The 109,159-nt window shown below is 36.4% G+C and overlaps 3 protein-coding genes, 2 long non-coding RNA genes and 1 other non-coding gene across 9 annotated transcripts; 4 read left to right on the top strand and 2 right to left on the bottom strand.

The window, feature by feature from the left end:
• Nucleotides 1-2,382: 2,382 nt before the first annotated feature.
• On the top strand, nucleotides 2,383-42,568 carry PPP1R42 (protein phosphatase 1 regulatory subunit 42). 3 transcript variants are annotated; one of them, XM_045860729.1, is made up of 9 exons: nucleotides 2,383-2,489; nucleotides 6,769-6,986; nucleotides 8,945-9,111; nucleotides 9,980-10,118; nucleotides 12,494-12,610; nucleotides 27,819-27,936; nucleotides 31,776-31,907; nucleotides 36,087-36,246; nucleotides 42,205-42,568. In XM_045860729.1, exons 2-9 carry the CDS (start codon nucleotides 6,858-6,860, stop codon nucleotides 42,236-42,238), a joined length of 996 nt encoding a protein of 331 aa, XP_045716685.1. In that variant the 5' UTR covers nucleotides 2,383-2,489; nucleotides 6,769-6,857; the 3' UTR covers nucleotides 42,239-42,568. The 3 variants fall into 3 exon arrangements, with proteins under 3 accessions (XP_045716685.1, XP_045716684.1, XP_045716686.1); XM_045860728.1 differs by having other exon boundaries at nucleotides 2,394-2,494; XM_045860730.1 differs by lacking the exon at nucleotides 36,087-36,246 and having other exon boundaries at nucleotides 2,394-2,494.
• On the bottom strand, nucleotides 18,514-68,444 carry LOC123832892. Its single transcript, XR_006788138.1, has 3 exons — nucleotides 68,312-68,444; nucleotides 67,846-67,976; nucleotides 18,514-20,662 (listed from the first exon to the last, which is right to left on the bottom strand). It is a non-coding gene; the product is annotated as an uncharacterized LOC123832892 (long non-coding RNA).
• Nucleotides 43,902-48,378, top strand: TCF24 (transcription factor 24). Of its 2 annotated transcripts, none has more exons than XM_045860732.1 (3): nucleotides 43,902-44,000; nucleotides 44,555-44,967; nucleotides 48,175-48,378. In XM_045860732.1, exons 2-3 carry the CDS (start codon nucleotides 44,578-44,580, stop codon nucleotides 48,286-48,288), a joined length of 504 nt encoding a protein of 167 aa, XP_045716688.1. In that variant the 5' UTR covers nucleotides 43,902-44,000; nucleotides 44,555-44,577; the 3' UTR covers nucleotides 48,289-48,378. The 2 variants fall into 2 exon arrangements, with proteins under 2 accessions (XP_045716688.1, XP_045716687.1); XM_045860731.1 differs by having other exon boundaries at nucleotides 43,903-44,000; nucleotides 44,552-44,967.
• Nucleotides 68,445-68,506: 62 nt separating the features above from the next.
• On the top strand, nucleotides 68,507-71,316 carry LOC123833343. The gene is made up of 4 exons (XR_006788216.1): nucleotides 68,507-68,640; nucleotides 70,626-70,740; nucleotides 70,998-71,070; nucleotides 71,195-71,316. It is a non-coding gene; the product is annotated as an uncharacterized LOC123833343 (long non-coding RNA).
• On the top strand, nucleotides 70,828-70,917 carry LOC123833386. Its single transcript, XR_006788227.1, has one exon. It is a non-coding gene; the product is annotated as a small nucleolar RNA SNORD87 (small nucleolar RNA).
• A 176-nt stretch (nucleotides 71,317-71,492) lies between the features above and the next one.
• On the bottom strand, nucleotides 71,493-106,252 carry MCMDC2 (minichromosome maintenance domain containing 2). Its single transcript, XM_045861513.1, has 14 exons — nucleotides 106,159-106,252; nucleotides 105,937-106,067; nucleotides 105,804-105,863; nucleotides 103,607-103,802; nucleotides 101,977-102,099; nucleotides 101,761-101,865; nucleotides 98,289-98,414; nucleotides 96,470-96,707; nucleotides 92,416-92,621; nucleotides 87,150-87,316; nucleotides 86,288-86,467; nucleotides 82,601-82,743; nucleotides 78,224-78,333; nucleotides 71,493-72,680 (listed from the first exon to the last, which is right to left on the bottom strand). The coding sequence occupies exons 1-14, from the start codon at nucleotides 106,250-106,252 to the stop codon at nucleotides 72,514-72,516; spliced, it is 2,046 nt and encodes a 681-aa protein (XP_045717469.1). The 3' UTR covers nucleotides 71,493-72,513.
• Between the last annotated feature and the right edge of the window lie 2,907 nt (nucleotides 106,253-109,159).

Genomic DNA, 109,159 nt, shown 5'->3' with positions numbered 1-109,159 from the left:
ATATATATTTTAGACATTTAAATGTGTGTATAATTTTACCACAAATGAGATCATTCTCCTTTTTATAATATACAAAATCGTTATAAAACAAAGCTTAACAGAGCAACTGACTTTCAATAAGATATTGTTAAACATGTTTCTCGCAAAGTAATGTTAGAAGCAGGTCGAGTGAGCACTAAGCACAGCAATGAGACAGTCCCGCATGCATTGCTGAAGCTGTTGTCCCCAAATGAACAGCCTATAAATCAGGTAAGAAGGCCCTCTGATTTGTGCTGTGTTTTAGCCATATTGTTTTGATCTTTCTTTTACTTCTTCATATCTTTCTGTAGCTTTTTATTCTCTTATGTAACTCCCTCCTTAAATCTTTCCCCAGTGTCTGAATCCAAATTATTGGTTTCTGAATCACTATTTGAATCACTATATGAGAATCATTATTTATTCTCAGAATGAGTCCCACTTCTGATAAATCTTTCTTTGACATTTTAACCAGTTTTGCTTCTCTCTTTCATCCAAACTAGTTGGCATAGTAACTGACTTGCTATATTTTTCTTTTCCCTACTTTCTCCCTGACTACTATTTATGGCCTCCTGGGTTCAATGATTAGTTCCATTCTTGAAACTATTAAACCTATCTCATCTCACAATAACATGCGTAAACCAAACTCATTTACTTCCTCTCAAGTTTTTGATACTTGCCACCTCTCCTCTTTCTCCAATATTGTTTCTTTATCCTAACTAACACCTGGGAATTATCCTCAACCTCTCCTTCCCTTTAACCTATCCAATTGCTCTCTATTAAATCTTGCTTCAAGATGCCTCCTAAAAAATGTTCATCCCCTTCCACTTTCTTTGCCTTTACCCTAAACCAGGCCAAAATTGCCTACAACTGGATTTTAGCAACAATGTTGTGAATGTGGTTAGGGTCCATAGGTTCTCATCCCTCTGTCCCTCTTTCCAGGTGACTCTTACTTTAACAGACATTAAGATATAAGGAAAAAGGACTGGAGCTTGAAATCAAGAGCCTAAGGATAAATTCCCTCTCTGCCACATCAAATGTGACCTTCAGCATATTTCTTTCCTATCTCTAGCCTGGGAGTTTCCTTATCTGTAAAATGGCAAGTTGGACTATACACCTGGTCTCTAAGCAGCTTTGTAACTTTAATAATCTTCTGCCTTCACCCTTCTATTCTCAAGGAACAGCAATGACAACTTTTCCAGAGTGCCTTCGCCCCCTAAGATCACCCTGCTGTCACCCACTGTTTTCCAGTCTTCACTGTCCCTTATGAATGTTCACTTTACCATACTCCTAATAAGTCCCAGGCTTTCCATGGTAAATGGCAGTTCCTTGTTCTATTGCTCTTCTCCTTCATTTGTAAATTAGTATTTTAACAAACCCTTATGAAGTGACTGCTAATCTACAAAGAGCACTTTTCCAGGTCCTGGGAATATCAGAGTAAAAGACATAATCCTTGCCCTTAAAGAATTTACCATTTTATTAAGGATATGGGTAAGTATCAAACACATAATAGTATGGTTAAGTGCTGAGCTAAAAATTTAATATATACTTTTATTTGGGGGGGAGAAAGCAGTATTACTTATCAAGACCCAGTACCTAGAAAGGCTCCAGAAAGGATGTGCTCATACCAAGTTGAGTCCTTCAATTTTTTAAATTTTTTTTCAAATTTTATAGAGAGCAAGGAAAAGAGTACAAGAGAGAAACATTGACTTGTTGTTCCACTTATTGATGCTTTCATTCCCTGAGCATCCCACTGCAAACTTGGCATGTGGGGACAATGCTCTAACCAACTGAATCTTAAAAGGGGAAACAAGAATTAAGGAGAAAACAAAGTGTGTCCTATCGCTACCTTAGGGAGTGGAGAGAGGAGAAGGAAGATTATTAGGACAGGGAATATTGGGCCAAGTGCCAGATTGGAATACTAAGGTATAGGAGGCAAGAGGCAAGCAATGAGACTGGTCATGATGAATGCACTGGAATGTCACCTAAGGAATTTGGAAAATTTGGAACTTCACCCTTTATCTGAGGAAAGGGTGAAGTATGGGCTGAATTTGAATTGAGACAATTTGTTTCCTGGTCTGTTACTGGGAAAAGGCAGTCAGTTTGGGGGCACTGAAACGTTAGAACTGATGGCAAGGAAAATCCAGTACGGGGTAATGATAGCCTGCCAAAAATTGTCCTGGCAGACAGGCTAGTCCACTAAAAACGCCACTGAGACCCGAGGCCTCACGGCCTCGTCAAGCTAACTGCCTTCACTCAGACAGGCCTAGGGGCCACCCTCTAGCCTCGACGTCATAGAAAACTGGACCACCGCGAGGACACAGGGGCGGGCGCTTCCAGAGACCTCGCGAGATTTCTCTGTGAGTCGCCGACTGTCCAGGAGTGTTTGGTCGCCTGGCAACAGCAGGTGGCTGCTGAAGAACTTGACGTTGGCGAAATTTACCAAACCTGAGTCCCGGCTCATCCCGCGACCGGTGAGGTATATTCAGGGAAGAAGCGTGGGGACCAAGGAAACCCTACAGCCAGGTTTCTCAAACTTGCGTCCTGCCAGTAAGACTTTCCTGGGGCACTTGTTGAAATGCAGATCCCTGAGTCTTATCTTTAGACATCTAGAATTTCTCAAAAAAGGGAAGGAAATTTCCCTTTTCAGGAAGGCAATTTCTGAAAGGGAATTTCTCGAAAAATGCAGTCTAGAGGCTGTATTTTAAACAAATGGCTATAATCAGGCAAGATTGGGAAACAGCTCTAGTGGAAGGAGACAAGGGTGGAGGGGTTGGCCGCGGAGCTCAGGGAGCGGGATCTGTGCGTGCAGATCTAGTTTGAAAAAGGGGAAGTCTGTGCTGACCCGTACCTCAGTTGGTTAGAGCGTTGTCCCCAAATGCCAAGGTCGCGCGGCTGGTCAGGGCACAGACGACAAGCAACCAATTGATGCACAAATAAGTAGAATAACAATTCTCTCTCCCCCCTCTCCCAACCCTTCCTCCTGTCTTTCTAAAATCAATAAATTAAAAGACAGGAAGGGAGGGAGGAAAGAGGAGAGAGGGAGGGAGGAGGAAAGGGGAGGGAGAGAGGAGGAAGGAGGGAGGGAGGAGGAAGGAGGGAGGGAGGAGAAAAGGGGAGGGAGGAAGGAGGAAGGAGGGAGGGAGGGAGGAGGAAAGGGGAGGGAGGAAGGAGGAAGGAGGGAGGGAGGGAGGAGGAAAGGGGAGGGAGGGAGGAAGGAGGGAAGAAGAAAGAAAACGGGCAAGTCTGAGCGCATCAGCGATTCACAGCATCTGGAGCCACTGAGCATGAGCCTAGCTAAAAGAAATATACAAACTGAACATGAAATGTCCATTGCATCTAGTTAGTCAGAGCCCCAGGATGATGAAAGCCAAGAGGTCCCCCAACATGGATCCCTGAGCTCCTGTAAAGCAGCTCCAAGCTGTCCCCCATTGTCGATCTGGAGAGAGATCCTAGCATTTGGAGCCCAGAGATAACAGATATCTAGTAGGGAAAAAATATGAAAAAGCAGTTTCTCACACTTTAGAAAATAAAAGAAAACTAGGCACACCCCACAAGTGTTGACATAATTATTTTATTATAATGTTCTGAAATGTATCCAAATCAAACTAGATTCAGTTTAAATTCCTGAAGTTTATAATTTCTCTAAAACAAACTACAATATCAGTGAAGTTTAAAGTATTATATTCACAAAATAAATGATGATGTTTTGGTGAAACTAAATTCCCTTTGGTGGATCTGATTACTATGATGTGAGTTTTTTTATTTAACAGTCTCTATTATTGTATATTACGAGTTGATTCAATTCTCTCCCTTTCCACATTCAAGCCCCTGGAAAGTTTTCTTATAGTTTGCTGAGGAGGTCCATTTCCTTCCCTTGGTTTAATAAATAAATCATTTGCCTTTTTCCTTTTCTAATAATATGAGAGAATTAAACTTATTTCTATACAAACACTAATTAGTGCAATGGAACCTACAGACAAAAGCCATTTATAGCATGGTCATTCATGAAGATTCAGATGATCCAAAATGTCTGTTTTAGCCTAGGTTAGGGAGCAGAGCCTGAAGCACAGACTCTGTGATAACACCTTTTTGGGGTTGTTCTCTCAGGGAAGCAGGAGAGAAGAGGAAAAAAAATGAGGGAGATGGAGAGAGGATAAATATAAGAGAGTATGTAACCCAGAAGACCACAACATGTTTTCAGAGGGACCTTTTTAAATCACTGTGTCTCCTAAAAGTCCATGGGGGAAAGAAGGGAGAATAAATCATTCATGGCTTTGGTCTCATATTTGTCAAAGTTGTCCCCATAGGGCATCACATATTTCATAGTACAGGGTAGCTCCTGCATAGCCACTTGTACAGCAGTGTTTTGCCTCAGCTATAAGGGAGAAACCTTCAAGAGGACCTCTTGAAGATCAAATTTCACCACAGTTATCAGTGTAAAAAAGATATTTGAAATTTCCAGGAAAAGTTCTAAAATTTTTAAATAGTCATCAAAGAAACCATATTTTTAATATGTGCAACCCTAAAGTGGCCATCACTAGTTCAAAACCCTACAAAAGCTCTTCCCAGTGTGCTAAGATAACATGTACATATACAAGAACCATAAGAGCAACATTGTAAAAGCAAAAAAATCAAAATGCCCAAAGATCTATCATCAGAATAAATTTCTTACAGTGGAATATTACACAGCAGTAAAATTATTCTAGAGCTACACACATCAACTCTGAGTGTCACAAAAAAAATTAAGCAAAGAAGAAAACTGGAATCAGAATAATGCCATTTATGACATGTGGAAAACAATACTGTATGTTGTTTAGGTATTCACATATATGTAGTAAAAGTACAAAGACATGAAGAAAGATGTCTAGATTTATGATAAACTCTAAATTAAAACATGGAGAGGCAGAAAGGTATAGATAGGTTCCAAATATATTACAGTGTTTTATATTTAAAGATTTTATTTACTTTTTTTAGAGAGAGGGGAAGGGAGAAAGAAAGAGAGGGAGAGAAACATCTATGTGAGAGAGATAATTGATTTGTTGCCTCCTGCACACGCTATCCCCTCCAGGAATTGAACCAGTGACCTTATGTTTTGCAGGCTGGCACTCAATCCACTGAGCCACACCCTCCAGGGCCTAAAGTTTTATCTTTGTGTGTGTGTGTGTGTGTGTGTGTGTGTGTGTGTGTGTGTTACTTTTATTTATTTTTAAAGATTTTATTTATTTTTAGAGAGGGAAGGGAGGGAGAAAGAGAGAGAGAGAGAAACATCGATGTGTGGTTGCTGGGGGTCATGGCCTGCAACCCAGGCATGTGCCCTGACTGCGAATCAAGTTTTGCCTTTTAAACTGACCTTTGGATCCATGGTGTGGTATTATTCTTTATTCTTTTATGATGATATATTTTTTAAGCAAGATTAAAAACAGTTATCTTTACTTAATTAGAAACTTTGTTCAGAATATTATTGTCGTGTTTGAAATTTGATCTGTAACCATAATCTTTCTTGCCCTGAATACCACACAAATTGAGATGTTTGGTTGGTGAAATCCCAGACACATTGGAATAATAATGTTCAATTTTAAAGTGTATTTTTGCTTACATTTTTGACAAGAGAATATAAAGCACAATTAGGGAAACTGAGATACACATCACTTAAATAGCTATACTTCCTAGATGATTGCAAAAAATGGGTTATCTCAAACTATAGACTACATATGCATATCTTATATACAGCAATATTTGATTAATAGCATGTTTCCCTTATTTAACGGCCCTAATATATTCCAGAAAAAATGGTCAAGTGAATAGTGTTCACCTTATCTGTGAAGAAAACAATAGAATAATAATGAAGATAGCACACATTTATTGATCTATGTACCAGACACTGGGTAGAACACGCTATTCATGATTATCTCATGTAATCTTCACACTATCCCTTGGATATTGTCCTAATTTTATAAGAAATTGAAGTAACATGCCCAAGATTGCCTAACTAGTGAGCAGTGAAGCAAAAACTTGAAACTAGGCAGTCTGGACTGAGAAATACTGCATTATGTTACCTCTTTGTGGATTATGGTTGTAGTAACATACCGTAATTGAAGGCCAGCACAATTTTCAAGTATACTGCACCATCGGCCTATGTATATATTCAAGGGTTTCACACCATTTTTCTGATATGGGGGTTTAGTTAATATGATCACCACAGATACTATGGAAAAAGGAGCCAAGAGACCTGATCTCATTCTTACATGCCACTAGATTGGGCCTTAGTTTCTTCACATGAGAATACTAGATAATATTCCTTTTTAATTTTTTTTTTATTTTAAAGAGATAGAAACATGGTTTTGTTGTCCCACTTACTTATGTCTTCATTGGTTGATTCTTGTATGTGCCCTGACCAGGGATCAAACCCACAACCTTAGCATATTGTAATGACACTCTAACCAACTGAGCTACCCAGCCAGAGCTAGATGATATTCCTTGAGATCTTTTTCTACTCCAAGAGATGCCTACAATAAAAATTCAATAGAGTGAGGAAAAGATTTAAAAGGTAATGAGCCTTGTGTTTTAATTAATTTTGGTATTTTAAATTTTTTAATAAAAAGATTAGGCCTATAGCCTTAGAAAAATACCTAAGTGCCCCTAAAATACCCATGAACTAGTTAATCAAATAGTTTTATATAAGAAACCTAAAAAGTCAAAATGATTTATCCTAAATTGCTCTGTACATACTATTCTCTTTTTTCTTTTTAGAAAGTTGGGCATAAAACAATACCTAAACCTGCTTCTCAACATGACATCAGAACACAGCTATTGCTGAGAGTTTGACTTATAGCGAAATCATGGTTCGACTGACGTTGGATCTAGTTGCCAAAAACAGCAACCTTAAACCAAGAAAAGAAGAAACCACTTTACAATACCTGAAGAAAATAACACACATAAATTTTTCAGACAGAAATATAGATGGAATTGTAAGAGCTCTGAAATTATTTTTTGTTTTTATATCATTAGCAATGTAAAGTTTAGAAATTGGTGTCAGGGCATACCTTCTTAACTATATTTTGATTATACTTATTAACTATATTTTCATTAGTCAGCTTTATATTGTGTTATCACTTACCTTCCTGCTTGTGATGTTAAACCTATTAAACTTATTTCTATAAAACATACCATTGTGAGTGTTAAATATATATAATTTAGTATATCTATTCCCCTAAAATACTCTACAGTGTAGCAAACTATTGGGTTGGCCAAAAAGTCTGTTTAGTTTTTCCATAATATAAAAGATACATTTTTCATTTTCACCAATAACTACCTATTTGGATACTTTGAGTACGTCACCTATCTCCCACGTGGTAGAACATTGATTGTTCTCAATTAATGTCTCAATTTGCTCACTATCAACTTCAACTAGTCTACTTGACCATGGAACACTGTAAACCAATATTTAATGTTTGTATAAGTGGGGGTTATACTCTCCCAGTTATCAGATAAGATTCTTTACTTGGATATTCTCTATGTTAAGCCAATTCTTGGCTTTGATTTGGGAAACTTGAATGGCAGCAATAGCCCATTTTAGGCCACTTGTATTGGTATCCATTGTCTATAATAAAATGCTGAAGACTATAGATGAGAGGGAATGTCATGGAAATATATAAGCTACACAAGGGAAGGGGTCATGTCTATTTTGTTCACATCTCTCTAAATTCCCCATTCAATACGGTGCCTGACTCTTATTAAGTGCTTAATAAATACTTATTGAATTAATGAATGAATGAATAAAAAACACCAATGCTCCAGGCAAAATTGTCGATTAAGACAATTTAAGTATTTTTTTTCAGAAATCCTATCCAGCTCCCAGTCTATATCCCTTTCCAGCTTCCCGGTGATCCTTCTCCCATGAATCTAGTTTCCCAAACCTCATGTTTCTCTTTTGTTGCCTGAAGCTCTCTACCTCATCATACAGACTGCTTTCTCCAGGGCTTCCCTCCCTTTAAATTTCTTTGGCTCCTCACTATCAATGCTCCTTCAGTGTGGATAACCTTTGTTAGGAAGAAAGCAAACTGGTATAAAGTAACTTACACTAAGATATGAATAACTTGTAAACTTAAGTTCCCAAGATTTTAAAAGATCTCAGTGAAAGCTGAGATATTTTTGAGCAAAACTTCACTCTTATCTCTTATCTACTTCATTTAGGTGGAATCTACTAACATACAAGAAATGACAGCCTTTTAAAATACCTTAATTATTTTTCATATCTCAAAAGTAATTGGTGTTCATTTGTATTAAATGCATACAAAAAAGAAACTGACTTATAATTCTACCATGCAGAGAAAACCACTATTAACATTTAGATAATGTCCTTCCAGTGTTTTTTTCTAGGCATATATTCACATAATTTTATAATAATGGCTCATTGTACTGTTCTCATTTTATTATAAAATCTACAAGACATTACAAAAGAAACTAAAGGATATTTCATGGTCATATGGTATTCTCTTTAATACCACTATCATAGATTCTTTATTAATTCATTATTCTTAAATATCTAGATGACTTACAATTTTAAGTATTATAAATCACAACAGTTTACTTTCAATTCTACAGAAAGACTAAGAAGACCTGATTTGTAATGATGGAGCAATAATTTGTTAAATGTTTCATCTTCCAAAGAAGCCTAATTGCTTTCGAGAAAAACTGCTTGCACAGGGGAAATCTTTCTTAATGAATACAATTTTATTGATACAGAATACTAAAACCTAGAACTAATTTTATAATTTTTCTAGTCTTGTTTTGACTGTGTTCAAATAAAGCAATACTGTTCTTTTATATTAATTTTAATGGAAATCACAGAATAAGAGATAAACTTTCTTAAAAGCAAAAGTTTTCAGAAGAAATTAAGTATGACCTGTTTTTGTTTTCCTTTTAGGAAGACCTCTCTCTTTGCAAAAATCTCAGTGTTTTATATTTGTATGATAATCGTATTAGTCAAATTACTAACTTGAATTTTGCCACAAATTTGACTCACCTGTACCTACAAAACAATTGTATTTCATGTATAGAGAACCTCGGATCATTAAAGAAATTAGAAAAACTGTAAGTGATTTCTTTAAGTAATGTAATTGTTTGTCATCATTACAGTAATATTTTTACATGCAGGTGTTTCCATTATCTGTAGTCTTGTGGAACAGGCCACAATTTTAATTCTCTTTTAGTATTATTAGTACAAGATAAGTTGTTTCCTATGTAATACAAGACAATTTGTATTTTATTAAGCCTGATACACTTTTCTTTTGCTGGAAGTTGAGATGTCTTAAGGGCTGATAGGAATACCCCCCAAAAAATCTGTATAGAGGCTCAAATGGTGAAAAAATTTCCATGGAACTCAAATGAGTTCTGTGCCTTTAAGAATCACATATCTCAAAAGGGCAGGGTCATAGAATTGGTAATGTTGATGTAGATTTTATTGTAAAAAAGCATTTACTGTGCCTTTAATAATTATAAATAAGTAATGAAGACTGGTGGATCCAATTTCCCCAGATTGGAAAAACTGTCAGTGCTTCTCAAAATGTGGGCCAGGGGCCTTAAAATGGGGAGATAGGAGTAGAGTGGGAAATGCTGGGTTGCTTAGATAGCCAAATCTGAATTTTTGGGGAATAGGCCCAGAAATCTTAATTTCTGAACCTACAGCCTAGGCCTTTCTTCTGCACCTATCTATGATAAGCATTGGCAGATAATTTAATAAGGACTATTCCAAGCCTCTCACTTAAGAAAAAATAAACTTACTTCCTAGACTAAATTATAAGAATCATATAGATAAATCTTTCATTGATTTAATATACAGAGAACATTCTGTATGTATAATTTTCACACAGCTCAATTATTTGTTATTATGTTTTTATCAGGTTTACAGACCATGATGTTTACAGAATGTCTATTTAAAATTATGTCTAATATTTTGCAGGTATCTGGGAGGCAATTCCATTACTGTCATAGAAGGTTTAGAAGGATTAGAAGGACTAAGAGAACTTCATGTTGAAAGTCAGAGGCTTCCCCTTGGAGAAAAGCTTCTGTTTGATCCAAGAACTCTTCATTCCCTGGCAGTAAGACCATATTTGAGTATTCTAACAAAGCATGTAGAGATGAACAGTTATCATGGAACAGGAAGGTGGTAAAGGGTTATTTGGACATTGTACATATTCTGAATAATTATAGGCCAACTGAGAGTTTATTTGAGGGCTAAAACTAATTTTTCCCATGTAATTTCTCAGAGACTCAACAGCGATAAAAAGGAGATAACTCCTGCTTCTGGGGCTATTGGAAGGATCAAAAGAAGGATGTTAAAAAGGTTATGTAAAGTATGAAACACTTACAGATGTTAGTTCACTCATAATTTGGACCTTGGTGATTGTCATGATACAAAAAGCCTAAGGAAATAGGAGTGCACTTCAGGCAAATTCTAAACAACCTAGGGAATCATTACAATAAGTCGTTTTTTCGCTGAGTTCTGATTTGATTGTAGGTCATGCCACATATGACTCTGGTTCATCAGAAGCAAATAGGTATGGCTGTCCTAGGTTTGTTTGATGCTCCAGCTGTCTGTCACCTGACATCACAGGGAGGTGTCACAGCTCGTTGAGAAGCTAGAGGGTGCCGCAGAGGCTTGAGCTAACCATCAAAGCAGGATTTGTTAGAGATAAGCTACCTTCATCCAGGACAAGGGCCACAAGTAGAGCATGGTTATTGTATTTGCAGATTTCATTGGCTTTATTTTAGAGGGCCCAGGAACAGAGGGCAGAATAAGGTTTCTGAACCAAACAAATAACAATTAAGAGATAGTGCTTTAAATTGGAAAAGAAAGAAGTGACTTACCATATTTTGCACACTACACACCCATGTTTTTGGCCCAAACTTTCAGAAAAAAAAACTTTTAATTTTTAAATTCAATTTTGTATTTATTTATATTACATACTTGGTTTTTGTATTATAAAGGAATTTTTAGCATTTATTTTTAACATATTGTGGTACAAGAAATTTTATGTAACAAATAATTATAAAACACAAGAACAGATACAAGGTGTTTCAGGTACTACCCATGTAGAATGCATATCCTTATTTTTCCCTTAAAAATTTGGGCAAAAAGGTATGCATTATGCATGGCAAAATATGGTAGCTTCTCTTGTTTCATTTTTTATTTTTGTTGTTTCATTACAGTTGTCCCACCTTTTTGCCCCATTGCTCTCTCCTGTCCCCTCTGCCCCACAGTCAATCCCCACCCCACTGTCCGTGCTCCTGAGTCCTCTACTCATGTTCCTTAACTTGCCCCTTCCCCTTCTTCCCCCACTATTCCTCTCTCCCCTCCCTTCTGGTCACTGTCAGTTTGTTTTTTATTTCCACATCTCTGGTTCTAATTTGCTAATGTGTTTGTTTTATTGATTAGGTTCCACTTATAGGTGAGATCATATGGTATTTGTCTTTCAGTGCCTGGTTTATTTCATTTAGCACAATGTTCTCCAGTTCCATCCATGCTGTTGCGAAAAATAGGGTAGTTTCTATCCTATCCCTTCTATCTTCCCTATAGAATGAATGGTGTCTCAGCTCAACCTCAACTGATCCAAGTAGACTGACCCCACTGTAGGGATGGCTAGTTTTACATCCATAAAACACCACTGAAAATATTTTTGCTTACTCAAGTTTTGCATAGTTTCAAGCAGATTCTGAATTTCTAAATATAAGGCATAATTTTTAAAGCTGTTTTCAAGTCTTAAAAAGTACCAGGAAGTAGCATCCCTATGTTAGCTATGTGTGGATGCCTGGGTGGGTAGACTCCCTCTTGGTAGGGATTCCTGGGCCCTAGATTTTAAGATGGCTTTGATTTAGTGTGCTCTATTGTATATTTATGTCCTCATTAACAGTTGAAATTTTTATTAGCTAATTATTATTCTAAGTTCTTCTGAACATATGGAATGTCAAGAGAAAACTATACAGAGAGATAAAGATAAAAATAAAAACCAGATATTCTTTAATTCTTGGTTAATGTTTTTTATTTAGAAAAACAAAGACAAAAACGATTTCTTCCTATGTAAGTACAAATTTTAGTGACCTTTAACACAAAATGATAATTTGCTTAAACTGAAGTATATTTTCTGCATTGTTATCATTTGCTAATTGGGTCATCTTTTTTCTTTCTTTGCTTCTTGATTCTTAGCTTCTTTTTTCTATAAATTTTTCTTATATCTTGATCAAACTTATGAAAAGTACTAAGTTATACCACAACTACTATAGTTCTAAACATCCCATCTGGAAAAAAAAATATGACATAGAAACAAAATCTCCATGGGTTTTTATTTTCTTGCCTAAAGAACAAAACAGCCTGAACTGATAAATATTAAAATTTTCATGGGTTAGGATTTCTAGTTCCTATATATTGTACTTAAATAGGCTATTTACTAAAGCTAATTTAATTATTTTCTTACAGAAATCTCTCTCTATATTGAATATCAGCAACAATAATATTGATGACATAAGAGACTTAGAAATACTGGAGAATATTAATCAGCTCATCGCAGTTGACAACCAGCTTCTGCATGTGAAGGTAGTGTAAAGAAAAATTAATTTAAAAATATTTACATGAAATTATGATTGAAATCACTATAAAATATATTACTTTAAAAATGTCTAGATTTGTTCTAAAACTAGCTTAAGACTCTTTACTTCTTAATGTATTTATTTGCATAATTCTGCCCCTTTACCTTGTTTTACTGCTATATCCAGTGCCTCCATCCTTCACCAATATAAAAAAAATGTTTCTCTGAGAAGGAAGTCATGATTTTTATTTTCCATCAAATGTTTTCCTCTAAAGACTAGATTTCTTGCCCCTTACCTCTGATCTCCCAATAAATGAGTTTCTAGTAACTGAGACTAGACCTGAACTCTCTCCTGGCTACTCCTTCTTGGGGAAGCACCTGGATATTGAACTTATTTTAATTTGCACTAGCTATATTCATGTCATGTTATATCATGCCATATTCATTCAATTACTCATTCATTCAAATACATACTGGTCACCTACAGATTTGTCAGGCACTGTACTATTCTGAATGGAACAGAGGAAGGAAGGATACAATCCCAGAGCTCAAAAAACCCATTGGCAACAAGTAACGACACTATAATGTAATTCTACTTTCATAAGCACTCTGGTAGCACTAACTCAGCCTGGAGCTAAGGAGGGCCACCTGGAAACAGTCATCTGTGAACTGAGCCATTGCCATGACTTCACAGCTTCTGGCTTGGTAATGAGGTGGGCTGTGCTATAATTCGCACAGAACCATAAGAGAAAGAATGGGCTTATATTCCTTCCATACACAGCACTGTTGTTTTCCAAATTACTTCCAGGTAGTTTTCTGCTGACCCTAAAATTCAAACCTATCACCTGGTGCATCCCATAACTACTGTAAAGAGTAAATAACTATCAAAATAAGCATTAATGCCTTATGGTAAAGGAATTCCTGAAAATATCCAAAATACCATTGAACAATCACAGTCGATGTTTAAAATAAAAAGCCCAATAAGAAAGCATGACTCAATTGTTTCAACTTACAATGTGAAGGATTCCAAGAGTTTATGGAATAAATTCTGCAATGAAAAATATTTTAAATTTTAGAAAGCTCCTCTAAAATTTTTTAATTGGGCATTTTGTATTCACCAGAATTATTTAGTTTTCCTATGATTTTACAGTATTTTTATCAGTAATGTGATTTTGTGATTGATATATTATACACGTCATCCTACATCCAGGCTCTGGCACCTGGACTTTAGGTCGTTGATTAAGTAGAGAAGATCTAAACTGTATGCACTGTTTCACTTTCACCCCATTGGAAATGGGAACAGAATGGCCAAGCACAGAAGCTCACCTTTCCTGGGGAGAAAATGGTGGAGAGTTCTAATATCCCAAAATGTCATCAGTTTTAAGTATAGGATAAGTATTTTCCCTAAATGTTTTTGTAAGCCCAGGTTCTAATCACAATGCTTGGCAAATAAATGCCAAGAAAAAATAGTAAATAAATATATCTTGAAAAATTGGGTTAGTTGTTAACTATCATAATTATTAAGATTCATTTCAATTATCATCATTACTTTTAAAGTCTTATTCTATTATGCTTTTAACTCTGAACAGAAAAGGAGAGTCTGATAACAGGATAAAAATGCTAGATTTCCTGAGAGACATTAAAACCAAGCTATTTTGCCTATAACAATTATTCTTAAGCCATGTTAATAATGCATAATCAGGATTAATGTATAACCAAAATAAATACCTTCATTATTGCTGATTATTCAGTCTAATGATAGATGTCTAAGTGACCAAATCTTTATTATTAAGACTTAACTCTATCTGACCTCCCTTGTATACCTTATCCTGAACCTCTCATCAACTTGATCTATTCAAAAATATTTCTTATATTTTTGTTATGATATATTATTTTATTATGTGTGCCGGGCACTGTTCTAGACCCTTGGAGAAACATGTCCTAGGCACTGGGGATACAATGACAAAAATGACAAATTCTCTATCCTCAAGGAGCTTACATTACAGTGAGACAGGGGAGGGAAAAGTCAGGAAAAAATAAGCTGTGAAGATTGTGAGACATGCTATGAAGGAATTACATAGTATGACATAATAGAACAATCAGGTTATCAAGAAAGGCCTCTGAGCAAATGATATTTATGATGAGATCTAAAGGATGAAGAAGAAATCTGTACAGAAAGCTAGGGAAGGAACATGCCAGGCATAGGAAACAAAAGATGAGTCCAAAGAAAGCTTAAAGTGTCCAAAGAACAACAACAAAAAAAGGCCAGTTTACTGTGATAGCAACCCCAGTGCCTTGCTCAGTTTCTGAAATGTTGTAGGTGCTCAATATGTAATAGTTGAATAAATAAAGTCAACAGTACAACATGAGATTAGAAAGGAAGGTATAGGAGCCAGACAATAAAGATCCTTTTAGGAGTAGTATGAGGAGATGGCTGCTTGGGGATGAAAAGGAGTGAATGGATTGCAGGTAGACTTCTGGGTTAAACCCACAAAACTTGCTTATGTGCAGGATGTGTTGGAATAATGAAAAGAGAAGAATCAAGGATGACTCCTAGCTTTTTGTGTGAGGACCTGGGGATAGAGCAGTAGCCTTTACAAATTGGGGAATACAGGGAAGGAATAAAATAATTCATTCTGTTGAGATATCCATAGGACATTGACATGGATATGCCAAGTAGGCATATGGACTTCAAAGGAGAAGTAGATTGGAAATTTTGGGAGTCAACAGCATTTACATGATATTTAGAACCATGCACCTGGATAAAAGAAAGCAGAGATAATAAATGAGGCCAAGATTAAGCACAGAAATACTCCAATATTCAGAGACCATTTAGATGAGGAGGCACCAGGAGTCAGTAATGTAAGAGAAGAGAAAAAAGAAGTTCAAGAAAAAGGGAGAGGCCACTTGCACTGAATGCTGTTGAGTGGTAGACTTGAAGGCAAATAAGAGGTTAACAAATGCATTGGACTTAACAATCACACTACGTCTGGTCAAGTATCACTTACTATGCACGTTTCAGAACAGAGTGTGCCTTGGCAAGGATTTGCATTGTTTTTCTTCTACCTAAAGCCACATGAACATATGAGAAACTTTCTTGTCATGGTTTCAGAAACCATAACAATATTTCATGAAGTATTTTCCCACACCTGAAATTTCAGTATATAAACTAAAAACAAAGAGAAGGGAAAATTAAAAGAATATGTGCATATAATACTTTAAAAACAAAGTTACAGGGAACAAGTTTAATTTGTGAAGTAGAACCAGTGGCTCAAAAATCACAGCAGAGGGCAATGCTGAAAATGGGCATTTAGTGAAAGACAATACTAAAATGTTAGATGTTTTCCTCTTCTTATACACACAAACCAGACTTTACTCTTAAAACTCTTCCTGTGTGGCTTAAAAACCTTGGACAAGACATTAAAGAAATCCTCTCTAGGTAACGTGACTAGCCCAAGAGAAAACATCTCCCAATTCAGACATTTAAACAGTCCATAGGGAAAATATCAGCAGCATACCCATTGCCCTACACTGAGATGAACCAGTTAGTAAGCCCATCCTTCACACAGAGGTCTCATTTACTTTCATGAAAGAACAGTTATCTCAGATCACTAAACATCTGAAAGCTTCTAAAATCAAAGAAAGAAACAAACAAAAACAAAAAATTCTGAAGAAACAGATAATATGGCAACAGAAAAACAAAAACTTTAACAAATTTCACTGTAATTAATTTATTAAGAGCAATGATTCTATAACCCTTAAGTAAAAACAAAATTTTATTTTTTACAAAAAAAGGAATATTAAATGAATGTGAGGACTTAGAAATTTAAAATAAAGTTAAATATCCAATATAAAGCTTAAACGATAAAATTGGGTAAGCATCCCAGAAAGAAAAAGAGAAAGAATGAAAATAAGCAAGTAAAAAAGAAACAGATCATTAATCCAGGATATTCAATATATAACTAATAAGAGTACAAGAATGAGGAACTAGGGAAGTAAAATTATGCTTAAAATAATATAATGGGCCATGATGTATTAAACAAGACAAGAATCATATCCCCCTCAAAAAAACAGTAAGTTAGACAAAATACATTAAACAGCTTTTTCAGATGTTATACAGGACTGTGATCCCTAGGAGAAAGAAAACAAACAAGGTGAGCTCTCTAATTATCCCAGCTTCCTGCCTGAAGGCACTTTCCAGACCATAGTCCAGGGCGGGAAATAGCAAATAAGAGCCATGAAAATGTAAATCATAACTGGAGAAAATTCAGTCAAGAAAAAACATCTAGAAATAACATGACATAGAGGATGGAATTAGAAGACAGGACTTTAAAAAAAAAACCTATTATCAATATGCTCTAGAATTTAAAGAAAGCATGAACACAAACAGAAAAGAAATGGAAGATAGAGAAAAGGTAACTTCTGGAGCTGAAAAGTATATCTAAAATTAAAATTAGTTGGATGGGATTAAAAGATTAGACATTGCAGAAGAGAAGATCAGAGAATTCAAAGACATAGCATTAAAATTATGCTTAAATTTTAATGCTCAAAACTGAGGTGCAGAAAGAAAAAAAAACACTAAAAAATTAGCAGAGCCTCAATGGCTTATGGAATATTACAAGCATCAAAATATGTAGTAATGGAGCCCTAGGGGTAGTAGGAACAAAGCTAGGGACTGAATGTCTGTGTACCTCCAAAATTCATAGGTTGAAGCCAATCCCCAATGTGATGATATTTGGAGGTGGGACATTTGGGAGATAATTACATCATGAGATCCTTATAAAAAGAGAAAGAGACAAGAACTCTATCTCTCTGTCAGCCATGTGAGGATATAGTGAGAAGATAGGTGTCTGTAAATCAGGGAGACTGCTCCCACCAGACCACAATATCTGCCAGCACTTTGATCTTGGATTTCCCAGCCTTCAGAACTGTAACAAATAAATGTTTCTTTTTAAAGCCACACAGTCTATGGTATTCTATTATGGCAGCCCAAACTGACTAAGACAGGGGCAGAAAATATCTTTGAAGGAATAGTGGCCTAGAGGTACCCCAGGTAGTCAAAACATTCTTGAAAAAGAACAAAGTTAGAGCATTCACACTTTCCTATTTCAAAACTTATTACAAATCTACAGTAACCAAGACACTGGCACTATCATAAGTATAGACATACAGATCAATGAAATGAGACTGAGAATCCAGAAATAAACCCTCATTTTAATCAATTGATTTTTCACAAGGGTGCCAAAGACAAACCAATGAGGAAAAATAATTTTTCCAATAAATGGTGCTGAGATATTTGGATAGCTACATGAACAAGAATCAAGTTGGATACTCTTTAAATAACATAAACAAAAATCAATTCATAATTGTTTTATGGGACATTTACACAATGGAATACTACTCTAACAAGCAAAATAGAGACAGACTCATAGGAGCAGGATGACAGCTATGGTGAGGGGTTAGGGGGTGGAGGAATAGGCAAAAAGGAAAAAGGACTCATGGACATGGACAACATGATTGCAGGGTGGGAGGGTATAAGGGGGATAAATGGTAATGAAAAAAATACAGTAAGAAAGTCTAAAACAGAAATAATAATAAAAAAGATATTTGATATAAAAAATCAATTCAAAATGGATCAGAGACTTAAATGTAAAAAGTTCAAGCTATAAAACTCTTAGGGGAAAACATAGGGATAAATCTTTATCCTTGAATATAGATAAAGACCTTGAATTAGATAAAGCCTTCTTAGATGTAACACCAAAAGCATAAGGGAAAAAAGATGAATTAAACTTCAACAAAATTAAAAATTTTTATGCTTCAGATACCATTAAGAAAATGAAAAATACAAGTCAGAGACTGGGAAAAATGCAAGGTGAAATTACCATATGATTCAGCAATCACATATACTTTATGCAAATCTTTATAGTTAACTTTATTTGTAATTTTTGAGACAGTCAAATTTCCCTCAAATGGGAAATAGATAAATAAACTATTTATACTGTGGAGTATCACTCAGCAATAAGAAGCAATGAACTACTGATGCACACAACAGCATGAACAAATTTAACAAAACATTATACTGAGCAAAATAAGCCAGACAAAAAGGAGTATATACTATATGATTCCATTTAAATGAAAATCTTGAAAAAGAAATGTATATAGTAACAGCAGATCAATGATGGCTAGAGGGGAGGCTGATTGGAAAGGGCCATGAATGAATCTTTTGGGATGATGAAAACCTGGCTTGGTTATGGTGGCTGTTCTATGGGTGTATATGGTTTAGTCATTTAATGAATACATTTTGTTGTATATAAATTATAACTCAATAAAGTTAACTTTAAAATAATATTAGAAAAAATTTTCAGAGCTGAGTTTTCTGATTCAAACTGTCTCCAAATGCCAGCACAGTGGATAAAAACTGACCTCACCCAGGTCCATCCTTAAAAGTTTTAGGACACTAGGAATAAAGAGCTCCTAATGTCTTCTACAGAGGAAAAGAGAGTACAAAGAGCCAGGAATCAAAATGCAATCAGGATTATCAGGCTTTTCAATCTGGAACACAGTAGAATAATGCCTTCAAATTTTCAAGGTAAAAATAGTCTTGATCTAGAATTATATACTTAGTCAATTTTTAAATTTTTAAACATGCAAGCTCTCAAAAAAATTTACACCCCACATGCACTTCCTCAGGCAGCTCTTAGAAAACGTGCTCCTCCTAAACAGGAGAGAAAACTACGACAAGGGAAGGATGGCATCTAGGAAATACGAAAAAGACTAACGAAATTCCCAAAATGAATTTGAAGGGAGTTTAAAGTGAAGAATTGTCCTGGGACAGCCTCTACCAGCCCAGGTTGCAGGAGGCTGAGCTGGTGATAAATATGTAGAAAACTAAGCAAATAAATAACCAATCAATTTTTAACTCCAGAGAAAATAAGACACAATCATAGTGCATTATGTGGTTTAGCGATGAATAATATTTAAGTGAGCTTAATAATAGTGAATATTAGTTGTAATTGCTAATAATTATTAATTAATATTAACAATTTTAGTAAGACTCTATCAACAAAATGGGGGAAGAGAAGTATAGGGTTTGTAGTAGTACTTATGAGAATTAAATTATCATCTACCTAGTAGGAATTCAGTAGACAAACATCTAAGATTTAAAAATCAATAGATAGCCATTGTTATTTAGCATTGTGGGGATAAGCATGTATAGAAATAGCTGAAAAGTTGAAAGTCATTTTGTTATAAGCCTTACTTTTTAAGCTTTATTATAAACCATGTGGTCTTATTTGATTTTGATTTTTTTAACTGTGTTGTTGCTTTGCTTTTAAAAAATCTAATTAAAAAAAGAGTGATTGGTTGGTAGGGAATAACTGGTTAATATAATTCTGTTATCGTATATCACTATATCCCCCATTAGTCTGAGAGCCTTTAAGAGCAAGGAATTTTTGTTGACATCAGGATTCCCTAGAACTCAGCTCTGTGCCTGGTACATAGTAGGCACCTACTGCATGTTTATAGAAATAATGAATGCAGGAAAAATGAAAAATATTCAACTATCTGGGGAAGGAATGCAAACCATCCAGCAAGTTCCAGAGGTCGGCATATGCCAAAAGTTGCTTGTCCCTCCCATTGGAGAAGATATCCAGGGAATGAGAATGAAATCTCAAGTTCCTTTACTTCTGGTAAGAAGACACAGCAGTTAAACAGGCCTAGATATGGTTCCTTAGAAGTCTGAATGTAGACCTTCCTGGGGTTCACTTGAAATGTGGTTTTGAGGTCCATTTTACATTATCCTCTGAAGGCTGAATCAAAGGCCATAAGGCCATGTTGAAGTTTAGCATCATAATATTAACTTGTTTCTCCGTATGTATTCCTGGGGTCAGATCACCATTTTTTGGCTTTAATTTTCCCATTATTTATGTTCATTGATCAAAGTTGCCCAGAAGCTACTGACATCAAACCCCAAGCCATGGAGAGAAAGCTCAGCATGCCATATACATAATAAGGTCACTGACATCCATCCTAAGAGACTTCAGCAACCGACAGCTTTGTGCCTAGGGAAAAAGAAATGGACATCATTAGAGAATCCTCACAAAATCACTGTAATTACCCAAGGTTTTTAGCATTGGAGCAGCTGCTTTGATATGAACAACCATAGGTTCCTCAAATGCACCTACAGAAAATACATGAAATAAGATAATAATGAAAAAATAATGGTCCCTCAGATGGTTAAAAAACCTTGAATCTTCAAATCAAAATTCTGATTTGAGCAGTGAGAAAGATATTTAAGAAAAATTAAAAAGAATACAAATAACAAGGAAAAGTACTGCCATGGCAACTGAAATCCTAGAGCTCTGTGGAAGGAATAAGAAAAGGAAAAGAAAAAAGAGAAAAGGGTCCCTGGGAAATATTAACCTTCCCAAATGATACTGGTGGCCCAGCCTAGAGCTACAGCAGGGTGGCTACCTTAGAGGCAGAGGCACAGGATAAGGACCTGCAAAAAGCTGGGTGGCCCAGTGGCTTCTGTCTTTCCTGCTGTTTTGGATTACAATCCTTTTCCTCTCACTTCTACAGACCCACATCTGCCAAGAACAACTGCCTCCACGATCCTCTAACCCTACCCTTATCTCTCCTACTCCCTAGTCCAAAACTGGTCCTAGGCAGAGACTTGGGGCAGTGGAGGGAAAGTGAATAGAAGAGGAAATGAAAGGAAAGATAAATCCTGTCTTTTTCTTTCTATGTATGCAGTCCCTCTAAGCAAATTTTTCAAAAACAGTTTTATATAATTTTTCCTTTATAATTCCTGTCCTGCTTCTAACCTAAGATCCATGCATTCATTCATTTCTCCTTATCTTTCCACTCCTGGAGAGAGAACAAGAAATAGATTCTCCTTATCTTTCCATGAGTCCATTTCTCCTTATGTCTCCTTATCTAACCTACCTTGTGGCAACACTTGCTAGACAAGTTGGGAGATAGTAGTGAACAAAAATAGAAATAGTCTCTGGCCTTAAAGAGCTCTCAGCACTGAAAGGAAGAAAAACATTAAGCACAAAATTAGGCAAAAACAAATGTAAACATGCACCTGTCACATGTAATACAAAGTAGAAGTATGTGGCTCTGAGAAGCTATAATAGGAGGATTCGCCTTAGTTAGGGAGCTCAGTGACAGCTTCCCTTAGGAAAGGATTGCTGAGCTGCTCTCTGAAAGAACAGAAGGGCTTACCAGGTAAACAGAATAGCACGTGCTATGGCCCTGAGGCAGGTGAGAGCATAGTGAAAATGAGGAACAGGAAGCAGAGAGAGTAAAGGTGAACATAGGTAGAAGCTGCATAGGTCATGATAGGGAAGTTTGTCTTTATTCTAAGAACAATGGGGAGCCCGTAAAGGTGTTTAAGTCAGGGGTGAAGTAATCATAAATAAGCATTTTGAAAAGATCAGAATGGCTACAGTGTAGAGAATAGATTGGAAGAGGTGAGGCTAATTAGGAAGTGAGAGAAGGTGAAAACTTGTATAGGGTTGGGGTGAAAATGAAGTGAGCAAACAGATCTCACTTCAGGAAGTAAAGTAGACAGGACTTGGTGGTGATATGAGGAATATAAAAGAGGGAGAAGTCAAGAGTCAGGTTTTTGCCTTGCACAATGGAAAACAGGAAGCTCAAGAGTCAGGTTTGGGGAAAAGGGAGAAGATCATGAGTTTTGGTCCAATTTGAGGTGCCTTTAAAATATTCCATAGCATGTATCAGGTAGACAATTGGATATATAAGGTCAGAGCTTAGTGGACAGTAGCATGTTGAATTCTTTGAGAAATTGGTTAAGTGGTCACTGAAACTGCCATTATGGATGACACTACCTAGATATAGGAGAAGTATGATAAAATAAATGCTCACTGCAGCATTCCACAAAATCTGATTCTTCTTCTCACGTATAGATGATCCTTCCTCCCTTGGTGTAATAGATGTTTTACAATTGTCATCAATGTGGACATTCTTTTTTGTAAAGTGTCTGCATATGAGTGAAGAATATAGTGGGTTAAAATAGAGCCATATTATTTTGAATTCAAATAAATTCCTATGCTGATAGAAAAAGAAAAATATAGTGGGTTATTGGAGAAAAACACTTTTTTGCCATGATTTTATATACATTCTGCTGTGAAAAACAACACTGAAAAGAATAAATGCAGATTACATAAAAGGAAGAAAGTAAACTGATCCCTGATGTCTGCTGCAAGGACACCTGATCCTGCTCCCACTCCTGCTCCCCAGAGGGAGCGCTAATGCTTAGGAAACATGGTGAGGCATTATGGGAGGTTTTATAGCGCCACACAGTCTTTGGGCATTTTCCTCTATTAAATAGGTTGTTTTATGCCCTATTCAGGCAACAGCCCACCAGGTATAGCACTGTTTTTTTATGTATTCTCTGTTCTCAAAAACAGCTTTTGGAAAACAGCCTGTTTATATATTAGGAATTCCTGTGATCATAGATTTGTTACTTGTGGGGTCAGAGATTCATGAAGATCCAAGGAGCCTGTAGAATGTGGAATCACAAAGCCATAATGGGAGCAGTCAATAGGGTACATGCTCCAAAGACTTGAGACTGAGAAAGTCTGAGACTGGCAATGTGATAAGGTGATACGTGATAAGGTTAGAAGTGCCTATTCAGAAGCCCCAGGCTGCAGGAGTACTGAATGACTGAGAAAGCAGAGGCAGTGACCTGGACTCTTATAACTCCAAATGTGGTCCTAGGACCCCAGCATCAGCCTCAGAAATGCAGAATCTCAGCTTCTGCCCCAGACGTAAAAAATTAGAAACTGTATTTAAACAAGATCCCTAGGTGATTTCTTAAGCACATAAAGTTTGAGAAGCACTGATGTGGACTACTCTTTCAAGAAGTGTAGTGATGGTAGGTAAGAAACCCAGAGGAAAGGGCAAGATTAGAAATGGAAATGCAAGAGAAAGAGGACCCCAAGAGCAGGAGGCCTGTGGAAAAGGACAAGGGATGGAGAGAACCAATTACTTTGGGAAAAGAGGTAGGACACTTTCTTGATTGAGAAAAATGAGAAAGAGGAAAGAAAGAGGAAGTGTGAGATCAAAGGTGGATAAATGAGAAAACTCTGGGTGAATGAACCAGTTCTCCCCAATAAAATTGATGGCAAAGTCAAATCCTGAGGAGGAGGAGGAGAAGGAGAGGTTAGGCCTAACAATATTCCATAGATTAGAAACTCCTTTCTTTAACTCCCAGTGCTCTCATTTAAGTGACATTTAATTTGGTTAAAATGTCTTAGCATTTTTTTTCTGTAGTTCCTTTAAATGCTTCAATGTATTAAAATATTAAATACTCTAATGACCATTTAAAATAAAACTTTGCCTATCTCCAAGTAGTTGAATGAGCCATGAACTTCAATAGGGTCAACATTACATAGCTTGCTGACATTATTAAGTCAAATAAATATGGGTACAAAAATGTGTAAAAACATGAAAGAACAAAAAAATGTTAAATTTATACCTACAGTTTTTATGCCTGCAAATTTTGCTAAATAAATAAAATGATCTGAAAAAGTTGATCTCACACTCAGATATATCAGTGATTTACTTTATTGGTTTTCTGATGACCATTTATCATGAGGTAAAGCATCTTCAGAATAAGTGGTGGAAATAAAAAACTTGACATGTTTGCCTCCTATATAAACGAAATGTTTGATTTATAAGACACAGACGAACAAACCACTATGGCCTGTCATGTTTTTCCAGTTTCTAATTTATTCAACCTCTGCTCAATATTGATCCTGACAAGCAGAGTAACCCGAAGATAAATTTATTCACTCCACAGTTTAGTCAGAAACAAGCCCAAAATTATAGATTTTCCCAGGCAGATGATGACAGGCAGTCAGAGGGATGACAAATGGCTGTCTTTAGATTTAGTTAGGGACAGTTGGGCCAGACGTTTCCGATAAAGATTGGAGCATACTGGTCAAATACAGGTTCATCAGTGGTCATCATTAATTGTAGAGCGAGCATTTGGCAGTGCTGCAGGCACCCATACAGGAGCGCCAAGCCAGCCTTGCATGGGAAACAGAATTGGCTCCCCAGGACTTTGCAGCACTCTAAGTGATAGCATGACATGATCATTTATCAAACAGAGACTGTCCAGAAAAGTGTCTGCTCCCTTTAGTAACTTATTGAAGGGCAGGAAAGTGAAAGCATTTTATTAAAGACAGGAAGGCAATGAACAACCAGAGCGTATCCAAAGGGTAATCATATTTCAGCACAGGATTATTTTAGTCTTAAATAAACATGCACTGGAGGGAATATGTCGAGGGTCATTTATCAAGTGAGGAACAATTAACAAAACTGCACAGGACTCTTATCTATATAAATGTAAAGTTCTCTTATTGTTACTATTATTTAACTTTTGGATGAAGGAGCATCTTATTCAACACTAAAAAAAATGTAATGCACAATTCCTTCCTTACATTTTTTTACAGACTAAGAAAAATACAGAGAAAATCTCACATAAAATAATTATGGCTGTATCAAAGTTAAATAAATGCTGTAGAGAGAGCATTATCCAGGGCTCAGGACTGAAGGATAAAGTTATAATTTATAACATTTTATAAGTTAACTACATGTCAATTGGTCAGAAGTTTATTCTTTATTAAACAATTTTTGCTCTCTATTGACCAAAATGAAGAAAATCAATTAGCTGAGGGGTGGAAGGATAGGCAAAGAGGCAAAGAATTAACACATTTATTATTACCTGTTTTGTTCCAGGCATTTATATGCCATGGCAACTAATCCTAATTATCCTCCTTTATAAAGGAGGACCCAGACTTCCTAAGGTCAAACAGTAAGCAGTGGTGCCAGAAGTTTGGGATTGCCTGCTTTTTTTTTTCTTTAACAATTTCTATTTTTCACATAAATTATTTATTTGGATACCATAGACTAGAGTCTAGCACAAAATTTAGTCCATGATTCAATAAGTTTTTGTTTTTGTTTTATTTTGTTTTGTTTTTGAATAATGAAGTAGGCAGAACTGGAAATACTTTTACCACTTCATGTAGGAAAACATCAGTCTCTGGAAGATTAAGGGACCTACCAGGAATTCTGCAGTGGGTCCCAGATATCCAGCTGTCCTTATAATTATTCCCCAAAGATAGCATTTCTTCCTGTAGATGCAGGCATATATCTGCATGTCCCAGATTTGTTACCTTCACAATATGAGAGAGTTTTGTGGAGAGAGAAATATATTATATTTTTTAATTCTCACCTGAGGATATGCTTATTGATTTTAGAGAGAAGGGAAGGGAGGAAGAGAGAGAGGGAGAGAAACATTGATGTGAGAGAGAAACATCTATTGGTTGCCTCCCATATGCAACCCTGGGACGAACCCATAACCTAGGCATGTGCCCTGACTGGGAATTGAACCCATGAGCTTCCTGTTTACAGAATGATGCTTCAACCAACTCAGCCACACCAGCTAGGGTGTGGAGATTTTTAATATGTGGAGGGGAACAAATGTCAACTCTTCATAGAACAAAAAATGTTTTCTAAAATCTAAAGAATAAATGAAGTCTTATAAGAAACTTTTCCAAAAATGAACCAATAAAGTATCTAACTAACAATAAACATGGTTCAATCAAAAAATAAGATGGAAGGTATAAATAGGTTAAATAGGTCTACTAGGCTAAGAGGTATCAAGTTTGGAGGTGAGGAAATAATATAGGGAGTGAAATTACCAGGCAATGTATTCTCAATTACTTTCAGCTTTGCAATTAAACATGTTTGAATTAACCTGTAATTTGTGTTTCTTAATTTTCCCTTATACCTTATGATAATTTTGGTCTTGGCTTGAGGAAAACAAATAGAAAATTCATAGGTGCTTAAGTGCTGCTATGCCCTCTTCAATTTTTATTAACTTTGTGATGCTTACCACCACATTCTAAGGAGCAACCCCCAGATATGTACAAGATCACGTATCTGGCAGTGCTTCAAAAACCAGAAATATCTTCATAGAATTAATCATCAACCTTTATTTTTATTAGCAGCAAAATATTTGTTTTAAAGTAATGTTTTTGCCCTAGTGAAGGTAGTTTTCCTTTCCTTTATTTTTTTGCCTATGGCCATTGAATTTTATAAAATCAATTGAAGGCTACAGAGTAGAAAAACAGTTTTTGCATTGCTTGACTTGAGTAATTCATTACAGATTAAACTTACCTGATTTTAAAAATTAAGAACATAAATTTGGGATACATATGAGAAATATTCCAAGTATATTTCATTTCCATTAAATAGCTAAAATAAAACATACATATTTAAAAAATGAAGAAGGGGAGAAAGTGAGGAAAGGAATGATAAAAATTAAAAAACTGAGGCATTGAAGAAAAGGATAGTGACAATGGAAAAAGAAACCTAAATAGAGAGAAAGAGGAAGTAAGAGGGAAACTAAGTGAGCTGGTTCCTAAATGCCATTAACCCGTTTTTCTCACATTCATTTGGATTATAGACCATGGAATAACTTATTCCTTGAAATATAAATTAGCTAGTTTTCTTGCAAGCTATAAAAACACACAAATGTTTATAATATATGTAAAACAAAATGACAATTTGTCATTTAATTAGCATGTGGGTTTTTAAAACCCACAATTAAAAAAAAATCCTTATGCTCAAAAAAGTAGACTAGAAGGATATATGACCACATATTGACAGTGATATTTGGGTGATAAGCATGCAAGTGATTCTTTTCCTATTTTCCTTTTGATATTTTTACAGATTTTTAAAATGAATATGCATTCTTTATAAAATAAAAAGCATATATATATATATATGTATGTATTTCCTTGCGACATCAATATACTGCTTACCACTTAATTGCCTTAATCTAGAAACTTCCATAAACTCCACTAAGAATAAGGCATCTTCGGTAAGATGGATGGTCAGAGGAACAAAAGTTTTTTTCAGATTGGGTCCAATTAAGGGACTGTGACAAAGAACAGTTCCATGGCCCCTGACACAGGCCCAGTTTTTGCTTTCTCTTTAGCCCCCTCTATGATTATATAGATCATTTTATCCAGAAACAATTTATTGTACACCTTCTAAGTATCTGGCTCTGAGCCAGAATGCCACAAAAAGCAGTAATTACCTTCATAAATAGTTAACTGAATGAAAGAAATACTGAAAATCATGATATATTTGTGTCTTTTTCTTCTATAATTATAGGATTTGGAATATTTACTGACCAAGTTGATGAAGTTGTGGAAAATGGATCTAAACGGAAATCCTGTTTGTCTCCAACCAAAATACAGAGACAGATTGATATTGGTCTCCAAATCACTGGGTACATAATTATATTATATTAATATCATTTTTTTAGAGAAAGAGACCTGGTTCATTTTTAGTTAATTTATCAGCATGCCTTCAGAAATATAACATGACATCCGGATCTACAAAAATAGTGAACTTTAAATTTGATATTTTTTAATAACAGCAAAAGTTAAAATTGAGAAATAAAACACAAAAATATCTGCTGTCCACAAATAATTCATCGAGGCACCAGACATTCTTTCTTTAAAAAAGAAAATGTGGCTGTTACCAAAAAAATGGTTAGTCATGAATGTATAGAACTTGCTCACATTTTGTCACACTTCCACGGACACAAATCCTCTACAGATCCTGAGACTCTTTATCTCTTGATTCTGTAGATAAAGTTGATCAAGGTTTTCACTGCTGACATTTGCCAAATGATACCCTAAAAACATACAGGAGTCCCTTTCATTTGAAAATAGAGCTGGGTGGGGAGTCCTTTATGAGACCCTTCCAAATAATAACATTCCTGAATATGCACTATGTGGGGGGAATGGCCCAGTACAGAGGGTAAGTCATACAGCATCAGAGAAACAAACACTGCCCTCTCACAAAAGAGATTCATGAGCTGGTTTCCTCTATCAGAACTTCTGTGACATGGTTATAAAAACTAATGTATGGCAAAACTATTTCAAAGCTCATAGCTGTAGAAAACCTTGATTCATCATAATGCTAGTGTGGTGATTCTCTTGGAGGAGAAAGACATTGACAAAGGGCATATCAGGAAAATCCATGACAGTTTTTCACAATACGTATGTGAGGGTCATACCCTGCCCACCCTCCACCCTATCAGCCAAGGGTAGGAAACAGAACAGTCATACATGCTTTTTAAAGCTCTACAGATTATTCTGCTATGCAACACCCCCAAACTGTCTATCTCCTCCCCTCTCTGCCCACCGCACATAGGTGTATTAGTTGACTTTCCTTACGAAGCAGAGTAAAGTAAACGCTATTAATGTTTGATAATTAAGAATCTTCTGATGTTCATGAACCATGCCTGGAAACATTTCTCATGACACAGTACCAAAGGTGATGCTGTAAAACACATGGAGATAAGTGTACTGATTTCCAAGTAAAGATGATTTATTCAAAGTTAAAATAAACTTCTTTTCTATACCATATTTTATGATTATAAAATTAATATATATTTCTTCTAGAAAAATGCAGAAAATATAGAAAAATAAATATCATTCCTAATCCTGCAATAAATCTGCTGCTAACACCTTAGTATAAGACCTTACAGTCTTTTTTTGATATACATATATATATATATTTAACAAATTCTCTTTCATTTTAGCTTGTCTTATTTTAATTTCATTTTTTTCATAAATGTAAAATCAAAAACACACCACACACATACACACAATTAATTGAGGGCTTGGTTTGATATGTCCCAGTAAAAAGAACTATAGGGAGCCATTTTATGTTTTGTAACCCAGTCCTTACCAAATAGAATGACAATCCACACGCTTGGTTTACTTAGTATGAGTGGAAGCAACTTATAAAACAGAGCTCATAGTACTCTGATCTTGTGTCCATTACCTGGCTTCCATTCCTGAATCACCTCTACACCCAATAAACTCAAATAAGGTCATTTGCTAAAACTGAGATGGAGTCAGATTTACTCAGGCATAGTCTCCTAATCATTCCTCAGCTTTATCTGAAACATTAACATAAGGAAATGGGATTATGCTAAAAGACTTGGATTTTTCATTCCTTATCTTTAAGTGTTTTAAAAATATGTACTGATGTACACATATCACATCCAAAAATATACTAATAAATTATGTAATTATTAATAAAAAATGATCTGGAAAGACATCAACAAATGCAAGCAGTTGGGAAAACTGAGCATAAAAGAATGGCCTTCAATGTAAAGTTATAAATACTAAGATGTATGATGATAAAACATTTCACCAATTTCATACATTATAATTTGGAAAGTACTATTATTCAGTTCAAATAAATACATGACAAAAGATATGGAAAAAATTATGCTTCCAGAGCTTACAGTTCTAGTTTATATTTCCAGTTTCATTACTTGATTTTGGATATAATGGTATTATGAGTCATATTTAAGTGGCAATATTAATACTTTCAGTAGTACAATTAATATTTTATCAAGATATTGTCTCTTTCCCATGTGAGAACAGGACCCCTGAAAATGTTACTACATCCTTTCTACATTCTGAAATATAGCAGAATACATTATATGGATAATGAGAGAACATATAAATTTAATTTTAAAAACTGCTAGATGAGCACATTTTGCTAGTAAAGGTAGTCTTCACATTGATAAAGGCCACCTGTATTCATGTGATTAAAAAGGTCATATAAAATATTCTATAGTTTTATAGTATATCCATATACAATAGAATACTGTAAAAGTATTAAAAATTGTCTTTAGCCTTGTCTGGTGTGGTTCAGTTGGTTGGGCATCGAAACACAAACCAAAAGGTCGCCAGTTCAATTCTCAGTCAGGGCACATGCCTGGGCTGCAAGTTCAGTCCCTGGACAGGGCGTGTGTGGAAAGCAGCCAAGTGATGTTTCTCTCTTATATCGATGTTGCCCTCCCTCTCTTTCTCCCTCACTTCCCCTCTAAAATCAAATCAAAACAAAACAAAACAAAAAACATTATGTTGAAAGAAAAACATAGTAAAATGCTCACAATATTAAAAAGTAGACTCTAATGCTATATAGACAATTAAAGTTTTATGTAATACACAGACATACATACATACATACATAGAAAACAAAAAAATGCTAAGAAATATACTAAAGTGTTATCAGTAATTTTTAGGGATTATTTTTGGTTGTGGAATACAGGCAATGTTGGGTTTTTTTTCTTTTTCCATTTCTTTGTATTCTCCAAATATCTTACAACATATAAAAGTTATTTGTATAATTTAAGATGCTCAATTTTCAAAACTTTTTAAAAAGAAACAAAATGTAAAGATAGCTGAAATCTCACTTCATAGAACCAAGAGGCCAACTACGTAGGTTGTTCCTGTTACGCCTATGTCCTAGGGTATAATGAGCATTATCAATGTGTGTGCTTTTAAAACACTATATTACATATATAAAACATCTTATTTACTTTAAGATATAGTATACTTTGCTTTTTCCTAAGAATAACTATGCTATTTAATGTTATTTAAATAAATATTGTTAATATTTGAATAGATAACATTAGTTTTTGTTATGTATGATATTTTTGTTTTTTAAAATAACAGTACAATTTACATATGACTGTGGAAAAGTGACCATACACCAAATTTTGTTTACAATAATTATCTTTGTCCATGTAATTACTATGGATAGTAATTACAGAGCCTTTTTATGTTTTTTCCCTTCATGTTTCAGTTTATAATAAGCACATATTCTGCTCTGGTTGGTGTGGCTCAGTTGGTTGGAGCTTCATGCCACAAACAAAGGTCACAGGTTTGATTACCAGTCAGAGCACATGCCTACGTTTCAGTTTGGGTCCCCAGTAAGGGCACCAATAAGAGGCAACTGGCTGATTTTTCTTTCACATCAGTGTTTCTCTTCATCTCTTCCTCCCTGACTTCCCCTCCCTCTAAAATCAATGAGCATGTTGGTGGATGAGAATAATAATAATAATAATAATAATAATAATAGGCACGCATTCTTTTTGAAATCCAAAAAAAATAATTAAAAACAAATAAAATTTAAACAGAAGTTGTATAAATCAGGTATTTTTAAAAGAAATGTATTTTATCATATTTTGTAACAAGTATGTGTGGCCTAAACTAGAAGTACATATTATATTTTAACATACATATTTTTATCTAGAATTTCTTGATGGAAAAGAAATTAAAAACATGGAAAGACAATTTCTAATAAATTGGAAAGCATCCAAAGATGCCAAGAAAATCAGCAAAAAAAAGAATAATAAAAAAGAGGATGCAAGTAACTCATTTACATGTAAGTAAATTGTTACTCATTAGCTGACCACTTCTACTAGCAAAGGGAATATAACACCACCACTAACAAAATGCTAAGAAATAAGGAAGTTTTGTTTAGATTTTGTTTAAAGTTTTTGATTTTTAAACTTACTTACAATTCCTATGAAATTTAACTTGTTTATATCTGACAATGGGAGACTCTATCAGCCAAACCTGTGTTTGCTACTAAATATGCCTGTGTAAGCTATGTAAACAGCCATAAGAGTGGGGGGAAATGGAAAATGGTGTATTTTTGTATCTGGCAAAAGTACATGATGTTAGTTATGTAAGTGGCGAAATAACCATCAACTGTGTGAAGTAGGAAACCTAAGCCAATGGTGTATTTGTTCAGCAACAGTACAAAAATTACACTTTTCATCAGGATAGAAAATTAAAATGTATCATGATCACATCTGTGGCCTTTACTCTATGTCTGTCCCCTTTCTTATGTACACACCCCAACACTTACATATTTTAATCTGCCTAAGGTTGTTTTACAAAGGACGTGCCAACCTCCCTTGCCTAAGTAATGCAACTAACTGTAGCAAAGTGTGATGGGTAACAATTATCTTTATCATATTGGGGAGCATCCTAGAATTCACTCTTCACAGATTCTATAGTTCACTCATTGGAATGAGACTCTTCCTCCATTCCATGATAATGTTTGAATGCTAACAATAGTCTTACTGTTCCACAGCTGACAAGGGATGGGGGCATAAAAAGGAGTTAGGCCAGGGGAATAGGGAAAGGAATACTGGAACAATGTAGGCTTTCTGCATAAATAGCATAGCCTAGGAGCATATGCTAGAATAGCATATCAGTCTAGGACAAGGAAGTTGAGGTGAAGAGAAACAGAGGTGGAGAGGCATGGAGCTCTGATGATTTTGCTATATCATGTCCAGTGAATATGAACTGTGGGAAATCATTTCAAAAATGGGACTTTCTGGGCTGACGTTACTGTGTTGGTTACATGAATTTCTCAATATCTGAAACCTATAAAATAGACAGGAGTCGTTTCTCCTCCTCTGTTTATCTCCAGCTCATTGTGAAAGGTAGAACTAGATCCAGGGTAACGAGTCCAGTATTTTACATATTTTCAGGATTGCACCAAAGATGCCAGAGTATCTTATTAATATTGAAGTACTCATACAATTTAACACCAGCCCTCACCCCAGGATTGATTCTAAAAGTAATGTAATTCCCTTCATCTTAATAGATTTTACATATTCTTCCTAATTCAGACACAATTACACTAATTAATTTTTAAGTCCTCCAATGACTTTCAAAATAATATAATGTACCTTAAAGCTTACAGTTTTTAAAAATTATACTATCACTTATATTTTTTAAATATCTTATTATTTTTACAGAGAGGGAAAAGGAGAGAGAAAGAAAGGGAGAGAAATATGAATGTGTGGTTGCCTCTCATGCACCCCCTACTGGGGACCTGGCCTACAACACAGACATGTGCCCTGACTGGAAATGAAACCAGTGACCCTTTGGTTCACAAGTCCACATTCAGTCAACTGAGCCACACCAACCAGGACTAAAAATTATACTGTCATTTAATTTTCTCAATAAAATCCTACTAATCTCTTTATAATCTCATATGAGCCCCAACTAATTAACAAGAGCAATCCTTAAAGCAATATAGATATACTAACAACTATCTGGAAAGGAAATTAGGAAAACAATTCTACTTACAATAACACCAAAAAGAATAAAACACCTAGGAGTAAACTTAACTAAAGAGATGAAAGAATTGCATACTGAAAACTACAAAACACTGATGAAAGACATTAAGACAAAAACAAATAGAAAGATATCTTGTGTTCATGATAGGAAGATTTAATGTTAAAATGTCCACAACACCCAAAGTGGTCTACAGATTTAATGCAATCCCTATCAAAATCCCAATGGTGTTTTTCACAGAAATAGAAAAAACACTTTTAAAATTCATATGGAATAACAAAAGACCACAAATAGCCAAGCCAACCTTGAAAAGAAAGAACAAAGCTGGAGGCACTATGCTTCCTGATTTCAAAATATGTTACAAAGCTACAAAAATCAAACCATATGGTACTGGCATAAGATATACATATAGATACATGGAACAAAATAGAGAGCTCAAAAATACAATATACACATATATTGTCACCTGGTCTTCAACAAGGGTGTCAAGAATGCACAATGGGGAAAGGATAGTCTAACAAATATTGTTGCAAAAACTAGATAATCACATGCAAAAGAATGAAATTGGATTTTATTTTACACCATACAAAAATATTAACTCAAAATGGATTAAAGACTTAAACATAAGAACTGAAACTGTAAAACTCCTACAAGAACACATAGGAGAAAAGCTTCATGACATTAGTCTTGGCAAAAATTTCGTTGATATGACACCAGAAGTACAGACAACAAAAACAAAAATAAACAAGTAGGACAAACTAAAAAGCTTCTGTACAATAAAGGAAACAACAGAGTGAAAAGGCAAAGTACAGAATGGGAGAAAAGATTTGCAAACTATTTATCTGATATGGGGTTAAATCTAAAATTAAAAAGAAACTGCTACAACTTAATAGCAAAAAACCTAATAACTTGAATAGACATAACTCCTAAGACACCCTACATATAGCCAATGGGTATATAAAATATGTTCAATGTTAGTAATCAACAGGGAAATGCAAGCTGAAACCATAATGACTATCGCCTCACACCTGTTAAGATGGCTATTATCAAAAAAACAAAAGACAAATATTGGCAAGGATGTGGAAAATTGGAACCCTTGGACATGATTGGTGGGAATGTAAAATGGTGCAGTCACTGTGAAAAACAGTATGGCAGTGCCTTAAAATTTAAAACTAGAACTACCATATAATCCAGCAATCCAACTTCTGGGTATTTATCCAAAAGAACCGAATATCTCAAAGAGATATTAACACTCCTATGTTCAATGTAGCACTATTCACAGTAGCCAAGATGTGGAAACAATATAAATGTCCATTGAAAGATGAATGGATAAAGAAAATGTGGTATATACACACAATAGAATACTATTCAGCCTTAAAAGGAAGAATATGCTAAGATCCCTGCTCATTCAGACATCCCCATCCAAACAAATGATAGAGTCCTGAGCCTGTCCGGCTTAAAAACAGTAGCATCCCTGAATACATGTATATAACACATGGTAACTCTATCCTTAGGTATGTGTCCAATAGCTTACACTATGGTCTTCATGCAAAGGCTCTGTTATTACTGCTTAAGAGAAATGGAAAGCATGAACTCAAGTCTAGAAGATACATGTTTTTAAAATCTACAATATACTTTTAGATCTTTAGATGAACCTTTTAAAGACACCTCAGTATAAACAAATACATTAAGTGAACAGGAATTCTTAGCAAGAGTAATTTTTGTACTTCGTGACCTTTTACATATTTTTGATAGCCTTGCAAATTTGGAGCTCTATATTAGGGATATATGCTAAGATTATAAGGATTATGACCTCAAACTTCAAGAACCTTACAATAAAATCTTGTCCTAAATATAACCACATAACTATATAACTGAAAATTGAAAACAAAATCACTTTAACAAAATCCAAAATATATGCATATCTTGTAGTATTTACTTTTGGTGTGATTCAATAGAAACATTAATTTATTCATTTAATAAACATTTATTGAACACCTTGGATATGTCCCAGACTATGGCTAGCCCCTAGGAATTAAAAGTGATTAAGGCAGACCCCACTTAAACGGAGATCCCTGCTAAAAAGGGAGGAGGACCAGTAACAATGTGGAATGTTAAGTGCCAAAATAAAGGCATGAATATATCCCAAAAACTACATGTGACCAATCTACACAAAAACTATGTGACTAAAGGTTACACCCTCTGAAAAAATAACTCAGAACAGCAAAATGCAAGGACAGTTCATTTTATATTGATGTTGTACCCATTTACTTTCCTATGTAGGTTTTTATGTATGAAAGTCTATGATATTTTATCTTGGATGTTAATTTTTATTGGTTTTACTGTGAACCTATTTAACTTTATTTAATTCCATTTCAGAAAATATAATTTTAGTAGTCTAATGCTATGTTTACAATTCGATTATCAGTTTCAAAGCAGAATGCTCTTAATTCTTTGTGTGCTACAGGTAACTTTGAAACAATGCATCACATAGTTCCTGTTTATTACCCACAGGTGGGTAAGCCAAAATTAGTCTTTTTCTCCGATGCACAGAGATATCTTTCTAATGAAAATGCATCTCCAGAAAGCTCCCAAGATGATTACCCTAAAATTATTGAAGAGGCCGGGTAGGTTCTTTCAAGTATTTGTGCAGTTACCTTTTGGGGGAGGATGGGACACCCTGTCAACAACGCAGAGGAAGAGAGGCCATTCCTTTGTCTCTCCTAGTTCTCTGTTCTCAATTCTTCATAGCCAAGCACACTCTCCCTCTCCCCCAAAAAGTTCATTGTTGGTCTGCCCGAACAATAACTAAGTTGAGGTGGAAGAGTTGCTTCAGAAAGAGTTGGGAGTCACTAGACCAGACATTGGGATACAGCAGGTGACTCAGGACTGTCCTGGAGCAGCAGAAAAAGATGTGTGAATGAGCAGGGGTCATATTGAATAAGCCTGAGGCCCAGCTGATGATGGGTAGTCCACCAGGTGAGGAGATGACTACAGCAAGGGCAGGTGGCACACAGGAGGGGAAGCCTGGAGCACTAGAGTCTGGCTACTTTCTCTGCTTCTCCAGACCAAAGATTCTTATCTGGTGCCCCTGAGGGAGACATTAGAAGTTCATTAGATCCTCAAAGGGGCTTACAATCCAAAAAAAAATAGTTTAATAATCACTGCTCTAAACCTTGAGTATATACATAATTTAGTTCCATATGAATCAGCTATAAGTCTCCTGATGAGAAGAAAATTACTTCCAACATTTTAAAAGATGATACTGTTTTGATATAAAGAGAAACCATAACATAAAATAATTTCATTTATTCATAAAACTAATAAGTACCTGCTATATGTCAGCAATGCTGAATATAAAAACTGAAATGAGGTGTCCTAATCTCAAAGATCTTTCAACAAGCTAATTGGGGAGTCATATGTGATATAATTACTGCACAGTGTAATAAATGCTAAGGGCATTAGAAAATGATCCTAATACATCCTATAAATAATCCATTCAACTTTTTTTTACTTATAATAAAAAACGATTGCTCTATTGATCTTTCCAATAGTAGTCATTATGATATAATTAAAGGCAATAGCATATTTCATTGAGAAAGTAATCAGAGGCAGTGGACATACTTTGGAATAGATTTCCTTTTTCAAGAACTGTGTGCTGAAGGTCAGGTGGGTTTGTCATGAGAGCCTCTTTGCTGGGTCCAATCTAGGGATGATGACTTAGCATTCCTTAATGGAGCCTCCTGAAGAAGACCCATAAACAACAATGCTGCACTATCTGACCTCTATTCCCTAAAGATTGGCTTGGGTTAACCTGGATGGAAGCTTGAGGGAGAGAGGTTCCTGCGAGTCTGGAAAATGCTTTATTTGGAGAGAGGAGAAAGGAGTCCTAGTTTTGGTCTTGCTTCCTCTCTACCCACACAGACATGCAGAAAAGTTGGAAGCTGTGTGAAATTTTTCTTTACTGCTTATGTCCATTGTGATTACCACTGAAATCTTGGCTAGTTTGTCCACAGCACCCCAACAGTTTCTTAAAGATTTACACAACTGGTGTCAATTCCACAACAGTGTTCTGTTTCTTGCCAAGCATTTTGAAAGGTCTTGCTAATATATCATCAAGACAGAAAAATAATACAAATAGACACAGCCTCAGAAAACAATGTTGGTAAATTCTATACATCACCGCATACACTAAGATCAGTTGTGATCTTAGTAGACCACATATTCTATAGCCCCAAGCAAAGCTCTAATCACTAGACTGCACTGATGAAAAGAGCAAATAAACCACTCTATCAGAATTTTCCTAACTATAAATACAGAGCTGAATGCATTTTTAACTACTATGTACTGCTAAGAGAGGCTACCCCAACAGAAGCCAGCAGAATAGAGCGGTTCCTGTGAGAAAAGTATGAAGAAATGCCCTTCTGCTACTGTCAGTGAGCTTGATTATGTGCAATCCTGAGTCTTCCAGTTCTATAATGTGAAAAAATATTACATAAATACTTTGTTTTAAATATTTATTTCCTCAGGAGACATTTTTACTGAGGACATGCCAAAATATTGTTTTATTAGTGCAAAAGATTTGTCTTAGTGAGTGGGAATATCAGTTCTACCTCTCTTTGATATAAAAGGTGACCAAATACATGATGGAACTTAATTAAGCTCTTAAGATTAACTGAAGATTAAGATTTTTGGATTAAGATTTTGGATTAAGTTGAATGGATATAGATTTTTAGGGTGTGCCTATTGGTAACATTTTACTAATTTAATAAAGCTAAGAGATACTGAGCATAAAGCTAGCATGTCAGCAAAATGTTAAAACAAAATACCCGGACCAAACACAAAGAACAGAGTTTCAGTTTCTAAAAAGCTGATTAAAGCAACTCCTTCCCTTAATTACCTTCAGGGGGAGAATCAGTGGACGAGTGGCCTAAGGTCTGCATTTACTATTCAAAGTGGGGAGTCTGCTCAGAGGTGGAAAGGAGCTTACAGGGCTTCTTCCAAAATGCTAAAAGTATGTGCCTCACACTCCTTCAAGATTCCACACATGGGGAGCTGGGCCTGTATCCTTGTGGAACCCAGTGAAGAAACATCTGTCCAATGACAGGGGAATGTTTTCCACCTCCTTTATAAATGCATGCAGTCTGTGCTCATGTATATTTACACAAGCCTGCTTTCCCTACAGGGAGGAAAAAGTCAGACTCACTGACGTTGTTTTTGACCCTCAAACTGAACTTGATACTATCAATGTACACATTAATTAAAAATTAGTTCAGAACTATTTTTTATTGAAAGGCTGATTCTGAACAAATACCTTCATGGTTCAATTAAAACTAATATATGGTACTAAACAAAAAAATGTACACATTGCTTCTTTCTGTGTTTGTCACAGATGTTTCCTCTCTTTTCAAATATGTTAGGAGTTGCTTGAGCTTTAGTAATTTAAAAATAGACATTAAATGCATTTATATATTATAAATAAGATCCACTGAGAATACTGTGGAGCACTGTGCAGTGAAAAAACCAAACTGATACTTAATTATTTAACTATCTTTCAAGCCTAAGCAGTATCAATACAGTCAAATCATCTTTTTTGTTAACGCAAAAATAACTTTCCAGCAGGGTTAGAATGCCCTTAGTTTCAGAAACCTTTAAGAAATGTGAATCTCTGGGACCCATAATTCACAGGAAATGTTCATTGAATGTTGTTTAACCATTTATAAAATACTTACTATCTTTAGTTAGAATATGGAAGCATTAGATTTCTTTGAGTTAAAAAGTGACTTTTTTATGTCTAAGTTTTATTCTGGAATGTGAAACTCTTTTTAATTAAAGCACAGTTGACACACAATATTATATTACTTTCAGGTGTGTAACAAAGCGATCACAAAAAGTCCACTATCCATCTGTCACCGTACAAAGTTATTCTAATATTACTGATATTCCCTGTGCTGTACTTTACATCCCTGTGACTTATAAGTTTGTACCTCTTAATCCCCTTCACCTTTTTGCCCATACCCCCACTGCCCAACCCTCTGGCAACTATCCATTTTTCTGTATCTATGTTTAGTTTGTTCATGTTTTTACTTTTGAAAAGTGAACTTTAAAAACAGTAAAAATAACTTGCTTTCACCACTGTTAAGGGTACGTTTGAATAGTTGTAACAACAGGTCTCCTATGTGCTTCAAGAATTTTTAAAACTTAGCAAATATTTTTAGTCACTAACGCTGGGATGATCTTATGCAAATGCTTTTAATTTTGCTGTGTTAAACCCAAACTCAGTCTAATTTTATAGGCAAAATAAACATATACATATATCAGTACTGTAGGTATAATGTTAAGATTTTGATTTGCAGTTCCCAAAGAACCCTTTTGATATTAGGACACAGCACCTTTCAAAAAAAGAAAAAGCAATTGTGGTAAGCAACAAAGTTTTTAAAAACAATCTTAGGTAGCTTTTGTGACTTCTAGTCTCCACTCTGTCAATGGCTTACTCTATGAACAAGAGTAATGTTAAGATCTAATTTATGAGAATGGTATTTTCCATTCTAAAATGTCTACTTTGAAAGCTGAATCTTCATTACTCAAATTTTTAAAAACAGTAGAGCCCTTTGAGATGAGAATACTATCAGCCCATTTTATAGATGGGGAAGTGAATTTGCCATGGAGAGGCCCAGTCAGAAGAGCCCAAAGTGACATTATGGCTGTGAGGCAGAGCTGGGACTTGAATCCAAAAGCCAAGATCTCAACTACTCTGCTAGGGGGGTCTCAAAAACACCCTCAGGTAGGTTCAAGTAAGGAGGATGAGACTAAGGAGGTGGTGAATTGGAGAGCACATGTCTGACTAAAGGCAGCTGTGGGTACTTGGCTCTAAAACAATGTAGCCAAGCAGATGTGCTGAATTTGAGAAATGAGGCCAGCTGGCAAGCAAAATATCTAGAATGTGAAATCATCTGATTTTAAAATATTGGATCAATTTTTTCTTTAAAATGCTATTAAAATAGATACAAAGAAAAAATCTGGTAATGCTAGTGGGGATATGGAACAACTAGAGGTCTCAGGCACTACTGGTGGGCATGCAAAAATAGTACAGCCACTTTGGAAAATAGTTTGACAAATTCCTATAAAGTTAAACATATACTTCCCACATCTAGCAGTCCTACTCCTAGGTATTTTCTGAGGTGAAATGGACCTATACCCACACAAGAAGCCAGACTTAAAGGCTACATACTGTATGACTCTAGGACATTCTGGCAAAGGCAAAACCATAGAGGCAGAAAACAGTACTTCCCAAGGACTAGGGGTTGACTACAAAGGATCAGCACAAGGGAATTTGAGGTGTGGGGTGGGGAAGAATATTACAAAACTTTATTGTAGTAGTGGTTACATGACTGTACATGCTTATCAAAACTTACTGAACTATATACTCCAAAGGGTGAATTTAACTACTTAAATTATATCTTAAATAATGAGGGAAATAATTGAAAGGTGAAAAAGTGCTAATTATATAAAACCTTTTGTGTTATAATATGTATACATATATACAACTAAGCAATATATTTTCTTCACTGCTGTTTGATTATTTTACATTATAAAGACAATGAGTTAAGATGGCAAATAATTTGACATATTTAGAAAAAGGGACAAATATAATTTTAAGACCTGTGAAATTTATAGCACACTAAAGCCATGTACTTTCTGGGAACCTAGACAAGAATGATATACTTTGAAAATAGTATCTGGATTGTTAATAAGGAGTCAAGTTAAAAGTATGTCCTTTATTGAGATAATAGATTTGAAAAGTGTTTTGCAGATTGCGAAGAACTCTACAAATATTAAATAGAATAGTATGGTTAAAAAAAAAAAAACAACCACCAGCAAGCAATAGGATCAGTCTGCTTGGCTTAAATCTTGTCTCTGCCACTTACTAGCCATTTGAACTTGGACAAATTACGTAATCTCTCTGAGCTTTATTTCCTCAACTGTAAAATGTCAAATCCTCAAAGGGTTTGCACTTAGCAAATATAAAGAGTTAAATATGTTATGTTACTAATTTACATAATGTTGAAAATGTGAAGATTTTCACTTGTTTTTAATTTAACTGCAAATACTGGTTTCTTGCAAGAGTTAGGACAAATCTAGAATCATCACAGGATTCAGAGAGCCTACTTGGATTGGTAGCAGATAGGACAAGGGGGTGGTGGGCAGTGCTTGTACTTGTTAAATCACTCCTTTCTTTGGAACCTGACTTGGGCAACACAGCTGGCCATGGACCAGCCATTGTTAGCCTCCCTCCGTTGTACCCCCTCCACCACTCCACCTCATAGAGTTAGATTAGGGTGAGGATGTGAGATGCCAAGGGTGCAAAATTGAAGGACTTCTAGGCACAGAGCCGGGGAGCTGAGTGAAAAATCTGTTTCTGCTTCCTTTAAATTCTGAAAAGATTTACACAGTTTGGTGTCTAATCATTAGCTTTATACTGCTGCTATTGAGTCCTAGATTGTATGTTTATTACCTGTTTCGGATAACTGTTTTTGAAATAATTTAATGCTGGTTCCCCTCACCCCCACCCCTTCTATTAACAGGAATCTCTCTTTGAAGGAATCTGAAAAAATCTGAAAGGTTGTGACAAAAAATAATGTATATGAACCTGTCTCCATAACCCAAAAGTAAAAGAAAATTTGTCACAAATGAGTCATCTCAGCCTTAAGAAGTCTGAAACGTTTGATTTTTTCACCCTTATCGAACTAGGCAACATCATCTTTTATGGTCTGTATCTTTTATGGTATCTGTGTTCATTATATGAGAAAAACCTTTAAGTTCTTGTTTGATTTGCTTCTTCAGTCTGAAACATTGCTTTCCAATTGCTTTATTCATTACATATTATTTACTGGGAAAAATAAAGATGTGCTATTTCATTCATTAGAAAGTAAACTGTTTTCGAATCAATGGTTTTGTGTGCTTCTAAAGTGTAAATCTAATTGCGGTTATTGAATGGGAATTGACATAAAAGCCTGAGGACTATTCTGATTCGCTAATATACTGAAGTGTGGAACGAAGATATACTCAAATGCCATCATTACTATGTAGTATTTGGTAGTTCCAATTTGAAAATCTGTTGTAAAGTATGAAATAATGTCGCATATACAAGAGCAGTTTTATGAATATCATAAATTTGTTATTCCGTCTTGACCCCAAGTAAGATTTTTAAATGTCCTGCCTTTCGAATTGTAGGTACTGTTTCAAGGATATACTAATTAGTAATTAGTTGCTAGAAAATCTTGCGCGTCCCCTCAGACTTCGCCTCTGGAGGCGAGGGGTCCCGGGCGCGTGCGGTCCGCGGAGGGCTGGGGCGCTGCGGGCCTCAAGGCGCCTGGACGGGTGGGGCCCCTCACAGCCCAGGGCCCAGCCACGCTTCCCGCGGGCCCCCCACTGGAAGACACCTCAGCTAGTTCCCCGCAGGGGGATGTGGCCAGGACGAATTTTCCGGCCGAATAACGACACAAGCTGAGCCGGGCAGGGGCATCGGATGGCCGGTCAAGGGTCCGCACGCCGGGAAGAAGCGACCGCAGACCCAGGGCCGCCTACTCAGGTTTGGGGAATTTCCTTGTTTCACTGACGGCTGGAGCGTTCGAGGGAAGAGCGGTTCATATTCTGCGCGGCTCACTCACCGGTCACGGAGTACCAAGGTGGAGGGACCGGTGCTTTAAGTACTTAGGACAACGAGAAGCATTTACCTCGTGGACAAACAAAAGCCTAACGCAGCGAAGCAGCACACTCTACACTGCCGCACAGAAAATTGAAGGTCACGCTCCACAAAACGACAGAGTTCCCGCCTCAGCTCTGTGCTCGTCTTACAGGCGCCGGGGCTCATCACCCTGTGGACTCTCAAGCCGCACTGAAGTCCGACAGCCCAGACTCCGGCCGCGTCCCCTCTGGCCACCCACGCCGCAGGCGCGGAACTTGGAGCTCCAGAGAGTCCCGCCGAAGGAGAGAGCGGTCGCGCGGGGGTGGGGCCAGCAGGAGGTCCCGCCCCCTCTGGCCCCGCCCCGTCCCGCCGGACGGTTTGATTAATGCTCACGGGCGGCTGAGGAGGTAGCTCAGCCTTAACAAGGCCACCCCACCCCGCCGCCCCGGGCAGCATCCCAGGTGGGCGCGGACCTCGACAGGTCCTGGCCGAAAACCGAGTTTGGCCCGCACGCACGCCAGGCCTCGGGGACGCTCGCATAAAAGGCGCGCCCACCCGGGGCTGGAAGCGGCCGTCGACTTCGGTTGGGCGAGAATGGAGTGACCGGCGCGGCCCTGGCCACGCACACCCAACTCGACGCTCCTCGCCTGCTTGCGCAACTGAGCAAAGCCCCACACGGTCGCCTGGGGAAAGGTGAGGGCCCGGGTCCGACCCCTGCCGCGCGGCTCACTCCCGGACCCGGAGGCTAGCGGGTTCCTTAGTTCGAGGTGAGGCCAGGGGTCCTCCACTCCTGCCACGGAAGTTACCGTGGGCTCCTGCCATTGTCTCCCGTGTCCCGAGCCTCGGTAGCAAATGGTACGAGGGGCGACGGGCGTGGGTACCACGCTCCGCAAAAATGGTCAGCACCACCTTTACTGCGGGACTGGCAGGGTAACATTCCAGAAGCGCCAACAGTTTCCGAAAAGGAGCTTCCATTCCCCGCAGGGAAGCGCTTTCGCTTAATTTGTCGGTGAAACGTGGAGCCCGCACGGCCCCCCTCCTCGGCTTTCTAAAGAGCCCAGGAACTCTCAGACCCCAAAGTCTCCCGAGACGCGGGGAGGCAAACGCGTTCCAATCGAAGCAAATTCTAAGAACTTGCTGAGTACTTTGGGCGGCCGAGCGGGCGCACAGGAGTAGCGAAGGGCTGCGCCTCCTCCGGTCGCGCTCGACCGGGTCCCCAGCCTCACTGCGCCTCCGGTCCTTAGCAGGGCGCACGGCGCGAGACGTCGCCATGGACCGCTGCGGCCCCGCAGGCAGCCCCCTCATCGCCAGCGCCGAGCCCACCACCATTGCCGCCGCCACTCGAGAATCGAGCCCCGGGCGGACAGGGTCAGGGCCGACGGGAGCGGGAGGCGGTGGGCGCTCGGGGGGCGGACGGCCCGCTGCAGCGAACGCAGCGAGGGAGCGCAGCCGAGTTCAGACTCTGCGGCACGCCTTCCTGGAGCTGCAGCGCACGCTGCCGTCCGTTCCTCCGGACACCAAACTGTCCAAGCTGGACGTGCTGCTGCTGGCTACCACCTACATCGCGCACCTTACCCGCAGCCTGCAGGACGACGCCGAGGCGCCGGCGGACCCTGGGCTGGGCGCCCTGCGCGGCGACGGCTACCTGCACCCGGTCAAGGTAGGTGGGCAGGGCGCACTGCGGAACTGGGGCGGGGAACAGGCACCTCGAATTGCGGGGTCTGCCAGCACCAGAGCATCTGCTCGCGACACCGAGCTTTCACTCCTCCCTTGGGGTGAGGCAGGGAACAGACCGGCATAGGGAAGTTGGCCCGCGAGGTCCCCACTGCAAAAGGGCTCTCCTTAACCGTTCACAGGTAGTGGGTTTCAGCCTGGGGTGGCTGGGTAGGGATGTCTTATGCTCCTTAGAGGATGCAGCCTACAAGAGGCCGTTGCCAGGTAAGAGATTTCTCGGGGGTGCCTGGTAAGGTGCTTGGTTGCACATCCTGGTAATTTTTAGTATCAGAGGTTTTTGTTTTGTTTTGTTTTGTTTTCTTATTGATTTTAGAGAGAAGGGAAGGAAGAGAGGGAGGGAGGGAGGAAAAACATCGATATGAGACAAACATGGATTGGTTGCTTTTCATGTGGCTTCCAAACGGGGATGAAATTTAGGCGAGTTCCCTGACCAGAAACTGAACCCTCACCCTTCCAATTTCCAGCTTACTGGAGGGCTCTCCAACCAATTTAGCCACACCTGCCATGGCAAGCCTTTGGGCTTTTAAAAGTTTTTAATTTACACAATTACATTTCCATTGTCGTCTTTACCAGCTGTTTGAAAAGTTTCATGAATTAAATATTCATGAAATATGGGGCAATGGAATTATCTGTCCTTAAGTAATCCTAGGCAACTAGTATTGAATTTTTTTTGTAAAACTGGTAAGAACAAAATGAGATCACTTTGCATTCCCACGGAGTAAATTTCAGCACATTTTAATAAAGTTTAATTAGCATGGACTAGACAGCCACCGAGAGTGGTAGAAAAACTATAATGTGTTTATGTAATTTTTACAATAAATTCATATATATGTTGAGTGAGCTGATTAAATACTATATTCAAATCCTGTAAGGTACAAAATTAGCCAAGAGAATCCGTTTTTGTATAATTTTTTTACATTACATACAGGTACATTGGTTACTACTTAGACTCTGCATTGTCCTTTCTCCTAGACTTGTTTTGAAATTCTACTTTGATCTGGCTTTCTGTTCAGGAATGTCATCTTCCCCATATTTCCTAAACCATATTTCAGAATTGGTTCCACCATTATGAAGCATTTGGCCACAAACACATGAAATTGTGAATTAGCCTTAAGTATATCAGTATTCAATAAATTATTGAATAATCATTATTGAAATGTGGTAAAAAGTACACTGTCCAATATTAACTAAACTTAAAATTCTGTGAAGTTTAACAAAATTTACTTTGCAAATATAATCAACATGATTATAGTCTTACCCTATTTTAAATATTAAATCTAAAACATTATTTATAATTAGTGAAGTTCCTATTCCATTCATGTGTTATATACAGGTTGGAGCAAAAGAGGGTTAAAGTTGTTCATATGGAAAATAGTACGATAATTAATAAACAATACAAGAATAAATTGTTTTGCATACTCACAACTGTCAACTGACTTTTTCTCCCCCTGTTTAACAATCTCAGCTGAAAAGTCATTATTAAATAAGGGGTTTGTATTACAGTGTGCATTAGTTTGGTATTCAAATATTATTTGAAGTAGACTACTACAAAAAGCATCTGTTAAATGCCTCTTTGTCAGAGATATAATTCAGATGAGAAATCAAATTGTTTTTCACCTTAGTTTCTCACACTGCTTTTTTGAATAATGTTAGAACTGTAATTTTGGGGTAACAATAAATGTAATACTTTTTTTTTGCCCTTGATTCATGTACCAAGTGCTTTTGTAGTCCTATAACTCTTGAAGAAAAACTAAATCTCATTTGTCCTCTGGATTGATTATTTTGATTTTAAAAGGCAACCCCAGGGATAATGAAATGAAATCAAGGATTACCTCCTTTTTTTTCTTTCATTAGCATTTTATTTTTTAATTTTATTTTAATTTTTGTTCAAGTACAGTTTTCTGTCTTTTACTCCCATCCCAGCCCACCTACCCATCCCTCTCCACCTCCCTGCCATTTCCACCCCTCCCCCCAGTTTTTGTCCATGTGTCCTTTATACTTGTTCCTGTACCTGTTAATGAAATTGATGATGGTTGAACAAGTGACTAGACTGTTTTAAAATCATTTACTAAGCGGCTATTATGTGCAAAGCACTGTGTTAGCAGAGTAAATACAGTTAAGGGTAAGACTCAGTCCCTGCCCTAAATGAACACAGGATAGACAAAGACAAAAATACACAAAGGAGAATGTTGTATGTGCCATAAGAGAGCTATAACCATGTGCTGTGCAGGTTCATAGGAAAAAGATTTTATATACAAATTGAAACCATCTATAACACATTATTTTATAGGCACTACCAAAAATGCTTAAATATTAATCTATCTTTGATTAATCTAATGCAAATAAAAATATTCTGATAATTTGTACTTTCTGATTAACTAAAGGTACTGTAACCCTTAGTATTCCAAGGACCTTAGAACTAAACTAATTACATGACACCACCCTCCAAAAAGGAAAGGTCTATCCTGAAAAAGCTAGTGATGTAATATACTTTTCCATTACTATACCTATTTGACAATAAATTATATTGTTTGAGAGGTTCTTCATTTTAAAGATGAATTTAGAAAAAGTCACAGAATACAAATATGGTAATAACTGAAAGATTAGAGCTGTGTCATGGCAATATATCCAGACATTTAATCTGAATGTTCTAATATTTGTAACTACCCGGATATTGCTTTTAGCTAGATCAAATGTTTAGATAATTGAATTAGTCACTTCTCAGTGTTGTTCTTTGACAAGTATAGACACATAACACCTACCATGTATAACTTTTAAAAAAATCTGTAAAGCCAAGGATCTTGTTTTAGGCTTTTGTTTTGGATTTAATTGGAAATTAAAACATTGTGGGTAGATATATTTTACTCCACTTAACTACATTCATTCTCTATTTCTTGCTCATATGCACACATATTATTTTATAGTTATAATCAAAGTCAAGTTATATTTTTATTTTTATAGTTAGCATTAATAAGTATTTTTTCATATTGTCCCTTAGACTTCAAAATTACAATTGTTATTAGCTACATAAGATTGCATTTGCACTGAGGTTATTTGGAATTATTATTACAGATTATCTTGTATATATCATAGATACTAACTTTTGTATTCTTATTTAAATATTCTTTTTCAGAAATGGCCCATGCGATCAAGATTATACATTGGTGCTACTGGTCAGTTTCTGAAGCATTCTGTCTCTGGAGATAAAGCAAATCCTGGCAACATTCCAGCAGACTCACAACCTTAGGCTGTCCCCTGATGGGTGCTGAAAGTCGTGTCTATTGTTTTTAAATAATATGAAATAATTCTATATTTATTACATCAGACATAACAAACATCATTTCTGAAAGTTTATATATGAATGCACAGTTAGGTTTTCAGATGTATTTGTCCAGTCTACATAAATGTGGAATGAAATGATCTTGTATAAAACACACAACTTATCTATTCAGTGTGAGAGATAGTCTCTACTATATACAACAGGAGAAACTACTGGAAAAAAAAAAGACACACAAAAGCAAAAAATTGTATATCCGCAGAATGCACACACTTTCTGGTTCTTTGGTTCGCAGGTCGGTGCTCAATCAACTGAGCCACAGCAGCCAGGGCAGAAAACTCATAGAACGCACACACTTTCTGTAGTGTGTTTATTACAAATAAAAAAAGCTGATATCTATTGATAGTATTCCTAGTTAAAAAAAATAAAAGCTGTGTTTGTAATACACCAATATTCCATTTTTGTAAAAACCAGTCTATGCTTAAAGTTGGTCTAAGGAGCCATTTCAGTTGGAAGGTGTGAGATCATTTATTCAGTTTCAGCTGAATATGTGTGAAAAGACTGCTGAGGTAATATGATGATGCAGTAACCTCTATAACTAGTTATTTTTTCCTCTTAGAAAGCTTGATTGGAGTATTAGAAATGGTTTGCCTCATAGGACTGGCTTACCCACCATCCTAGAGGGTTATGTCTAATTACGTTTCCAAATTGTGGAAGGCATCTGGAACCCCTGCATCCCAGTGTGAACAGCTGCAGACAGGTGTCACTGGGCAGCATGGTTTGTCACCCGCCTCCCTGGTCACCCCATGTGCACCCACTCTCTTTCAGGTCCTGGACTAGCAGGTGTGGCTGCAGCCACCCTAAAGAGAGTGAGCCCCGGTGATTCTCAGTCACAGCTTTGGCCAGGCTCCTACCCTCATGAGTTGTTCACAGTCTACCTACTTGGCCATTATGAAATGGGAGAAATCCTGTCTGTTTTGGGAATTCTGGCACTAATCTATACCTCAAGGGGGCCAAAGGACACCAAGGGACCATCCTGAGATACATCAGGTCAGATCTGATCCTAGAACCAGGGAAGGCCCTCTGCTCTGGGCCTCTCCCTCCACACTCTATGTCAGGTGCCAAAGGATTGCACTAATGGCTTCAGTTTTCTACAGGTTCTTGGGGCTTAGAGCTGTGAAGCAGAGATGTTGTTCAAGGAACATACTGAATCTCAAAACAGAGTACAATAGAAATACCTAAAAAACAAAATGAAACTCAGTCTCTTTTGTCATGTCTTTGTTGACTTACATTTCTTTTTATTTCCCTTTCTTGTTTTTTCCCTCAGTCTCTTATTGTTTCACTTTCCAACTGTAACATGCATTTATTTGTCAGTGACCTTATTTTAAAGTTGCTGAATTTGATTAAAGATTATCAAATAGAAAGGCATATTAATTGGCTTGGTTGCATTAATACTGTAGTGGAACCACCACTTTATTTTCTTCTCATCTCAGTTTTCTTCCAGCTTTTGGCAGTGAAATGAAATAAAAGACCATCTGAAGGCAAAAACTATCATTCAGTTGATTCAGCTGAACATGAATGAGTATGTTTTGGTTCACATCTGACAGTTTGATATTTTTATTGTTTTAATGTGAATATTTGCTTGTAATGTGATAGAAGCATGTCTTTAAAATAGATGTAATCAAAGCTTTGTACGTACTAATATGTAGCAAAAATATTTGTATATTTAAACACTTGTGAATATATTTACTCATGACGTTGAAAGGGATTAAAAAGTAAAATGAGAAATGGATTCAGCCATTTACTATTATAAATTACTGGCATAAGAAGTGCTAAGAATAATCTTCTATCTTAAGGAATGAAATCACAACTTCTTTAAAGATACCTGAAAATGAACTGTAAACACTAAATCTGATAGCAGGAATTTCAGAAAAATGGTCTTCTTGCTAATGATCTCTTTGGTGACAGTTTTTAAAGCACTTAATTGGGAAAAAGCTGACTTTTGTTCAATTATCAGACTTTTCTAAGTCATCCTGTGAAATAGTTACTTTGTCTTTTTATTTCTTCTTGTCTAGTTATAAATGTTTTAATGCCAAAGAAGTATATTTCTGTCATAGGTTTTCATAACTTTTTAGTGAATTGCTAAATATGTTAACAGATTTTGGTAGGTTGGAAAATCTCAGAGGAGAAATTGCATGTTTTCACCCAAAAGTTCAAGGGAGCATGCTGTTTTAATTAATGGTGCATGGTCAGGATAAGGAATATCACTAAAATAAAATAAAGTGCTAATCTGAAAATTAATTTAGTCTGTTAAATTTGTATCTGTCTCTGTAGCTATTAACAAATACCTAAGGAACATTTTAAAATCTTTCTAGTAGATACCTACTTAGCATTAGCTTCTTCACCATACCGTCCTTAATGGAGTGTGTATTTAGACTGGGAAGGGGGTATATTTGGATCAAAATATTATTCCATAATCTACAAGGGGAACCCTCAGTTAAATCTCTGTCAGTTATCTCAGCTCTTTCAGTGATAAGACATTCACTTAAATTCCTCTATAATGATAATTTAGGGAGAGAAGGAAATGCCTTTTTAGAGGCATAAGGTCTAACGGACTTTTAAGGTAGTGTTTCTTTTTCTGATTATAAAAATACAGTGAAGTTTATTATATGCCAATTATACATCAGTAAGCTATCTTAAAAGTATATACATACCTCCTTTTTAAAAAATCCTCACCTAAGGAAATGTTCATGGGTTTTTAGAAAGAGAGGAAGGGAAAATAGAAACATCAGTGTGAGAAAGAAACATCGATTGGTTGCCCCCCATACGTGCCAGATCAAACACACAACCTAGGTATGTGCTCTGACCAGAGATGGAACCTGCAACCTTTTGGTGCATGGGACAACGCTCCGACCAACTGGCCACCCAGCCAGGGCATATACATACCCCTCTTAAAAAAATAAAATCAGTAAAAGGAATGAAGTGGAAAATAAAAATCCTACAGTGGAGGTAGGTGTCTGGGATAAAGTTAGGGATATCTGTTCACACACTACTTGGTAATAAAAAGAGTGGTTCTGCATTTTTATAAGGCTTTTAGGACCCCAAAACTTCAATCTGTATGTAGATAGCAGATATCCTTAACATTGATCTTATCTATTCATGGAGACTGTTTAAACTTAGAAGAAACGGTGGGAAGAAAAATGCTAACTGACCTTACTGAAATGCACAGTAATTACCTTAGTTGAAATTGCTTTTTATGTTAAATTACTCAATTTCTCTTTCTCTCACAAGGCCTCATTTTATATTCATGAAAGCAACTAACCAGTTATTGTCAATTAAAAAGAAAGTACTCAGGCTCCAGTAAGGTTGTTAGTACTCTCTCTCCCTCCCTCCCCCCCCTCTCTGGAATAGGCAGAGGTAATTCTATATTTTCCAGCATGTTATTTAATCTTTTCTTTCATTCTCAGTGAATCATAATGCCATTCTAAGGAAATAAGCCAATAAAGACATCTCCACAGTGGCCAACATGATTCCCTTAGAAAGCAACACATGAATTGTATTTAGCATCATTATAAGACAAGCTGCTTATTGGCATTATATAAACTCATATTCTTATCTGACAGGGAGAAGAAATTATATTGGGTTGGCCAAAAAATCTGTTTAGTTTTTTCCATAAAATAAAAGACACATTTCACTTTCACCAATAACTTTATTGATTTTGGTATTTTGAGTATGTCATCTATCTCCTGCATGGTATAACATTGCTTGTTCTAATTTAATGTCTCCATTTGATCCCTATCAACTTCAACAGGTCTACGAGACCATGGAACACCTGCCCAGTGAGAAATTTCCAGCACGAAACTTTGCAAACCACTTTTGACACATTCAATGAGTCACAGCACCTTCTCCATACACTGCAAAAAAATTTTATGTGTGTTTTAGTTGTGTTTTTACCTTTCTTGAAATAATAAAGTATAATGTGTTGAAAATGTTGCTTATTTTCTTCCATCTTCAATTTTAAAATGGCTACACAAAAATTCACCAATTTTGATGTTTTTAAATGCATGCTGATATGACAGCCGTCACAATACAGTCTAACAAAATTGTTTCAAATGAAGTTAAAGACAACTAAGTGCTACTACAGCCATCTTATGGGGAAAATAATCCACAAACTTTTTGTCCAACCCAATAAATCAGATTGCTTTGATCCAAATTTACATATTAGATATCTTATTTTGAGAGGATGGCTTAATCTAAATGTTCTTTACTAATACATATAAATTATTAGCAGATGATAACAATCATGTATTTTATTTGAAAATCTATGAACTTGGTCTCTTCCAGAACTGACAGATTCTGTCTTAATTTGGAGATATTCTTTTTTTTTTAATCATTGCTAAGATATGACATCTACAGTTTTCCAGCCTCAAAGTTTCAAATGACTTGGTATACTACTACTGTCTTTCTTCATGGTACACACTTTTTAATTTTTTAGATTTTGTTATTACCATAACTTAAAAAATATCCAAAAGCTAAGATTCCAAATTTTTAAAGGAGCACTAAGGAAATATAAACTTGTATATCTCAAAGAAATTAATGTGTACTTTTATTACATACTGGTAGATAGTGGTCTTACATGGGACTGTTTTACTGAAAAAAAAAATGCCCTTTAAATCCTATAGATTTGTTTCCTGTAAACTTTGAGTGTGGCCTGGATGATAACTGCACCACAGTTGGGAATGAGGGACATTAAGTATTCTTGCCTAACTGCAAAAACCTGGGGAAGGCTTCCCTTCCCATGTTTACACAAGTCTTAGTTTCAACTCATGAGAGAGACCAGCTCAGTGAAATATACCCCAATCACTCAAACTCTTTAATTATAAATTATACTATAGCATTTAGCTGTCAGAAGCTTTTAAATTATAAACTGAAGAATAATCTTAACTATTAGGCTTATAGATTATGTCAATAGTCATTTCCTGTGCATATGAGTGTTACTGAAGAAACTCATGCATTCCTGCCCTCTCAGGACCAAGAAGTATGTTCATGGGGCCCTCTGGGGCAGAACTTAAATTACTTGAGTCCATTGTTATGGTCACTGGAAAGTAGGGGTCATTTAAAACAATGTGAGTCCAGATAAGAATTGATTTTAACATTCTTATTATCAGATACGTTCTGAAATCACTTAAAGTTTTAAATGTGTGCTAGTATAAGACATCTTAATACTTTACATAGATGGCTATGTCTTGTGGGTCAAATTTTTTAAAAAATCTAGTTGTATATTTAAAAAAAGGCCTTTGGAAGATTGTTTCTACTGTGTGAAGCCTGTCTGTGCCTCTTGCTGTTGTCAGACCCTATCTATATCAGAGTCCTTCTGAAAGGTAGGCTTAGCCAAGTGAAAAAGTGGTGTGCAATGTCAGAAACAGATCAATCAAGAGAAGGAAGAAGATGGAAAATGGAAAGCTATCCCCAGATAGATCTGCCTTTCAGAAAGAGGAGGCCAGTTCCACCAGTGTCCAGTCAGGCTAGAAGTGTGATGTGCTGAGACAGAGAGAAGAGACTGCCTTGAAAAGGGGACCTGACTTCAGGACAAGAGCAGGACAAGAGCAGAACAAGAAAAAAAGCTGCTAATTCTGGGTCACACCTGGTCGGAGAGGTCCAGAGAGCAACCACACTGGGGCTCAGGAAGGACTAGGCCCAGGTGGTTCTGATCCCTCTCTGGCCAGATCACCAAGATCAGAGCTGGACAATGTCTGGAGTGACGGTGCTGGTGAGAATGGCTTGACCCAAGACAGAAACGGTATCTGCTGGTCTGGTCCCTCCACACCCCAACCATGCAAGCCCCAGCCTAGGCTTATGGCATTCCAGGGATACACTCATTTCATTAGTGCCCTCCCTTCCCTTGTTGAAAGGAAGCAGAGCTTCCTGTGAAAATGGATGGGAAGTTATAGCTGTTACTCAAGATCCATCTTTAGTCAAACTTGAGGATACAAGGAATAAGGAGGGAAAAGGGATGGAAAAAAAAGAAATAGATTCTAGAAAGACTTAAATCCCACTTCCTTATAGGGGATGAGTTGGGGAACACCCATGTGAGTAAATCTCCTTAGGGCACCTAGTCATTCACTAAGGAGAGTAGGGGATCCTATATTCTTAATTATTAAACTGATATGGTAGATTGCAGCCCTCCTTACTCACTGAATGTAGGGCCTCTGGTTAAGGGCAGATTCCTTCTAGAATGAAGGCATTATATGCCTTTGAGGTTATAAAACTGACTCAGAATCTCTAGCAAGATAATGGACCTAAAGTTCAAACTTTATTAAGAGAGAAAATGGAATTCTACATTCCAAGAGTTTCTGTCTATGTATAAGAGCCTATATTGAAGGTCTATAAACCGAGATTTACTCTAAGTTATAAAAGAGACTGGGGAGAGTCAGGCCAAGGTGCAGGCTGAGAGAAGGGCCAGAGTGCAGACTTCACTGTCCTCTGCCTTGGATAGAGTGGGGAAGCATGGGGTAGACAGGAAATGGAGGCAAGGGCTGGCCTCGCCACAGTCCTCTAAGCAAAGCCTGTGAGAATACAGACCCTTGGAGAAGCCCTGGATTCCCCCCCAGAGCCATGACCATGCAGGGGACAGGAGTGGGGGGTGGGGGACACAAGGGGCACGGGGTGAGAGGCAGTGGCTTAGGGAAGAGCCTGAGGGCGGCTGGCATGGGCAGCCAGGGGCAGAAAGCCAGGCCAGGCCAGGAAACCAGGAATCAGGAGATGGCAGAATAGGGGGCCTCTCAAAACAGGAGGTTAGAAGCAAGACACAGGGCCACAGCAGTGACAGCAGCACCACATGGAAGTAACAGACACACTGTCAGTCAGGTCTACACTCAGAGGAAAGGAGGCATGGGAGCCTGCAATCCCACCTCCCACCTCCTTAGACACATAACTTCTCCCTAAAGCTAATCAGGGATGGAAGGGGAAAAGCAGGTAAGAAGCCCACTGAAAGGGGAAAAAAGCCCTCATGGAGTTTCAGCTTCTACTAGGCTGTATATTTAATGATCTGCCTATTTGACAGATGTTTTCTCTTTAAGGGTAGGGATTCTAGAACGAGGAAAGTTCATAAAACAAAAGGAAGCCCTGGCCAGTGTGGCACAGTCGGTAGGAGTGTTGCCCATAACCGGAAGGCTTACAGGTCTGATACCTAGTCTGGGGATGGGAGGCAGCCAATCTATGTTTTTCTCTCTCTCCCTTCCTCTCTCTGTAATTAAAAAAACCCTGAGGTAAGGATTAAGAAAAAGAAAAGAAAAAACCATAGACTAACTGAAAACAAACAAAACAGTGAAAAAGGTCACAGCATATAGGATAGTCACAATAGTAATTTCCTTTATATAAAATCAGCTTTTACAATTTAAAAAGAAAAAGAAAAGCAACTCAGTAGAAAATTCTGCACATGGTATAAACAATTTATAGAAAGAATCAAACAACCAATACCATAAAGGGGCTAAAATGGTGATGGGGAAAAAAAGAAAATGCATAAGAAAAAATACAATAAAGATGAAAAAATAGCCAATATATTTATTAAAAGATACCCAAACTCACTCACTGTGAAGAAATATAAATTTAAACAGCAAAAAATAAGATACTTCACCCATCAGAATGATATAAACTATTCAGTTATAAGATAAATATGTTAAGGATATAATATACAACACAGCGACTATAGGTAATAAGACTGAAAGCGGGTATGATGGCAGATCTTAAAAGTTCTCATCATAAGAAAACAAATTGTAACTATGTGAGATGATGGATGTTAACTGAACTTATTGTGGGGATCATTTCCTAACACATAGATATGTCAAAATCATTATGTTGTAGTCCTTAAACAACATAATATATCAATTATATTTATATTTCAATAAAATAGGGGTAGGATGGTTAACTGGACTCAGATGGTAAGTGATAATGGCTGATTTTCTGGCATACTGGAGTTAACTTGTTTCAACTAGGCTCATAATGTTTGAGTATGTATGTTTTTGATGAAAATAAATATCTGATTTTTATCCTTGTACCTTCCCCCTTCAAATAATATTAAAAACAGGAATGTGGGGAAAAAGAATAAAAATTAAAAATACCCATTACTGATGAGGATGGGGAAATGAGGACTGTTGCACTTTGCAATAGAAGCTATTTTAAATGCAATTTGTCGGTATCTCAATATTTTAAGTGTATACACTGACTTAGCAATTCCACATTTAAAAATTTCCCTAAAAATATACTAACATTCGCAAATGTATATCTGAATAATTATTACTGGTATTCATCATTTCATTTACCTCACAATTTGTAGATTTAACCGTTTTCCCTGCCTCCAGTACTGGCTGCACCCAAGTAACCTCTCCAAAATGCAAATCTAAGGGTGTAACACACCTTCTCAAACTCCTTCAAGGGTTCACTAGCATCTAATGGTGATGCCTAACCTCAACTTGGCCTACGAAACCCCTACGTACATCACTGCCCTTACTCTCTTCCACGTCCTACTTTATACTTTAAGTTGTGGCATGCGCGCGCGCGCACACACACACACTCCTTTTTCATGCTTCAGTGTCTTTGATCGTGAACCACCAGTTGGTCTACAATTTTGTTTTAATTCTATGGCACACATTGTTCACTGCTTACTGTATCAGTTAGGAATGAATTTGGCTGATAATAAAAAAGATCCAACCACAGTGGCTTAAATAAATCAGGAATTTATTTTCTCATGTAAAAGAAATCCACAAGTGGTAAGATGGCTTCATAAAATTATGAAAGTCCAAGGTATCTTTTTTCTCATTGGTCAGAATGAGGTCACAGGGTCACCCCCAGGTGTAAGGAAGGTATATCAGTCTGGGTTTGGCTAAGATAGCTGTTTAAAAAGAAAGAGGCTTGTTATAGGTTATTAGTAACTTACAGAATCACTGGGATGAAACAAACTGGGGCTGAATTTATAGGGAAAAAAATCCAAAAACAGACTGGGCTGCCAAGGCAGCTGATACTTCTGCCCTGGTCTGGGTTTTGCCTGGCAGGGAAGCTCCCTGGACAGTGGCTGACTCCAGAAGCACAGTCTTTGCGATATATATGTCAATGAAATGGATGCCTCCTGGCTTGCTTTTCTCCGGACAAAACTCAATTTAGAATTCAGAATTTTATACCAATGTATTTGATTGGCAGGACCCAATTCCAGAATCCTATCTGTAAGAGAGTCCTGGAATATATAAAACTTAGCTTTTCCACTTCTGAAGTACAGAATACAGACTGGAATAGCTACTGAGTGAGCCAGTCCCAGCATCTACCACAGGAAAGAGGGGAAGCAAGGCATTGGCTCAGCACTAAGACTAGGCCCATAACACAAACAAATTCGGGACTTCATTATCAGGGAAGAGGGCTGGGGGTGGTTATGGGGACAGCAACAAGAGTATCTGCCACAGTTTTAAAAGATCAAGACTTTCCTGAAAAGGCAGAGAGGGACAAGAAGAACATTCTAGGCACAAGGAAAAATAAGTGAGAAAAATATGGGGCTTTGAAAGAAAGTTCACAGGGTCGGGAGAGGGGAAGAGAGGGAGAAAGAGAGAAAGCGAGAAAAATCAATGTGTAGTTGCTTCTCTCATGCCCCCAACTGGGTACCTGACCTGCAATCCAGGCATGTGCCCTGACTGGGAATCGAACCAGTGACCCTTTAGTTCATAGGCTGGCACTCAATCTGCTGAGCCACACCAGCTGGGGCAAAAAATTTTAAGAGGAAAAGAAAACATATGTAAAGTTATATTTTCAATCTCATGGCAAATGCAGATTAAAATAGCAGTAAATATCACTTCATATTTATCAGACAGGCAAAATGTTTAAATTCTGAAAAAAGCAAGTTTTGACAAGGATGTGGTGCCATCACTTGGAAAGTACTTTGACTATATTAAGTATAATGATGTATTTATCTTTTAGTCCTTCAACCCAGCAATTCAGCTTCTAGGGAAGATGGTGTGTTATGAAAGTCAACCATTAATTGTTCAATTATTCAGGTATTTTGTGAGTTAGTTGTAAAATAGTAGCTTTAAATCTGCCCATATAATAGAGTATTTACTCCACGGCAATCTGTAAATGCCACAAACCAGGGTTTAGGTTTTGTTATTTCTTTAGATACTGTTTACTAAAATACCACCAGAACACAGAGAAACTCAAACATATGTATGAGAAGACATTGTAGAATAAACATTCAGAATCTACACTGTGTTGAAGTTTAACAGGGTGTTAAGTTCAGGCTATGATTTTTATTAAATCATTGCTAAGGTATGAATAATATCATAATTTAACCTTAGTTTGAATTATTCAATTATGTCCACATTCTTAACTCTCTATGTAATCATTCTTAAATATTTTTTAAACAGTAAGAAAGTGTGTTATTTCATATAACAAGAAGCCTAGGCTGGAGTGGTTCCCTGGCTGATTAGTTTGTTGACCATTCAGTCTCTCTAAGTTGCTTGGTTTATTCTCCTTTCTACTTTGCCATCTCTGGCAAGCTCCCCTCATTTAACAAGATGGCTTCAGCAATGCCAGGGGTTCTTTCACAGACGGTAATATCTAGGAAAAGAAGAGCTGTTTCTTCCCATATGTGTACTGTCATCAAAGAAGAAAACTGCCCCTGAAGTCCCCTCAAAGACTTCCCCTCAGGTCCCATTGGTCAGCTTGAATAATTTTAATAACATTCCATTACATTCAGATTTTGTCATAGGATTTAAGTTTGTTTGTTTTTTTTATAAGCCTTACTCTTAACATACAAGTTAAAGTTTTAAACAGAAAAGGAAAACCCTAGTGTCTCACATTGACAATTAAAGCCACTCATTATTTTAGATCCGGGCAGAAATCATAAGTAATTTAGGTAATTTTCACCAAAATTATCTCAGTAAAGTTCATGTACTTCAAGTGTTTAAGAATCAACTTTCATTCAGATCAATGCCCTATTTTCTGACAATTTAATGCATTTTTCACAGATTTGGAACTCTAACCTTGACGAGAGCTATAAATGCTATGATTATCTTAATGTCAATATTATGTTTAAAAATAACCTTGCCTGAGGTAAAAGGATCTTATACATAAAAGCTATGCATTTATGCCTAGGGTCATTTACATTTCTCTTGCATTAACTCTGTTTTGACATGCTTACTCTTGAGCACGGGAAAGCACAAGCATATGGTTATTATAGCCAACTTCCTTCCAGTTCCAACCTCATTTTCTGCTGCAAACATCTAGAGGAAATAGGAGGTTCCCCAAGTCATTCACTAAATATGTAAAAGGACTGAGGGCCAAATGTATTAATTTACTAATGAGATTTACATGTGTAAGTACAGAGTATAGATCCTGACAGCTTATAAGAAAAAATGTCCCATATACTCTGACTCCAGATGTATTTCTACCTACAAAAAGGAAATTTTCTAAGGTAATCCTGGTTATACTATCAAAGAATGGCTATTTTTAAATATTATTTTTGATAAACTACTATATCAGATTTAAACCATGAAACTTCGCTTGATGTGGTTTCAGTTGTGTTTGCAACTGGTAGCACTAACCCAGTCCAGCAACCCTGAGACCAGCAACCCGGAGGGACGAGCTCCTTGCTGGAGAATACCAAAGACTTTTCATAGTGCCAGTCAGAGCTGAAGGGGCAAATCTTGGAATAGTCTATTCTTTGCAGTTGTAAGAGCAAATGTACTACTTTAATAATTCTTTTTTAAAATTTAACTTATTCATAAAATTGTATATATACAGTAGAACTCCAAACAGGGGAGAATGGTACACAATTAAAAATAAAAACTTCATATTTCCCAGTGTAGGGGAAATGGAGTCGGGCTCTCTAACCAGCAGATAAGCAGTATTCCCATAACCTTGAGAATGGGCCCACATGTACAGAATCATGCTTTATTATATAATATCTTGGCACCCTGCTGGCTTTGTGTGCATTTTTTATATACGGGAGTTGGGACTCCCTGCTGGTGTGACTCGCGGTGTGACACGCCGTTTGCTGGGTGCGTGGATGCCCCCACCCTTGAATAAAGGCATGTCAGGCATCCCCATGGCTCCATGAATTTTCTTCCATCTGCCCAAATCCCGAGTGAACCTGCCCAGCCTTGAAAGGCTGCAAGACACCCAGAAACCCTAAGTTTTACTCCCTAGAGGCATGATTATAAACAGTTTCTTTTGCAACCTCTCAAAAATATTCTTTGCACAAACAATCATATAGATAAAGGTTCTTTTTCTTTTACTAAAAATTAGACTTAACTAAACACCTTCTTACCTAGCTTTTAAATTTCAACAGATCTTGAAAAATATCCCAAATCAGCACATACAGACCTATGATTCATTTAGTCACTCATTCAACAGATATTTATTAAGTCCTATGCACTGTATTAAGCACTAGGAATAAAAAAGTAAACAAAACAGACAAGGTCTTTCCTCTCACAAAATGTGTAGTCCAGTGAGGGCTGCAAAAGTACACATATTTAAAAACAAACAAGATAGCTACAGTTCATGCAGAAAACACAAAGGGATGTGATTTGTAGTGGGCCTGCATTAGACAGGCGGGGCAAATGTGGCTTCACTGAAAAACTGGCATAGATCAAAAGCTGAGATCAAAAACGGCAGGAAGTCAGCCATTCGAAAATCTGGGATAAGAGTATTCCAGGCAAGAATGAAGATCTTGTAATGTGAAATTTATTTGGCATGTTCTAAACACTCAGAGTAGGCCAACATGGCTGCTGTGCAGTAAGAGAGGAGAAGCAAGAGATGAAGTAAGCCATGTGCACGTGTGGATCTTTTTTCTTTTTAAAATATCTTTTTTAAAAAAGATTTTATTTATTTACTTTTACAGAGAGGGGAAGGGCGGGCAAAAGCAGGGAGAGAAACATTGGTGTGAGAAAAAAAACATTGATTGGTTGCCTCCAACACACACACCCAGGGATCAAACCCACAACCTAGGCACGTGCCCTGACAGGGAATCAAACCGGCAACCTTTTGCTTTTCAGGACAATGCCCAACCAACTGAACCATACCAGCCAGGGCAAAATTATCTTTTATTTTCTTTTTATTGTGGTAAAAATGTGCATAACAAAATTTATCATCTTAAGAATATAGTTCAGTGGCATTAACTACATTCACAATACATTCACGAACTATCACCACTATCCATTTCCAGAACTTTTCATCATCCCAGAGACTCTGTATCCATTAAATAATAACTCTGCATCCACTGTTCACCCCAGCCGTTGCTAACCACTCTTCTACTTTCTACCTCTGCGAATTTGCCTCCTTTATGTGGAATTATATAACATTGTCTGTTTCCATCTGGCTTATTTCACTTATCATAATGATGTCTTCGAGGTTCATCTATAATGTAGCATATATCAAATTTTCCTTCCCTTTCAAGTCTATCAGTCCATCATATGTATATACTACATTTTGTTTATCCATTCATCCATCCGTAGACATTTGACTTATTTCTACATTTTTGCTATCGTGAATAATGCTGTTATGAACACTCATGCACAAGTGTTTGTTTGAGTCTCTGCTTTCAATTCTCTGGGGTACGTGCCCTGAAATGGAATCACTGGATCATAGGGTAATTCTGTGTTTAACCTTTTGAGGAACCATGATTCTGTTTCCTAAAGTGGTAGTACCATTTTACATTCTTATCAGCAATAAGTGCAGGGTTCTGTTTCTCCATATCCTTGCCAACATCTGTTATTTTGTTGTGGATTCTTTACAATAGTTATTGTAATGGGTGTGAAGTGACATCTCATTGTAGTTTTGATTTACATTTCCTTAATAGCTAGTTTTATTGAACACTTCTTCATGTGCATTTTGGCCATTTGTAGATCTTCTTTGGAGAAATGTCTATTCATGTCCTTTATCCAGTTTTGAACTATTCTGTTAAGTTGGAGTTCTTCATCTATTCTGGATATTAATCCCTTATCAAATATATACTTTTCAAATATTTTCTCCCATTCCATGGATTGTCTATGCATTCTCTTGACAATGTTCTGATATTCAAAAGTTTTTAATTTTGGTGAAGCCCAATTTACTTATTTTTTCTTGGGTGCCTGTGCTCTTGGTGTTGTAGCCAGTAAAACCTTGCCATATCCAGTGTGATGAAGATCTTCCCCTATGTTTTCTTCTAAGCGTTTTATAGTTTTAGGTCTTTGATCTATTTTGAGTTGAGTTTTATATATAATGTATGGTAAGAGACCAACTTTATTCTTTTGCATGTGGATATCCAGTATTCCCAATACTACTTGTTGAAAAGATTGAACCTTTCCCCATTGAATGGTCTTGGCTACCTTGTCAAAAGTCAACCATACATGCAAATTAACATATTTTAAGTATAATGGGAAGTTACTGACATTTTAATTTTTATTTATTTTTTAAATATATTTTATTGATTATGCTATTACAGTTGTCCCATTCTCCCCCTTCACTCCCTTCCGCCCTGCCCACCCCCTCCCCACCCACATTCCCCCCCCTTTAGTTCATGTCCACTGTGTCATAAGTTCTTTCGCTTCTACATTTCCCACACCATTCCTGCCCTCCCCCTATTTTCTACCTATTGTCTATGCTACTTATTCTCTATATCTTTTCCCCCTCTCTTCTCCTCCCACTTCCCTGTTGCTAACCCTCCATGTGATCTCCATTTCTGTGGTTCTGCTCCTGTTCTCTTTGTTTGCTTAGTTTGCTTTTGTTTTAGGTGTGCTTGTTACTGTGAGTTTGATGTCTTTTTTTTACTGTTCATATTTTTTTATCTTCTTTTTTCTTAGATAAGGCCCTTTAACATTTCATATAATAAGGGCTTGGTGATGATGAACTCCTTTAACTTGGCCTTATCTGAGAAGCACTTTATTTCCCCTTCCATTCTAAATGAAAGCTTTGCTGGATAGAGTATTCTTGGATGTAGACCCTTGCCTTTCATGACTTGGAATACTTCTTTCCAGCCCCTTCTTGCCTGCAAGGTCTCTTTTGAGAAATCAGCTGACATTCTGATGGGAACTCCTTTGTAAGTAACTGTCCCCTTATCTCTTGCTGCTTCTAGAATTCTCTCCTTCATTTTTATGTTGGGTAATGTAATTATGAGGTGCCTTAGCATGTTCCTCCTTGGGCCCAACCTCTTTGGGACTCTCTGAGCTTCCTGGACTTCCTGGAAGTCTACTTCCCTCACCAGATTGGGGAAGTTCTCCTTTATTATTTGTTCAAATAACTTTTCCACATGTTGTGTTTCCTCTTCCCCTTCTGGTACCCCTATAATTTGGATATTGGAACGTTTAAAGGTGTCCTGGAGGTCCCTAAGCCTCTTTTTTTTGAATTCTTGTTTCTTCATTCTTTTCTGTTTGGTTGTTCCTTTTCTCCTTCTGGTCCCTTCCATTGATTTGAAACCCAGTTTTCTTTCCATCACTATTGGTTCCATGTGCATTTTTCTTCATTTTACTTAGTGTAATCTGCATTTTTTTCATCTAATTTATGACCAAAGTCCACCAATTCTGTGAGCATCCTGATCACCAGTGCTTTGAACTGTGCATCTGATAGGTTGGCTATTTCTTGGTCACTTAAAAAAATTGGCTCTGGGGCTTTTAACTCTGTTTGAACCATCTTTTTTATTTTATTTTATGTTTTTCCTTGGTCTGGTTGCGCCTGTTACGTATGAGGGGTGGAGCCTTAGGTGTTCACCAGGGCAGGGCACCTGTCACTGGGTTGTGACGTTATACGTGGGGCAGGGTCTGAGAGGGAACAATGGTGCCCGCTCCGCTCTCAGCAGGACTCCCGTCCCCCTTGCCGCTTCCCACAAGCAAATTGGTCCCCTCTGGTGCTGGCTCCCGGGCGGGTGGGCTTGTGCACTCTCTCGGACTCGGTGGGTTTCTCCAAGGAGCCTCCTGTGAGGCTGAGAGAATCTCCCAGCCTCAACTTCCATGGGTGTTTTCAATCAGTGCCTTCAGGCTTTGTTTCCCCGGCGCTGGGTCCCTGGGATGCACAGTCTGTGCCGAGCTGCCGGTTTTCTCTTAGTCCTGTGCATGAATGTGTGGCTGCAGACAGCCAGCTGCCTTGCGTGCCTCACTGGGTCTGCCTGCGCCCAGGGTTTGCCACCGGTCCGTCGGCTGCAGTCTGTGGTCTGCGCAGTCTGTGCCCTGCGCGTGCGTCTGCTAGCCACCGATTTTTCCTGCTGGTACCCTTTGACCCCTCTCCGTAGGCCTCCGATTCCACCCCTTCTTACCAGACTGGATGTATAGTATTCAGACTTCCGTTCGGTTCATTTCTCTCTGTTCTGGTTGTTTTTTGTTTGTAAATTCTTGTTGTCCTTAGTTTTGGTTGCACGAGGAGGTACAGTGCGACCACCTATGCCTCCATCTTGGATCCTCTCTGACATTTTTAATGAAGGTTATCAGGCAACACTGAGTTTCTAGATTGACTTTCTTAAGTCCCTTTAAAGGTGATAAACTTGAAGGGAAAGGGAATTCTAAATTCCAAAATCCCTTTACTAATAAGAGCAAAGCCTAAAGGAGTAAACATTAAATTTTGTATAGAAAAAGCAATCTCTAGAAATGGTCTAAAGTAAGTTTCCATTAGAGAGGAAAAAGAAATACAGAGTCTTCAATAGAAAAGACAGACAAAAATAAAGAAGAAAATGAAAAGTCAAAAATCAGGTCTATGGTTATTACCTCAGCCTACCTTCAGCATTGAAGATGGTGAACTAGAAAAACTATGAGTGTGGAGTTTGGAGGTAAGTTGTAAATTTGAGTAACATCAATATATACATTCATTGAAAGAAGTAGGAATGGATACTAGACTGCCAAAACTTAACAAATAAACAGTACGAAGAAACTGGAACCTGTTTGTGTGCTGCTGAAATTGCTAATAAGAGATTGATGAGCCAAAAGAGAGAAGATACTTGAAAGAACCACTGTTGGAGCAGGAGATAAGGTCAGCACCAAGAGTCTTTGACAGGAGGAGACATACTCTGGCCAGCAACAGGAGGACAGGAGAAAGTGTGTGCCAGTACCCAAAGGGGTGCAGGTTTGATGGTGAGTTCCCATCTGGTAGCTGCCATTTTCTCAACTGAGAGGACAGCACGTGCCAGTTACCAGTTCACTGTCTTTCTTCTCCAGATCTACTCCTCATTACCTGCTCTGTGATGAGGGAGCTAAACAGTATAAACATTTCTCCTTTGCCAAGGGCCCAGTGTTAAGGTTTGTCAGTAGAAGGTGCTGGAGGGAGATGGCAGGAGGAAGGGGCTTCTCTTTCTGCTTGGGGTTTTCTCCTCCCAACAGGCTCCAGCAGTTCACTGTGCCCAGCCTCACATAGCAACCCAGGTGGCAGCTTACTTTATCATTCAGTGAGTCACCAAGTCTGCAGGGGCCACTACTAAATCCATTCCTTGCTAGCTCTGCCTCAGCCTGGAGGGAGTGGCGGCTCCCTATATCTGCTACTTCAATATGACATTCTTTATAATTTTATTTCTCTTAATAGATAATCCCTTGTTATAATGAATAACTATTGACATTAAAGTTTTCCTGTTTAAATTACCACGTGATTTCTGTCTCTTACGGAATCTCGACTCATATAATAAGTTATCAGCTAAGAATGAGGAGAAAGGGAAAGAGGAAGTTCGAGGAGAGAGAGATGGGCTAAAACAGTCTGGAAGAGGGGGTTACATATATTTACCAGGCCAGAGTAGGATTTCCATCCCATTGTATGGGGGTATTATAATTAATTTTACCAATTTATGGACATCTATGTTGCTTAAAACACATACACACACACACACACACACACACACACACTGTGGATGTACACTCTTCTAATCTGTCTACCTATTTCCTATGCTTTTGAAGACCTTTTTCCTTCCTTTGTTCCTTCCTTTCTCTCCCCTCCTCTTTTTCTTTAATTGTTGTGGCTGCTGACTCCCTGAAAAGACCAACAAAATAATATGTTGATAAAGCAAAACCAAGTTTATTGCTTATCACAAATACTTGTAATGAAAGGAAGGATAGCAGAAGTAAGGGATAGCACTGCCTTGACAGTCTTAATAGTGTCTCGGAATGGAGAGGGCAAAGGCAGGATATTTATGAGGTTTTTAAGGGCCTGGTTTAGGATAAGTCTTTTGATGTTGAGGGGACTTACTCGATTTGGACAAAATTCATGTCATGGTCCACCAAGACATAGCTAGTGAGGGATTTAAAGTGGTTCTTGGATAGAAATGACCATTTGAATTGACAAAATGAATTTCATCAAAATGAAGAACCCATCTCTTTGAATGCCACTATTAAAAGAATGAAGACAAGATGCAGACTGGGAGAAAGTATTTGCAAATGCAATCTGATAAAGAACTTGCATCCTACATATCTAAAGAACCCTTAAAACTCAATGATAAAAAACAAACAACTCAATTTTTTAAGTGGGCAAAACATTTAAACAGACATTTCCTCAAAGAAAATATTCAGATAACAAATAAGCATGTAAAAGGATGCTCTTTATTCTTTAGAGAAAGGCAAATTAAAAGTACAATGAAATATCACCACACACCTAGTTGAATGTCTAAAATAAAAAGACTGACCACACCAAATGTTGGCAAGAATGAGAAACAACTGGAACACTCAAGCCCCGCTGATGGGAAGGTAAAATGGAATAACCACTATGGAAAACAGTTGGGCAGTTTCTTACAAAGTTAGACACACACCTCCCATGCCATTCCATTTCTGGGTGTTTACCAAGAGAATTAAAAGCACATTTCATACAAAGACTTTATGTATGAATATGTATAGCACCTTTATTTATAATAGCCAAACACTGGAAACAACCCAAATGCCCATCAGTGGAGCAATGGAGATACAAATTGTGGAATCTCCATATATGGAAATGTACTACTCAGCAGTAAAAAGGAATTAACTGTTGTTACAACAGCATGAATGAATCTCAAAATAATTATGCTGAGTGAAAGAAGCCAGACAAAAAAATTAGAATTATTTTTCACATCCTCCTCTACACCTTTAGGTAATGATGGTGCCCACAGCTGCCCACCCAGGCAAAGGCCTGGTAGAGGTGGCTGCCTAAGTTGCAAAATTAGGTTATAGAAATAATATTCACCCAGGAGTCTGTAATGGCAAGCTGATGCCCAAGACAGTCCTTGACAGAAGAAACAAGTGTCCACTTGGGCCCCAATTTCAATCCCCTGTAGTGTTCAGCAAAAATTTACATGGGAGGGAATACTCTAGTAAAGTGAGTACAATCATAATTTGTATTGCTAGGTTTAGTTTTTCAAACCATGTTTCTTTGAGGCAAATTTATTTTGTAATGGTTTCTAAAGGAGAAATGATGTGTCTTTTACTCATGCAATTGTTTAAGTATATGCTTGTATGTGTATTCTTTCTGGCAATAAGATCATCATCAGTTTGTCTTCTCCAGCACTAAGCCCACTGTTTTGCAGTCAGGGCTCAATATACACAATAACTGAGAGAAACAAGAGTAATACAGGCATACCTCAGAGATATTGCAGATTGGGTTCCAGACTACCGGCAATAAAGCCAGTTGCAATCTTTTTGCTGGTGGAGAGTCTTGCTTTCAACTTGTAAAAAGTGCAACATCGGTGGCCTGCAATAAATCTAGTATACCTATAAAACACAAAGCAGGAAAATCGAAAGCAAATTACACGTTCATAAACAAAGGAGTTGACTACTTTATGAATGTTTTTTAACCTATTACTATTATAAATAAAAATAGTGAGAGTAGCTATTGCTATAATATAGGGAAAATACAAAAGCTTCCTTTTTTTCTGGTAACTGGTTCATCTGTGGGTGTGTGTGAAAGGATCAATACACATACTCTAAATTGGGATGTCCAAAACCACCAGCTCCAAGCAAACATAAAGCACTAGGAAACGGGAACCCCGTTTTAGGGCATTGTCTGCTCGCTCAGATACAAAACTGGTAGTTAATCATTTACATACTCAGGGAACGAGCGCGAGGTGAGGTCCTCATGAGCCTCTAAAGCCTCTATGGTAGTTTCCAAAGCCCTCTCAATAAGACTTGAGGTGTGTGAAATACGCCACCTAAAGCTAAAAACTAGCGGATTGTCTAGGCCGTACCCACCACCTCTCCTCTCGCTGAGCCCCGGGGCGGGTCCAAGGCCGGAAGGGGCGGGGCTACCCCTGTGCCTTAGAGGCTGCGTCGGCTCCAAACTTTCTTTTCCGCTTTGCGGTGGACGAAGTCGAGTCGTTTATGGGGTCCTCGTGGGGTCGGCGGCAGCGCCCGCGTACCCGTCGCCTCACTTTTCCAGGTAGTAGTAGTCTCCGCGATCTCAGTTCGTCTTCTCTTTCTGCTGGGAACCTGAGTCTGTGCGGAAGCCCATGTCCGCCTTGGGGCCTCCACCCTTTGGGCCCCGCGCCTGGGGCCCTGGTCCTTTACCCTTGTTCCTCCGCTGCCCTCACGCCCAATTGGCATGGCCATGAGCTTTCCTGCACGCCATTTGCTCAGTCGCATTTTGTGAGTAACCGCCTGCGAGTCTTAACTCACCCTTTTTTTAGTCAACAACGGTTTCAACTTAGCTCAGAGATTAAGGGCCAGCCTTTGTGATCCAGTTGGATCCGAAGCGGCGGGAGTGTGAGATTGATGTCTTTTCTGTTCAGCCCGGCCTTCTTCAGAGTCTTTTTGTTTTTATTCCTGGTAAAGCTTTGAGGGCGGCCTAGACAATGTCAAGTCCGTTATGGTCTCTTGACAGAGTGGAGCTACTTGTCGGGATTTGTTCTGGGTCTTACTTTTGTTTATAAGGAAGAGAGGACGATACGGAGAGAAATACCTAGAGGATGGGTTGCCTCTCGGGCGTCCCCAGTTGGGGCCCTGACCCCGCCCGCCCCAACCCAGACATGGGCCTTAACTGGGATTCGAGGCAGTGACTTTGATTTATAGGCCGGTTCTCAATCCACTGAGCCACACCAGCCAGGACTGGATCTTCTTTGCTAAGAAGACTAAAAATTGGCACTGAGGTTATAGAATATGTACTGTGTATAGAAGGCCCTTAGGCTGTAAATGCCTGATATACCTTTAGAGGCTTGAGTTAATGTAAAGATGTCTATTTCTGCACATAATACAGAAGAAACTGGGCAACAGATGGGAGACCGGAAGATTACGTTGCCTATTCAAAAACAAGGTGTAAATGAATATTTCAGTGGCTTATTTTTTCCTCCCCTGGGTTGCTTCATCCAGAGCACTCTAACAGGGCAAATGTGATGGCTTAAACTAGTTTATAATTGGTGTTACAGTGGCTTGAGCCCTATTTTCATGACTAAGTGTTGGAATTTGAAAAACGTTTTTACAGACTAAATGTTTTGATGAAAAAACTGAGAATGCACTTAAATTCTGCAGCATAATAAATAACACGACAGACAGCCTACCAAGCCATTTAAGAACTGGAATTTGACCAATACAATAGTATCTATTTGCTTTCTGTCCCATTCCCCTTGCCTTCAATGCTCTGTATTTTGTGTCCAGTTTCTTGATGTTATGAGGGGGGAGGGTAGGATGAGTAGCACTTTTCTACATAGATCTGTAACCCTAAACATTTTTTCATTTCAGGCTTTATGCAAATAAGACTGCATGCAGTTGTCAGAAGTTCCCATGAAATCATATTGAACTGAAATTTTCCAAGTTTTAATTTTTCATAACTGTTAATCTGTTCCTAATACTGATTATGTGAAATACTTAGATTTGCCATTGTAAACTTTCAGTTGGAGGTTTGTACACCTGATTTTATACATCTAACCTTTAACCTGGCTTGTGTCTCATCTTTGTCAAGCTCTGAGACAAAGCAATGGCTGGGTACTCATTAGGACCATTCTATCTTAAAATCAACATTGTCACAATAAAGCACATAAATATATCCACCATTTTTTTTACCCATGCTAACTAACCCACTTCCGGCTTGGAAAGATCGTGTATGGAATTATTAGGGCCTAATGAGTCAAAAGGACTAACACATTGTCAAATCATTGTACAATAGAAATTAAATTTTAGATTTATCAGTTTTGACTACCAAAAATATAGAATTAAGTAGCAGGTATGTTTCTGTGTTCCATTAAAGATATATTAAACAAATAGAAAATCCACTGCATGGTCTCAATGTTTTTAAAAATTGGTCAGTTGGGAAGATCACAAGTATATTTATATTTATGGTTTCTGATAAGGAAAAGGCTCAACCATTCTTGCATATAAGATGGCAAACATGCAAATACAAATAAAAATTTACAATGAAATACTAATTTCCAGGTGCAACAGAGCCTATGGGCTGAAGATGAGTGGCGGTTGTCATAATGAATGTTTTCCAAAAACTTAACTGCAGAGGATGACTAAGCCCCTAGGATATACAGCTGCATGTAACAAGGTACCAAAGGTTAATGTTAAATTGTTTGCTTTAATATATTTATGGTGTTGTTCCTGAAGAATACATTTTTGACATAAAAGTTTACTAACTGGCACAATGATGACTTAAAATTACTTTTTGCCGTTTACCCAGCTGAGGGTTTCTTTGAAGAAATAATTTTAAGACTGAGATGCCAGTAATCTATATTGAGATCATGTGAATTCAACTAGGATGCAACTTTTTTTTTTTTAACTAAAATCAGTGAAATGTTCTTTCAGCATATAGGTAGCCGCAGATGAATGAATGTTCAAGTTCTTAGCTGTGGTATATAAGAATTCTTCATTGCCTCAGGTAAGTAATTATGATTTATCAAGCATCTACTGAAAATTCAAAAGGGCTGGGGTCATTTCCTGTTAGTTGCCTTTGTGTTTGAGTACAGAATGATTTTCACTGTTGATTTCTGGTTCCCCTCAAGGTATAGCATGCAACATTTTGGAGAGAAAAACAAAGCATTGGTCAAGAAGACATGAATTGAAGCAAATGGTGAAAATATTTTATTTCACATTGGTCACCTTATAATAAATTATATAGAAAATACATGTTTGAATACTTTTAATTGCTGGGTAATAAAATCTGTTTTCTTTACAACATTAAGTCTTTAAACAACTTCATTATCATATTCACTAGTCAGACTCGTTTTTAAATTTAGGGATAGTATGTTGTGGATAGTGACTTTACTTGAGGTGGTTGGCAGCTGGGGAGACATTTCTAGGACTTCCATCTAGTTCTTAAACCCTTTCTTGCCTTAGGGGATTTCTGGATAGGCCCTAATTACTGCATACTAGGTAACTCTGTGGGCCTCCCTTCAGAACCTGCTGTACCTGAAACACAGTACAGTAGTCCTCATTTATTCATGGTTTCAGTTACCCGCAGTCCAAAAATAAATGGAAAAAATCCAGAAATAATTCCTAAGTTTTAAGTTGCACATGATTCTCAGTGAATCATTCTTTTATCCAGTGTACCCACATTATACATTGCCTGCCTGTTACTTAGTAGCTGTCTTATGGCATGAGTACTTGTTCAGAAACCCTTATAGCTTATTAATTTTATTAAATGTCTTACTGTGCCTAGTTTATAAATGAAGCTTTATCAAAGGTATATATGTATAGGAAAAAAGTATGCTACTATTCATGCTTTCCGGTATCCACTTGGGAGTTTTGAAGTATGACCCATGGGAAAGGCGGGGGACAACTGCAGGTTTCATCTGTGACCTACAAATTTTGTTAATTTGCTTTTGCCCTTGTGAACAAAAAAGTAATATGGTCCTAGTACAAGTAATTACTATGGTAAGGAAAATAATGACTGGATAGTCCAGCCCGTCCAGGACTTAAGAATTTACAAAAGTTCTAAAACTGAACTGAATTCTACCTGGGTAAAGATTTAACTAAATCTCATTTTCCCCCTGCTGAGTCCCATAATAATTTGTTTTAATTGGGGATATAATTTCAATATGGAAAGGCAAAAAATGTCTTCTGCAACATCTTAATCACTGCATCACAGGTAACATTTGAAAACCATTGCCCCGCCAATGTTATCATTCACAAAGTAAGGTCTTACATACAGAGTTTGTATACTTTTTAAAGCAACTACTTTCTGAAAACTGGTACCTGTGGATATTGAATATTGTCAAATGACTAGGAAATATACTCCTATATACAGTATTAGCTGAAGCATTACTTCAAAATCATATTGTTTCCATGGCTGAAGTAGAAATGAAAATTTTTCTCGGATTGTCTATTCATCACTAGCAAAAAAAGCTGTCCCAGGTCCATATGTGGTAATAAACTGTAGGAGCTGTTGTTGGCACTGAGCCAGATAGATGTCCCTTTGTTCTAAATATTCTTCATTATATATTTCAAATGGAAATACTGCATTTGGAGCAACACAAAATACAGTGGCCCCTAAGTGAAGAAGGAAAAAAATGTAAAAAATAAACAATGCTAAATAAGAAATCACATTTTCAACAAAATAGTGAAAGTTTTAAAATTAAATTCTGACCTACTTAACAGTTTCAGTAATCAGGATTTAAATCTGAACTCTTTTTTTATATTTGAGGCCAAATAAACAGTTTGAGTAAATACATAACACTGGTACCAGGGCCAGTAGAAGACATGTTGACGTTTTAAAGTTTGGAAGCTAGAAATTTGCTTTATACTGAAATAGTCACTACAGTTTTGAAGCTGAGTAGTTATGTAAGGAGATAGGAAAAGAAGATGGGTGTTGGAAGGTAGGGAAACACTAATATTTATTTGATAGAGGTTAAGTTGATTGGGGATAAAGACATTGTACATTTGACAATTAGAAACCACTGACATAAAGACAGACATACAAACCTATGCAATAGAGTAAGAGCCTGGGAGTAACTTCAAATACACAGTTAACTGATTTTTGTCAAGGATTCCAAGACCATTAGGAAAAAGACAGGCATTCCAACATGTGATGCTGGGAAAAGGATACCCACATGCAAAAGAATGAAGGTGGTCCCTTCCCTTACATTGTATACAAAAATTAACTCAATAGATCCAAGATCCTAAATGTAAGAACTAAAACTAAAACCCTTAGGAAAAACATTGGGGAAATGCTTCATGACATTTGACTCAGCAATGAGTTTTAGAGCGGAACAGCAAAAGGCACAGGCAACAAAAGAAAAATGAGAAAGTAGACATCAAAATAAAAATGTGCATCAAAAGGTATAATCAATCATGGAAAAGCCAAACAAAGATACACAAATGGCCAACAAAGACCAAAAGATGCTCAACATCACTAAGAAAAATGTAAAGCCACGAGGATATAACTGCATCACCCATAACAATGACTATCAACAACTAAAGAAATTAGAACCCTTATACACTGTTGGGAATGTAAAATTGTACAACCCTTATGGAAAATAGTATGGTGGTTTATAAAAATATTAAACAATTGCCATATAACAGCAATTTTCTTCTGGGTACACACCCAAAAGAATTGAAAGCAAGACCTCAAAGAGACATTTGTATACTTAAGTTTATAGTAGCCAAAGGTAGAAAACAACTAGTGTCCACTGATGGATAAACAAAATGTCACATATATACATATATATGGGCATTACTGAGTCAAACAGGAAGGAAATTCTAATGCATGCTACAACATGGATGAACCTTGAAGATACCTAGAGAAACCAAATTCATAGGGGCTGCAGGAAGGAGAGAATGGGGAGTTACTGTTTAACAGGTATGATGTTTCAGTTTGGGAAAATGGAAAGGCTATGGAAGTGGTTGGTGACAGCAATGTGAGTATACTTAACATCACTGAACTGTACATTTAAAAATGGTTAAGATGATAAATTTTGTATATGAGGGGAGGAACCCCCACCCCCCGCTAAAAAAAAAAAAAAATTCTAGAGGGTGGGCTTCCCCCACTAGGAAAGTGTTCTAGGAGCCCATCTGTATCATTGTACCAGCTGGTGTTACTAAAAGCTGCGTTAGGTTTCCGTTAATGTTTTTTGAAGACTGGATGCATTTGCCTATGTCATGATGGGTGACTTATGAGCACATCTGCCCACATTGCATGGGAATATTCAGTTTTTTACCAAAAATGGCATGATCCTTGGCATGATCCTTGTGCTCCACCCTCCCTATTAACCCCATCTCACCCGAAGTGATTTTTTGTTTGTTTGTTTCTCCAGATGAAAAAGTCCTCAAAGGGAAACATTTTGCCGATGTGGAAGAGGTGAAACAAAAAAACAGAAGCACTAAGAGGCACCAAAATCGATGAGTTTAAAAACCGTTTTGAGCAGTGGAAAAAACGTTTGAGTAGGTGTATTGCGTCAAACAGAGAGTACTTTGAAAGTGACTGAAGTTTAAACGTAAAAATAAATACACAATTGTTTATAAATTCCGTTTTTGGGGGTATACCTTTGTAATGTCTATTTCATCACAATTAAAACTTTTGACTATTACTGTAGGAGTAAAGCTCTTAAATTCTGTTTCATTGACTGATTCATTGTATGAGTAAGTGTGCCTGGACAGGGGTACACTGCTAGCCAAACCAACAGTGCCTACCTTCCTGGAACTGTCTGTCACCAATAAACACAGCCTCAGACTTTGGAGACTGCTCCTTTTACTGCTTTACCTTACCTTAAACCTGCTATCTCAGAGAACAGTCTTTTTCCTTAGTGGCTCTCTAAAGGTGAAGCTTATTTCCAAACACCCTGCATATCTTAGTATGATAAGACAGAGGCATTGCCTAACTTGCTACCCCTTTGCCACTCCCAGACGTTTCTTGCCCCTGCTTTCCTCTTGATAAAAATTTTTCTTTAATGCCCAGTGCCACCTGGGCTTTATCAACCCTTCACCTTCCACAGTCAGGTCAACAGCCCTTGGCTCACAATTTTCCCCTTTCCCAATTCCTGCCATTCTGTGATTTCCATGTGAATGACCCATTTAACTCCTAACCTCCCTATGTCCTAACCATTTTCCCTCTACCTCCACCACACATTCTCAAGGTCACAGGAAACTGGTATGATCAGAAACTTAACTTTAAAGTCATAAATGCCCTGCTCCCCTACACCACCTCCTAAGCTTCTATCTCAGAGACCTCCATCTACTTCTTTCAATTTACTTCACGCAACCAGTTTGAGTCCCTCCCTTGCCATGGTCCTCATTACCTTGCCCCTCTGCAATACTCTGCCACACTGACCTATAAAAACCTCAACCAAACCATTCATTTTTTGCCTGCACTCAGGCTGCTAGACAGAAAATCGTATTGGCATTTCTGGGTTTAATTTCAATGAATCACAGAAACCTCAAATGTACTGCCTGACAACTCTGCTGAGTTTCTCAAACACACCTGCTCTTCTGTCTCCCACAATGACTATTATAGTCCATTCTTCTCACATACCTTTTGTTTTTAGCTGATGACCTTATGAAGAATATATCACAAAATCTGCAGACATACCCGATTCTGTACCCATTGTCTTCCCTGCTATAAAATTAAGCGACTCTCCTGTCACAGGCCAATACTTCATGTGTTCTTTGGATTCCATCTCCTCTTACCTTTTTAAGGACATCACTCCTTTAATCTTCCCCTCTGTCATTAGTATCAATAGTAGTATTAGTTTACTCTCTATGGACATCATAATATCTATTATCATCTTTCTTTAAAAAAACCCCATCCTGGGCCACATCTCCAGAAAATACCCTATTTCTTTCCTCATCTTCACAGTCAAATGTCTCAAAGTTGTCTATGTGTGCTATCTTCATATCTTCACTTCCTATCCCACTCAGATCCCCACTCCATTAGTTCTGATCATAGCCACCTACAACCTCCAGACTGCTAAATCTAATCATAACTAATCTCTTAGCACATGATACAGTTGACCACCCTGCTCCCTTCTTGAAACACTCTTGGTTTCTATAATACCACCCTTGATTTTCTTTCTATATTATACCTGCTGTTTCCCAGTCTCCTTTGTTAGTTGCATCTTCTCAAGCCCATACCTAAATATTGGAATCTTCAAGGGTAGTCATGGAGTTCTCTGTGGTCTCTCTAGGTGATTTCACCCATTCCACAGTTTTGACTACCATCTCTGCTGATGATTTCTAAATTATATTTCTAGGTTAGAACTCTCTTTTAAACTCCATATTCTTATATCTGTCTATTAATATTTCTGTACAATGTCTCAAACATAATTTGATTTTTCTCCCAATCTTGTTCACTTTCTTCTCAGTCTTGGTAAATGGCACCGTAATCCACTTAGTTTCTCAAGGCAGAAACCTGATGCTTTTCCTAATTCCTACATCTCCCTGCTGTCTCAACTCCTAAATCCAGTTCTTGAGCACAATCTATTGGTTTTTACATCCAAGAAAAATATCTTAGTACAGATGATTTTCCTGCTATATTTAACATTTAAGTTCTTAATATTGTTTTGCTTAAGACTTAAAAATCAATATACCTAACTCAAATTTATTATAAAAACAAAAAGTAATTAAAGGGAAAGAAATCTTCACCTAGTTTTATTTCTCTCAACAAAGGTTTTCTTAGATGCTTTTAAAAAGTCTTGACAAGGTAGTTACCAGGTGAAAATAACCATATACTACTATAGGAGTACTTATAATACTATAAACTTTAAATTCAAAGACACATTTTTGTCTTCTTACTGAAATCTAGTTGTGTCTTAGATATCTTTGATGGCGTGTCAGTAAAATTGGCAGCATTTTTTCTTTATGGCATATAAAATAAAGTCTTAGATTTTAAGATATGTTTTAAATGTATATTAAGAGAAGAATGGAAAAAAGAAGCAAATTAAAAAAAAAAATGTAGCCTTGGCTGCTGTGGCACAGTGGATTGAGCACTGGCCTGCAAACCAGAGGGTCGCAGGTTCGATTTCCAGTCAGGGTACATGCCTGGGTTGCAGGCCAGGTCCCAGGTAGGGGGTGCTCAAAAGGCAACTACACATTGATATTTCTCTCCCTCTCTCCCTCCCTTCCCCTTGCTCTAGAAAGAAATAAGTATTAAAAAAATAAAAATACATATTCTTCCTCTTGTTTAGTATTGGTTGAGAACCAGGTTTTTCTCTTGGTAAATAAAACTAATTCAGGATGATAATTAACCTTTTTTTTAGGGGTCATGATTTATCTCCCTAAGCAAAAAGGAATAAAGCAAATGCATATACAAATTTACATATAATTTAGAGATTCACAAACCCCTAGGCCTCTCAAGTATCCATAGATCCTAGGTTAGGAATGCTTGATTTAGATATTTACAGAACAAAGTTCTAATGTTCTAAAGGATATTTGCAAAAAGTTATAAATTCAATAATTTAAACACTAAACATATACACACAGAAAAGTCAGTGTTAAAACATCCCTTTAAATCCCAGGATTGGAATTAAAATTTGGTTTGAAGCAAGGTTTATCTCATCAAAATTAATGTCTCATCTAATCAAGAAAAAATTAATTTTATTTACTCTTACATTAATAGTCCTTTTAGGCTTTTATTAGCAAAACCATAATAAGCTCCAACCATTTTAAATAATTAAATGCTGTAGTCCTAGTATTATAACTAGCCATTCAGAGAAGGTTGGTGATGCAAGATGATCACATTTTCTTTGGCTATGTGCCTAATTCCACTGTTGGGGACTGACTGCATGACTATTGGAGGTTACACATTATTTTAAAAGGAAGATAAATTTAAAATCATTTGATGTGTAGTGTGAAGTACATTTTTTCTAGAATTATTTAAACAATGCAATGTTCAAGTATAGAAACAATCATACACAATATGGAACTTAATATCAGAAAGTGATACTGCCTATAAGCAATCAGTAATTGTTTAAATTAAAACAGGCCTTACCTGATAGAAATGTATTATTCCTTAAAACGTACTATATATATAACAGTTTAACAGTAAAAATATTTAAGTAACATAATTATTTGTAGTCATCATTAATAATTTTTAAGATTACCATATTTCAATGTGAGAGATGTTTCAAATAATAAGGCTGCAATTAGTACATCTTCTTTAAGCACTTTATTTCTTAAATTTAGTCGAGCATGGGCTTCAGATAGGGAAACTCTAAAAAAGAAAATTGATACCAATCAAAATATGTTGATAGTATAAAAACTATATATTTTATCAGGAACAAACCAAGACATGTGTGACCATAAGCAACACCTTAAGGATGAGCATATTCTTTCTTTTGAAAAATTTATTTTCAAAGCACTTTTCTCACCAAGTTAAACAGACTCTTCCAGAATAAGCAAGTATTTTGACTTATCAAAGAGTTGGTTTCCACCCTCGCTTATCTTTGTTATTTTATATACAATCTCTCCACATTCTTTTCGGATAAATACAGAGTTGGGAAAATTAAGCTAACTAAATGTCTCTTAAAAACACATCGTTGGGATTTTCTAACAGTTCTTCGTCTATTTGAAGTCCTCATAGACTCCTGAAATTTCAGTGTTGGAAGACATCTTTGAGGTTAAAGTTCAAACTCCCATCAGATAACTGAATTTTCTCTATAACATTTAATGTATAGTCTCTTGAACTTTTCCTAGGATTCACTAGAAATCATGAAGTAATCCATTTCTTTACTTTTAAACTATATTTGATTACTTGAAGATACCTCCCTTAAGCTCTCATTAGGCATTTGTAATGTACTTGAATGATTGCTGGCCTTGGGAATCAGAAAAACTGGGCTAAGTCTCCAGAATTCACTAGCTGTGTGACATTGTATAAATTATTTAATTTCTGACATTATTTTGAAATTCAGCTATAAAATGGGGATAATAATTCATAGTGATTTTGTGATTTCAAATAAGGTCATCTTGGGACTTACTTACAAAGATTATATAAATGTAAGCTGAAATTGGTTTCACGGCAATTTCCACCTAGTGGTGGCTGGTTCTGTCTTCTGGGATTACAGAACAAGCCTAATACTTACATGTGACAGCTCTTCAAATACACAACACAGCTTTTCTAGTTGCCCCATGTTTTCATTTCTCAAGATAAATATTTCTAGTCCTTTTAAGATGTCATAAGACATCTTAAAGTTAAGGCCCCTCACCATTCTGGCTAGTGGGCAGATGTTAATATTCCTTTTCTGTATACTATTATTACACTTGTGATTTAATGTTAATACTCCTTTTCAGTATTACAGTTGTAATTACAGCAGAATAGAAGAGAATAGAAATAACATTTTCTTACTCATGATACCATATTCTATTAATGCAACCCCAAATCACAGTATTGTTAACAGCCATGTATATTGTTGACTCATATTAACCATCAAAAGAATGAAATCTCATCTTTTTCATATTAAGTCATATCACTCTTTCCCATCCATTTATACTTGTACTAGGGAGGTTGAGACCTAATTGAGAACATTACATTTATCCTATTAATTTTCTTTTTAGACTAAGACCATCATTCAAACTTATAAAGATCTCTCCAGAGTTGTTTATTTACAGATTTACAGATTATCATGTTTCTGATGTCTTACCCAAGCTCCTTGTAGTAGAGGGGGGAGGTCAGGGGATGGAGGGATCAAGCAAAAAGGAAAAAGGACTCATGGGCATGGACCACAGTGTGATGATTGCTGGGGGAAGGAGTATAAGGGGACTAAATGGTAGTGGGAAAAAAATGCAATAAATACTAAGACACAAACACCAAAAAAAAAAAAAAAGAAAAAAAGAAAATGACCAGGACAGAATAGGTATACAGCCTTTTAAGAAAAAAAGAATACAGTATTGTTCAGCTCTACTTTAGAAAAGCAAGCATGGTATATTAGGTACCTGTCTATCTAAGTAGGAGAAAAATTCAAGATTTATGATTCCTTTGACTAGTGGTTCATTGACTTTTCTATTTCATAACCCTCATCTCCTCCTCCTCTAAGGTTTATTTCTACAATGGGAAAATGTACAGTTATATTAAAATTGACTGCTTTATTTTTGAATTAATATAATCAAATGTAAACAGGTTATTTAAATAAATTATTTTTACAACAAAAAATATGAGAAAATAGGATTTTCAAAGCTTTGAAGCTTTGAGTATTGAATATTGATTTGAGTATCTTAAATATTACTTCAGAAAATAGAAAGTATTATATAATTTTGTTTACCATTTTAAAGCATCACCATTGATTTCTACCTTGTCTTATCTTCAGCATTTTTTTCATCTTTTTAAAGATAAATATACCATTGGGAGAAATTAGCTAAACATATTTATTTCATATAGGCCCATACTTGATCTTTCTTACTGGTCCCTCACTTGTCTTATTTTCTATTTCAGTTATAACAAGATACTTATTTAATGGATTGCTTTATTCCTAGTCCTACTTTATAATTTTTTAGATTATATATTAATCTATATCAAATGAAATAATGGTCTATCAATAGGGGACTATTTAAATCACAGTACAGCCACATCACAACACAGCAAAACTGTAATGCAGCTATTAAAATAGAATGAGGTAAATCTTCATGTGCTGATAGTGTGAGAGTATAATACATACGAGGTCTGTCTGAAAAAAGTACAACTGTTGTCAATATAATGAGAATGGTTTGTGTGACATCAATGTAACCTGGCAGCCAATGAGAGTGGACTAGAATGTACATGCATGAACAATGACTTTGTTGTACCACTCAGTGGGGGACACCATTGAGTGACCATGTGTACTGTGTGGCTGTCATATTGAAAATGACTGAGTAGTAGAGCAATGAATCTGCATCAAATTTTGTGTTAAGCTTGAACATTCCTCTGTGGAAACTGTTTGGATGATTCAGAAGGCCACAGCTATCGGCAACTGGTGACTGGCAGCTTCATCACAACAACACACCTGCTCATGTATCACTTCCCATGCAGAGTTTTTTTTGGCAAAACATCAAATCAAATCACTCAGGTGACTCAGCCCTACTATAGCCCAGATTTGACACCCTGTGACTTATGGCTTTTCCCAAAACTAAAATCACCTTTGAAAGGGAAGAGATTTCATAATGTTTATGGGATTTAAGAAAATACTTCGGGGCAGCTGATGGTGATTGGGAGAACTGTGTGAGGTCTTAGAGTGCCTACTTGCCTACTTTGAAGGGGACCAAGGTATCATTGTCCTATGCACAATATTTTTTGTATCTTGTATCTTCTTCGATAAAATGTCTCTATTTTTCATATTACATGGCTGGATACCTTCTGGAAAGACCTCCCATATACCATGCAAGATTCCATCTGGGCAAAAAGAATATCCATATTTGTATATTTATATTTATATATCATAATATACAGGAATATATATTCCTATATTTAATATGTATGTATATGTAATGTTTAAATAACATTTCATCTAAAATATATAACATTCAAATAAATATGTATTATTATACATCATATATTTAAACTACATATTTGTACATGCTAGAATTTAAATGGATAATTTCTGGAAGGATACACAACTTTTTTTTAAAAAAGATTTTATTTATTTATTTTTAGGCAGAGGGGAAGGGAGGGAGAAAGAGAGGGCGAGGAACAAAATGTGGTTGCTTCTCATGCACCCCCAACTGGGGACCTGGCCTGCAACCCAGGCATGTGCCCTGACTGGGAATTGAACCAGTGACCCTTTGGTTCACAGGCCAGGGCTCAACCCACTGAGCCACACCAGCCAGGGTCACAAAAACTCTTTACAGTGACTAAAGAATTCAAATTTGGGGCCTTGCCCAAAATGAGTTATTACCAGAGATAACTTTTTACAACCTCTCTATAGGACAAGGCAAATATCTAATTACTGCTGATCTGATCTTATTGTCCTGGGAATGACCTTCCTCCCCTCTGAAGCCCAAGGAACCTTACTCATCCTTAGCTCAAAATGTCACATGTACTCATTTAACTTTCCACCCCTGAATATCTCATGTATGTTGGGTTCCCATATATACTATGTAATTAAACTTGGTTGATTTTCTCTTGTTAATCTGTTTTATGTTGATTTAATTATTAGATCAGCCTGAAAAACCAAGAAAGGTAAAGGAAAATTTCTTCCTCCCTACAAATGTGAACAGCCACATTTAAAAAAATCATTTTCATTTGAAATCAGTATACTTCTCTCAGACACATCTTATATGGAGGGTCCAATAAAGATTAATTTAGTCAAAACAAATTATTGGAGGTTCAAATGATATAGTATTGTATATAACAAAAGGAACTGAGTCACTTTAAATTCTTTTGGAACAAAGCAAATTATAAACTGACAAACTAGCAATCAAACAAAGAAAACAAATGAAACAGATAAATAAGTTAATTAAACACATCATTTAAAAGTCAATACTGGCTTTAAAATTTTACATTGAATACCTACAAATATTTTAATGCAGATGCTGACAGTTTTGATCCACATATAGAATCAGTTCTGATTCTGCGACTTGCTAGATAATAGCCATGAATCATTCTTTCTGCCTCCAAGTTGAATTCTACATTCAAATTCTTTGCAAACGCCAGCAGCTAAATTAAAAAATGTGAAAAATTTAAGAAACTCATACTTTATTGTAGAATCTATATTGCAAAAATGCAAAGTATATTGTCACTGTATTTTTAAACATTTGCAAATTTTTTTACATTGAAATTGATTAAATAGAGCCATTTCAAAATAATTGAACATTTTAATCATAGTCTTATACTTGTAAGAATATTTAAGTTTACCCCAAATAACCTCTTCTTCCCTCTTAGTGCAGAAATATTCTGTGGAATGTATTGGAATGACTTTCAAGTCTTTGCTTCCAGTGAAATAAAGGCTCACTCAGATCCTTTCATTGGGAAAGAGACTTCCATCAGAAGCTCATTTCCCTTTGAATAGCTTTAATTCTTTGACAGTTTATTTCCTTGTAACTTTCCCTCATTGGCCTTAGATGCCCTTCTTACTTCCCTTTCTTCCCTTTAAAGAACACAACTGAACATTAGCAGTATGGGAGAAATTGTGTTAAATACTATGAATGTGGGCCTTGGAGATTCAGTAAGATTTTGGGTAGAGAATAAGTTTTCAACATAATGATTATCAATATTTTCCCTGAGTTTGCGCTTTTCTTTCTTTCTGATTGATTTCCAGTTTCTTAAGTCCTCACTCAATGACATAGTTTTCATGATCTTCAACAATTCCAGTTGTTTTTGCTTTTAAAACACACAGAAAAAAAAACAATAAAAATCTTGCTGTTAACTATAATATTTATATTTTTAAAATAACTTTTCTAAAGGATCTGGATATGTTTGTCCTGGGTTGGATATAGCCTGTCTTCTTTATTCTTCTTATACTCTACAGTTCCCTTCAGGCCTTCAGAGCTGGATAATAATAATTACATAAGTAGCCCTCTCTGCTGTTACCCTATGGAGGCCCAGTGATGTTCCCCCTGTATCCCCACTTCGAAAAAGGACTGTGGCCTGAGGTTCTGGGAGTCTGCTTAGTATTTGACCTCCAGCTGTCAACTTTTTCAGGGTTTGCCTCAGGACAGCCCATAACAAATGAGTGATTGAGGTGGAAGCGGGGAGGGTATTATAAAGCCCCTCTATATAGAGCAGGACCACTTTGATAAGTCTCCAGACTCATTATGAGGCCAACAAAAGCTATCTTTGGGCTTATACCACAGCTTGACTCCTTCCTCTGTCCAATTCTGCTTTCTTCTCCTTTCTGATGGGGGAACTCAAAAGTTAAACATTTTTAGCTTTAGTTATGTAGTCAATAGGCTTGGTGATTAATGCATGTACAAAGCTAACGTTCCAGGAACTGGAATGTATGACTAGACCTACTCTGACTCCAGGGGACCCACAAGCAATTCAACCTTTGCACCACAGCAGGACTGCAGGAGAATAAGATGGTATCTGAACCATTGTGCTCCAGGGAGGAAATGTCTGCCCACAATAAAGAGCCTGACACAGATAAAGAATCACCATGGGTCAGCAGATGAAAGGATACTAGGAAAATTGCTGTACTACAGCTTTTATCTGATTAACATTTTTCCTTGAATTCCAAACCCCTTATCTAAGTTTTTCCTGAGTTCCAAACTCCTTACCTACCTTCTTCTCCTTATGAAAAAGGTCAGCTCTAGATGAAATTGTAAGACAGACTTTTAGGGCATGTAACCCGCCATCTTCTCAGATTGCTGGCCATCTGAATAAAGCACCCATAAAAAGTCAATCTTTGTTTCTACTTATTAGTTCTGGCAGTGACAGGCAGCACGAATGCCGACTTTTCCGATTTCACTTCTACAGGTATTGCCAAGAAGAGCACTCCCCAATAATCAATGGCACACTAAGCTCCATCTCAGTTCACCTCCTGGAGAACCTAGGCTGCAACATATTCCATTCAATCTGTTTTGTGTGATGCACAGATTTATCTTTTGGGGAAATCATTTTCACTATGTCTCTAGCCTAGTAAAGTCTATGTCTATAATTGTTCTCTCCAGTCTGACAAATCAACAATAAAATGCCTGAGCTTTTTAAGGCTTATTGTAAATTTGCCAAATCCCAACCCCAATGACTCAATAATGAAATTTTTGTTCCAGTCAGGCAAGTCTTTTCATAGTTTTCCATGTATACTCTTTACTACTTTTATGTCTCTGCTCCTATTCTTATTTCTGTTTAGCATTCCCATCCTTCCTGTCATCTAAATCTTACCTTTCCTTAAGGCTAACTAAAGTCTCACCTCTTCTTTGAAATATTCCCAACTCTTCTCTTGTACTTAATATCCTCCTTGCTAATAGCTTAAAATACTTTTAGTCCATGCCACCCTCTTTAGCAATTGTTTTGGGTATCATATTTTTATCTCAACTAAATGATTAACTATTTAAAGAGAATTTATATTTCCATGAGAATATAAAAAAAAAAACAATAGGCTCATACATATATTCAGTAAGCACCTAATTAACAAATCCATGAATTTTTTTGTTTCTGTTTTTCAGGGAAAAAATGGGTGAAAATTTCTGCAGATCACAAGTGTGTCTACATATTCAGTATATTAATTCCTAGAGACAAACTACTTTTTTCTTATATGCTAAAAATAAACAAAAAGACCTTTTCCGTATTATCAATATTGTTATTTTTCTGTTCTATGTGAATAAACAATGCTTACAATTTATTTTTAAGTTTACTTCACCTTTCAACCTTTTACCCATGCAATATGTCTACATATTGCAGGAGGGCAAGTGTGAAAACAAATTTTAATGATCCATGGATTTCTCTACTTCCCAATATTCCCTGCCTTTTATCTATCCTACTCAGATACTTTAACTCTACTGTGGACAGATTCCTAAATAGTTAATATTAAAAGGGTTTCACAGGAACAAATTTAAAGGACACACGGACAAAAACTAGAGGGAGGGTGGTAATGGGAGGAAAGTGGGGAGGGATGGGTGGGTGGGCTGGAATGGGAGTAAAAGGGAGAAAACTGTACTTGAACAATGATTAAAATAAAAAAATAAAAATAAATTTTAAAAGGATAGGGAAAAATAAAAAAATAAAAGGGTTTCACTTGTAAATACTTGAGTACCTTTAGTAATTATGAAAATCATTACCAAATTTTTATCATCTATGTTCAGGTTCTCTGAATATGACACACATGTTTTCACATCAGGACATTAAAATGATTTAGTGAGTCATGACAGGTATTCCCTAAAGTGAGAATGCTGAAAACATTCATATAAACAAAATCTCTTTGAATAGCCTGTAAAATGTAAATAACTGTATATCTATACAGCCTCTCATCATATTTTCCATGGAAATAATCTATTTTTATTTCTTTCATTAAGATTCTTTATGGTATGGTGATTTAGAGAGTGGTACAAAGAATAAACTCAGCATTTTAATATCTATGTTCTTATATAGTTATTTATTTATAATCCTAAATATTTTCTATACAATATCCTCAAAATGTTTAAAAGCTAGAAGCGAGCTGGAATAAAAGTCCTAAATGCAGGAAACTGAATGCTCAATGAAAGTTGTATTTAAATTGAGAACCATTACCACAGGTATTCTTGGCAGTCATTTTTTCTACCTTTACCTTTTCAAAATCTTCTGTTGTAAACTGTTTAGAAGCTAAATAAAGCAGCCCTTCAGGATCAATGGCTTTCTTTAAAGTATGTTGCACAGTAGGAAGAAATGGGTGGCAAGGAGATGATTCATTACAGTTAATCAATAATCCAAATGCCTCTACAAGATTAGCTGGAATTAAACTGCAATCCTACATCAAACAAAAATGTAAAAAGCAAACATTAAGTTCAGGCATTTTCACAAAAACTTTGGAAATAATTATAAATTATTGAAATAATCATATATTTATAATACTTGATTATATTAAATTATGTACACATAACTAATAATTATGATTTGTTACTACTAATTATTATTTAAAGTGATTCCTGAATATTATGGGAACTTTGTGGTAACTGATTTTTTAAAATGCTCTTAATTATTTTTTTAAATATTTTATTTATTTATTTTTAGAGAGGGAAGGGAGGGAGAAAGAGAGAGAGAAACATCAATGTGCGGTTGCTGGGGGTCATGGCCTGCAACCCAGGCATGTGCCCTGACTGACAATAGAACCTGCGACACTTTGGCTCGCAGCCCACGCTCAATCCACTGAGCTACGCCAGACAGGGCTATTTTCTTATATATTATTCTTTAAATCCTCTCCCAAATTCAAATAACAATTTCTACTGAGCAGATATCTGCTTGGAATGATTTTTAAAACATTCAAATTTTTAAACTGTGTCATTATTTAGTTCTAGTACCCAATTAAGTATAGAAATGGGTAATAACAAAACACTAAGAACAACAAGAGCACTAAGATTAAAATCTGTTGCTAAATTTTAACATTAAAATAAAATATAACATTTTAACAATAAAATATACAAATACCTTACCATCTGACCAATTAGAGTGTTGGTTTTCTGCATATTTTTCCTTGATGATGAATCCATATCAATGAAAGACCAGAAACTGCACTGAATTGGAAAAGTCATTTGTTGATCGATATCATCCCCAGACTTCTTTCCAGGGATATATACTGTGATGTTTCTGCTTTCCATAACTAAGTTAAAGACATTACCCATTTGTTATTTAAGTTCATTTTGGTCTATATAACTATAAATCAATAATACATATTTTATAGAATCTTACCATCTAAATTTTAGATAATATAGACACAAGTAAATTTGTTCTGCAAGATATAACTGTCTAAATTAGAAAATATGCCATAAAAATAACAAGATGAGAAAATATTTGAATGTTTATATGTCCTGTGACTTGATGAGAACCAGCCATCCAAAGCTTGTAGCTAGTACTGTGGTCAGTGTCTGGGTGGAATACACAGAAGGTTAGGAGATTGGTCATTCAGTGCAAGCTTACAAGGGAGGTTGAAATAAAGCCACGTTCTTTTATGTGGAAAAATAATGATGGAAAGTGGGCTATTTTTGTGTGAGTGAAAGAGGAAAAGGCTGAGAGAGAATATGAACTACAATGATTAGGGGGAATAAATCTCAAATTCAATATGTTCAAAACCAAATCATTTCTCCTTAAATGGCTCTGTGTGCATTATTCATGTTTGGGGTATCACCATCTAAGCACTTAAAACCCAAACAAAAAGGTGTGAAAACATTCAATTCTTTTTTCTATCTGTCCCTCAACCCACTCAGTCTATGAATTCAATACTATTTCTAGGATTCTATCTCCCAACCATTTCTCAAATTAGTCTTCTCTCCACTCATAATAACAGACTTTTTTATACATGTTTTTCTTTCTCTTGGGTCATAAGGTAAATATATACATTTAACTCAATAGAAACTGCCAGACCAGTTTGTAAGATGGTGTACTATTTTACATTTTCATCAATAATATGTGAGAATTTCTGTTTCTCCACATCCTTAGCAACTTTGCTTGTTGTCAACCTTTTTAAATTTTTGTCATTCTAGTAACCAGGACCCAGCTACATAATTTGTGTGTCTTAGTGTAAAATGAAAATCTGTGCCTCTTACTCAAAAATACTAATATTCAATATATAAAGCTTTTTCCTTAAAAAATGTTATTACTTATGTAATGGGGTGATATGGAGAAATTAGAACACTCATACATTATTGTTGGGACTGTAAGAGGGTATGACTACTGTAGAAAAGTTTGGTGGTTCCTCAAAGTTAAACATAGAATTACCCTATGATCCAGCAATTCCACTTCCAGGTATAATACCCAAAAGAGTTAAAAGCAAGGACTCAAACAGATATTTGTATAACAATGTTCATTAGCAGCAGCATTATTCACAATAGCCAAAAGGCAGAAACAGCCCAAGTGTCCATCAAAAGATGAATGAAATTTTTTTTAAAAATTGGCATATATATAGTTAAATATTATCCAGCCATAAAAGGGAATCAGATTCTATGAATAGGCAAATTCATAGAGAAAGAAAGTAGAATAGAGGTTACCAAGGACTGGAGGTAGCAGGGAACAGGGAGTTACTTTTTAATTGGTACAGAGTTCTGTTTGGGATAATTTAAAAATTTCTGGAAATGGATAATGGCATGTTTACACAACATTATAAATGTACTTAATGTTAGTGAATTATACACTTAAAAGGGGTTAAAATGCTAAATCTTATGCTATATGTATTTTATCAGAATTTTTAATAAAAGGAATGTAGTACTGACACATGCTACAACATGGATGAACCTCAAAAACATTATGTTGACTGAAAGAAACCAGTCACAAAAGACCACATTATCATAGAATTCCATGTACAAGCAATGTCCAGAACAGGCTAATCTGTAGAGACAGAAAGCAAATTAGGTTGCCAGGGACTGTGAGAAGAAGGGGTTTGAAGAGATGACTGATAATGAGTATGGGGTTTCCTTTTTGGGTGTTGAAAATATTCTGAAAGACAGTGATGATGGCTTTACAACTCTGTAAATATTCTAAAAACCAGTAAACTGTACATTTTCAGTGGTAAATTGTATGGTATGCAAATTATATCTCAATAAATCTGTTACCAAAAAAATGTATAAATGTAATTACCATTCTAAAACTATTTTTTTTAAATATTGATTTTTAGAGAGAGAGATGAAGGGAGAGAGATAGATGAGAGAGAGAGAGAGAGAGATATCAAATTGTATGTTCGACCTGAATAAGAATCAACTTATTCATCGGCTGATTATTGTATGTGCCCTGACCCAGTATCGAACCTGTAATCTTGGTGAATCAGGATGATGTTCTAGCCAACTGAGCTACCTGGCCAGGACCTAAAACTAAAATTTTTAATTATTGGCAGGAATATTGCCATTTATCTTTATATGGTACAATACCAATCTTAAATACAAATAAATGATCTTTTAACTCACATGTGAAATTACTAATATAAGTAGCTTATATTGTAGCTAGTATATCACAATACAGGTAATACATATTACATACTATACAGCATATAACATATATTATATATTCCACACAATATGCAATATATAATATATTCTGTATATCATTACACAGAACATACAATATATTCTATATATGCTATATTCTATGTAACATACCACATACTCTGTTATGTTATATAATATGCTTAGATGTTTGTGTATGTGTATTACATAATATATATGATGTCCTATAATATATTATAATATAATACTGTATATTGTATTATATATTAGGCATAATATATAATATAATGTGCTATATTATTATATATAATATATAATAAAATAATAATGTAATATAAATTATATATAATATATATTATGATATATTATATACTAGCTATAATATTCTCTCTCTATATATTTCTTTGAGAACACTGGAAATGCTGCACAAACCTGTTTTTTATTTTGCTTCTTGATATACATCACTAATGCATGGTGAATTAGCTTATTGATGAATAAGGAAGGACTGAAAGGAAAAGAAACTAAGTGTGGCCTTGTATTTCTCTTTCCTCCTATATCATCATTTTCAGTGTAAGTAGTTGGCAAATACAGAAAATAACCAAGTACGAAAAGATATGATGGGGTTCCTTGGTCATTTGTATTTCTTAGATTACCACTGCCTGCCTTCTATAGAAAAAGCAAGTCTGGTTGGAAGGGAAAGTGTGACCTCTTGGGAGCTATTGACTCCCTTACTTAGTTGAAAATGTCTTGATATGGGACATTAGCACAGCCTTGTAGTGTACTTGCAATACATAGGAGTCCAGAGAGAACAAAACTGGTTACAAATTGTGCAGCTGCATAGTGATTGCAAATGCTATGTGAAATAAGGGCAACAAGGCATGGTAAACACATGTGTGAATGTATCTCCACTGCTTACACACATGCTTGTCTGTCTTAATGGACTTCCTTAAAACACAAGTTTGACGATAAAAATCATTAAAAATTTGAAAATGGTGGCAGTACAGTTTTAACCAAGTCCCAGCCTGTTCTAGGAGGAGGAGGGCCTTTGTGAAACTATACTTGTTCCATGTCCATGAAGCAGGCCCTCCTAGTGCGTGAGTGTTGGTATCTCATTGCAGTTTTATTTTCATTTCCCTGGTATCCAATGGATGATAATGAGTACTCTTTCATGTGCTTATTAGTCATTTTGTATATCTTTGTGAAGTCACTATTCAAGTCTTTTGCCCATTTTAGGCTGGGTTCTTTGTTTTTTAAATTATTGACTTATAGGAATTGTTTCTATGTGCTAGGTGTATGTCTGATATCAGATATATGTATTTGCAATTATTTTCTTTTTATTCACTTGTCTACTCACTTTTTAAATGGGACCTTTGATGTGTATAACTTTTTAGTTTTGATGAAGTCCACTTTATCAATTATTTTCTGTTTATGACTTTCTAAGTCCTAAGAAATATTTGCTTATGTTAAGATCATGAAGATATTCTATGTTTTCTTTCTTCTAGAGCCTTATAGTATTAGTTTTTATGTTTAAGTATACGATCCCTCTTTACTTAATTATTGTTTATAGTTGAGGTGAGCCAATGCTAATTTGGTTACATATATATAACCGAATTGTCCATCATCATTTGTTGAAAAATATTTTCTTTCTCCATTTACTTGCTTTGGTGCCATAGTCAAAAATAATTCACCATAAATTCACCATATTAGTGTGGGTCTCTTTCTGCATTCTCTTCTAGGGAGAGGGAACATACTATGTGCCCTGAGCATTGCTGCACATTCTTGTTGTTATTCCAAGAATACAAGGCCCTGACTGCTTTTTGCTCAGTCCATACCTGTCCATATCCTTGTTAATTATAAATCTACCCCAAACTGTGTAATACACTAATACCAAAATCAGAACAAAAACATGGTAAGAAAAATACAGACCAATATTTCTTGTGATATGGATTTAAAAATCCACAAAAAATATAAGCACATTGAGTCCAACAATGTATAAAAAGAATTTCATACTACAGCCAGGTGGGCTTTATTCTAGGTAAGCAAAAATGGTTCAACATTTGAAAATCAGTTAATGTAATCCATAATATCAACAGGCTATAGAAGAAAAATCACATTATTATATCAATATATTCAGAAAAAGCATTTGATAAAATCCAACACCCATTTATTAAAAAAAATCTCAGTAGATTAGGAATAGAGGACTATGCCTTCAACTTGAAAGAGAAGACTCAAAGCTTTCCTGCTAAGATCATGAACAAGACAAGGATGTCCCTTCTCACTATTGCTTTTCAATATCATATTGGAAGTCTTACTTAACGCAATAAGACAAGAAAGGAAATAAATCTAGTTCAACAAAAACTCATGTGTTAGCACAACTGAGAGCAAAGACTAAAACAGTACATTTGCACATTAAAGTCCTTTGTTTTTACTTATAAAGATAAAATGAGACATGACATTTAGTATAATTTCTCAATTTCTAAAACAAGTCCAATACAATCCTAACTGTTAAATAACGCCTTGTCACTGGTGAAACTATAAATTAAACAGGTAAAAATTAATTTGATACTCTGGCTGGGTAGCTCAGTTGGTTAGACCATCACCCAGATACGCCAAGGCTGTGGCTTTGATTTCTAGTCAGGGCACATACAAGAAGAAACGAATGAATGCATCAATAAGGGGAACAACAAATCCATGTTTCTGTCTCTCTAAAAATCAATCAATAAAAAATATTTAAAAAGAAAATTAATTTGAAAAATATAGTGTGTACCTGATTGAAGTTGTTCAAGTTTATCTTTTTTGTGTGAAGCCAAGTCTCCTATAAAGCAGATACCACCTTTAGCCAGCAAAGCACTGCCAGCTTGAATGCTAACCGCTCCAGTTCCATAATTATTCCTGGACAGAGTAGGAAAAATTTCAGTAGAGACTGGATGACGTATACCACGGGGCACAAGGTTTATACTAAAATTCAAAAGCCTAGGGAAAAATAAATTATTCATTACTATTATTTAATATTTGGTTTTGAGAAATCATAATATGTAACAGCTACATAATCAAATTTAATTTGATTCAATTTTTACTGAGCTAAGTATAAAAAACATATGTAAAACTTAATCCTTTACTTGGAAAACTCACAGCCAAGAAAGAGACATAAACAAAAAACTAAAATACAATGTGAAAAATGCTGAAATAATGTTTTGAGAACATCCATAAGAGAGTATTATTTCTTCCTGGAAGTAAGTCACAGAAAGGTACAGAGAGATAACATTTGAACTGGGCCTTCCTCATTTTATGAATTGTTTTCTTTTGTTTACTTGGAGTTTTTGCATTTAGGTTTGCCAATAGCTCATCATGACTATTCCTGCTGCCGATGCTCTGTATCATGGTAACTCTCGGGAGTTTTTGCTTTCTAATCTCTTTGCCAACTGCCTCAGCCTCTTTATTTCTCAAATTTAAATTCTAAGAAAAGAATATGATTATTTTAGCTTAGCTTTCAAATCCTTGCCACAGAAATCATAGGCTGTTGGTGCAATCAACTATGACGACTAAACATAGACATGCAGAGCAAATATAGAAGCAGCAGCATCCCCTAAATGTGGATAAGTAGATGTTATAAAATGTCTACTGTATGTGCCATTCCAAAGAATTTGGATGTTAGTTTGAAGACTATAAAATGGGGCAGTGAAATTTAGAAAGACACTTGCAAACCTTTAGAGCAGTGGTTCTCAAACCTAACTCACATTAAAATCACCTGTGGAGTTTTAAAAAATTCCAATACCAAGCTCCACCCCAAAGCAGGGAAATTAGAACTGTGGGCCACACGCATATATTTTCTCTCAGGTGAGTCTAATGTGCAGTCAGTCTGAGAACCCAGTTATATAGAACAATGGGCCTCAAACTTGGCTGCACATTGAAGTCAGCTGAGGAATTAAAAAAAAAAAAACAACAGATACAAGGTCACAGAATACAAGGTCAAAATAAAGAAAACAATTGTATTTCTTGTTTTTAATTTGTTTAAAGATTTTATTTATTTACTTATTTTAGAGAGGGAAGGGAGGGAGAAAGAGAGAGAGAGAGAAACATCAATGTGCGGTTGCTGGGGGCCGTGGCCTGCAACCCAGGCATGTGCCCTGACTGGGAATTGAACTTGCGACACTTTGGTTCACAGCCCACTCTCAATCCACTGAGCTACGCCAGCCAGGGCACAATTGTATTTCTATATATTCACAGAAACTATTTGAAAAATGAAAATAACAAAATACTGCCTTTTTTAAAAAAATCCTTACCTGAGGATATGTTTACTGATGAGAAAGAGAGTGAGAGGAAGGTAGGGGAGAGAAACATCAATCTGAGAGAGAACCATCCATCCATCCATCATCCACCTCCCACATGCACCTCTACTGGGGATCAAACCTGAAACCTTTTCAGTATATGAGACAATGCTGCAACCAACCAAGCCACTCATCCACTGCAAACACTACCATTTTTAATAGCATCAAAAATATCAACTACTTAGAAATCAACTTAAAATATGTTCATGACCTTTATAAAACATTGCTGAGTGAAATTACAAAAGATTTAAATAAATGGAGATGCACACCATATACATAGATTGAAAGACTCAGCATTGTTAAATGGTAAATTCTCCCCCAAACTGATTTATAAGTTAACTGCAATTCCAATGAAAATCCTTAAAGTCTTCTTTGAGGGGGAGTAGTGGGTGAAGTTGGTGTTAACATATGAATTCCAAACTTTATAAGAAAGTGCAAAGGACCTAAAACAGTGGGGAAAAAATGAATATGAAGAATTAAGTTGTACTACCTGATTCAAAACTTAACAGAGCTACAATAATGAAGAGTGTGTGGTATTGGCATAATTATAGACAAATGGGTCAAAATAACAGAAAAGAGAGTTCAGATGATTTATACCCAGTTCAATTTTATAAGTAATTTACATCCAGTTCTATTACTTTTCAGTGATGGCACCAAAACAATTCAATGGGGGAAAGGAAAGTCTCTTCAACAAATGGTATACAAAAATTAAATAAGTGCATAGCAAAAACATAGCAAAAATCTTGACTTCTACCTCAAACCACATACAAAAATTAGCTTGTGATAGATAAGAGACCTAATATTAAAGTGAAAATTATAATGCTTCTGGAAGAACACACAAAATAATATATTTATGACCTTGGGGTTGGCAAAGATTTCATCACCAGAAGAATGTATAAACAAATTCTGCTATATTCATATAATGGAATTCTACTAATCAATAAAAGCAATAAAATAATGATACATACAACTGGGTCAGTCTCAAAAACATGTTGAGTGAAAGAGACTAGATCCAAGAGTATGCACTGTATGCCCCTGCCGGGTAGCTCAGTTGGTTAGAGTGTCATCCTGATATGTGGAGGTGTGGGTTCCATCCCTGGTCAGTATGCATACAAGAAGGAACCAATGGATGCATAAATAAGAGGAACAACAAATCTCTCTCTATCTTTCCCCCCTCCACATCTAAAATTAATTTAAAAAAAGAGTATGCACTGTATGATTCTACTTATATAAAATTTAAGAACAGGAAATTAATCTATGGTGACAGAAATCACCTGTGGAGATAGGAACTGTTTGGAAGGGCGAATGGAAGAACTTTCTGAGGTGATGAAAATGTTCCATATTGTTGTGATGGCTACAGGAGTATATGCATTTATCAGTCATCAAATTGTATATTTAAGATCTTATTATTTCACTATATATAAACTTTACCTAAAAACAAAACACCACACAGCCTCAAATACCACAGGAAAAGTCAAAGGTTAATGACAAACAGGAAAAGAGACAATGGTCTTAATTTATAAGAGGTATCATAAATCAATAAGAAATAAACAACTTAATAGAAAGTGAACAATTGTCAAGGAGTTTCATAGGAAGATAACAGAAGTGTTTAACAAACTATAAATGATGTCAAAATGTATTCCCAATTAAAGAAATGTAAATTAAATAAATATAATTTTCCATCAATCAGATGAAAAAATTTTAAAGTTTAATAATATCCAGCACTGGTGAGGTAGTAAGGAAGCAAATACTTTTATGCTCATATGTGAAAATTCAATTGGTGCAATCTATAGCAGTTAGCATCATACTTACATTGCAATTTAATTTTAGCAAAAACATTTGAATTTTGGAGTTTTATTCTTTTAATTTTAAATTCATTCTATATATTTGTTTTTCTTTATAATTGCACATAAGATTTTATTATAAAAAGCACATTCTTAGCTTTTTGAATATTTATGTAACTTTTTTAAATGGGTACTTGCTAGTGAGGAGCCCCAAAAGCTGAGTTAAGGCTTATTTTAACATTAGGGTGGTGCTCCCAAAACAGTAATTTGGGCACTTTTGACAGCATTATTTGGGTACAGTGAGTCAGCATTACTGAATGGAATCTTAAAGAAAAGTAAGGAAATGGCTTGTTGCCTCTTAGAGGGGGAGATTATTTAAAAATGAACATAAAGTACAAAAGCAGAACTCTAAGGTAGGGGAGGGGGGAAAAGGTAGCCTGTATGATGCATTTATTTGTAAAGGTCAGAGTGGAAAATAGGTGGAAACTTTAAATAGTTAAAATAGATTCTCAAAATATTGAAAGCAAACATCCCATTTCTCAATCCATGTTTTAAAACTTTTGGACTTTATTGATAAATGTTTATTTAAATAAATTTTTGCCCAGATAAATCCTAAATATTTGTCTTGTAATAATGCTCATGGAAAGGATTAAATAATTAAATCTGTGACCAATTTATAATTTGAAAAATTTCATGTCACATATTTTACCTGTCTACAAGTAGAGAATCACTTGTTACAATTAAAATATCCAGGCAATCTTCCACTTCCTTGTTAAAGTCCCTTGTCTGTACTAGACTCATCAGCAAACAGAGCTTGAGCAAATTGTAAGTCCCAGGAGGAACAATGTGTGACGCAAAGGCACTGGTAAGTATTGCTGTAAACTTCCAGCATGAGCTGGCAGTCAAAGAGAGGAGACACCTGAAATTGTCGCTAATTCCTGAAGGAACTGAAAGTAAATAATAACACATACATTAAAAGGGGTTTGAAAACAAAGAAAAAAGACATTATAGATACCTAATTCTATTTATCTAAAATATTATCAAAATACAGTTCTTTTAATGATGCTATATTCAAATTATAATGATACTAGATTATGACTGGAGGTCACTCAGGTCTGTCATTTGCATTCCAGGAAACATGATAAAAGGAAGCAGTCACCCCAAGTGTCCATGTAGACTGACTGCAAACAAGTCCCTCTTTTAAGACCTATGTGAGCAAAGCCACATCATAGAGCTCCTATTGTAGTGTTTGCTTTTTTATTTCTGTGTTTGAAATAATATTACCTGGAGGGCTAAAAAGCAGAATGGGAAATATTTGACTGTTGCTGTTAAAGGGAAAGATTACTTTATTACTTTGAAAGCATTATACTGTACTGTATGGTAACAGTCTAGAACTCCACTCCCTCTGTCCAACTCCTGAAAGCAATGAGTGATTTAATCAAATTGGTCAGTTTGGGAGGAACAGCTATGCATGTATAACCCAGTCCCTTTCTCCTTCCTCTTGGGCTCCCATCATAGAGCATTGATTTCTTCTACTCACACATGCCCATGGACCAAGGAAGGCCTACCGTAGTGTAGCTCTTGCCACATCTGTGTGGTTAAATCTGCCTAATTCTGGAGTTCAGCATGAGAAAGCAGTTTTCCACCTACATATAAGCTATGTTCTGCTACCAAACTAATACATCTTGAAACACCTCACAACAGAAAATATTTAAAATATCACTAAAATGTCTATTGTTCATTAGTGCCTTTCTTTCTTCAATATTTTTATTGTTAAGAAGCATTCTCTTCAAGATAAGCAGAGGTATCTATAATCTAAAGTTGAATTTAAATACTTGCATTTAAATTCAACTTGGACCTCTATTATTGCAGATGGTTATGTAAAAATTCTTTAAAAAATCTAACTCTATTCAAGATTTAACTAGCTTTTCTTACATTTAGATATTTGTGTGCCCAGTTAAAAGAGTAGGTCTGCTCTCCACTTTTGTTTACATAATGCTTAATTATGTTTGAGTTGTTAAAGAAATAATAAATTGTCAGAAATAAAGGTGATATTTTGCCTTTCTATTTTGCCTTATGTCTCAGTTGGTCCAGAACTCAGATGAGGAGAAAGATGCTATTTTACTGGGCTCTCTTTCTCAGTTCACAAGCTAAGATCCAGCTAAGCCTAGAAAATAAAGGTTAGGGTAGAAAAGCCTTTTGACTAGTCTTTAACTCTTGGGACCCTGAAATATTTTTCTCATTGCTAATTATTATAACGATAATGTTTAGCAAAAAAAAAAAAAGATTTCCTGTGGACAAGGCTCTACATTATCCCATTTTTTTCTTCATAGAATTTATTATCTGAAATTGTCTTACTGATTAGTTTACTATCACCTGATTTCAGAGTAGAAACCTTAACTGTCCTGAGCACTGTATCCCTAGCACTCAGAAGAGTGCCCAGCACATAGGCAGCCAATACTTATTTCCTAAGCAAATGGATTTAAATGTAAGTACTTGTTAATATATATACTATATATTTTCCTTACCTTTTGGACTGCAAAAAGTGATGCTGTTTGCCTCTATACAGACAGAAGTTTGTAAAGTTTTTACACAGGTTGGAATTCCGATAATTTTATACTCATTTCCTATATTCATTTTATTCACTGATTCATCTAAAAATTATTAAACACAAAAGAAAATGTGTTCACTAAAAGAAACTTATACATGATCATATGGTTCAAAGATCTTGAACAGTAACAATTCAGTAATTACATTAGTTGTAAAGTATTTACTTTTACTTAATGTAATATCCATATAGGATGGCAGTAATGTAAATCGAGGCAATTTTATTGTTGATAAATTTTGATACTTATAGGCAATGATGAATTAACTTCAAGGAGCATGTGACATAACAACTAGGTAGTCTCCTACATAGTCAAAACAGAAAACAAGATCATTCTATTTAAGATGAAATATTTTTGCATTAAATGATAAGAAATTTTAATAAACATGATTTTATAAGTAATATTTTATTTGGGAATAAAATAATTTTAAAAGGTATTATTACCATCTACAATATAGACAAGGTACTTTGACATACAATACCCAATTGTAAACTAAAAATAGATATTGTCATACCCACTTTATATATGAAAAAACTGAGAGGGTAAGTAAGTGACTTGCACAAGGCTAAATAATTAAATACCAAAACTGAAATTCACATCTCGGTCTGCCTAGTTCCAAAGTCTACCCTCTTGCATTATCCTAGGTTCCTCTCTCATACCTACATATTGGGCAAGGCTTTTGTATAAGTTCAAATCTCATTCAAAAAGATCATACACCAAAAGTCTTGGTCCTCCATTACACAGTTAGGAGTTGGGTAGTTGTAAAGCTATGCAGAAAAAGATTTACAAGGCGATTAACTTCTCTCTGTGAACAAGATCAAACAGTGATCTTCATTTTTAATTCTTTTTTTAAAAGATTATTTATTTATTTACTTTTAGGCAGAGGGGTAGGGAGAGAGAGAGGGAGAGAAACATCCATGTATGGTTGTCTCTTGCATGCCCCACACCAGGGACCCGACCTGCAACCCAGGCGCATGTCCCGCTGTGAACCAGCGACCCTCTGATTCACAGGCCTGTGCTCAAACCACTGAGCCGCATCAGCCATTCCAACACTAAAAGAATTTTTAACTCTTTTCTCTCCTCTCTTACACTTTTTTTTTAAGCTCCAGAGAGCCTACTGATGTACCCTACAGACTTGGAAGGGAAGAATCAGGCTCAAGAACTGAGACAATAAAAACCTAAAACAAACCAACCAAGCTAACAACAACAACAACAACAACAACAACAAACAACTAAATGATACAGAATAAATTACAAGGGGAAAATAAAAATAATAGTTTTTCAACTGTGCCATGGAATCTTCCAGTTTGATGGATATGTTCTGGAAAGGTCAAGAGGAAGACAAGAAGTCTAGGAATTCTGATTATTTCTTCTGATCTGAACCCCAAAGGGCCTGTTTTTATTCATTTAATTTTTAAAAATGTATTTGGGTTCTACATAAGGGTTTATTTGAAGAAAGGGTTTTCTACTAAAATATAAGTTGGATAGCCACTTATATTTATATATTGTAATATATGGTTTACATATAGTATGTAATAGAATCAAGTAGTTAAAAGCATATATTTTGAAACTGGAATACCTGAGTATAAATCATGATTGTGCCATGTACCAGTTGTATGACCTTCGACAAGTTACTTAACTTCTTTGTGTCTATTTCCACATTCTAAAATGAAAATAACGATAGAACCTATTGATAGGATTGTTGTGACTAAATGAGTTAATGTCTGTAAGAGTGTAGGGCACACAGTAACTGCTATATAAAAATTATGTATTATCATCTAGGCTTACATACCTGCCTCATCCTTGACAGGTCATGGTGAAGAGTTCTTATTTGAGTCTCTACTTTCCTAACTCTTATATTTCCTATGGATAGTTGACATCCAAGATCCCTCTTTCTGAACAGTTTAATTCCTCCACCCAAGAAAAGAGGCTGACCCATATCCTCATTTTCACAGTTCTGGCTTCTCACCTCTTCCCTGGGTGATTGATACTGATAATAATTTCCTCCTTCATGGCAGATGCTGCTATGCAGTACTTTACCCATGCAGTTTTCAACAGATAATCATATGTCAATGCTCATTCATTTATATAACAAACATTTATTGAGTTTTTAGTATGTGTAGTAAAAAATCTAAGTCCCTACCCTCATAAAGTCTATATTCTAAAACAATAAGTACAATACTTTCATAGCACGCATGCATAGAATAATGGGAGATCATTACCATGAATAATCATGACTTTGAGACTTAGCACAGTGCTTGGAACATAGCAGGTCCTAATATCTTTTTAAATACATGTTGTGCCCTGGCTGGCGTAGCTCAGTGGATTGAGCGCGGGCTGGGAACCAAAGTGTCCCAGGTTCGATTCCCAGCCAGGGTACATTCCTGGGTTGCAGGCCATAAACCCCAGCAACCGCACATTGATGTTTCTCTCTCTCCCTCTCTCTATCGCCCTCCCTTCCCTCTCTAAAAATAAATAAATAAAATATTAAAAAAAATACATGTTGTATGACTAAATGAATAATTGCCACATAGCTACATGTGACTCTTTAAAATACTTGAGTAAGATATCCTGTCATTCTTAAGCTGCAGCAGTCCCCCTTATCTGTGGGAGACATGTTGCAGTGGACATCTGAAAGTGCAGATAGTACCAAACTCTATACAGGGTCTGGCACAAAGTAACACCCATTTTGTTTTATAAAATTTTTTATTGCAAAATCATAAGCCTGTAATTCTGTAACATAACAATATCACACTCAAGCACACCATATGACATTTTAGGTGAAATGTTCAAATTAAAATTATAAATTATTACACCCATATATATTATTACCCTACCAACCACACTCAAGCAGGCCTTACTTCTGCCAGAACCCATATATACTGTTTTTTTCTATACATACATACATATGATGAAATTTAATTTATAAATTATTCACATTAAGAGATGAATAACAATAAGTAATAATAAACCAGAACAATTATAACAATATATATAAAAGAAGTGAATGTGGCATGATTATGTAAAAAACATTACTTAAACACAAGCACTGCAATCCTTGACAGTTGATATGAGAATCTAGATGGCTAGTAAGTAGCAAATAACAAAAGCAGGGAATGTGTACAACATGGAGATGCTGGACAAAGGATGATTCACTTCCCAGGATATTTCATCACACTACTCAGAATGGCATGTAATTTAAAACTTATAAATTGTTTACTTCTGGACTTTTTCATTTAATGTTTTCAGACCATGGTGTACCATGGTAACTGAAACCATGGAAAGTGAAACTATGGATAAAGGGGAACTACTGTATAATATAAAAGCATAACTAAGTCAATTACATATTTTATATATTTTACAGCAATTTGCTTTTAGTTCAAACAAAACTTACCTCTTAGAAAAATTGTAAGAGATTGAAACCTAAATGGCTGGTTGTTAGAATATCCTTGAAAAGCATGAAGTGCCTTTGTAGTAATTATTTCAACTATCTGTTTATCTTAAGGCAAAGAGCAAAAAAGAATGTTATTAGAATACATATTCAATTTAATTTCCATATTAAAATATCAGACACTACTTTTAAAATTGAAATACGTAAATGCATTTTTACCACCAAGTACTCTAAATTTTCTGTCTTCCTGAAGTGGAGATGAACACAGATTACACAAAAAGTCATTTCTTACTGTTGCAGATTCTGTAGCACCAGGCACATGCACCCTTATATACTGAAATCCTGAAAAAAACAAAACAAAATTGTTGGGAACCACCCTGCCTGGTTTTAGAAGCTGTAGCCCCCCATGGCTAAAGCTGAGTGAGAGTGAGCTAAGATGTCCAAGCATTCTTGCCTGCTTCAAATTGGGACCCTAAGACACTAAGAAGACAAAGCTTATCTCCCTGGCAGGGGCACCACCTCTGCTCCCTTTACTTCACCCTGCCTGGCCCCCAATGGATGACCAGTTAGCCAATGACGAGTAAGATTCCTCAAGGGAGGGACAACTTAAGACAGGCACGGTCACAAGGGGGCCCTCAGGGAAGGACTTGGGGGGGATATAGAAAAAGGGGGTGATGGACCTTTGCCCCTCAGCTTTGACATACCCTGAGTCCTCATTCTGTCTGCAAAAAGTCTCCTAATCTCTTGGCTGTTTTACTTTCCCTGCCCGACTTAAGCCTGAAATATTTGGGGGAGGTGTGTGTGGCCCTGTGCTGGAAAGGGAGGGTTCCCTGGGGCAATCAGGCCTAAAAAAGAATACATAAAATCTTGTGAAACCTGCTTTGCTAATACCCTCAATTTAAATGATAAGGGTTCAAGCATGAAATGAATTTGTTTCCCCCAAAGTTTTATGACCCTCTAGTTATCTGACCCTGACTCAAAATAAGCCCTCATAGTTCTTTGAATGTTATCTATTGTTTGACCATTACTACCTGGCAATGATTGATTAGCTTTACTTATATGCCCTGTATTCCTATGTAAATGAACCCAATAAAAGCCCACTGAGGAAAAGGCTCCTGGCCCTTCTTCTTTGAGAGTTCTGCTACCTTTCCTTCCCAAGAAGATCATGTCTTGGTAGATTTATTTTCATCCATGGCAGATGGGGGACTCTGTGGACAAAGATCCCCCACACAAAACAAAATAGATGTAAGCTAAGTTTGCTTTTGGGTTTAGCTATCTATTTTTAGTTCTTTAAAATTAATCAAATTTAAAGTATAATTAATTCAGTTTTGTGTGTGGGTTCAGAGCAGTTCAATGAACATTTATTGCATGGCTATTTCTTGCCAAACACTGTGCTAAGGCACTGGTAATATGGATACTTAAACACACAATTTCAATAGGCAGCAGTAAGGAAACAGATAATTTCAGTATGCAGTATTTATTTACAGAGTATTCAGAGAGAAGAGAGGAGGAGCATCCAACTCAATGAGAGGTGGAGATGAATGGAGATGTTCTGGAGAAAGACCAAACTGAAGTTAAGCCAAAGGACTGAGAGAGGATATGTTCATGCTGTCCCCACATGGAGTAGGAACAAACAATCTGAGAAAAACAAGTACGTCAGCGATAGAAGAGTATCTGTCACATTGGTGGGAGAAGAGAGGAAAAAATGCATTTAAGTTACAAACATTAGAAGACACCAAGTTTTCTAACATTCTTTTTGCTCTCTAAATATTTTATAACTAATTGTAAACATGATTTAGGATTAGACAATACATTGCTTAATGTTCTGATTTTATATTTTAATATTTACCTTTTGAAAGAAGGCATGCTTCATCTGAACAAAGAAATCTTGCACCTTGTGTATACTTGGTTACAGTTGTCATTGCAATCACAATTCCTTGCATCATATAAAATCTTTGAGATGTATAATCAAATGGAAACTCACAAAAATTAAGACTATAACTTGGCAGAGGAGGTAAATGTGTTAACTTCAGCACTATATTAATCTAATAAGAACATAAACATGGTATTAATAAAAACTGCAGATCCAATTGGACTTGTATTACAATATATATTTGTAGGGTAAATCAAGTAAATGATTTGTTAATGTTATTAGGAAACAAAATTTTAAGCAAAAAAGAGATTTAAATATACAATTAAAGGTTCAAAACCCTTATAATCTTACATTTTAATTGAAAAGATCATTATTTTTCTTAAAAATACACATTTCCTGAAAAGATATAAAACAATGACAACCCAATAGCAAGGAACACTTCCATTGCTCAGACTGTGATTGCTAACTAGAATTTTCCAATAAAAGGAAACAAGTCTCCTTAAGGGAAATGGTTCATTCCAGGTCTGAGGCAGAAAATATACCAGATGGGCCTGGTACATCTCCTTGTGTCAGAAACCAAAGGAGCTATAGAAAACCAATGGGATGGGTCCAAATGAGACAGGAGCAAACTTGAAAGGGACTCCCAATGACCAAAGGTAGGATAATAAAAGCATCAAAAAGAATGAAAAATTCATTAAAATGCATCAGATATATTTAAACATTCATGAGTTCCTCATAGTTTTTTAAAGAAAAAACAAAAACATAAAACAATTGGTTATCACTAGAAGCTAGATTTCAACTCATTACTCTTTGAAAATTTATAAATGGAAATAATCAAACATTTATTCTTCCCTTCTTAGAAAAACTCCATTTCAGGGTAATCAAATAGTTGATGAAGGAAACTTCTCTTATAGAATAATTTCAGCTAGTAAATTCTGAAAGGATGCCAAAGTTTAAAGAAAAACACAATTTTGCAACTCCTAATGAAATAATCAAGTATAGGCAATGATCATCAATGGCTGCAAAAACCATTAGGTGAAAGTTAGTAGGAGACTGTATATTGGAGAGATTTGAAGACATCACCTGAACCCACTAATCCATTGTGGCATTGCTACAATTAGGACAACAGATCATATAGTTCTCATACTGTAGTGCAATATGAAATATGCGAAAGTATCAGGCATTGTTGTCAAAATGAGTTGAATCTGGGTCTAAGCAAATCTTTAGAGCCAACTTCTATTTTATAGAAATATGGGGTGTAGAGGAATAAATTAAATACCATAAGAACATAATCAGAAAAATCCAGATTGAGATATTTTATGGAACAATTAACTAGTTTACTAGTTTCTTCAAAAAATCAATAGTATAAAAAGGGATGGGGAGGAAAATGGCTCTAGATTAAAAGGGTGTTAGTGAGATATAAGAATCAATTATAGCGTATAAACCTTGTTTTGACCCTGATTTGAACAAATTCACCTCAAGACATTCTTGAGGCCCCAAATGGGGAAATTTAAATATTGACTAGATATTATAATGATACCAAAGAATTATTATTATTGTAAGGGGTGATAAAGGCATTGTGATTATATAAGAAAAATGTCCACAATTTTTAGAGTTGACACTGAAGTATGTAAGGGTGAAATAACAGAATATCTAGGTTTGTTTTAAAATATTTCAGAAAAATATTGATAATGCAGGCATGGCAAAATATTGTAAACTGTTAACTCAGTGATAGATATATGGAGGTTTGTTGTATTAGTCTCTTTATTTTGGCATATATTTAAAATGGTTTATTTTCAGAATGTTTAATGTTATAAGTGATAATACAGGAAGCAAAGAAGCATATGTAAGATAATCCATTGAACTTTGAAAAATGTACTTTTTTAAAAAAGATTTTATCCATTTTATTTTTAGAAAGGGAAGGGAGGGAGATAGAGAGAGAGAGAAACATCAATGTGCGGTTGCTGGGGATCATGGCCTGCAACCCAGGCATGTGCCCCGACTGGGAATCGAACCTGCGACACTTTGGTTCGCAGCCCGCACTCAATCCACTGAGCTACGCCAGCCAGGGCTGAAAAATGTACTTTTTTAATTAAAAAAGAATATAAAAATATTTATTTGAGTCAGCTTAAAAGTATTATATATTAGTTTTCTTTGTTAAACTATAACTTACTTGAGTTTCAGTCTGTAATTGTCCAATTAATGAGAGAGTCTTAACAGCAATAAAACAGACCTGTGATTTCAAATAAACACAAAAGTTACCCAAAATGTCATGGGGCAAAAAATTATTTCTTTCTTTAACTTACTGATTGAAAAACTTGAGCAGCTTTTAAAGGCTGATGTAAAATGTGATTTCCAAGTTCAGCATCTAATTCAACAACATCAGAGGGATTTATTAAAATATTGAATCGATAGACAGCATAACTTTGTTTGGAATCTGTAAAAATACACAAATATACAATGAGGATAGTTATATGTGGGTATTTATTTTAAAGTTTCTAAAATAAAGTTGCCTTTGCTGAACATACCATTGTAGGACTTGCAATCATCTATAAACTTTTGGAGCCCTCCACTTCTGTCAAGATAGATAAGTGCTGCCTCTTTCATTTTTAGATTTGACATTTTCTTCTAGTTCATGATTCTTCTTTGTTATTAATTGATTAAACCACAGTAGCTGGTAAAGACTACAGATGATGAAACTCACAGAAAGATGAGAACACCTAGAAATAAAATAAATTAAAATGTATGTTTGAAGATCTCTAGTGAAACTTTACAAGCTACGAGTAAAATGATTAAGATTGGATCCTGTTCTGAAGAAGTTGTCAATTTATTGGGCATTTACTATTTAACGCATACTCAGCACTCAGGATACAGATGAATAAAATATAGTCCCTATTGTTCAGAAAGAGTACAGTGAGAGAAGACAGTTATGTAAAAAGTATAATACTAGGGAACACAAAAGGAACAACATATATTAAACAGTTCACAAAATTTGGGGTGATCCTTGTGTAGGGGGTCATAATATTTTCTACAACATGGTGGGTTTATAGAGAAAAACCAATGAATTCTACTTTTAAATGTGACATTTGGTAGATGAGTCAGATTTTACTGATTGAAGTAGAGGTCAAGAAGAGAGGAGAAAGTTTTCCAAAGACAGGGGTAACCTGCCCATTCCCCGTTTTCATATCTGCACTTTTGAATCCACACCCCCACCCACTACTTGGAGTCCGGGCCTAGTTGAGACTTCCGAGTTCATTTCTCTGTGGCCATAAGTTCGTACAATAATCAGAGCGTACACTGTGTTCAGGACTTTACATCTGTGTTCCATTAGGACATTTCCAGGGCTGAATGAAGGGAGGCTGTTGATAATGAAGTGAGTGGGTGAGGCTCAACCAGATTATGGAAGTTTACAGGCAAACACAAAGAGAAGCCATGAACGTCTTCAACAGGGCAGTAATGTGATACGGTCAGATTTTTATTTTGGAAACCAGTGGCTGCCGACAGTGTGGAAAACGGGTTGCAACAGAGAAAGAGCTGTCAATCAGTTTCTAGCTATCGAAACAGTCCAGAGATGGACGGTCCAAACTGGGGCACTAGGAATGGAATGGGACGGAACGGAGGAGATGGATTCTAGACTTTCTAAAGAGCTCGTTCGCACTGCGCCTGGTGGCCAGCTCGAAAGTGAATTTTCTACACGGGTGTGGGTGGCTGCTGCTGCTGTAATGGAAATTCTGAAGCTCGGGAAGAGTGGGAAAACGCTAAGGGAAAGTTCTTTGAGATATTCTGACTTTGACGGGCCCTTGGGACGCTCAGATATAGGGAGGCATGAATCAGAGTCTGATTCAGTAGCCTAAACAAAGGCTAGAGATAAAGCTCCGGGTAATACCTGAGTAACACAGGGACCCTGGGCATGGATGGGGAAGCGGGGGAAAGCCCGCGGAACGCAATAAATAAGCGAACGTGGTTAAAATTCTATCCGTCTCCTCACAGTCTAAAGAACACAAGTGTTTGTTCACTTGGAAGAGGAGCTGGTCGTGTCTTCTCTCCTTGCGGCGTCAGCAGGAAAACACCTCTCGACCAAAGCGGCGCAAAGAGAATCCAGCCTCACACCCTGGGGTCCGAAACGTCTCCCACCGGCAGCACCAACCACCAGCAGTACAGGCCCCGGACTAGCAGTGCGCTACCCGGGTTCTTGGACCTATCGAGCTACGCCACAGTCGCGCCGCCGCGAGCCTGACACCCAGGTAGCCCCTAGAGCGCATGCGCGCACCTTGCAGCCGTTGAGGGTGGCGCGGGGGCTGTCGGGCCGCGCCTCCCTGTCAGCGGGGCGACGAGGCCCAGCGGCGCTGCACCCTCTGGGATCACTCCCGCTCCCTCCCTGCGAAGCAAAGCAGGGATTAAAAGAGAGAAAGAAACCATCGATTGTCGTGGTTGTCACAGACCAATCGTGCCCAAGTTTGTTAAAAAAACTTAAGGTCCTGGCCGGTTGTCCAGTAGGTTGGAGCGTCCTTGAGACACCAGAAGTTGCGGTTCAATCCTCAGTCCGGCTCTGTATGGGAGGCAACGGCTCCATTTTTCTCTATCACCCGATGTCCGTCTGTCTGTCTCTCTCCAATCAGTAGACGTACTCAAATGACGAAATACTTTTCTGGTGGGAGTGGAAATGCTGCAGTTAATTTGGAAACCAGTCTGGGACTACCTTAAATGACTAAACAGAGTTACTGTATGACCCAACAAATCCAAGCCACATATTACACAGTATACATAGAATTTGAAACACATGTTCACACGAAAATTTATACATGAATGTTCATCGTGTTATTATCAGCCAAAAAGTGGATGAGATGTGGTATATCCACACACCGGAGTTAGTTGACCATAAAAAGGGCTGAGGCACTAACACACGCTACAAAACGGATGAGCCCTGAAAACACTATGCAAAGCAAAAGAAGCCAGACACAAAAGGCCAAATATTGTATGATGATGTTTATATGAAGTGCTGAGAATAGGCAAATCTGTAGAGAGAAGGTATTTTTCCTCATATAGATCTTGCATATTTTGTTAGGACTTCAACCTGTTTATTTGGGGGTGTGTGGCTAATGTTAATGGTGTTTTTAATTTCAAATTTCATTTTATTGCTGGTATATAAAAAAGTTATTTTTTTGTGCATTAATCTCATAACATGTAATCTTTCTCTAATCACTTATTAGTTCCAGAAATTTTTTAAGTTCTAGTGGATTTTCTACAAAGATATCCATGTCATTTGTAAACAAGAACAGTTTATTTAGATTTGGTACCTAACTAAAGCATCTGCTAGGGGATATCTTACTAAAGTAAATTTAGTTTAGAATCTAACATGAATGTATCATTAACAAAGTAAATTGTTACTGTTGCATTATTACTATCATTGAGGCATAAGAAAAAAATTCAACACAGCAAGGCTATATTAACTACTGTCTGGGAAGAACTGAAACAAAAATCCAACATGGGATCAAATTTGACCATTTGAATAGGCATTTCCCTGTGTAT

This window comes from Phyllostomus hastatus, unplaced genomic scaffold, assembly GCF_019186645.2.
Source record: "Phyllostomus hastatus isolate PE091 unplaced genomic scaffold, TTU_PhHast_1.1 phas_scaffold_21, whole genome shotgun sequence".
NCBI classification, from domain to species: Eukaryota; Metazoa; Chordata; class Mammalia; order Chiroptera; family Phyllostomidae; genus Phyllostomus; species Phyllostomus hastatus.
This window is presented reverse-complemented; position numbering and strand designations above follow the sequence as displayed.

Coding starts and splice junctions, on each gene's coding strand:
- PPP1R42 (XM_045860729.1), top strand. CDS start 6,858: ATGGTTCGACTGACGTTGGATCTAGTTGCCAAAAACAGCAACCTTAAA. Junction 31,908..36,086: donor TGCAAGTAACTCATTTACAT/GTAAGTAAATTG, acceptor TGTGTGCTACAG/GTAACTTTGAAACAATGCAT. Junction 36,247..42,204: donor AAAATTATTGAAGAGGCCGG/GTAGGTTCTTTC, acceptor TTCTATTAACAG/GAATCTCTCTTTGAAGGAAT.
- TCF24 (XM_045860732.1), top strand. CDS start 44,578: ATGGACCGCTGCGGCCCCGCAGGCAGCCCCCTCATCGCCAGCGCCGAG. Junction 44,968..48,174: donor GCTACCTGCACCCGGTCAAG/GTAGGTGGGCAG, acceptor ATTCTTTTTCAG/AAATGGCCCATGCGATCAAG.
- MCMDC2 (XM_045861513.1), bottom strand. CDS start 106,252: ATGTCAAATCTAAAAATGAAAGAGGCAGCACTTATCTATCTTGACAGA. Junction 78,334..82,600: donor GCATCTGCATTAAAATATTT/GTAGGTATTCAA, acceptor TTTCTTTTTTAG/AGTTTCCCTATCTGAAGCCC. Junction 72,681..78,223: donor ATCTCTCACATTGAAATATG/GTAATCTTAAAA, acceptor TTCTTCACTTAG/GGGCCACTGTATTTTGTGTT.